We start from the raw sequence: 129718 nt of genomic DNA on the forward strand, positions 1-129718 counted from the left end.
ATCCCAAGATAATTGCAACTGTGATCAAGCCCTACGTCCTACAGATCATTCGACAGAGGTAACAGCTAGTATTGGATATAATTAATCAAACGCATTTTTATTCCCCTTGTCGGCAGCATATTTGGCTGCACTGTCAAACGATATGCAGTATGTAACAGCCTGATTCCACTGTGGGCTTCAGCCACATTTACTGAAGTAAACATGTAAGATCAAATGCATAAAAACAATATACACATTTATATCGTTAGCTTTACTGAAATATCTAGTTTAAATTTTTAACTCAGTAATTTCCCTCAGTGAAGAAAACACCTTCGCCAAGGACCAACAGTCCCTTTGAATTAAATCACACTGCAGCAAATTCACACACTCACACATATGAGTCCTGTAAATGTGCCTGATTTTTCTCATCAAGATCCATGAATTATTCCCCGGGAAATTGGGAAACTGTTGATAAACCAATCTTCCATCATGGTTCTTCCCCTGACCCATACTGCACCCTTCCACCAGGTTTAGGTAAGCCACTCCATTGTTTCTGTATACTCTTGTGTACAAACAAACATACAAGCCAACCAACAACGAAATACAGAGGGGAAAACACAACATCCCTGGAGGAGGTAATGAACCCTGTGGGAAATGACAGTGGGTTTCAATATAAAGCTACTGGAGTTCATCAGGGTTATCTCATGTTATAAACACAAATGAATCATCTCCTAAAGAAACTGCCACTTTTGAATTATCCGAGAGGAGGGAGCAGACCATGCAGGCTTGTAAAGAGAAACACCCACCTCTTACCTGAGGAGACATCAAAGAGGTCCTAATGGTTGGGCGGAAGCCACGTAAGAGGAGAAATGATGTCAGTGTGGTCTGCAGTGTAAAGGTTGATCAGGATCCCTCCAGTGAACATCCCCCCCCCCCCCCCCCCCATTGGCACAGTAGCTTTGTGCTAGCATCACCATGGAAACAATAAGGCCCGTTGATATTTGTAACCCTGGGGGTCTTTTCCTGAATCCTACACAGCAGAGTTGGGTTCAAGTTGGAGTCTGTTGTGTTGTGAAAAAAAAAACAGACCCTGGAGCAAGTCTCCACCAGGGGTCAGAGGTCAGAAATCAACGCATTTTAGGTATTTCCGTTTTATGAAGTTTTGTTAGCTTAAAGTGGCATCACTCCCACTACAGACTCGTCCAGCATCAAAATAATTCACTTTTAGACATCACGCATACTGATAATCAAATATAATTGAATCATGTTTCTTTGTCAACTGTTCCAAGACATCCAGAAATGAACAGGATGTAACTGCAATAGCAGTGTAAGGAGATCATTAGAAATAACTAAAAATAGAATAAGTCCTGGAGGTTTTACCCCTTGAAACAGTTGCAACATTTTGTGTAAAATCTCTTATTTTTGTCCCATAATGAAAAAAAAGGACTATTAACTAAATAATTAATTTAATAAATAAACATTGTTAGAGGAGAGGAGGGAACCTATTGTGTCATTCGTTACATGCACCATGAGACTTTCCATTAAAAGCAGCTAATTGGACACAATAAGCTTTGATGTGTCTTGCTTTCACAAATCGAGCGCTAACATCAGCTGAGGAGCTGTAACGTGAGGCTGAGGGAGATGATGATGATGTGGGGGAGAGAGAGTGGGAACAGGACAGATACTGAACACCTGCTTCTGTGGGAGAAGTCAGCTCGTGTAAAAATTCTGTATATACTGTGTATAAGTTAACAGCCAGCGACAGGAGTCTCTCTTCGAGCTGCTTGCAGGCACCAATTGTCTTCCTGTGTGATTGAACCCCACCCTCACTGTTTACCACCAACTCCACTGTACCTACCTCGCCACTGAAACCCTCTTCCGTTTCAAATGATTCTAAACAGACAGTTGGGTCAAGTTTGCAAGTTGAGCTGCAGATGCTGGATATTTGAACTATATATCATTGAATTTTAGGAAACTTTTCCAACCATTAAGGCTTACCCATTACTTTGAGATGGATAATTATTCCATCTTAAGCGAAGTATTTCAGCTATGCATCACTTTGAGCATTTCATTATTATTATCCATCACTGTTTTGCCAACATTTACCCATAACCTTCAGAGAACACCTTCAACTTTCTTCTTCTGGTTTGCTCATATTTCAGGTACCCACAGTTGAATCAGGTGGCGATACTTGTGTGGAAAAAGGGAACAGCTCCATACAACACAATTTTGGGATTCTGCATATTGAGTTTGTTAGTTATCACTAACAGAATACACAAACATACACTGAATATACTTAGTGCTAGTGTATACTGATACACTGAAATATTTTCATGCATAGCAAACAACATATGGTTTCTAATTGGCTAATAATTCAGATTTCTAGGCAATGCTGCCCTCTTGTGTCTCAGTAAGTCTTGACATGACAACGTTAAGGTTTATATATGTGGTAGGACATCAGAAACAAACGTTCTAACTGTAAACAAAACAATTGACAAAGTTCCTTTTCAATAATTCAAATACAGGCCACCATCTGCAACGTGTTCATTACAGGTAATACACGATTAACCATTGCCTCCAAGACGTCTGGATAGAAGAATACTGTTCAGAAATACCCAAATAATCAAGTAGTGATGGAAAAATGTAGGTAAAAAGAAAAGATTCCATCGAACCAGATGTAACAGCCATTTATTGACTGTAAACTTTTTTAAAGGCAGGGCAGTTTAAATACATCAAACTGAACCTTGTGTCATGCCGGATTATTGCATCTTCTGTGACCAGGAGAGATGGAATCAGGAATCACTGCAAGACTCGACTGACCTCCCGTCAGTAAACATACATGCCACCCTGGAGTATTTCGGCAAGAAATGAAGAGAAGTTGGCCCGGCCATTTCTTGCAAAGGAAATCTTAAAACACTTGAATATGGTCGGAAATTGCATGCAAACACAAAATGTACAGGTTGGCTGCAGAGTAACCTCACTCGCACAAGCTCCTGGAGTGATCAACATGTGAAGGAAAGAGGAGGGGGGGGGGGAAGAGAGAGAGAGAGCTTCCATTCCACACACTCATCCACTAATGACAAACTGACATGCTCAGATGTACAAACACAGGAAGAGAAAAAGTTGCCTCCGAGCGAGTGGCCATGAAACACAAACCAATGTTCTGTCGAAACAAGTGATAGCTGCTAACGTTTGTGCAAGTCAATGACCTGGCTGTTGGACAAGGAAATGTACAATATACTATGTCATATACATTATTTACATCTTGTTCAGTCTAATAAAAGCATTGCCTCCATTGCACACCTCACACACCGCAATCCCCATTTCAAGTGACACCAAGAAGTTCTTCATTCCAAATCAGCAAGCAACCAAAAAAATAGCTTTACGTTATCTCACTATGGCTCATCAGCAGCCTACGGTATTTTCTTAAATATAAATATAAATCATTACTTTACTTTGCAAATGCATTTAGCTGCAGACTAACAGATTGAGCCAATGAACAGTTTTTGTACAAATTTTCAATGATCTTCAAGAAGGAAAAATAACAGTGGAATAAAGCCGGGAAAGAAAAAAGTGTTCGCTAAGGTCATTTTGCACATGTTGTTTTTTCTCCAGCAAAAACAAATTACTTTGTTCTTTTAAAGTATGAAACAATGACAGACTTTCCATGGAAACGGGGAAAAGCCAAGGTTGTGACTGGTCACTCTAGTGTGCATGTGTCATGGGAAAAGATGGCTGGACCAGAGTGTGGGAGGATCATCGGGATTTGAGCAGCACCCTGTACATGGTTAAGCCCAGCACCGCAAACACCGTGGCCCCGACGCTCGCCCTGAGCCAGAAGGTGGAGCTCTTCAGGTCTGCTTGAGTGACATGTCTGTAAAAAACAGAGAGGGTGATAAAGGAGATAAATACAGAGACCAAGTGAAGGGAGGAGCAGTTTAAAGTAAAGACGTCAAGATGAAAAAAGAGATGACAAGGAGAAAGATGAAAGAGCCTAGTTCTAGTGAGACTTCATCTATTTATCATAACTGGGTCGGAGCTGACTGATCACATCTCTGCACAATTCACAGCTCCTACTTTTTCCACTTTCACCAATGACTCAATTTTTAAATCACAAGTGACAAATGCAAGGCAAAGTAATCGGAGGTGTTGCTGTGAAAGATGATGCAAAAATGTACATATTGGGAAAATATGGATGAAGTGAGGAAAGGAGAGAGAGACGGAGCCTCTAGAGGAAGTAGAAGCAAATCACACAGACGAGGGACATGCAGGTTTATAGTTATGACATGAGACAACAAGACAAGACGTCTCAGACGGCTGAGAACGAGCGACTGAGAAATGAAAAGAACTTCGAAATTGACACAAACTGAATTAGAGGATTCAAATCAAACATGGAAATGCTGATTAAAATCCTCGTAAAAACAGTTTGCTAGAAAATGTAAATATGAAGAAAGCTGTAAAAAAAAAATGAAAGATGAAAATGTTGATATTCATAATGATTGTTGGAGAAAAAGGGAGAAAAATCAAAAGACAACTTGAAGGGAACAGAACAGAGGACTAGTGACTGGTTAATAATGTTCTAACTGACCTAACTGACCAATGCTTTCCATATAGTCTACATAAGATGGGTCCAATCTGGGCTTTTAGTATGTATTGTGGATATATATATATATATATATATTTAGTGTCTTGTCCTTAGCCATGATTCTTTTTGTCTTTTATCTAACTTGTCTGATGATAACAGTTAACCGAATCATTAGTGAATTTTCCTGGTCTGCTGTTGTGTTTGTGCTTACGTGCATGAACTACAGATGTGTTTTTAATGTGTGTGCAAATGAGTCTCAGACCGTCTGATTCAGTTCCTATGTAGTAGATGGGTTTTCATGGGATACACTGTTGCCAAGGTAACATGTTTAAGTAAAAAGTTACTTATTTTCTGCCTTTCAAGCCCCTGGAGGGTTTTTATAGGCACCTTCCCTGAGAAATTATCTGGAAATTAAACTAAACAAATTTACTAAAAGGAAGTAAAAAAAAAAAAAAAACATGCATTACTTATATATACGGTATGAAAAAAGAATGAAAGCTGATGGAAGATTCTTCATAAGGGAAAGTAAAAAGCAATTGGAGGTGAAGACAGCCTGCAAACGATCACTTATTACATTTGTGCATTATTATCTGTATCTACACCGAAAACTCATGTCAGTGTTTTCACAAATGAAAGCAGGGGTAATATTAACATAAGAAAGGATTTAAATGGCTTTTTGTTATTATATTACAACACATTTAAAGTCACCAATATTAATTTACTCTCTATAATCTGATATTTTACTGTGCCTTTGTGTAATACTTCAAATAGTACAAGGGATGGCAGAGACAGTTAAATATTGGATTCACTTCCATTGGTTGTAATTTGCATTATCTTCTTTCGGAAACATGTCACTAAAGAATCAGTCCAATGCCTCAAAACCAAACAACTTCAACTTCAGAATGAAAAAGAAGAAATGACTGATGGGTGTCAGAAACGTGTCAGAAAGGTAAAGAGGACCTTCCAAGTACGACAGCGTAGAGTTTGGCCCTGACCGTCTGGAGCAGCTCAGAGTTGAGGAAGTTCTGACACAGGCAGAAGGTGCACCGGTTACAAGTGCACATGCAGCGCAGCCGGGCATGGCTGAGGAGAGACACCCACACAGAAACACATGAACCACACACGGTGGGTATTAAACACATACCAAAGCCAATCTAGCAAACACACACAGACAGACAAGGGGAAGGGAAGAAAGTTAAGAGTTTAAAGACGACTCCAACAATACAAGCGTCCAACGTGGCTCATTACATGAGAGCCAGGTCCATAAGGAGAAGTAGAAATCGTTCAGCTGGGAGATACATTCATGGGAATGTGATAACAAGTACAATAATCACTGAATGTTATTTCAACAATAAAGGGAAAGTAATTGAGAAAATACTTTTTTTTATGTGGATGAACAAAGCCCTTTGAGGACTACTTATCTCAGGACACACAATAAAAAGGAAGATACTGATGCATCAAAATGGCAACAGAAAACTACTATCTATTTTTAATTTACCAAAACTTTCAACAACAAAATTTTGAAACAAAAACCCATCTTTCAGCTTGGTAACATTATTAAATTGGCGTGTGGAAAAACAATAAACAAATGCTCAGATGAAATGTTTGTGTGAGCCTCTGGGAGAGATCAACATTCGTTTAACTGCAGAGCAAAACACTGCATCAGACTGAAAGCTACATCCCCGCAGGGCAGTGAAACGTAGAATGAGGAGCATGATGTCAGAAACTGTGACGTGCAGAGAGCTGGAAGGAGCCCACAGGGAAGATGTTTACTCTGAGTGAGGGAATGAAGCAGCAGAAATTATAGCGAGTGGGCTATAGCTTTGTATTTAAACTTTAAAATGTGTCTAGATGATTCCTAACTATAAAAACACATTCCAACCTCCCCACCTGCTCACATAAATTTATACTTAGATGATCTGTAGCTGTGGATTTACAAAACGAGTGGTCTGGTGTAGTTTTCCACAGACATATGGGAATCTTTAAACAAACTACAGTTTGTCTTTAAAACATATCTCCCAGTAGAATCAGCTTGCAGATAATTAAAAAACACAACAGTCAAGTTAGAGCAACAGTTACCAAACTGAATTTCTATTATATACAAAAGAAAGCAATCTTCTTGTGGCTGAGAGTTTCTACTAACATGCAACCAACGTGGTTAAGTCCATGTGAAATCATCACACATTAGGGCAGCACCGCCACAGTGATGGGAGAATGACTCTGACTGGTCCTATCTCCCTTAATGTAGGTCACAGAGAAAATGTGAGGGATTGTATTAGTTGAAGTAAAATTTGCTTGTGACATTGTTCACATTCTTAACCAAAGTTAGTTTATAATGTCATCAAGACCTCCAGAGAATGTTGGGTTATTGAGTCGGTGCTGAGATATCATTACTTATCTGAAATGACATCATCATCATAACTGACTGGTGAACAGCAGTTAGTGATCAGTACATGGCCAACCACATGCATAATTCCACTACTTTGTTGATGGACTCCTTACATGTCCTAAATCATGGTAATAAGTAAAGTGATAATAAAAGCATTTAACTTTAAACATTCTGCTATGACTAAAAGATTTTAAACAAGAAGGCTGAGCCTCATGTTTACAAACAAGTATTTAACTAAGTTACTATAATTTGTATGATATTATAATCAAATAAAATATCTCACTTTAGTCTATAATGTATAACAAAGCTGCAACAATAAAATTACAGTAACTGGGTTTACTAAATACACATTAACCTATTCAAAATTGCTTCTTATAATTAAGTTCTTCAGTCAGTTAACTCTCCTGGCTAATGTGTAAAATACCTGGTGGAAGTATAAAGACTCTAGATCTAGTGTCAGTATACGTACGGGTACATGGCCATGGTGGTTAGTTTGGTGTAGATGTCTTTGCTGGGTGCTGCTGCCGTGTTGCAGGTGAAGGACTGTGGAGGCGGCATCTTGTGCTTCCTGCAAAAATCCAGGGGAGTGCAGCCATACAACTGTTTGATCTCAGGCAGGTCTGACTTGGTTGCGATCATCATACACGGAGTCTTACTGTCCATGTAGTATTGCTGAGGGAGGAGGAGAGAGGGTGAGGAACGGTCGTGTTCGAGATATTAAAACGAGTTAACAGTTGTCTTGGTAAAGCCGCACACATGGTTTTACCTTGAAGACTTTGGCGCAGTAATCGAAGGAGTAAGGGTTACTGACATCATACACCAGGCAGACTATGTCACAGGCCATATCAGCATCGGACAAGTAGTCGAAGTCCGGGAACACTTCATGAAGCTGGAGGGAAGACGACAGGAGAGGACATGAGAGGAAAGAGAGGCTCCTTCAAAAGCTTATACAACACAATGTGACTATTACTGGGCAACGGTGCCCTTTTTGTATGGCTTATACATACAGCCAGATAAGTACTGCCAACATCCTGCTTGGTTGGTCTTGATGGTTCACAGTTGACAATGGTGCACACAATTGATATCACTTTAACATATTGTACTTAATTGTTTTGTTATATGATTAAATTGAATACATCATTTATTATTAAATATTATTCCTTTACTATTACTATCTTTATTATTGTTTTATCACTGGAAGAGTTTTATGTAGACAGAAAAATTACAGAAATTGATAGAAATCCAAATCATATTTAAATATGAGGGGTTTCTGATACTCACCAGAAGGTATTTCTCCTGACCGTAAACATATGTTGTGCTGATGGCGTAGTAGGATCTGTGTTCCTCTCGAATCGTCTTCTGACGCTGAGAGGGAGAAATGTCACATAAATCAGTCAATATATACTATAAATAAATACTTACAAAAACACAGCTACATGACATGAAATATTTAAATGGAATACTTCCCATATGTGATAATGTAATGCAATATTCACTTTTTGGAGTGTCAGTGTTGGAAGGCTTAATGATAATAAACAATAATAAACACTGTTTTATTCACTGCAGGACTCAGTGAGTTATCTCTGATGGGAAAATATGCATTGAAATGTTTATGTCTATAACTATAAAAATACGGACCATATATATTGACAACTGTTGACAACAAGGTTTGCTTTACCATGAGGTTTCTACCCAGGAAAGCCTGGAGGAAACCGCTCTTGCCGCTGCCAACGTCTCCAAAGACGTTACAGCGGAAGACGCCGCGCTGGGTCTGCTTCTTCTGCAGGTCGATCTTCTTATCTCTGGTCACTGCAAAGGGCAAAACCCCAAACACACGGGCGTCAATGGATCAGTTCAGACTGCTGCTGTACTCAACACATGCCTGCAGCAACTCAGCACTAACAGTCAGATCAATGTTCTGTTTACTAACTAACTGTGTGATGAAGGACTTAAGGAAAGAACAAGTATTAATAAAGCGTAATTTTTGCTTAGAAACAACGCAGTGAATTGCTTCACTCTTGCATTCTTGAAAAATGAAAATCAACACAATCAGGACCTACATGTCATTACGGAGGTTTATAATAGCTAATATGTAAACTACAAATGTCACAAACCTGTAATCCCTGATGCCTGCGACTCCTGCTCAGCAACTATAGAGTAACCAAGATAACCCAGATACTCCAGGCATCGCTGGACGTCCAGATATGTCGTCAGCCTGAACGTGAGAAAGATGGAGGAGAACAAACTAAGTAGTGGATGCATTAATATAGAAATCTGGCATCTAACCAACAGCATCTTTCGGATTTGACCACCAGATGTCGCCAAAGTCAGACTTTTTTTTTCACTCCACACATAGCTTCTTAAAATTATACAAAATTGTCCCCCTTACGTCCACTGGGAGAGATATCCCTGGTAAGTGATCCAGCCGTTGTCATTAGTGGAAACTGTGTTACTGACGTCAGCTCCCCAGGGCATGTAGGGGAAAACCTCAAACAGGTCCCTCAGCTCATCTGGTGACAAGGCACAGTCTCGGTCCTGTTTGACACAAAGATTGTGGGTCAGGGAATCTGGACCAAAATTTGGAAAACAATGCTAAAAGGTAGGAAATATTTCAGGAAGTACACTTGCTCCTTAGATAACAGTATATGACTCAGTGTTATTCACTTTGTTTACCACTTCTAGATCTCTACCAGAGAAAAAACACGACGGACCAAAGCACACGTTTACAGTTGGACACTGATCAGTATAATTGAAAGCCGATCTTGACACAGGCCACCGCTTTCACTCCTTGACCGAGCCTAATGCTCCTGTCAATCCCTGCTCAGCGGTGAGGGGTTAAATCACGCCTGGCCAGGTGGACAGTGTTGGCTCTGGGTGAGGAATTTGTTTCTGCACGGTGCTGGGTACTGAGCAGCTTCTCTCCGAGGCAGAGGCTGATGTAAATAAAGAACCAGACTTACAGGATCGTACCTTATCGTGTTTGTCAAAGACGCTCTGGAGGAAGAGGTAGGCATTGTGGTTGAGCTCCGTGGTGCAGTCTATAGGGACCTTCAACCTGTAGAGAATTAAATAACAGTTTCCACACATATTTAAGGTGAAAGACACAAGATGAACACAATGAACATTACTACACAAATAAAGAGGAAATGTTTCAGATAAACTACAAAAAACGTGGCAGTGGGGATTTAGATTGGCATATTAGCAGATGTGATGAGAATGTATACTGAGAATGTAGAATGTTAACACCATAGAAAAAGATGTTTTCCGACATGAACCTCAGAAAATGCCTGGAAAATTAGGCCAGGAATCTAGTAACAAATTAACAGCATTGAAAGTTTGACCAAAGGCACAACTGAGGATCATTTGTTCTCCTTCAAAAAGACAAAAGATAGAATAATTTCATGTTTGTGTCAACTGAAGCAAAAAGGAGAACATTTCACCTAAAATGCAGTTTTAGCCTGTGCCACACGATGCAACACTCATATATACTGACAGAAAAACCAGAAAAGGGTTCTGGACTCACGGTGGGAAGAGGTAGTCCTGATTTAACTCCAGGTCATCGTCATATCCGAACCTCCTCAGCACCGTCCAGGTCGTTTCATGACGGCCTCGCTGAATGAACAGGGTGTGCAGGAACAGGAAGCCTGGGGTGGAAGGACACATGAATACAAAACAGTTATAGAGTAATGAAAAAGCAGTTTTGTTATTGTATGGTTAAGAAATGAAGGCGGTCAGTCCGTTTGTTCCTACCTTTCAGACTGAGTCCGTTATCACAGACTCCATCACTTAAATTCTTCCTCACTACATTTTTCACATCCTCTAACGCCTGAGGCTCGAGTGGGGTGTTGAAACATGTCCGCTGTGAACAATCACACAGATTATTGTACAATTATTGTACGTCAAAAACTAGCAAAGAGATCACAAGTTAATGTAATGAGAGATTATTTCAAAAAGCTGAGTTGCTTATTGTTGTTTTATATATCCATTAGTTGATTTACCTGGAAGAAGTTGAGCTCAATATCATTAAGAATCCCATCATTGTCTAGATCTGACACTTTGAAGATTCGAGTCAGAGCTTTCACACAAAGCAGCTTCATCTGGAAATAAAAAGTGATAAATGAAAGTTACTTTATTTAAGATATTTCACACGTTTATATACAAAAGAAACATTTTGCCTTAAGGGATTTAAGTCACACAGACTTTTGGGTTCCGATTAAAGAAATTTAAATATATTGTGAAATTCTGTTAAATGTAAATTTAGAGGGATTATCTAATGCACGCCTTGATGCAAAACAATGCACTCGGTCACGACCGCAATGTGAACAGTGGCGCTGACTTTGCATAGTTGTATTTTTTCTCTTACGTCTTTCCTCTCCGGACAGTAGAGGGGGCCGGTGGGGTGCAGAACGGCTTTTTGGGCGTAGTAAAACAGCTCTGAGATGTTCTTCAGGTTTTTTGCAGAACACTATTCACATAACAAAAAGAAGAAGAAAGGATTGTGGTTAACACATGGATTTCCAATACTGCAGTGCAGCACTATAATGACTGCAGGAGCCTTGTAGCATATAAACACCTTTAAAAATCTCAATGTGCTGCAGCTTAATGTGAACAAATGTCTGTTATATCAACAGTTTCCTTGAGCAAGACAACGGCTGTTTATCTAAATGTCCCTGTGTGTATGTGTGTGTGTGCACGTATATATGTGTGTGTATTTACAGTGTATGTGTGTGAGAGGTGAGTCAGGGCCAGACAGGGTTTACACATAGGATCTGTCTGAGCATCAGAAAAAACAAAGGTAAATCCCTATTAGGAGCCAGTAGTTAGGTGTTAAAGACTGACACGGGAGGAGGTTAAGAGTCAGTGACCCCGCTCAGACCTGGTATTAACATCCCTCCTGAGTGATCCAATCACAAGCAGTCAGCGCTAAGTACAGCTCACCCATATGTGTCCTGAGATCAGATCACTCAGAACTCACTGGGAGATGGTCTGGAATTCATGTGGCCACATTATTTTTCTCTGTGTGAATGCAAATGCATTTTCCCCAATTGAAGAACCACTAACCCACCGTACATTGACCTGTTGACACCGGTGACCACATAATGAATGGAACAGATACTCAAATGGAATAAGTCTGTCTTCATATCTGCCCACAGCTCATTGATTCTGACTGACTGGGTAAAAACAACATTATTTGGTCCTAGCGAACACAAATAACATTTGGGATTATTTGCATAAAGAGCGATGAAGTGAGCTCCGATCCCAGGAGACACACTCAGGACGGGTGTTAATGAAAGATGTGAGCATGCCCAGCGGGATTGCATTCCACAGTTAAGGAGTCACAGTACTGTTCATCATGAGTTCTTCTCAGAGCTGCTGTCAAGTATCAAATCCACTTGCACTGAATTTACTGTCACTCAAAACTCTGAAACTGAAATTCAGCACATTTACAGTTGCCGTGCTTCCTCATTGTGAACAGCGCAGCAGATCTGTTGTCAAATATTATCGGAGAAACTATTTGATTTGGTTTGAAAGTGAACATCGGAATTATGAACATGTTGTGTGATCTTCAGTTGGCTTTGAATTGTTTTCTGTGGTTGATAGCAATGCATTGTCCCACACTGAAACCTATTGTTTCACTAGTGAGGAACCAGAGCAACAGTAAACAACGAGTTCCGTCTCTCACCTCAACACAGGTCTCTATCTCACTGTACTGGTTCATTATGGGAAGTATGGTCTCCATGCTGCTGTGTTCCACCAGGTCCGACTTGTTCCCCACCAGGATCAGAGGAACCCTGGACAACACAACCACAACATTGAGTATTAAGACCAATATATGTGATTTCTTTGTACACGTTTCTGTAGTTTTCCTACAAGAACAACAGTGGCTCATTTCACAGTGAGTGCAGGAGGCTGAATCTGATCATGTGAGATGCTGCACAGTCACTGCTGCTCACAGTGAAGCTTTGATGCTGCAGAAAAGGCTCTTTGCGAAATATTTCCATTGGGGCGATTGTGGAGTGGTAGCTATCTGTGCTGGCGGTCAGAGACAGAGAAACAAGCATCCTCTGTCTCCTTATTTCATGACATGAAACCGACATGACAAACACAACTCTGGATTATTTTGAAACAAGTTCACACCTGCTGTCCTTGTCCGTGTTCTCAATAATGAGAGGGATCCAGTGGCTGGTCACCTACACAGGCCGACACAAAGGTAGAGAAGATCAAACTTCTGAGACACAACTCCTAATTTATGAGTCACATATTTAAAGTGCAGCTGTAACACAAACAATTTATGGACATGCAGGGCAGCAGCAGAGGAAACTCACCTTTTCTATGGACTTCTTGTTGTTGACAGCGTAGACAATGCAAATGACATTTGCCTATGACAGAGACAGAAACAAGTTTTAAGCTTTGACGTGAACACATCTCTTCTCTCGCTGCCACAGAAATGCACTGACTCACCTTAGAGATCTCCTGAAACAGCTGCTCGTCCGTCTGCTCTGCCTCTGTCGCGAAAGAGACAAACGTACGATTGTTAAAATCTAGAGAAAAAAAATCTTTCTCAAGTAGCAAACCAGGAAATATGATGAAGATATATGATTTTAACGATTTATGATTAACCAAGACCTTACCATAATTATCAATAAACAGAAGTTAAAGCATCATCAGATAGAAGCATTTTAGTTACTTCAGAGGGAAAAGAGGAAACAGTCGTGGCCTTAAACTACCTGAATAGTCCACGATGTGCGTGGGAACTCGCTCTGGTGTGACATCTGCAGGTATGGTGATTTCCTCAGCTCGGTAGGGCACCTAGGAACAACACAAGTGTCACGTTAGACTATGGCTTAAGTAGACATGTTTACAACTGACTTCATTAATCCTGATGTGAAGTGTTCTCAATATCTGACATAATAGGTTTCTCTGTACCACGTGGGGGAACTCCTCGCTGACCAGGGACATGATGAGAGACGTCTTCCCCACCTTGGCTGTGGAGAGAGGGAGAACCAGGAGGGGTTTAGCATCCCTTGAATACGGCTGGATGATATGGCCCAAAATTACTAAAGATACATATTTTAAATCAGTCAACCTCCATAATTATCAGAATTAAAGTCACATGATTATATATTTGAAGCGTACACACTGATTTTTGCTCCTGAGTGAAGGTTAAGGTTTTAAACGCTTCTTTATGAGCAGAAAATGACTTGATAAAAACACTTAATAAACAGGAACACATTTAATGATACTTCCGTACTGTGTTTGCACAAATCAGGAGCATTATATTGACATATGCTGATCCATTGTTATAGATGCAAATGATAATGCATTAGTTGTTGATATTGTTTTATCTCCCGGCCAAATCAATAAACCATCACTAAATCATGATTTAGATGATGAAGTCATGTTAATGTGTTTCTTGTTTGGGACTACATTTCTCTATTTAGCAGGAGAGAATAGTAATAAACTATTACTATCTCGAGGCAACACAGATTTCATGTCATGAACATTACAAAACAAGATGGTAATTTTGTTTGGCTGGTGTGTGATCTACGAGATGCAGGGTCCATCCTGGATCTGATCTGCTTTTTCAATTCTGTTTCTAGCACTAAACATCAAATGAGTGACAAGCCTAGATAATGAAACGGTTTATTTTGAGGACGATCTCATATCATTTTAAAACTCGACAGTATGATATCCACGATTTAAATGATTACAACAGTTAAAATTGAAATGCTAAATATATAAATATATTTTATTTTTTTTCAAATTGGTCCTTCAAAGATATTCCTAGCCTCACAGGCCATTGGGAGGATGCTCAAAGAAATACAACATATACTGACTGGAATCATTTTGAAGGGAAATGACGCATATGCTGGTTTAAGAGAGAAGAATTATCTGCTGCACGTTTAATTTATGTTATTGTTCGTTATGTTAATTACAAAGTGAGGGTTTGAATGGTCCACCCGTCATCAGGAGACTGTCAGCATCACATGTGCAGCTGGTAGCAGCTCTGTCTCTCACAGTCCATCTCTCAAACACACACACACACACACACACACACACACACACACACACACACACACACACACACACACACACACACACACACACACACACACACACACACACACACACACACACACACACACACACACACACACACACACACACACACACACTTTCTATCACACACACTTTCTATCACACCGTCGGCTTTACTTACACTCCCCCACTAATAAGATCCTCACGTCTTTTCGCATGGTGTCCGGCCTCAGTGTGAACCATGTATGCTCCTGAGAGGATGAAGGAGACTCACTCCCAGCTCTGCGGGCCTGACTCGCTCTGCTCGCGGCTACCTTCACCTGTTCAGCACCGGTTCCCTCAGCGGACCGATACCAGCCATTAGATGAGTCCTGGGTTTATATCGTCTGGTGTAAATCTGTCTTTTCTACCCGGGGACGCAGTCAACAAGGAGCTGGCTCTGCTTGTGTTCAGCTAGCTAACCTCACTTGGCTGTGACAGCAGCGTTAGCGTTAGCATGGGTCCTCCGCCACGCCCCTCCGACTCAGCTGACCGAGCAAAGATCGTATAGTGACTACAGAGTCATATACACTCCCTGTCCCCGTTTGCACTGTGCCATCCCTCTACTTTAATGGTTCACTTAGTATTCACGCCGAGAACTGAGATCCTAATTTGGGTTTTGGAATAAATATTTGCAGTATTATTAACGGGAAATAACTTTTTAGTATCACCCTAACCCTAAACCTAATCGTTTATGTATGTACACACTGTTTTCTAAATGCTCGTTAAATTATCCTTATATGATTCCTTGTAATTTTGAGCTTAATTCATGTTTTAATTTGACCTCATTCTGACCTTCCCGCTGCTGTAACAACCAGATGTCCGCTGGTGTGTGGATCAATAAAGTTTTATCTCATCTCAATCTTTTTGATGCTGTGTTAGATAGCTCCATGACATTTGTGGGACCGGGAAAAAGGCGCAAAGTGAGACGTCTTATATTTTTTCACAGCTTGGCAGCACCTTTCAATTTGTGCTGCCATCTACTGCCAAGAAAGGTAACTGCAGCAGCCAGAGGTAAAGAGAGATGTGCTATAGGAATACTCTCAGTAAGCTTGTAGCATCGTTTCAGATCAAATACATTCAAATACTCCACTACCATCATGGTACAGGTATTACTATTCACTGTTGAGTATCAAAGCTATTATCTTAATGTCCTTATCAGTTATTTGAGTTAGGGACTTTATAGTATAAAAAAATGATTTGACTACAAAATAATTTCCCAGATATAGCGTTAGGGTTTAAAGGCTTTATCAGTTTGCTTTGTCTACATTTCTGAAAAAGTATATGCACAAGTATATTTTAACTATACAAATCTAAAATGCAACTGAGTGTGAGAGAGATTTAATAAAAAAAAAAAGTGCAATATTACTACAGACAAAGAAATTGTGCGTGAAAATCTACAGACCCTGTTTTTAATAAATACAGCATTTGGCTCCATTGTATTCATGGTGCTCCACACGAGAAGGCTTTCATCAGCAGGAACTTCTCCAAAGTGTAGCACAGTAAGCACAGAGGCTGTAGCCTATGCAAAGTGTTGGGGTTGAGTTTATTGTCAGTGGAGATGAAGAGTCCTGCTGGTATGAAAGAGTCTTTGGTTCTACTTCTCTCTATCCTCACTGGCAGGATTGGAAGTGAAGCGATCAGTCTGTTATGTTCCAAAACGACCTCAAGAAAAAGGTGTTCTGCTCATTTCCCCCTAATCAGGTTGGCTTCATCTGTATTAAAGATAGGAAATAGAGAGTGAGGCAGAATCAAATTCACCATTAGTCTGTGGTTTATGCCATCTGTTGTACAAGGGAAGACATTAGCTCCACTGTATCAGGTGTTACATCTTACTAGCATAGTCCTCTGGGGTCATGGGCTGAGCGATGACCCTTCTCAGTGCCTCCACCCACTCCCTCTGCTCCTGCTCCTGGTCACACTGGAACACAAACTGTCGGCCTGGAGTCTGCAGGGTGATGCCACAGCGCCACCGGCCCCCCCTCGAGCTCTTGCCACTGCTCTCTGAGACCGAGTAGCTGTGGCTCTCGGTGCCAATGAAGACGGCGCCGAGCTCCATAGCATCCTGGAAAAACGTGGGACTGAGAATTATAAAGCATAATAAAAGCATAATAAAAACAACATGGGTGTAATAAATTAGTCCAACATGGGTTGAAACGTTTGCACATTTCGCCCTTTTCACCTTTGCACCAGATAATAAGCCAAGGACAGTTTTTAAAGGTGCAGCTCAACCCCCGGTCTATCGTGTAATCAATTACATACAATGTCTTTTTTTATATCAGGCTAATATCTGCAAATGATTAAAACAGCAGCATTTTCCTAGACTCTTTGTCTTCCTCCAAAATGAATTTGTTTAAATCCAAACTCCTTTACAACTGATGGTCGTTTTTTTTAATGTATTTTCTGAATCACTTGATCATAAAATGTAGACTATCAGACATATTTTGTGTTCTTTACCAGTGGAGTTTTAAAATACAGAAGTTTTCTGTTCATGGAGCACAGCGTGAACCATCTTTTCTTGAACGGCTCTCGTTGCTGAAAACACACAATCACAGAGGGAAAAAAAAGACAAGCAGGAAGACAAAGAAAGAAAGTCAGATAGATAGAATAAAAAAGGAAAGGAAAAAAGAAAGAAAGAAATTAATTAGTTTTTCAGATGTACCAAAGGTAAGCGAATCCAATTCATGTTTGTATTAACATATGTGACGGACCGTTGGGCCGGTTTTCTCCATGTATCCCTCCTTCAGGCAGTGATTTGTCAACTGAGGTATAAACTGTGTAAAGAAACACAGGTCGTATTGTTAACTGGAAAAAAGTTGCAGTTCAAAATGTAACCAACAGTCTATGTGAGTTGAATCCTGATGAAAAATGTTCTCACGTCACTGCCTTGAAGGGTGGGATGTTTCTTCTGGAGGTAGGCCAAGCGTGTTGCCCGGATAGCATTGAATAGGGATACAATGACCTGTAGCATAGGGCATCAGACAAAGGGCAGTGAATGACAAAGTCTAGTACTGTACGTGACCTGCATTGTCTGGACAGCTTCAGTCATTTTAAATGAGTCAGTTTGAGAGGGTCAGTTAAATGGTGTTAAAAGGTAAGCGGGTCTACACATGACTGACTGGGGTCTATGCTGCAGACTTCGATTGCTGCATTAGCCGACACACGTCATCTATCTGTCGCTCATATGTGGAGGTCAAACCACACTGGGCTCCAGCAGCTGAGCTCACCTGCCCACTCTCATGGTAGACAAACAGATTCCTCATGCGTTCCTCCTGCAGGTAGGAGATCTGCAGGCCGTGAGCATGGCCGATCTTCTCCGGCTGGAAAACTGCGTTCAGATCCTTCATGCTGATGACCGCTTTGGGAACCTTGGACTTTTTTTTAAGGAGAAAGGTGAGGGAGGAGTTTAACGATTAGAATTAACCAGTTCTTGTGCTCATCAGAGAGAAATATAGACAACGATATGGCATGTGAACTACTCACGTCCTCTTTTATGAAGTATCTGAGGGTGAAGTCTTTCTTGGACAAAAGAAAGCTCCTCTTAAGAAACTGCTTGTTGTCTTTGCCTTTCTTCATTAGTGTGGCCTCAAACAGATCTGGATCGGAATCATCACATGAATATGATTGGTATAGAAAACAGGGAAATCTTCCTGTTTGTATAATGGAAGGATTATTACCTGAGCAATAACATTGTTGAAAGTAGGTATTTTCTCCGGTGAATTCTCTTCTTTCATACTTTGCGCGGATCCATTGATCCTTGAGAACTCTGAGAGCAGCACAAAACACCCGTCAATGTTTCCTCATGGATGAAACACGAGCCACTGAAAACCTGTTTACCTGACATTGATGAATGAATAGAACTCATACTGTCTATGGTAGAGGATCTACACCACAGCAGTGTTAATTTTGGCAGCTATTTTTGATTTAGTCTTAGTCTTAGTCTTTTGACGAAAATGCATATTAGTTTTAGTCACCTTTTAGTCATTTTAATCCTTCTTAGTTTTAGTCTAGTTTTAGTCGACGAAAACGAATTCCATTTTAGTCTAGTTTCAGTCACATTTAATAGCCACCTTGAACTCCTTTTCTATAAAAACATATAGCTGCAGCCTAATAGCTTAAAAATATATATTTAATTTTAAATGTGAAAACAAAAAGGGAGAGCAGGTCAGACTGGAGCCGGACACAGAAACTGAACATCGGTACAAACCAACTGCAGCTTCTGCTCTGACGAAGAAGCTGAGGGGCTGATCTCTGAGCAGCTGAGACCAGAGAAACTCTGGTTTTCACTGTTTCCATAGTTAAGAAGCAGTGGGTCACTGAGAGGCTGCTCCACGAGAACGCGCTCGGCTTTCACTGTGTCTCTCTGAGCTAGTGCGCGAGGCGGGGGGCGGAGCTACGGACCGGAGCGCTATCTGGGGCGCACACACACACACACACAGACACACACAGAAACAGTCACTCGCCCGCTCCTGATACTTCATGACTGCCTGATGCGATGATGTTTTAAAAATGATTGTGACTTAGTCAACCACCAACATTTTCGTCTCGTCACGAAAATTAAAATAGATTTCGTCATAGTTTTTATTTTCAAAGATTCGTTTTCGTTACGTCTTCGTCTCGTCTTCGTCATGGAAAAAAGGTCGTTAACGAATATATTTCGTCATATTCTTCGTCAACGAAATTAACACTGAACCACAGCACTTAACTCTTACTGGTTGTTCCTCTTTCCGTGTGCAACCTGAGCGCTCCACTGCCATTCATAGTATTTGTTGAGTCTGAATCTTTCACTTCCACAGAGCTAATGAGGCGAGCGGTTGGTGTCCGCGGTTACTCACATGCAGTCTTTTTGCTGCGGCCGGTAGAAAAAGGCAGGGACACACTTCTCGAAAGTGGCTTTGGCAGCAGAGTTCCCCTTCTCCCGCATGAACTGAAACCAGAGAAAAGAAGGTCAAACAAAGTCAAGTAATATTCAGGCTGGGCAGCTAATTTGGGATTTCCTGCTTTGCTTTTGCAAGTTGAAACTCGTGAGATTAGAAGACATTCTGAAAACCAGAGATCAGCTGTGTATTGTTGATTTTCAAAAACTCAAAATTCAAAAGGTTTTATTTGTTACATGCTCATTCATGAGGGGAAAGTCAGGGTGATCTACCCCTGAGGCAATGCTAGTGTGTAGATATATAATAAGTTGAAAAATTTGTAAAAAAAACATAATGTATAATATGTCTATAAATGGCAAAATGTGCAATACACAAACAAATGTATAGTAAAAACAAGAAAGGCTAATAGTTGATCAAACCTCCTCCACGGCCCAACAGTCCCTTCACTCATTACACACACCAATAAATAACATTTTCCTTAATATGCCTGATTTGTCCATGAATGGTTCTCTGAGAAATTAAGACAAATTCTGAAAAACACATTATTTCTTAATGTTAAAGAAAATGAAAAACTTAATCCTGGATCAAGCCCCTAATTGTCTCATCACCAAATTTTGATTGGGTATTCCCTGACCCATTCCACACCCTTCCAGCAAGTTGTGGTGATAATCTGTGCTGTAGTTTGGGGGTAATCCTGCTCCTAAACAAACCAGCCAACAAACAGGAGTGACAGCATAACCTCCTTGGCTGAGTTATTAACAAATACCTGTTATAGCTGTAAATAGCCACTAAAAGATGAACTCAAACTATGGAACCCACCTCTACTAGGGATTCTTCCCAGAGATCCAGACGTATGGATTTGACTCTGCTGACGGCGGGTAAATTACGATGCAACCCCGAGCAGTTCAGACACACAAAGATACCGAGAGTGTACGAGGCCCAGTCCGGCTCTGTAGGCACAATATTCACTTTGTTAGTGGGAACTTCAAATACAATGGGAGCCATGATTACAGCCCACAGTGACATACTATTGTCTAAAATGTGGACTCTAAATAACAAATTTATTAATAAAATGAAGTGATCCAAGCAGTTAAGATTTAATTTGGTCTTCGAAATACACATTGTATGTCTCTCTTTGTTCACAGACATAAACACAGACAATGTTTTAGCTGTTGTTGGATTTAATGGTGAGTGTGATGGTTAATGTGATGTGAATGACAAGAGGAACAATGAGGTCATGCCATAGAAAATACAGCAACTCCACTTCCCCTCACCGAGGTTTTTTGAAAGTGATTTGGGGAAAACAACATTATGTTGGACATACTTTAACAAAACTCATCACGTGGCTCTGTGGTCTAAGTTGTCTACCATTTTTCACATGTAATGTATATATAAAAATATGTATAAATAGAAATATGTATCACACAAAAAGCAAAACATTAAACAACAATGCAGATTTGGGTTATGAATATCGTTCAGTGTACCCACCAGGAGCTCCGCAGTCAGCACACACCTTGTTCCCCGGCTGTTGCACCAACTCCAGCAGGATTTTGTTGTTTCTCTCCAGAGATGCCATAGGTGCCGATATATCTAGTTTATCTTCTGTTAGAGTAGAGTCCCACAAATTCTGCTACGTATTAACTTCATGTTGACTGGACACAGTTCAGGGTGCAGAGCGGCTCTCTTCTGCGGCTAGTCGGAAAAAAAAATAACTGACTTTCTTCTCACTGCCAGCATTTCCTCTTAAAAGCACAGCATCATGCAGTTTATTGTTCTGCACACAAAAGCAGAGCCCCAGAAATAACACAGAAAGGAAGTGAAACAGGGCGATAGACTTCCAGTATCAGGCTGGATGGAGTTGGATACAAAATTACAACCCAATTTTAATTTACAATATCAAGAGACAAAGGATCAGATGTCCTATGTAAGAATATGAAAAAATGTAATATACCACACATTTCTGACTTCAGTTGACCTCATGTTGCACTTGTTTCATCAAAGGCAAGAAACAAATTATTGTAATAGCATGTAAAAATAAATATTGCTTTTGCTGTTCGTTCAGGGATTTATAGCAGAATCTAAGAAGGTGACATCCAAAAGACACAGATATTCAATTTGAAATAATATGGAACCATTGATTTTATTTTCTGCTATTTTTCCAAATTTAGCCACCAATGAAAAATAAAACATTGTAATTGTCAAGGTTTTATTGTGGATCAGTCAAGCATTACAAGCATTTTTTTCAGCATTACTTCAACATTGAGGTGTTCATTGATCATTTGGGTTTTCATTTACTAATAAGCATGAAAGTGAGATTCCTTGAAGTTTTATTAATTTGATTTTAAATAGATATTTATACTTATTTTCTTGAGTATTTCCATTTTCTGCTTCAGATATTTGTTCATTATACCCTCGTTTATTACTTTTATTTATTCAAAAGGGGCAATGTACATTACAAACAAGGAGACAGAGAACAAACAACCGACAAATCGACATGAAACTTTAAATAAATATTATATTATAAATGTATTTCATAGCTTCAGTTAGGCCACTAGGCCAGGATTTGAAAACACATACAATACAATGTGATGTGATATGATGCATTGTTATAAAGTCATTCAAATCAGTAGTATATGATTACAACATTAAATAAAGGCTAATTTCCCCCTGCTACTTAGTCTATAGGTGTTGTTTTTTATATTGTATACTGGTTTAGCTGGCTGTAAATCAAATAGCCCTTGAAGTGCAGTGTTGTGCATGAACGAACGCAAAAGAACCCGTTCAATGAACACGTTAACTTTCATGGGAACAATGAACTGAATGCAACTCAATGACAAATAATGAATTTGAACGTTGAACACATTCATATTGTAGCGTCCTCGCGTACAGACGACAGGAAACTTCTCTCTTTATGTGTAACTTTATTAAAGTCCAGCAAACACATCACACTTCTTGTTCGTAACTCCGACACTCGTATCATCCACCACTGTATTCTTCACTCCCCTTCCTCATTCACCCTTGATATGCCAACTCATCAGCCAATGAGAGCCTGCCATGCCACAAAACCCTACAGCCATTGGCCTAGAAGTGCCCCACCCCTACCTGTTCACTAACGCTTTGGACACTGAGAGACACTGTCTAAATCAAATGCTTTCACCATGTCGTTGCTCAGTGCACGTAAAATGTCCGCGATGTAGCCTAACCTAAACCAACTAACTCGACTTCGCACTACATTAGCCATCACTCACGGCACACATATGCAGACCAATCAAGCAACGTTTTCCAAGTGTTTTCTTCTCTGGCCAGTGTCTCGGCTCCGAAACGTAGTTGGGAGCTCAGCTCACCTGGCAATGTTGGTGCCCTAGGCGAGATTTAAAATTGGCGCCCCCCAACATACACACGCAAACTGTCATGCATCCCCAAGAACTTTTGAACTGTAAACAGATGCACACACAGGCAGACAAATTTGTAAGCTATAAAAAACAATAAAAATATATAATAAACTATATCAAAAGAGTCCTGTACTGATAGCATATCATGTCATTTCAACACAAATAAACAGTAATGATGTCCACAATCGGGGTGATTCTTACCTCTATATTGTTCTTTCTTCTCCTCCTCTACTTTGCAGTGCTTTCACAGTTGTGCACCTGTTAATTTAATCTTTTTTTGATTCATCTTTGACTCTAACCGCAGTCTATAATGTCCCTACTATGCTGTCAAAATTAGTAGGTTTTTATACATCTCTTTGTATGCAGCATGCTTCTATGAGGAACTGTTGCGAAGTGAAATGAAACTCCTTTTTTTTCTGTTCATGCTGAAATAAAGTGGATTCGCATGTTCTGATGTCTTCGATCACATCATTATAAAACACCTCACTAGCTTCACACTACAAACCCTATGGGGCTGGGGAAATGTTTTTTGAGAGAAGATTCCAGATTCATTCACTAGACTGGCACTCAGTAGCGCTCAACAGAGCCGTTTAGGTTCATCTCTGATCCATGCAGCTTCCTTCTAACAAGTTGTGTGGTTATTGGTCCAGTAGTTTATAACATAAACCTGTTGACTGACAAATCAGAGATGAAAACATAACCACCTTAGCAGAGGTAATAAAACCTCCACCCATTTATCAAGGAAATGTCACCAACATTAATAATTATTAACAACAGGAAATTAAAAGTAGAAGAATTTCGAGAATATCTAAACAGTTGAGGGGTAATTTTCTGTTGGTCCACTTATCAATTCATTTATTAAAAGCAAATTTTCCCCTGCTACTTAGTCTATAGGGTTTTTACATTGTTTTTTATTTACACTGTTTATATTTGTTTATTTTTGTCATGCACTGATTGCTGGTTGTACATCAAATTGCCCTTGAAGGATATTAATGATTTTCTTTTATGGACAACTTTAGTAAATCACAAGCTGCACAAACCAAGCTAGAGCAGCAGAGGAACCCAGCAGCCAGCAGGGGGCAGCCTCAGGACATCACAGAAGACAGTGATTCTTGTTAGGCGTTCAAAGACAAGGTTGGAAAACGTACTAGGTTATTCTCTAACAATCATCCAATATCTATAAGGGAAAAATCTAAAAGTAACTTTTAAGTAAAGCTGTCAAATATATGTAGTAAAGTACAAAATATTTTCTCTGAAGTGTTCATGAAAAGGAGCATAACATGACAGACACACACATTATCATTTGGCCATCTTGTTATAGGATTTAGTTCTTCCTGAAATCATCAGACGGTATGGCCTAGTAGGTAGAGCGTCCGTTCTTCAATTTAAAGGTCCCGGGTTTGAATCCCACTCCTACCCATATTTAAACTGGGATTAAATTGAGTTGTTACGATTTCACTTATTGTGTGCAAAATATCTTACACTATGTAAATTTAACTTAATTAAATATAAAAACAGGTAAAAAATGTAATTGAAAAAAAAACAAACTGCGCGAGCAATTTCTGCGCAATAGGCTTCTGCGCAGGATGTGCACAGTAGGCATGTGCGCAATGGGCTACTGCGCAGCATGTGCGCAATAGGTTTCTGCGCAGTATGTGCGCAATGGGCTATTGCCAGATGTGCGCAATGGGCTAATGCGCAGCATGTGCGCAATGGGCTTCTGCGCAGGATGTGCGCGCCCAGTTTTTTTTTTTTGATTTTTTATTTTATTTAATTTTTTATTTAATTTTTTTAATTTTTTATTTTATATTTATTTTTTTATATTAAAATTTTCATCATCGTCATCATTTCTCCGCGCTGGTTCAGTGGTAAATGATCCTGGTCTTCACAGGAGATTATGTGTGTGTGTGGCCGCGGAGCCTCCCGGTTCTTCCCGGTGCGAACAGCCCAAGTATTTGACATGGGGAGGAAGGAAGCGGGCCTCTTTTCGCAGCGCTTCTACCTCCGGTGCGTCCCCGGGGTTAGAGGATGATGGTGTGACTTAATGTATTGTTTTACATTGCATGTTTCACGTCATGAGAAATCAGTCTCCTATGTCGCCTGTACCAGGAGCCGCCCGTGTCACTGGTTATCTTGGCTCGCTGTCTGGCCGCTATCCAGTCCGGACCGCTCCGTGAATAAGGAGGAGGAGATGTTTCTTTACTTGGAATGCAGCCACTTTACTCGGATATACAGCAGGAGCAACAGTCGCACCACCTCCAGTTGGTCCGTCACTTCTCATTATACACACACTTTTAGACTCTTTACCATAGACTGCTCTTTACCCACAATACCCAGGTGCACTACATCACACACTACAAACTTTCCTTAAAGGGGCAGAACATACCTGCGACACAACAGCTCTCGATCTCAGATACAGATGGCAAGAGAAAGCAGAGAGGGATTTTTACACACTGTCTGATAAAGATTCTGACAGTAAAGGCAAGGGGTAGTGATGGATAAGGTTTTCTTTAACAAGTTAAGTCTTTCATTCTCACTTTCAACCTTAAAACTATGACATGAACTGAACTCTGAACTCGTTCAGAATTTAAATGGTGAACTATGAACGTGAACTATTCATGTTTACTTGTATGAACTGCAATTTGAACCAGTTCATGAGAGGTGTAAACTTGCAAAACACTGTTGAAGGGCAATACAGATTTAGTTAAATCACAAGCTGCACAAACCAAGCAAGAGCAGCAGAGGAACCCAGCAGCCAGCAGGGGGCAGCCTCAAGACATCACATGGAAAAAAGCAGCAGCAGACTGCTCGGAAATTAAGCAGCAAAGATCCAGCGATTTGTTGTTGTAGTAGATTCGTGCAGTAGTGAGGCCTCACCTGGTCTGTGCATGATGTGGAAGTCAACCTGAGAAGCTAATCCTGAACGAGGACATCCAGAGGGGGACAGAGAGACAGCTCACCTTCAAAGTAAAAGTTCAGGAGGCCGGAGGTTTGATTTGATTAATGAGTAATGAGTGTCACTTACTCCTTGTGCCGATTGAAGGGAACAATATGTAATTTATTTGATCACCAGATATAAACTAGAAGGTTTTGCATGAATTTTCAGAATTAAATTAAATAAAATGTGTACCACACTGTGATTCTTGTAAGGCGTCAGAAGACAAGGTTAGAAACTACTGGGTTATTCTCTAAAAATAGGTTTTTAAAGCATGTTAACTCATCCAGTATCTAAAATCCAAAAAATAAACAATTGCTTTTAAGTAAGGCTGTATGTAGTAAAGTAGAAAATACTATGGTTTTCTCTGAAATGTGTATCAAAAGCAGCAATGAATGACACAGACCCAAAAACATGTATTCTTAGTGTGCTTAGTTTCTCTGCTTAGGAACTGCGTAGTCCACTTCTGCGCTGGAGGTAAAGAAAAAAATATTAATTAATAAAATTTACAAATTTAACAAAATTATACAGTAAAAAAATATATAATTATAATTATATTGTTTTATTCGAAAAAATAATAGAAAAACTTAACACAACGTGAATTTCCCCCAGATGAATTATACTTCATGTACTTCACTATCTGAATGCAATCAAACTACAGACTCCCATACAGTAGATGGCGCTATGCAGTTTAAACAACAGCAGACAAAGTAGCAGCACCCGGAACCGATCGCAGCAGTGTTGTTGTTTCCACCCGTCTTTTTTAACGTGCCGGACAACAACCGGAGGACAAATGTGTCCAACCGGTACAATGTTGTAGTTGAAACGAACGATTATTAATTGAATTAACGACGATGTGGGTCGCGAGACGGTTAGTGTCATCGGTCGCTCAGAGAAGTACGTTCTTTGTTTTATTTTACTAATGTTAAAAATAGTTTAACTCATTGTTTACATTAACCTCAATGTACAGTCCCACAACGTTAAGCCAATTTGGACTGTGGTAGCTGCAAATGCTCATTTAAACCTTTACAATAACATTTTATTAACATTAATTTGTCAATAGCTGTATGTCTCTTTTTTTTTAGAGTTGTGTTTGACAAGTTCGCAGTGTCTTACAGGAAGCCCCTGTCCTCACTGAGTCCCCTCATCTAAAGGTTTTTTTCAGTCTAAACAATCCCCACCATGTCCTCCACAGGTCGGTACACGGGTCAATCTGGTCTGTTCCGCCGCCCAAGGCACGGCTCCCTCCCCGAGCTGGAGCTGCGGTACCTGCAGTGCACATGCTGCTGGAGGAGCCGGGTCCCCATGGCCGGCTTCGAGACCCTGAACACCATCATCTCCGCCGAGCCCTGCAAGGAGGACCCCTGCAAGGAGGACCCCAGCAGGCCCCTGGACGCCTTCTACACCTCCGAGCAGCGGGACGCCATCCTCCACCTGCTCAACAATGCCTCCCCGTCAGAGCTGGCCAGCGTCAAGCTACTCAGGGGCCGCAAGTCGCTCAACATCGTGGAGTACAGGACCACACACGGGCCCTTCCGAACCCTGGAGAGTTTGGTGAACGTGCCGCTGCTGAAGCACAAGAGCGCCGTCACCGTCTTCAACTCCATCCTCAACCCGGTCAAGAAGGAGAGGAAAGTGAGGATCCAGCTGGCCAAGTTCATCAGGCCGGAGGTGGACAGGTCCTGGCTGGAGGTGAGCTCCTGTTACTGTGGGCGGCTGGGCAGGTTCACATCCCTCTGTTCATACTGGTGTCTACTGGGAACCCTACAAACCAAACACTGCTGCCCCAGTCGGTTCACACTTGATTTGATGAGCATGACATTTAAGTGATGCTGTAATATGGGATGATTAATTATTTTATTTGTATAATGATATGGACCTCGGAATCTGATCTAAAGCCGTACTAATAATAATTATTATAATTCCTAGTCACTAGATCTTTTCCCAGACAACAACAGGAGTCCTGTGTTGAACAATATTATCCAACACAATCCTTTATTAGTCCCAACACACGGAATTTACAATATTACAGCAGCAGTAGTCAAAAATAGCCATCAGTAAGTGATAATAAGTATCATGCAATACTATATACAGTGTAAAAATGAATTGCACATGAATCATTATATTGCACAGTTCTTTCTTGGCCAATGTCCGATTCTTAAAAATTTCATGGGAATCTGTTTGGTAATTTTTGCATAACCCTGCTGACAGAGACGAAACCTTTACCACCTGGGTTAGAGGAAATGAGAGAAAATGTTCTTTAAAAATAGATCCAGTTGAGTTCCAGAGACTTTGTAGAATCCATAACAAGGAGCACTGAAGCTGTTCGGTCTTGTAGTAGAATGAAGATCCATTCTTTGGTTTCTGCCTTAGATACAAGTTTAACATGAGGGAATCTGTTCCTGCTCGTTGGGCGACTCTCGTGTGTGTGTCAGAATGATCGTGTTAGTTTCAGGTTTCCTCTCGTTTCATTTGTCAAACATAATGTTGAACATAGATAAGATAAGATACGATACATTTATTGTCCCACACACATGCACACACACACACGACATGCAAGGGGGGAAATCTTTTTTCTACTATGACCCATCTGGTGTACACAGGAGGACACACAGAGCAGTGGGCAGCCATGCACAGCGCCCTGGGGAGCAGGTGTTAGGGGAGTAAGGTGCCTTGCTCAGGGGCACTTAGACAGTGGGGTAGAGAAAGCTGCAGATTTTATTACCACCTGTCATAACTCTGTGTTTATTTATACAGGATGCCAGCTCCATAGTGTCAATAATATGCGGGACTAATAAAATCGCCTGGGCACATGTGGACCGTGGGATGATCGTACAGGATTGGCAACAACTGGAATGTCCCAATTTCTTGAGGGGGACCTACATAGCTTCTTCTTACTTGAATGATGTGAGTATAGAGTCCATGGTATTGTCTTTCACACTGGTTAGATGAATGGTGCAGAGGTTTTGTGGTGAGCTGTTTTTATTCATGTTTGGGTGAAACTCACAGCACAGACTCTAATCCCACTTCCTGCCAAAAGGTTTCAACAGTTGTGTCGCTCCTCCCATCGGCTGACTTCTACATTATAGAGAAATCCTCGATCTCAGTGCAGAATACTGCTCTGTTCCCCATCATGGCTCACATGAGGACAGTGGAGGCCATCCTGTTTGCCCTGCTGGAGCCTAAGCACTCGGAGCCAGAGGCTAACCTTCCTCCCAGGTGAGAAAGTGACTTCATGTCAATAATGACTCTTTAAATTCAAAATACACCAAATAGAGCATTTAATATCAAACATGCTTTACTTAAACTTTAGCTAAGTCACTTATCTTAGTCACTAACAACATAATTCCCTCTTTTATTTCCCTTCTTCCTGTGCAGAGTGTTGAACATGATGCGAACTGCTGTGGGACGCCACTTTGGACTCATGGTGGGCGAGTCTCGGACCAGCGGCGCACAGGCAGTGCGTCAGCTGATGACTGAGTCTGTTACACAGAAGATTCCCAGGATAAACTTTCCCCCAGAGCTGCTGCTCAAGTACAGGAACCACTTCCAGATCGGGAGCAGAAGAGGAGGAGAGGAGCTCTGCGACGCTCTCCTTCAGGCTGTAGCGTTTTTCGAGCTGCTCAGTGAATCTTCCAGTTAGCCGCCACCTGGACCGATATATGGTGATGGTTGATGGTTTTAAAGTATTAAATATTCTACTGGTCACATACAATGCTGCAGTACAGTTTTCAGGATGATGGTCACTGTCGCTCCTGTTCACCTGCTCAAACTACTTTCTGTGGTGTTACCTTCTAGTGTCTTAAGGACTTTCAAGTTGTTTCAAACTTTTTTCAATTCAAAAATAATTATATTCAGAAATCCATGTCTACATAAATACCTTTTCATTCTTTAGAGGGACCCCTCATAATAATTTTTACAAGATCGAGTTTATTTACAAAAATATTTATTTACTCTTTGTGGTTTCACTGACATGTAAATAAAACATTGTTTCACTTCTCAGGTGAGTAAAAATGTACTTGGTTCACCGTAAAATAAATAATGACAGGTATATAAAGTAGACTTTCCATTTTCTTATTTAAGAGAAATCTTCTCCCAGGAGTTGAAGGGTCGACTTTGACAGATCCAGGTGTTTGTTCCTGAGGTAGTTCACACACGTACTGCTGGGAACAAAACACTTGAGTTAGTAGACTATTGTTTGGAGGTATCATGTCACATCCACCAGTCTAATTAACTTATGATACGTTTATCCATCGTGTAATTCAGCAATAATTCAAATGGACTACTTGAATTAACAATAGTTTGCTTGGCTATAAGAAAATTCTAAAATGCCCAACATTATGTAAGGATACAGCAGGGCCTGGGAAAATCAAGTAATTTGCCTTCTACTGTCAAAATCCCTTTAAATAATGAAGCCAAAGCATCTCAGTTGCCCCCTGGTGGCTGGCCGGGTTTGAGTTGGATTAGTAATTTGCTGCTATAAAACAAATTGATACGTTTTAATTTACAGCTGAGACTGATTCCTGATTGGTCGAGCGTGTGTATCAGCAGGACCTCACGGCTTCATGTAGCTTTATTTCTTGATAGTGAGGAAGAGGAACCTCTATAGACAGTCTATGGTCACACTAGTATGGAAATCAAATAGGATCGATTTATGTATATTAAAGCCTTTCAGAAGTGAAATGTCACAATTTGAATTGAATAATTGTAAGGCTGTGTTGTTTGTGCTTCACCTGTTTGGCCCCTCTTCCTGCTGCTGTGCTCTGTGACAGCGACAGATGGAGCGGAGGACCGGCATGTAGTCCACACAGACGGCTCGTCTGTTTCCCAGCAGGCTGAAGGATTCACTGCTGAGCACCTTCCTGCTCAGATCATACCTCCTGTGGGACACACTGGAACGAGAGGAGAAGTGTGTTATGGTGGAAGACAAGATATTTTTGATTGGCCGTTATATTTGATGAAATGCATCCACCTGGATCTCCTGAAATCTGACATCCAAATGACTCATGAGCTAATGGGCCCAAAATCTATAGCCGTCCTGTTACAAACTGAAATGCCAGACAACTAAAAATCTGAAATCAGAATTCAGGGACTTGAGATGGAAGAGAGACCTACCTTGTACCACACAGAGGTTGGAAACTAAACCTGAGGTTCTGTCTCTTGGAAGATGCTGGGAACGCCACTCTCTCCACCAGCCTCTCCCACCTTTCGCCCCCCAGCTCATGTCTTTGTTTTTGGGCTTTGGTCCACGCCTGAGACACTTGCCACCAGCATCTGTGAGACCCTAAGCCCTCAGCAGCAGCCTTAATATCCAACAGCCTCTCGTGGCTCCAGCTGCCACCCTCCTTCTCCTCCTCCTCGTTGCTCTCATCCAACAAGCCGTCCTTTATCTCTGCTCCCGTCCAGACAAACTCATCAGGGCCTGAACGGAGTGGCGCTGCAGCTGGAAGCGAGATATCAAGGTACGACATGAGGTCAAAGAAGTCGGTCAGGGCGTCTAAACAGGCGTCTGATGTTTGTTCAGTCTTGTCACTTGAACTAGGGATTGTGGAATGAACCCCTTGTAATAATGAGGTTCTTTGAGGTGTTTTTTTTAAAGTGGATGTTTCCTCAAACACTGTTGCAGTATATTTCCTTCTACTAAGTCTGGAGATATTCCTGAAAGGTTTCCCGTCGGTCGCTGACGCCTTTGGACTGACATCTGCTTTGAGCCGCAGGACACGAGGATCACTGTCCGGGGGTGCCAGCTCCCTCTGTAGTCCAGAACAAGTCATCTTCTCCAGGCGCGGTCCCGACGTTCTGTTGGGTAGAAGGAGCTCCAGGTTGTTGTAGAGAAGAGGCTCACCTCCTCTCCAGCTCTCAGATAAGAGCCTCAGCAGCTTGTTCATGTCGGTTTCAGACCAGCGCCGACACTGAAGAGTCAGAGACAAAGGATTGAGAAAATGATTTTACTTGGGAAATTAACCTTGTTAAGTTTATGAAGAGACATAATTACTTGCCTTTAGAAGGTTGAGCAGTTTCTTTGGGGTGACAGGCTGGAGACCTAACATGGAGGCTGTGCAGCTCGTGTCCCATGGAGGACGACCAGAATCTAAACGATCTCCATCTTCAGCAGCATATGAGTCTAGTTTGGGAAATATGAGAAAATTCAGGCAAATATGTACAGTTATTGATAATTTGTGGTAGCAAAATCCATATAACTTACACTGTAGATGAAAAGGCTCCTTCCAGCCTCCACTCTGAGCTGCCTGTCCTCCTCCACTGAGCGCCCAGAGCTGCAGCTGGAGCAGGCAGCGCCTGACGTCTCCACTCGTGTGTCTGATGAGGCTCCTGACATCGTCCAACTCTACGGGCACATTCTCAGACAAACACACCAGCTGCAGGTAGCTACACACGCTCACCTCGGGACAGATGGAGTATGCTTATGAAAAATTGGGTAATTTCAGCTCCGAAGAGTCTGCACATGTGGGACACTAAGTGGACATTTTTTACGCTGAAGTTGAACAAGACTGTAGAGAATAGAGTTTGACTTACAACTGATGGGGTTTTGAAAAGGATTTCCTCCAAGCTGCAGCTGAATCTCTCTCTGAACAAAGGATCTAATGAGGACATTCAGTTTTCATCACAACTTGTCTTCAAATCTAATTTATTCATAGTTGAACAATGTTTGCTTTTACCATTGGTGGTCAGAATGACTGGTCTTTTAGTCGTTGCCATGAAAGACTTGATGGCTCCGAGGAAACCAACATCGTCGTCAAATATAACATCGACCTGCGGGAGCAGATGAATGAATCAAATCAGCACAAACATGGGTTACATGAAGTGGTATATCCTTTAGTGTCTGGTTGCTTTACCTCTTCAAACAGAATGAGTGATGTGGCCTTCTTTTTGCTCTGTGTCACCGTTTGATCGCCGCCTCGTTTTGTGAACTTCTTGCCGATTTGTTTCTCAAGCGGCGTCGGGCCACCAAATTGTAAGTGATCTGCTTTTGCCTTCATCTTGAAGTAGTTGGTCAAAGTGACTGCGGCTGGATTGGATTTTCCTTTGAGACCAGAGCGGCCAACGTTCTTCTTTTTTGAGGTAGAGGTGACATTCTTAGGAGGCACTGGTTTTCCTGCTAAATTTATGAAAATATATATTAAAATATTTTGATATAAACAATACAATAACTTTACTGATCTATATTTAAACCATGAGGTTTTTAACTTTCACAACACAGTCATTGTTGTAAGCTTTTCTAAGGAAGACATTTTGTTAAAGTATTAAAACTGTAATGAAGACCGTGTCTCCCTCAGCCATCTCTCACCAGGTACGGTGTCAGCTTTAGGAGTGCTGGAGTTGTAGTTGTTGAGATAAGCTGGTTTCAGTGGATCTTTGCCCGACGTCTCCACCAAGTAGGACTGGGTGGCCTCCTTCAGCTGGGACAGAACATGGCGGCTGCTGCGCTGTGAGGAGCAGTTCACCTCAAACACCTTTGATTTTAAAAGGTAAAGCCAACATTAAATTAATACAATACTCAGGTGATGACTTGTCATGACAGACTAGAAAATGGTGAGCGTGATTTGGTCCTAGCGAGATTCACAAGGTTAGCTGAAGCAATTACATTTTAAATGTTCCCTCTAACGTGACTTAATTTATAAAAAGCACAGGAGTGATTGTGGATTTTTACAACTGATCTGAAATTCTCCAATGAGGCATAAATTCAATAACCTTCTAGAGCATGAATACAAAAGTGGATATAAGTAAGCTGCTCATCTGTGAGTAACAGATTTTTGTCAGAACGAAGAATGACTAAAATACATGTTGTGTTAAATCCATGGTGAACCGGATATCTGAGATTTACTGAACGTATGCAGCCATCAGGCTTTTTAAAGTTGTTTTTCCATTATTGTAGGATATTGATTTTTGTCAACTTTCGATTGTGATTAAATTCTTAGATGTGAAGTCCAAGTGTAACAGTTTGTACATCCAACAACAAACTGGTTATCTGGGATAATATAATAAATGCTTTTATTTCTTATTTGTTCTTAATGGTGACTGAATAAATAATAAGACTTTTCCCCTAACCGAGATTCAGACTTAAATGTTTTCTCTTAGCTTAGGGTTAGGCTTAAAGATATGAATATGGATACACTCATTATACTTTGACTTCTTGTTTTCAAAGATTTTAGAGCTTTTTATAAATTTGGACCTTGAAGCCGAGCTCCTGAGCGCAGGCATACACTGAGGCAGTCTTCCCCACACCCGGAGGCCCTGTGAGCAGCATGGTGTTAGACAGTGGATCCTCTCTGTGGTCTTCTGCCACAGCCTCACCTTGGAAGTCTCCACAGTCCCACGAGTCTGTGAAGGACAGCCATTACTTTACTTTTCCAACCCCAAAAACTGTTCCCACAAATTGAAATCGTGTCATCACAATCAAATACTAGTCATGAGACACATGCAAAATCTGACCATTAAATAAGTACAAAAGGAACGTGGGATGAATACCTGTGCTGTTATCTTCATCTCTCCTTTCCTCCACCTTTCTCCTCTCATCACAGTCAGCTCTTAACTTCCATTTCTTCAACCAACTAAATTCCAGAGAGAAAGAAAAAGTTGTGTTTTCCCCCTGATTTCAAGTGCATTGTGTTCGGAAGCTGATAAACCAAACTCACCTCTGTAATTTATTCACTGAGCCAGAGTTGCCGATCACTTCACTTGAATGCTGAGGACTGTACTTGTCTGTCCAGAGAACATCCTTACAGCTGGCTTCTGGACAAATGGATAAAAAGTTCATTTTCTGTCAGTTAAAGGCTCGACACATGGCTTGGGAATACAGAGCCATCCGTGCACGAGAAGGTTTACCTCTGTGGAGAACATCATGGATTATGGGTGATTCTGAGTGATTTATCCATTCAGAGTTCAGCTCAGGGTTATTAACTGGGACTGTTAGACTCCCACTCCTCTGATTCAGTCTGTGAGAGCGGCTCAGCTTGCTGATGCTGGGCTGCTTCCTCACGGCGAGGACACCCTGTCCTGACTGGCGATCCACACCGACGCCACCCTCTGCAGCGTCACCACACCGCAGACGCTTGGACACTCTCTCTGAGCTCTCACCTCCTCGTCTCCTCTTCTGTGGGGAGCTTGGATGCAGCGAGTTGTCTGATTTGGTTTAGAGTAGAGGGGCATTCCAATTGAATAACATGAATGGACGTATAAAACTGTTTATAGGATAAAAAAAAACAAATAAACTCAGGGTGCTACCTGAGTGGTGAGCAATATCCCTGGTGCTCTTTGGTGTGGGGATCCAAATAGTTTAGACAAGTTGAAGGAGTTAGAGGGACTAGAGGGTGGTAGGTTAAAAATCCTTCAATATCTCGTGGCTACTGAGACATATCAACAGTGATCAAGTGACTGCTTCACTTCCTTTCTGATCATACAACCAGCAGGGATCAAACAACCATTTTTTTATGCTAACCCTGATGGAAGCTTTAATATGATTTTGCTGAATCTCACCTGTGCATCCGAATCCCTGCAGACTGGTTTTCTTCTGCAAAGTGCTGAACACTGTTTGAACTGCAAACGCTGGGTTAGATGTTTTGATTTCTTCCAGGCGGCTGCGCAGAGATGAGGGTGAGACGTGTCGTCTCCTGGTAGACAGACGGTCCTTATCCTCCTCCAGGAGGTGAACTACTGGAGACAACCGAGGAGGAAGAGGAGGAGGAGGCACTGGTGTCTGCAGCTTATTTTCAGACTGACACAGATTAGCATCACAGCTCGATTTCCTCTTGCTATGCAGCGGTGTACGTAAGAAAATGGGGGCGATTTGAACGTCTTGCACGGAGCACGTCTTCCTCTGACCCTGACGCGGTTGGACCCTTCTGTCGGAGACGCCTTCCGCCGCAGCTGGAGTTGGGGAATCTCCCTCGTCGGAGCAGCTGGACACTGCTAATGCTAATGCTAACGTGATCACCTCGGTACTTCGTTCACTCGCTGGCTCTCTGCACGTTTTGTTTCGTTTCAGTTTGTTTCGCATCGTAAAGAAACTCGGAGTCTTTCCGGAGAAGTTTGAACGCTCGCGCTTGGCTGTCGTGCATGATGGACCCGTGACGTCAATTTGTGCGACGCTAAACGACGCTAAGATGACTTTTAAGTTACTTTTTCACTGGCCCAGCTCACTAGCTCTGTACGCTCACCATGTTCCTCGCATATAAAAAGTCTAACGCTACGGATAAACACAAAACCCAGCGCAACATTTAACGGTTGCTTATAACTCCAAATAAAATCTGTAGCGATTTAAAGTGACCTCACAAACATGCGCCAAGTTTTTGTAATAGCCAAAGATCGTCTGTGTGCAGACCGATGCTCTAGCCTTGCGCGTGAACTGATCACTGCTCACAGAAATCAATATTCTAAAACAAACTGAATGTATTTAAGTGATAAAACAAAACAAAAACTCGTTTTTTCCTTGAAAATGAACCAGTAGGATATTTTCAACTTATATATTTATTTTTGTTAACAAACTAACTAAAATTATCAATTTGAATAAATAAATGAATAACAGGCAAAAAACTGACAAAACAAGGCCATATTGAATAACCAAATAATATGTGAGGGTTAGGGTTAGTGATGTGATGGGCTCTTCTGGACCAGGTAGGGTTACTGATTCTCCCTCATCTGTTTTACAAGTTGTTGGCCTGATCCAAGATAAAAGAGTTGGAGGATTGCACAAACACCGTCATTACCTCTTGTCTGATGCTGCGGGTCAGATAAGAAGTGGCTGTCGCCGTTTGGCGCTCAGCTGAATGAGGAGGAACGAATTTGAAAGGTGAACACGTTCATATTGTAGCGTCCTCGCGTATAGACGACAGGAAACTTCTCTCTTTATGTGTAACTTTATTAAAATCCAGCAAACACGACAGACTTCTTGTTCGTATTGTCAGGCGTGTTGGTTTATCCTACATATGACAAGATGAGCCGAGATGAGCCGAACTCGGTTTGTTCAATCAAGTATTTTTTTGTCCATTTGTTCTTGTGGAGTTTAAGAGTCAATGATCTGGATTTGAGCCTTGTGGAGATCCTTTTGTGGAATTGATACTCGCCTACAGACCTGGTGGTAAACTTGCACTGTAACGAGCCAGGGGTAGGGGCACTTTTTCTTACAAAATTATATTTGACTTGCCAATTATTTCCTCACAGTTTGGTGTGTGAAATGTCTCAAGAGAATAGGAAATGGCATCATAATTATCCAGAACCCTAGGTGGCTTATTCAATGTGCCTGTTATGTTTGATTAAGACTTTGCCAACCTCAAATACCTGTGAACATTTGCCATTTTGAAGGACATAAATTAGTGATAAAAAACCATTGCAAAAAAAACCTTCCTGCTGAGTGACTAATCCAGCAGTTCTCAGATTCCTTTTATGGCCTGTCTGATTTGTCAGTCCTTCATAAGTACAGAATATATTAGGCAATGCAGTTTTGCCCACATCTCTAAATTTTGTCTTTCAACTCTCCTCGATTTACAGATATATTTAATTTTCCCCAGGATTCCTTACAATCCCTACACCTCCTTTTTCCTCCTCTCAGCTTCAAGCTCCTTCGTATTTCTAGGCCTGTCTGTCTTTAAGAAGTGGGTCACAGACTACAGCTGTGCTAAAAGCCTAGTCTGGGAAGAGGAGCTTCTCTAAATAAAACACCATACAATCAGTTGTCTCAGGGGCGCCTGATCATACATACATAAATGCAACAAAGACGGAGAGAAGAGGGGAAGAGAGGAGGCATAATGTATATATGCTTGATCGCTTGAGTGCATTTCTGGCATTGTTGTCTCTGTTTTTTCTGCTTTCATGTATATATACATATAAACAATTGTGAATCAGAGCTTTAATCAAGTTTTCAACGTTATCATTGGTATGTACTCTTTGTCCACTGAGAATCTTCATTTGAACATTCTGTCGCTATAGCAACACCTGCTGGTTACATCCATCATTCAGGTCTTTGTTAAAGCAAATATTATTTCTATATACCAATATCTATATATTGTTAATCTACAACCCAGATGTCTTTGTTGAGCCATTATATGCTGTACACTTTTATTATATCTCATCATTGGTTAATTGTCAGTTTAAGTGAGGCTTGAATGGTTATTGCCTAAATTTTTTATAATGCACCAATTACTCGGAATTATGTGTTACATCATGTTTTACCATAAATCATCACCTGCCCTATAACCTGAGACCTTCTGATAAGGCCCTGTTACTTGAAACTTCATTGTCTTTTTTTAAATAATATCTCAACCCATTTACCAAATGGCTTTAGCTGTTATGCTCCTTTAATCATTTTCTTTTTCTTTTACTTTTATTTGTTGCCCAGATATTATTAGGGCCTGAACACCAAACAGTAGGAGACAGTGGGAGGCCCTATTGAAATTGTAAGGACTTTTTTTCCCTCAGGCAAATGAATTGGCTTTTTGAGGGCTTTAACATGCTCAAATTCTTACCAAAATTTTCAGAAAATTTGAAAGTGGTGAAAATTTACGTATTCTGGAGTAATTTTGCATTTGCGTGGCTAAATAGTTCAACGGGTTCCCCCGAGCCCCCCCGGAACGCGTTCACATATGCTGATCATCACAAACATCGATACACAGGTGTATCATGACCCGACAAACAAAAAAGTCTTAGGTGCAATTGGAAAAAATGCAACAGGAAGCCCGGAAGGTTCATCCTTCGCCAAAGGAGACAATGTTGTCATAACTCCACTGTGCATTGACCTTTCACAATCTTACTTCTGTTTCGTGATCAGAGTCCAAGCCTGAACATCTCTATGTGTCAATATTTCCTCAGGTTCATAGCGCCACCTACTGATCAGTGAGAAAATGTAGTTGTTGTATCATTGTCCAAATGACACAAAATTGCTCACGCTCCATCAGAGCCCCTACTACTTTTAATGCCATATTACTTAAATGTCTTGGTACTTTAAACTCAGTGAATGATCCGAGTTCTTCTTCCACTATTGGTTAAGTTTATTTTGCTGCTTATACTTTAGTACTTGTTTAACAAGTACTTGTAACACGACTATTTCTACTGTGCAGCACTAGTACTTTCTTTTCCTCTTCGTCCTCCAGTCCAACAGGGGTCGCTGCTGGCTCGGAGCTCGGAGTATCTGTTTTCTACAGCTGGCTCTCTTTGCTCGCTCAGAGATTCAAAGTGCGTAGAGAGGAGGAACCTGTCCTCTGTGCAGCTGCTGCGGGTGTTGGTACATGAGCGGATCAGCGCCGCCGCTGAAGACTTTCTGCTGCAGGTGGAGAAAGGAAAAGGAAAGGCTCAAGTCCCGGAGCTGAGAGCAATGCTCACCGAGCGGCTAACGGCGGCGGCTGAGGAGATCCTCGCGGGGCTTGAGGAAACCTTGGCAGAGAACGAAGACAGAATGGAGCAGTCCGAGTGGGAGATCCGCCGCCAGAGGAGGCTGCTCGATGCCGTGATGCAGCCCGTTGTCCAGCTGCACAGAGCAGGTCAGTCCCTAGAGGAACCATAGATATATATAAAGTCTAGATGTCTCGGCCAACGGAGTCGAACGTCCGCACATGGCGGCCATCTTGCCACAGGTAGCTCGCCAACCAATAACATTGTGTTGTAGTGGTACGTACTTTTTAAATAACCATAACTTGCTAAATTCTCAACCGATTTTTAAACGGTTCGGTTTGTCACAAACGTCAGAGATCTAGTTATGACACTGCATACTTATGAATAATTATGTTATTTTCTCAAAAATAGAATAATGTTCTATATAGGTACAAGATTTCCCTGGCCGCCATGTAAGAACATTTGACTCCGTTGACCGGAAACGCGGATGAGACATCTAGCCTTTATATATATATTAGTGCTGTCAATAGATTAAAATATTTAATCGCGATTAATCGCATTTATGTCATAGTTAACTCAAAATTAATCGTGATTAATCGCAAATTTGTATCTATTACAAATGTCCCTTCATTTATTTTTTCCCCATCATTTTTTTTTTTTTTTATGCTCTATCAACATGGACAAGTGGATTGGCTTGCTTTATGCAAATGTTTTATTTGATTGAAAAACAACATTGCGAGAGAGAGAGAGAGAGAGAGAGAGAGAGAGAGAGAGAGAGAGAGAGAGAGAGAGAGAGAGAGAGAGAGAGAGAGAGAGAGAGAGAGAGATTATCTCTAATATATATATATCTATGAGAGGAACCGCTCACAGGCTAACATTAGCTAGCATCAGCTCGAGCGGCAGAGTTAATACGCCACTTCCTGTCTCTGTCTGCTGCACCAGGCTGCTCCACCTCTCACCTGAATAATGAGGAGGATTTGATGCTGTTGTGAACAAACCGTTTTCTCTGAGTTTTACCAACAAGGAGGATTTGATGCTGTTGTGAACAAACGTTTTCTCTGAGTTTTACCAACAGGTCTGATGGTGACCTAATTGGTTTATTTGTCCTCAAAATTTAAAACTTTTTACCAGAAACCCCTTGTTTTATGCTGCTTCCTTTATGAGCTGTGTCGTAACACCAACTGTAAATGACCTCAACATCTCTACTTCCTGAATGTGATCGTTCAAAAATCACAACAGTCAACATTACACCACACAGGTTTTTCAAAACACTTAATGAAGCTCTGAAATGATAAACGTGTGTATTTGTGTTTTAGTGTGTCCGCCAGACGTCCAGCAACTGATGGTGATTAAAGAAGAGGTTCCCCCTGAACAGCAGCAGTGGAGACCCCTTGTGGATCAGGAGGACCCAGAGCCCCCCCACATTAAAGAGGAACAGAAGGAACCGTGGACCACTCAGGATGGACAGCAGCTTCAAGGACTGGAGGAGGCTGATATCAAGTTCACATTGACTCCTGTCACTGTGAAGTGTGAAGAAGATGAAGAGAAACTTAAATCGTCAGAGCTTCATCCGAGTGAGACAAAGGAGAACAGCGCGGACTGTGGAGGACCAGAACCAGCCAGGAACTCAGATCCTGAAGGACATTTACAACTAGATACTGAGGACAAGACTGAAGACTCTTCTGAGACTGAAGACAGTGAGGATGATTGGATGGAGACCAGGGAACCTCAGACTGGTTTAAATACAAGAAATAACAAACAGCCTCTAAGTGATATGGGATGTAAGTCAGAAGGAAAATCGTTTAGTTGCTCTGAGTGTGGTAAAAGATATAACGCAAAGGTCAGTCTAATTAGACATGTGATGAGTCATACAGGAGAGAAACTGTTTAGTTGCTCTGAGTGTGGTAAAAGATTTAACCAGAGGGGCAGTCTAAATAGACATATGAGGATTCATACAGGAGAGAAACAGTTTAGTTGCTCTGAGTGTGGTAACAGATTTACCCATAGGTGCAGTCTAAATAAACATATGAGGATTCATACAGGAGAGAAACAGTTTAGTTGCTCTGAGTGTGGTAAAAGATTTAACCAAAGGGACATTCTAAATATACATATGCGGATTCATACAGGAGAGAAGCCGTTTAGTTGCTCTGAGTGTAGTAAAAGATTTAACCAGAAGGACCATCTAAATAGACATATGAGGATTCATACAGGAGAGAAACCGTTTAGTTGTTCTGAGTGTGGTAAAAGATTTAACCGAAGGGACAGTCTAAATATACATATGCAGATTCATACAGAAGAGAAGTCGTTTAGTTGCTCTGAGTGTGGTAACAGATTTACCCAAAAGGGCAGTCTAAATAAACATATGAGGATTCATACAGGACAGAAACAGTTTAGTAGCTCTGAGTGTAGTAAAAGATTTAGCAATATGGGGAATCTAAATAAACATATGATGAGTCATTCAGGAGAGAAACCGTTTAGTTGATTTGAGTGTGTTAAAGATTTATGATTCAGTCCTATTGCACGAGACGTGAAGATTCATAAAGGAGAGAAGTAATTCAGTTGCAACCTTTGCAACAAAAGAATGATTAGGATTTATCAGCCGATATTCATATTATACATATTCATAGTTCACTGTTTTAAATAGATTATTAACAGTTTTTATGTCCCTAGAAAACATAACTCATTCAATAACACGAAAGATGTATTTTTATAGATCTTATTTCTACTGATTTCTACATAATTTATCAATTTTTCATAATGTCCATGTCATTTTAAGGTTAAAGTGTTATCCTTGCTCAGTGTGAATGTGTATTCTTAACTAGTTAACATGATTAAATATGTTTGTTTTAAAACAATGATTTCTTGGCTCGCAAGCTTCATCGACAGTTTGTGTTCTCCTTTATGTATCGAACGTGTTTCCAAGAATAAAAGTCTAATAAAAAGATAATGGAGTCGTCGGCCTCTTTGTTTCTGTACGAACGGAGGCTGCACTGGCTACAGTTGAACTGTCTCCTTACGAGACGTAAAGTTAAAACCTGCCTGTTAATGTAATTTAAAAGACTCATATACCAACATTTTCAGATGATGAAAAAAAGACCAGTTTTCATTTTGGGGCAATAGGGACCCCATGTGGAAAGGATCTGCCATGATCATTAAAATGAGCTGACATACTAATAAAAATATAATGGTCATTAGACTATATTTCGAAACCACTTTCCAAACAAATTGCTTTATTAAATTTACATGGTTATAAAACAACACAGAACAAAATAGGAAAGATAATGTAAAGTAACATTTAATTAACAGATTAAATCTGCATAACATACTGTATGGCAAGGAGTCAAGAGAAAGTTCGGGGCTCCTGAGGGAACTCCATGAAGATGACTTAATCTGAAGGCAAGTTACAGCGGACTGTGGAGACCAGGGTCTCCCCAGATAAAAAGCAGTTTTATGTAAGACTGCCAGATGCTGTTGGAATATTCATGTGAGACGGAGCAAGGATATGATGATTTTCTTATAAATAAGAATCGCAAACGTGTTGACTAATGGGGAAACTGCTGATTGATGTTTAAATCTGATGTTGAATCTGATAAAGAAGAACATCAGAAGATTATATCTGAGGTTGGTTTCCACATGCCAGTGGGCCGAGCAAGGAAGCTGAAGAGGAAGAAGAAGACACAGAAGATGGCGGTAATGCAGCTTGATGTTGGTGGCCACCTGCCAATAAACCAAACAAAAAAGAAGAAGAGGGATCTGATGTTAAAGAATGCCTGATGGAGACAAAGTGTGAAATGCCCAGCGGCTGTTTCTGCAGTGTAATGAAGAAATCCTCAAAAGGTCACATACACTGATGACGACATTTACAAACTGCATTTCCCCATCTGTTACTGCGATGGTGCAGATTGTCTTTGATTTAGTACTGAACGGAATAATCTTGTTAACTACAAATTCGTAGCGGGTCCATATTTGTTCACTATCACCTCTGCTTGGGGGTTGTTCTCATCTGTTTGTGTGTGAGGATAAGGTATGAGTCAGGGAGGCAAACATTAAACACTGGTGTGGATCCAAATCAAGGGGCTGATCTAGGAATGCTTTTGGCGGGATCGGGCCTTTTCCAACAATTTCGTTGATACTTCATAGAATTATGGGTGTGTGTGTGTGTGTGCAAGCGAGAGGGGAATTAAGCGTTGGCTTTCTGTGGCCGAAATCGCTTTGAGCGTGAAGAAAGATTTGACCAATCCGAGGGACGTTTCAGTCATTATGTGGTGATCAGTGTTGATATTGAGGCAACAAATCACCGTATGGACACAGAGGAGGGAAAAGTCCACGGGAGCGCGCGCGCTGCGCGTTAAAGTTGTATCGCCCCGTTTTCTTGTGTTCACACTCGGATTTGATCTTACACTAATAATGGTCACAGGCACATACGTGTTTCATGGAGGTTACAACCGCATGCATTTGTTTAATCTGGAACTTTAAGAGAAACGCAACACTTTTCAAACACATTTTGTTTTATTATCCTGTTGAATGAACACTGTTTATTAACGTTACAGACGTACCGCACTGATAACGTCTACTTTACAGCTCCCACATTGACATTAGTAAATTTTATTTGATGACATAGCGGCTAGATGAATACGGGAGCTCGCGCGCTGTACGTTAAAGTTGTATCGCCCCGTTTACATGCGTCACACTCGTGACTTTGATCTTAAACCAACAAAGGTCAAAGGCACATACATAGGCTATGTGTTTCATGGTGGTAACAAAGCCATGCCTTTGATAATCTGGGGTTTAATGTTAATACATCCCATTAAGAACAAGATATTCCAACTGTACACTTCTGTTTTTCTCCTCATTCAGCAATGAACAATTACCATAGTTGACGGAGCTTCAGAAAAGTCAGACCACGAGTCAGTCGGCTGTAATCGATCTCCTTTCACCAGTGGAGACGCAGGGATGGGCGGCAGGTGGTCCAGAAGCAGGGCGGTGGGTCCCACCAGGCCGAGTGACTCTTCTCGGCTGGAGGCTCCAGGAGACTGCCTGGGCTCGATACCTGGGGATGCCATCTGCAATAGTGCTCTCTCAACTGTAGACCGGCCCAAGGAGCAAGGTAGGAGGAAGCAACAGTTAAGCTTGTACTTGAGACAAAAGCCAACATTTTGCGACTCATATTAGAAAAGATTCGTCAAACTTTTGTTAGATCCGATGCAAAATGTAAAAAAATAAGAAGACAGTTTCACAATTCATTTGTTTCACAAAATACCACGTATTTGCTGAGAGCACAACTTGTTTTGCGAGTGTGATGTTTCTGCTTCCACTCTACCTTCATTTATCAAGTTATGTAGCAATGCCAGTTTTGAAGCTGGATCATGATCAATCATTTGAGCTTGTGACAAAATAGCTGTTTTGATATAAAGAGCAGTAATCTGACTTGTTCAGGGGAAATTGCAAACTCTTTATATTATTTTTTTCCCCTCAGCTTTTTTTACAGTGTTAGAAATTCATAAGAATCACATTTTAGAATATCAGCAATGACTTTAAGGTGTCAGATTATACTTATATAAGAATTTGTCCTCGATCTGGTAAATACATTAAATCTGATATAAGCAATCCCTCTGTTTGTCCAGTGCTCAGCAATGGTGACGGCATTGAGTTGCCGCAGAGGGTCCTCTTCTCTCCAGACCAACTCAATCTGAAGTGGACCCAGGTTCACCCTATCGGTGCCGGACTAAAGAACATGGGGAACACATGCTTCCTCAACTCAACACTACAGTGTCTCACCTACACGCCTCCATTTGCTAACTTTTTGCTGTCAGGCCTGCACTCCAAAACATGTGAGCTAGTGTTCATGGTTTCATGGTGGGACTTTGCACCCATGTTTTTGTGTATTTGTACGGTGATACAATGCATATAAGTTTTCATGCCTGAATAATGTCTTACTTGTGTTTTTGTGAATCTTTCCCTGCACCAGGTCACCTGTCGGGGTTCTGTATGATGTGTTCCATGGAAAACCACATCATTGAGGTCTTTTCCAAATCTGGGAACGTCATCAAGATCGTTGGTGTGGTTAATGAGCTCCACAGTAAGTATTTGTAAAGCTAGAATGCTGAAGTTGTGCCCTTATACCAAGCATTTACCTAAAATGAATGACAGGAGGCGCTGTGCTGCTGTTTACCTTTTCATTGTGGAGGGAATCTATCTAGTGGGAGTATAAATGTAAATATCTTCTGTTAAAATATTTGTTGGTATTTACCAAGCTATCATATCCTCCTCCATTGTGTTTTTTCCCCTCACAGGGATAGCAACACACTTCAAAATTGGAAGACAAGGGGATGCCCATGAATTCCTGCGGTACGCAATGGAGGCTATGCAAATGTCCTGCTTACCTGGAACCGAGTAAGTTTGAGCCCAAGCTGTTTCATATATGAAAGGGATGAGACGCAATCATGTTTACTTTTAAAGGTTGTCCGAATATATTCATATTTTTCTTATTAGATTTACAGGTCATGATCTTAAGTCAGGCACGTGAAATGAGAAGGACATTTTTTATCTAGACATTTTGTCAATCCACTGAGCATTTTAGAGTCCATCCTGGATAAATCCTGCATAAAAAGTCGCCTCTCCACTAATCACTCTTTGGTCTAATTCCTCCCCTATATCTTTCATGCTTTTTGTGGCTGTAATATTTTGAAACTTGTCACTGGAAAATACTGCACATTTTTCTCTGTTTCAGTTTAGACTGAAAACATTGATTTGTTTTGAGATATAATAACTTTTATATATTTCTGTGACAGATTGGACAGGGAGACAGAAGAAACTACTTTCATCCAACAAGTATTTGGCGGGTACCTAAGGTCCAGAAGTAAGACATAAGTGTTCATGTTTTTTTCTTCTTATTCAAGTTTTTTGTTCTTTCTCTGACCATATTCCCTGTCTTGTCTTTTCTTCTTTTCCAGTTAAATGTTTAAACTGCAACGCAGTTTCGGATAAATTTGAGAAATTTTTGGATATCACACTTGAGGTAATTCCTCAAAATTCTCCAGTCACTTGTGATTTACTATAGATGTGTGACAAAATGTAAATTCAGATTTGGTCTATTATAATAGACTCTCAAAATAGATTTGTCTCTCCACGCAGGCGGCTTCAAGCGTCTCAAAGGCTCTGGAGCAGTTCTTTAAGCTTGATCAGCTTGAAGGTGACAACGCCTACAAATGCACCAAGTAAGTTGTGAGATGATTAAAAAAATCCTCAGTGTTTTTATGTATTTATTTATGTCAGTTTGTCAACTAACCACTCAACATTTGTCCCCCTAAGGTGCAATAAAATGGTCACAGCCGCGAAGGGATTTAGCATCGGCCTCAACCCCAACGTGCTCACCCTCGTACTCAAACGCTCTGTAAACATCAATGGACACAAAATAACAAAAGTACACAATCACAAATTCAGAGTCATGCTAGAGTCATAGTGTTGCTCAACTAAGCAGTTAAGGGGAAATTTGATTTGTGGTTTGATATTAAGCGGTTGCTCTGTGTCCAATAGAATATAAAATATCCAGAGTACCTGGACATGCGGCCGTTCATGTCTCAGACTCAAGGAGAGTCCCAACTCTACAGCCTGTACGCTGTGATGGTCCACTCTGGACACAGCTGTCGCTCTGGACACTACTTCTGCTATATTAAGGTATGGGCAATGCTACAGATCACTGTTCTACTCTATCAGGACACTGCTGTTGCCAAGTGTACGTGTACATATTTATCTCCTCAACACTTCATCAACAACTCAATGTAGCAGAGATAAAAGCAAATCCCCACTTAATAGACTGAACGGAGAAAAGACAATAAAGACAAGACTTGGAAACATTTATGAATAATATTCTATTGTTACATAATTCTATGTCTTAAAACACATTTGTATATGGTGATATTAGTACTCAGATTTCTCACCTTTAAAAATCATTTCCAGAGACTGAGTAAACATTTGGATAACAAGGATGAATCTGTTGTCAAATCTGCTGTGATTCTGTTTCACAGTCGAGCGATGGTGAGTGGCATAAGATGAACGACGCCTCTGTGTCTGTCAGCGACATCAGAACAGTTCTCAACCAGCAGGCCTATATCCTGTTCTATGTAAAGTGAGTAACCCTAATAGTCTGTATTTTATTTGGTTGTAAATTAGCTCTAACTTAACAAGAAATGTAATCAAAAAATGGTTTAACTGAGGAGTAACTAAAGTAACTTAGCATATGCTTTTACATTCTTTATAAAAAGGTAGCATTTTGATTATCAAGTTCGCTACTGATTGGCGTTCTAGTTATTTATCCATTTTGATGAGAAGATGGTCTGAAAAAATAATGAACATGGTCATGTAGATGTATCTCATTGCTAATGGGCCTTTCTTTCGGTATCATCAGGTCCAGTGATGAAAAAACAGCAGACTGCAGTCACATGAACCACAACCCTGGAATCCCATGTCAACCTAACCATGGACTGGCCTCCTCCCCCTCCTCCTCCTCCTCTTCCTCCTCCCCCCCCTCCTCCTCCCCCTCCTCCTCCCCCTCCTCCTCCCCCTCTTCCATATCCCACTCAATCAGCCGGCCCACAATGATCCCAGACAATGACAAACTTCAGAAGCCTTCATCTTCCATTAGACAAAGCAAGGAGAACCGGTTATCGTACTCCTCCTCCTCCTCCTCCTCTTGCAGCCAGCCATCCTCTGCCAGGATCTCCTCCTCCAGCTTTCTACCCCCCTCACAGTCTACCTCAGACGTCCACTCAGATGTTCCGATCATTCATCGTTCATCATCATCTTTGTCCTCAGCGGCTACCATTGCTGCTGGTGGTTTAGATGATGACCATAGTCCAACAAGGTAATGTAGCATTCTGACAGTGAGCAAGACAAGTTGTATATTTATTTATTTTATTTAGTGAATTATTAAGTTCTAATTGTAATTATCCTAAATCTTTGGAATAGAACATTTCTAATCTGCTTGTCTGTTTGTTTTCCCCAGCAAAGTGGCTTATAATTCAGCTTCTTCATCAGAAACCTGTTCTGCTCGGAGCATCCAACCTGCTGCCAGTGAAAGACAGCACCTCCCTTCTCCTCACAAAACCACAAAGACGCATTCTGTTGCATCTGGACAATCTGCTTCCTTCTTAGCACATCATGGCAGCCCAGCGGCCTTATCCACAGCGACAGACCGCCCCGAGAGCACCAGTGGGACATCTGCTGCTCCAGAGCATGTTGGCATAAGTGAGGATGAATCCAAGAATCGACCACAGAAAAACGGGCCGTCGGCAGAGATGGAAGGAAGAACGGCCGTCAAGCCCAGTTCTAGTAGCAGCAATGGACAATATTCCCGAGACAGAGACAGGCTGCACTCTGACTGGACAAACCACAGGGACCGGAGCCCAGATCAGGAGATTGACGGTGATCGGCACCGGCACAGACGGGACAACAGAGATCACTGGCACAATCATCACTTTCACAGTGATCATTTGTCTCCTCACGATCGACATTACAGAGACTGGAACTCTGAGTGTCGCTATGAGCGAACTGTCCACCACCCCAGGGAGACCTACCGCGACAGGTCCTCTCACCATTACCACCGCCAACGATCCAGAGATGATACGGACTTTGAGCAGAGGGGGTACCGACACTCCAACTCTGAAGAGATTCGTAGTCGGTGGAGGTGTCCGCAGGAGAGTAGGGAATTCCGGGTAACCGGGGAAAAGAGCCACAGCAGGGAGAGGAACTCTTACCCTTCAAAAGAGGAGACTTCATTTCCTGCCACAGTGTCAGATACATCGGCGATGTACAAAGGCTCGCCGCATCAGCATCCTCGCTCCATGTCGAGATCAGCTCCAAAGCGCAAGAGGGCAGCTGATAATAATAATGAGAAAAATAAGTCAAAGGACAAAGACCAAGACAGAGAGAGCGGGTGAGCGATACTATTGATCCATCTTTACAATTAGAAAAATGCTGACCATTCTGTGATCAGCTTCTCAAATGTAAAGTTTGCTGCTTTTCTTTATCATATATGTGACCTTCTTATTTTTGAGTTTTGGCCTTTCAGTCAAGAAAGCAAGACATTTGAAGATGTCGCCTCAGACTCTGTTGTTGCAATGGCACTTTTTCTTGATATTTTTTAATAAATGTTTCACATGGTTAATCAATAATTAAAGTCCTTCTGACAAAGCCTTAGATCTCAGTTAATTGTGGATAAAGACTAATCATGTGTTTTCCACTTTATCCTAGAAATGCTGACGTGGATTCAGATTTAATGGATGAAATGAAAAAGGAGAAGAAAAGCAGGCGCATGGAACTTGAAAGCCGCAAGCGGAAGTTCTGTCATATCGAGGACAGTACATGCATATATGGTTTACCACCAGACAAAGGCCGCCACTGCTTCTCCAGTGGCATCAAACACTAACTCTGTGAGTGGGCTTCCTTTTTACTGATCATCACTGTTTGCTCTATTACTGTCAACGCTAATAAACTGTGTCCCTTCTCGATACCGATTCCAATACCTGGACTTTTGGTATTGGCTGATAAAGAGAACCGATCTGATACCATGGCATTTCTACAAATATATGTATTTTAATTTCTGATTGATTGCTTTCATTGTAGTATGTCCTGGCTCAGGTTAAAGACTGTATATACATATATATAGATAAATACTGAGACTGAAAATGACCAACTACATAAAAAAAATTTCTACGGGAACCTTTAACAGTCGTAATTGAAAAAGAACACAAATAAATAATAATCTGTTCTTTTTCATTTCAGGCACATATATTTTAACAGCAAATGAATGACATCAACGACCTTTTGACATGGTGCTTCTTCTTCGTTGGGAATAATTTGTATATTTACCAAGAGTTAAGTGTTATGAAATATTCCCGAAAGTCTTTCTTTAAGGCGTTAACTATTTGCTGTAATTCTCTTTAACTATTGGTAAAAACGGTCACCTTGTTGAACATTTATGATGAAAATATGAATATATACTCGTATAAACACAAACAAAGCTTGGAGCTTAAAACATCTCAACTTGTGGGAACAAGGCTTCTGACTGAAACCTCCACTTTAACCCTTTTTTTCTCAGTTTTTTATTTTACCGTTTCCATTTTTGCTCTGAAGCCTAAGATTATCTCCGTAACATATTTTACTTTTTTCACAAGATGAGGAGTTTGTCTCGCCTTTCTCACAACTCTCTAACTAGCTATTTTTTTAAATGTTCAGAAAGAAAGCATCAAAAATGTATCACCACTGTGGACCATGTGTGTTTGCTTTTTAATGAAAAATAAAGTTTGTGTCTTCTAGCATCAGAAAAGAATACTGTGAATAAAAATTTGAACTGTACTTTCAGTTATTTTATATGCACAAAATTAGCAGTAGATATTTTGATTGTTTTGCTTTCGTTTTTAGAACAACACTTGTTAGATTTGACAATATTCTTTGGAGTATGGATTGATTTTTTTTTTTTTTCGTTTACTTTAGTTATGTTTTGTTTTTCAACTTTGGTCAGACCTGAACACAGGCATATTCGTCTCTCTCTGAACTTATTGAGCAAAGTGTTTTTAAAGTACTCTGAAGTATCCAGAAAATACCTACTTGAAGCTAAACACCAAAGCCTGACATTGGAAGTGATTTCACCCCGGAAACCTGTTCTTCACTCACTCCACTTGCTGGGCTATAAATATCTCAACATCTTGCTATTTATGTTATCCACACAAAAAGGAAAAGAAAGAATGCAGCCACACATCCGAAGCTTTATTGATTATTATTTCAAACAGTGAGGGTACGATGAGTGTGATGGGTCCCTATTGATTCATTGGATAAGGTTTCTTATATGTTACTATGACGATTCATATTAGTTTTCACTCTATACTTTATGGGGACATCAAACACAACCGTGTGCTTTTAACTGTACTTAACGACATAATGTGACAATTGTGAAGCTGAAAATTGCGGAGTCATCATAGATGCTGTCAAACAACTAATCAGCAGGTTTTAGGTATATGCATGCAGGAGTAATATTATGAGAATAAAGTTGTAATATGAAAAAAATCATAATATTAGGCAACAATTGAATTTACAGAGGGAATTTCAGAGGATCAGCCTGTCGCCTGCATTAAAATGAGAAATGATGAGCATCAGAAATAACGCTAATAATTTGGCTCATGAGGACCACATTACCATTTTTGTCAGGACTTTGACAAGATTGTGCAAGGAGCTGAATTTATGTGAAGAAAGAACCACACACATTAGGAGGTGTTGCCTCTTTTTAGGGGCAGGAGTTGTTTTCTAGTGGTTGTCTGCAGAGCTATTGTGGTTCAATATTCAAAGAGTTTTCATAGTTTCTCAAGAAACAATGAGAAAGAGTTGAACGACTTCACAAAATCTCAGACTTTATTTACTTCATTATGTCCCTAAAACTCCTGATTTATTATATATATATTGAGCAACATTAGCATTTTTGTGTGTGTCTGGCCACCGAACAAAGATAAGGTTCTGTCCATCAGTTAGCATAAGGGGTCTGTCCGAACTTTATTGCTTCCAAAAAACCCTAGAAAGCTAGAAAGTCTTTCCTTCTCACATTCCACCTTAAAACTATGATATGACCTGAACTATATGAACTGAACTTTGAACTAGTTCATGAGAGGTGTGAACTTGCACAACACTGGTAACTATTTGCTAGTTTGTTATATTTCTTAACTTCTGGGCTTTGGGTAGAAACAGTAGTAATTCAGATATCTTATGGAATATTATCATATAATCTTTTCAGGTTGTGTATGAGACAAATCACAGTGTTGTTTTAGTTACTAAGTTCGACAGACTTATTTTATTGCTCTTAATCCGAAGAGTTGAACATATTTTGATTTATCTCAGCATCATTATCCAACTAGAGAATAATCTACCTGGAGTGTGACAAGTTATTCTTTACCTCGTAAGCAGCAGTTGACAAAAATATAATCAACTCAAAAGGTCAATTACTCTCTTGTTCTTGAGGTTTTGACAGTAAGCCTGTAAGTAAAGGTTTCATTTTACTTGTATAAAGTGCTTAGGTAAAGCCATATCCAGAAGTGTTTCGCCCTGATGGATTTGTGTTATTCAGACAGGAATAACAAGGTAGAGGAGGAGACAGAACTGAAAGATTCTAGTGATGACTCATGTCCAGAAATCAATCACAAATAAGGTCAAATGTATTTTATTTCTTTAAATATAAAACCCCCTTTAGCCAGAGTGTACAGTTCACAATTTTTAAACAGGGTGTTTTGATAATAATGGTGAATATGTCTCCCTTTTACAGATGATCACAGAAACCCTCTACAAGTAGAGTAGGGAGGAAAAATAAAATAGTTGATTTGGTTGTCCATGAGGGAAGTCTGATGAAATAATGTATGATGATGATGGCCGGTTTATGAGACACAACTGCTGCTTTCTTTTTACAAACTGGTTTAGAAATGAACAAAAGGAAAATACTAAATAAAATACACAGAACTAAAACTGGTGAACATATTCCCCTTTGGCATCAACTGGAACTAACAGACAAGTGATGTTGACCTGAAGACCACTCATCTAATAAACAGCATATTGCTTTGAGAGAAGAAAATGCAATGTGCGAAATATCAAACCCAGAACAGGACACCGCTGAAAATTTGATGTGATATCCTGAATACGCGCCTGTCAATCAGCTACTGATTCTGTGAAGTTTAAAAACCTCAATGTGAAAAGAAACTACAGGTGTCCACTTCATCAGAAAACTGTTGACTTTTATACCTTCAGTGCTATGCACGCTCCACCATACATGTGGTGATGGTGCTGCTGGTTGTTTCAGTAAGTCTTAGGAAAAAAGAAAGTTTTAGAAAAGTTAATTTCCCTGGCTTTCCTTGAGCTATTATCAACGTAGGCCAAAAAGGCTTTGGGGTTATAAAGTGGGAGTTTAGCCTGGACACAAAATCTTAATTTATTCTGTTTTCCAGAATCCAAGCTCAGGGTATAACCCTATTGTCATGGCAGCCTACCAGCAAAACCCACAATGCATCTGGGGGTCCTAACACGAGCTTTACAGAGTTTATGTACCCTAGAAATGAAGCCAAGTTACTGTTATGTTCTCTTTTACCGTATAACCTTTGAATTTAAAACGTCATTCACAACAGTGAAATCAAATCCACCAACTGTTCTCCACTCATGACAGTGGAAATGCTGCCAACATTTGGCGCAGCATGATTAAAAAAAATAAACAGGAAAAATAAAAGACAATTTCAATGTAAGCTTCCTAAATACAAACACCAAGTGCTAAAATAATCAGCTAAAATGATACGTTTTCAACAAGGTTATTGTGTATGTGTACAAATAATCGAGAAAACATTACCGGTACAGTTTTAACTGTACGCATGATACAGTCGTCTACAACACGGACACACCAAAGGCCGTCTCACGCGTTAGAGAGGATTCTCAGAATGTTCTCTCTCATCCAAACACAGAAACTTCAGTGGCTCCTACAAAATGCATATTAAGTAGGTTCAACTTGCACCATCCAGTCCTCACAGTCCTGCTTGTGTAGCGGTCGGTGATTCACTTTCATATTGTTCATATTTGGTTCAGTTCAAGTTCCAAAAACTTGTTTACCTTGTAACTTGTATACTGGTATGCTTCAGGTCAGATCCTCCACTGACCAGTTCGCCCACCTATCTAAGCACCATAGGGTTGGTAATGTTCATTGAAGAAGAGAAGAAATAAAAAAAACATGACCATCATTGTTCAATCAATCCAGCCTGCATCAGTCCGTTAGCGCGCTTTTTGTCCTCTTGCCCTGCTTCCCCCCACTGGAGGTGACAGCTATACCGTTGCAGGCTCCTGCTGATACCAGAGTCAGGTCCGCCTCCTCCTCCGCCGTGTCGGGGAGGTCTTCCTGGATCTGCCGCAGTTGGGCCATGGCACGGTCGATAGTGGCGGTGCTCACCAGGTTGAAGTCATGCATGCTGACTAGATGCAGGAGGAAGTTGCGGCAGAGGTTGCGGCGAATGATGTGAGCACCGCGTTTTTCAACGAAGGCCTTGATCGCCTGGTTCATCTGGTTGTCTGCTATGAAACTGCAGGGGAAATAAGGGGACAGGACAAATTTTGTATATGTGGCTTAATTCACTTTGAGACAATTTGTAAATGTTCTTGATTTGGATTTTTTTTAGTTAAGTAATAAGGTACTACAGCATGTACAGAGTAAAATAATGCATTTTTTTTTAACATCGACTCTTAGTTGTCGTTAACATGTAAAGGACCAAGAATTACAGCACTTTAAATAAATAATTGATAACAGTTCAACAAATTCTCTTCATCATTTAGATACAAGCATAATAAATACACACAATTATTATTTTTGGTGAAATAAAAAACTTTGACTGACTTTGAAACCACGTACCCGTGCTTCATGACATGAAGGTTCCACAGCTTCATCACCTCCTTCTCTCCTTCATTCACATCCGTGAACTCATCCAGTTGCTGTAGAAAAAAAAAAAAAGAAGAAAAAATACCTTTATATTAAACATTTAGCAGCTTGATACAATATGATCTCAGCCAGTGTTGCAACACAGAATTAAAGAAGCATTTTCTGTTTGTCCTGATGGTGAAACTAAAGGTGATAGAGACTTGTTGGCAGGTTTGGTAAATCAATACTTAAACAAAAATGTTATGTAAGGGCGTAGGAGAAAGCTGAGGTAGAGTTCAGTGTGGGAAATAGTTTTTGCTTCCAGCATCTGAAGTTATTTATTTATGCGGAACAGGAGTGACCCAAGTGCTTGGACTCTTTTTTTGCAACGGGGATCCGATATCAAAATCAAGGCAACAAAGTTTTTATTTTTCCCGCTACTCTTACATTTTTTTTCTGCAGGATCTTCAGAACCAGTTGCACACAATAGTATTTAGTATTCCATCTGTCTTATTAATCACCCACTAATCATTTAAAATTCAAACCACCATTTCCCTGTTCGATGTCTCCACTTGTCTCTTTAGTAACTACATCAGCTGCTGCTGCATTGATACAGAGATTTCCTCTTTGGCAACTTTCTAGACCTGTAAGGGAGACTCCATGAATTGAGCTTTTTATTCTCCATTTCTATTCAACAATGAAACCAGCCACAATGAGTTAAGTAATTGCTTCTCACTGTGGCAGTCTTCTCTCTGAGCCACTCTGGATCTCTCTCATCCTCGCTGTCCACCTCCATCTCCTGGGGCCGCAGGGGCATGCAGCTGTCACTGTGGAAGTAGAGGCGGTTGTGTCCGCTGACGTAGGTCCTCTGCTGCTCCAACTCTCCGTCCTCGGTTTCAAGGAACTCTGACAGACTTGGTTTGGTCCTGGTGGGCCTAGAGGAAGTAGAGACAACATATCCTACATATTATAACAGAAACACGTTTCACTGGAATTCAAATCTTTATATTTTAACATTTTTTAAATAAATATTACATACGCCCTACACTCCATCAACCCACAATCCTCAGATACAGTTCTGGTCGTCATCCCTTGAACCAGCCTGAGATCCTGTGGTGACAGGCCATTCAGTGTGGCAGCCCCTGTGGCTCTACTACGAAGCAACTCCAACGTACCCCGGATACCTTTTCATAATCAGGCTTGAGATAACTCCGGGCCACGAGATATGACGCTTCTCTTTACTAACAAGACCTGTCGAACAGAACTGAAGAAGGTTCTTGGATAAGAGATGAAAAGACTCAATCTATTCAGGGTCCCTAAACACATCTTAAAAGTTAAATCAGCTGATAAACAATTAATCACCACAGACTGAATGAAAAGCCTATTAAAAAGGTAATTACATTTTCTGACAGGCAGCATCTTTGAACGTGAACAATGCTGTTGTACAAAGGAACCATGTTTACCTGCAGACCAGTACGTGAGTGACAGCTGTCCTCTTGACCGGGCCGTTGCGGCTGAAAGCAAAGCCTGGCTGGCTGTGGATGTCCTGAGGGTTGCCAACATATGAGCCGTCATAGCACTCATTGATAGACACGTCTATCCTTGCTCCTTTGGGGTCAGGCTGCGGGGGGAAAAAGATAAATACAATTTTACAGGATATTAGATTCAGCTTAAACAAAGAGGTCCTGCTTCTGCTCAACCTGGCACTGGATGTCAATGTTAAATGTGAGATTTCTCAGAGGGAAAGCGATGACATTCTTTGAATTTAAGTGTCTGTTCAGACAGAGGAGTAAGAGGTGCTCCCTGGATGCTGTCAGAGGGTGAGGTAGGGAAGGAGATTAATAGCGAATGAGTAGAAACTTGGATAGGAAGGAAAAGACAACATTTCCAAAACCAAAAACATAACTTTCCCTTTTTGGTTTGACAGATTATTTTAGCTGCATCCCATAAAAGTTTGAACTCTTCAACCTCTTCTCTTTGCAGTGTGGAACAAAACATGACCACACTGCAGTTCTGCCCAAAAGGCCTGACACAAGTTAACAAACCTTTTTTCCCCAAGCAAGGCCCTCACTCGGCTCACTAAGCTCACTTTAAAAAGGTATAGTGACCGTGTAAGCATTTCAATTTGTATCTAAAGTTACAAAATAAGTGATATTATTTACTCCCTTCTACTACAGAATTTTGTACCAACTCTTTAAACATATTGCCATTAATTTGTTGACATTCTGAGTCAATTGCAATTTTCCTTCATCACAATTTTTTGGGTATATTTAAGTTAAAAGATAGTTGACCAAGGAGCTCCAACCAGTGAACACCATTAAACTGTACAGGGAGCAGAGGCAACAACCATCCATGTCCCCAAAATAACTCACAATCAACTGGTAAGACCATGGTAAAACAAACATTCCATTCCTGTATAGAGTCATGTAATACAGAGCGAAATATAATAGCAAGTCGAGGGCCAATAATAATTTTCCTCAACAAAGACGAACAAAATGCACTCAAGAGTCATGAGGACAACACACAGCATATCAAAAAAATATCAAAAGCCTTGCGTACAAATTCCAAACGCTCTTCAAGCTCTGCTAGAAAAACAGACACACACACAGTGTCCCTTACCACGTAGTTGAAGATGAAGCGGGAGTGGGAGAGTTTGAGGTGTTTGAGCAGGCTGTAGAGCTTGCTGCAGTTGAGCGTACACCAGGGACAGTGCAGATCGTCTCTCGCCTCAGTCTGCTGCCGTGTGTTGTTGTTGTACAGGAACTGAGCGAGAACAGATCACATTAGTAACTGCATTAGTAACTGTGCAATAACCTATAGTCTGTGAATGAAGGGGTGATTCTGACAGTGCTATAATCGTATTCAAGTTACTGTCCCATCTGGAAACTAAACCCTCACAGGGTCAAAACTGTTCATAATGTTAGCTACGATTCATTTACTATATCAAAATCCGAATGAAAAATATATAAAACAGTTCTAATTCATCTGCGACATCCGCCCCCTCACCAAAGGCTTGTTGTAAACCAGTGTCCCAGTCCCATCATGTATCCCTTACTATTGCGTGGTGTACCTGATAAAATATACGTAGCTTCTGCCGCGGATCACACTGGACCTGCTCTTTCCTCGTCTGAATGTCTGTGCTGACTGACTCTTTCACTGCTGATGGAAACAGATGACAGAAGTTATTCAATGAAGATTCACAAAATAACAAATCATTTTTGGATTGGATGCATTCAACATTTATGAAATGTTATTGCATTGTTTTCCAATAACATCAAGTACTTTTCAGACGTAGCATCTATCAGATGCTGGCTTCATTTACCCGATACATTGATGAGGTTTTTTTTGCATTAAAAGTGTAGGTGATGTACATGATATGTAAATGTTCACACATAACAGAAAATTTGTAATAGGGCTGCAATGATTGTGAATTATTTGGCAAATGGAACAAAGAAATGCAGACAGACTGATAGGATTTTTGGGGGCCGTTGTCAATACTGGGATTAGGAAGTATTAGATATCCTTTATCAGCCATATGTTCCGATCAACTTTATTTGTCCTAGGAGGGCAATTCTAAAAGGTTTTACAAACATGTTATCAAACTTTTATGGGAAATTTAGTATACAAGTTTATTGGTCAGCCTCTTCAAGGGGAGCATGAAAACCTTATTCAATTCCCACCACAATCACACTACTGCTGATGTGCTATTTATTTGCTGCAATATGATAACATGAGTAACAGGAAAAGCGTTCACAGAGCTCACATGTTGCCTCAGAGACGAATTTTAAATCTTCTTTTGCAGTTAAGTGGTTAAAAGGGTTCATTAAGGACCATCATTGGAGCTGAAGAAAGGCTTGACGCTCACATTTATTAGACATAGAATTCTGCTGGCCATTTCATACAGCCTGGAGAGAGTTAAAAAGAGAACAATGTGTTATGGTGGTAACATGCTGTATGAAGCCTTTTGTTGGAAATTCATAAATAGTAATAGAAAAGTATACAAAAGAGAGGAATCTTTTTTCTAACATGACATTTATGAAGTGAAGCACATGTCTGAGGGGAATTCAGTTATGACTCAGAGTACACTTTCACATTCAGTCACAAATAGACTGCTCCACACAAATATCAGAGTGGGCAAAAAACCACGAGTCATTCAGCTTACCTCAAATTCGGCATTACCTAAATCTTTGTTTCTGTTGTTTAGTGTTCACTTTAAAAAAGTTTTAAAATAAATGTAATAAAGCAGAAGGTGGAATGGTAAACTTGTTATGCCCTCCCAACATTAACCATCATTTAAAATCATGTTTTCTGCCTCCTGCTCACGAATTAAATTAAAACTTAAATTGAACTAAAAAGGATTTTGTAAAAACAAATGGTACCCCTCACGATAATTGATAGAAATCCTCTTAATAACTGCAGATTTCTCAAAAAGGGTTAGGGTTAGAAAGAATATTCAGAAAATGATATGGTGTATATTATTCTTTACTTACTCATGAGTGCAGCTCGGTGATTGCTGGTCCGGGTCTCCATGGGGGTGGAGCTGTCCGAGTTGCGGGTAGCGAGGGGTTTTGCGACAGGGGCAGTGGACTTTCCACAGGCCTCCCCTGTCCAACGCAGAGTGAACTGCAATGTGGGTCCCTGAGAAAATGTCTCAAATGGTGGCAGTTTCTGTGGGACAGTAATACAGTGGAATGGTCAGTGAAATGAGGTTAAGGAAAATCATACAGATTCCTTATAGACCTATATGTCTAACCTTGCCATCAAGAATGGTTTCCCATGTGGCCTGCTTTTTGCTCACAGGGCTGTCCTCCATCCCCTGCATCGACACCTCATACTCCCCATCCAGCAGCTGCAATCTCCTGCAGAGGACAAACCACAGTCCATTGATCAGAATAAATAGTCAAAGGAGCAGCAGAGAACAACTACATATAAAATCACAAAACCTTACCTATTCTTATCAAAGACCGTCATCTGTGCAACATATGTCTCTGTGGTCTCTCCATCTTCTCTATGAGATGAAGTTCTTTTCTTTCTACTAGGAGTATCCGTTACATCTGTGCACAGAAAAGCAAGATTATTAAGCATAGTAAAAACACGGTAAGAAAATGCATTATTCTACCAGCCACAATTTCAGAGACATCCAACATATTATTTCAGATGACGCTCACAGAGAAAGACCAGTTTAGTGGACAAGTTCTGCTCCCCAATTGTCTCTCTCTTGGTGCATCCCATTTGATCCCACCAGTTCAAAGGCTACTTTGTCAAAAACAATAACACTGAAGACTTTGATGTGGACTTCATACCAATGTTTTCGTTGGCTTCTCCATTGACCAGACCATTAGTCTCCCTCCTCCCCGTGCACGACACCCTGAACAGGAGTGAATAGGACTTCACCATGTGGCTGTTGCTGGGCTCAAACTCGTTGCTGGAAACCAGCAAGGACGGGTAGGAGCCAGGCTTGGTTTGGTTACTGTCAGGATTCAAAGGCACCTGTTTTTTACCTTTAGGCACTTGTTTTATTGGACAGCTGACATCCTGAAAGCATAACCAGAGGTAAGTAACAGACGATTAAATGAATGTCTTCTAGAATGATATGTTACTATACCTTGCGTTTTTTATGGCAGACTTTGACAAGTAGCACCTCTAGGGACACAGAATTCTGTTCATTTTCTGAAACCTGAGATGGCTTTTCTGGGTTGGAAAGAAGAGGTTGGCGTCAATCATTTTGTCAACATTGCTGCTGAGGAAAGAAAAGCCTGTCTCTACACAAATGTTTAGCATGCAGGTGATTACTCTCAATAACTGGTTATTGCATTAATACCTGATGAGGAATGCCAAAATATGACTATCGGAAAAATAATGTCAGCTGGTTTTCTATGCATTCGTTTCTCTTTTCAAAGATCTACTCAACACAAGCATCTAATGAGGAGTGAACTCTGCTTACCATCCTTATGGAAGAACCCAGTGAAGGTTAACTGTAAATGTGAAGACAAGCTAAAAGAGCCAAAAGGAAAGTGCACAGGTGAGATTGGGCTTTATTAAGCAAATATAAAATCAATGGTTGAATAAAGGAAATCTGAACAGCACTTATAATCCAAACATTGAAGTTGTAGTACTTAGCATGTGTTTAAGAGAAATAAATAGTTTCACTGGTATTTTTATTGTAAAAGCTATCCAGTAATAAAATGGCATAACATCTACTTTTGCTGATCTGTTACCTTGGAGAATCCTGCTCTCCCTTCATCTTCTCCACTATCTGCAACATGTCATCCACTTTGAATGTTTTCCTGGATGGAAGGATTAGAAAATAAAAGCATGCAAAACTCAAAACTTGTTTTGAGTTTTGTTTTGAGCATTCCTATCCATGGATCCTATCCATATAGGTCAGCTAAAAACTCACCTCTTGGCATTTGTTCGACCGTTTCTGTGAGCCATGAAGGTGAGCGTCCTGTGCAAAAATATGGGCTAAAAGGGGTGAAAGAGAAACAATTTAATAAATACTTTAAAGTGTTGGTTGCTAAATCGACACAGAGAATAGATATTTGAATATAAGACTTACTGCAATCAAGTTCCTTGTGCGGAGGAATCTGTATATCTGTGTGGGTTCTGAAAATAGAAAACAGGTGATATGACATTTAAATTTAAAATACAAAAACATAACTGTCCATCCAAATCTCTCTTCATGCAATTTCTCAGAGACATGAGCAAACTACAGGGATAAAATACGATACTGTACAATAACACGTGAATACTAACACAAGAAATAATTATTCTATCAAAATAATAATAACTCCTTTATTTCATTTGAGAAATTAAGCCAAAAGTTTAAATGCACATGACAACACAGAGCGTGTTAACAGGTGGCCAAACAAACACCAAACCTGACAATCTAGGCAGGTAATTTACAGCACTTATCTCTTCATTGGGCCCTTCAGTCTGATCACGTCTATATAAATACAGTTACAGTGATGGACCTTTCGTCATAACAGAAACTGGAGAGCCAGTTAAACTGGGGAGGCCTCTCTTCCAAAACCAGAGATTGAAAACAAAATAAGTGCCAGGAAAGTTCAGTGAGTGTCTAAAGGCTCAGTGACAGCCCGGAGAAGCTGGTCACACCTTACCGAAACAGAAAAGTTAGGTAACAAAGTATTGGGGTGAACTCTCACTTTCAAAGGCCTGTAGGAAGAGCTCCCGGTCGGCCTGTATCTGCTCCATCTTCGGCTTCTTCACAGAATTCATCATCGCTGATGAGGCGGGGTACACGGCGCCGTTAGCTTTGCAACTCGCCCCACTCATAATAGGACCTGAGCTCTGCATGTGAGACAACACACGATCACACACAGGGGACACAACAAAACACAACAAGTTAGCTTAGCAAACACTCGCGTTAGCTGTCGAGCTAGCTCGCTCAGCTAAAAGCACAATGCTAACATGCTAGCGACCCTGGTATTTCAGCTTAGTATCCATTTGTCAAATTTAACAAACGATTATAAAACTTTTTAAAGATGACATGTAGTAAATATGGGACACAAATAAATGAAACGCACCCTGGCTGATGGCATTAATTTGTTAGCCTCGCTGCCTCCAGCACAAGCCTGGCAGACTCAACAGCACGAACCCATGAAGATGAAGAAGGAGGCGACGAGACGCTGCTCACTTAGCTAGCACAGCTAGCATGGTTCACCCGAAAACAAACCTCCGTGCGCCCGAGGCCCCCTCGCATTCAGCTGTCCCGGACACCGCCGGATGTCAGCGGGGCTTTGAGTCTTTTTGGATCAATTTGTGGATTCTTTATCTGTTATTTATTGTCGAAGTGGCTTCCTTCAATTTGTACTGAACAACAGAGCTGTAGTCTGCTGTTGACCAATTGGAGACGTGCTTAGAGAATGCGGTGTTGTGATTGGCCCCTCAGCTGCGGAGATGACACAACCCGCTCTTGCTTTCTGCGATTTTGCGGGAAATCGAGTTTATTAGTGTTCACATCGAGAGGAGTCTTCAGATCAATCTGTTTTGCACAGGCACAGTCCTGGTGTGAACACAATCCATGTATCTCTCATCTTCATCAGAGTCTATCTGATGAAGATGGACCTTTACATGTATGTGATCACTAATAAATACAGCTGAGCTGCAACACACAGTTAAGAACTGAGAAGTGTGTGTGATTCTCCCTCTGTGACCCAGTGATTTTTAGAAAGCATATATATTAATATAAAATAACACTTTTTTTATTTAATTTATATCTAACTTTGTTGTTGCTGTATCCACTTGAGAAGCACTTTGTGACTTTGTTAAGAAAGAATGCTGTACAAATAAATCATATAATAATATTTTGTTGTCCTATTCTTTGTATCATATTTATACTTAATTCAATATGTTCAGCTAAAGCATATCATTTAAATGAATTGTTCGTTACCTTACCTCACTATTATTTATGTGAAGTGGTTGTATTTAAGCAACTTTACATAGTTTGTAGTTTTATCTTTAAGTGTATCATAGTTTATGATCTACTTCTGCAAAGTAATTATCTGGAAAGTAACTACGGTTGTATAAATGTAGTACAGTGAAAAAAAGTCAGTCTGAAATGTCGTAGATAGAAAAATGAACAAGAGTAAAATGGAAATACTCTTGAAGTGCAGTACTTTCCGCCTCTGACATGAACATACTGCAGTGGGACCTGCTAATGGTCAACTTTATAAAAATAGTTTTTAACTCAAGATGAAACAATCTGTCCCTATAAATTCTTCAAATATATTTCCACAGCAGTGAAGTTATTTCCCATAACTGGGAATTGAGTTCAATTAGGAAACTAACTAACTATGTAACAGTTACAGATAATAATTTCATTAAATATAATCATTTATTATCCCAATGCAGGGACATTTGCAGTGTTACTATAGCAAAGGGGCATCATAACAATAAAGGCCGTTAGAACATTAATAAAGTTATAAATAAGAAAAATAGAATGAACACAAGAAATATAATAGATTATGATACTATATATGTAATATAATTAGAGTGTAAACAACCAACATGTTTGTCTAACAGTGTTTTACAAACAGAGGAAGAGCATGAACTTCCTGGAGAATTTAATTATTTGCATAGTTGTGAGGACATTCATGGTCATATTACAACCCTTACACTAAAACCAAACCTCAAACCTTACTCTAAAACCTTATCTCAACCTTCAAAAAAAACATTAAAAAATATAAGTAGTAAAGTAGAAAATACAATGGTTTTCACATAAATGTGTATTAAAAGCAGCATAGAATGACACAGAAACACACACACACACACAATCATTTGTCCATCTTCTTCCTGTGCTTAGTTTCTCATGTGTATGAGCAGGTAATCCAATCCTCAATGTTGATGTAAGGGCGTGTGGCCTAGGGGATAGAGTGGTCATTCTTCAACAAGAAGGTCAGGGGCTCAATCCCCACTCTACCCCATCTGCACGTAGAAGTGTCCTTGGCAAGATACTGAACCTGTGGCTAAAATAAGGAAAACATTTTTTTTTTCATTGAAAAAATGAATTAAATTAAATTAAATTAATACCGCACAGTCACTTCTGTGCACGAGGTCAATAAATAAATAGCAGAAAATAAATGAAAAGTACATTTTCACCACTTTCCAATTTTCTGCTAATTTTGGTAAGAACTTAACCATGTTAAAGCAACAAAAAGCCAATTCATTTGTTTTAAAAATGGGCCATTTGGTCCGCAAACAGTAGTCACACACACAACCCATACACTTCTTAACAATACATAAAAAGAGCGTTAAACAGTCCTTTGTTAAAATACTAAAATATATGTGTGCCATACACCAGGACTACAGCTGGTTTAAAAGACCAACTGCTGAGGGAAAAATTATGTTAAAGATGACAGAATTGAAGCACGACCACACATTACAATATTTAAACTAGGAAAATGGATCCACGATCTCTGATTCGCAATCCACCGTCGTATGGTCCATGATCACATTATATAATCATTAGTGTAATTGGTGCGTCTCCCCACATGTGAACTACTTTGTTTTCAGTGATTTGCAAATCATTTCTCCTTTAAATGTCTCCTTTTATTGGATCAACCATCCACAACCCAGATATATTCAGTTAATCATAGTTTAAAATTTTTAAAACTGGTACCTTTACGTTTTTTGCACTTTAAACCGAGTATGATCCTAAATGTGTCCGCACAACCAGAGTAGTAGACGCGCACTCGGCTCGTGTTTCCCTACGGTAACCATTAGCAGACGGAACCGGAAATTCCTGAAATAATAACTTCCACCCATGTGTGGAGCCGAGGAGCAGCCTGGTCGCCTCAGATCTTCTGTCCCAGAGTAAAGTTGGAGTTCCCGACATTTTTTAACATCGTGAAGTAACGTGTCAAAGTTAAAACCGTGACAAGATGGCGGAGGTGGTTCAGCAGCGGATCGAGGAGCGGATCCCGGAGCTCGAGCAGTTGGAGAGAGTGGGACTCTTCACCCAGAAGGAAGTCAGGTAACACACCACCCACCGGGGGCTTCACACACAGTCCACTAACACAACACTGACACACTTCTAACAAACACATCCACCTCCAACAAGACAGTTTCACATCGATGGATATATGTTTTAATTATGAATGTGTGTTATATGGAAGGTCTGTCACATTATATAGTGCCAGATCTGAATTAAGGATCAGAATCATAGACTGTATACAGTATGATCACTATACAGCGGATATAATTGTCATTAATTAAAACAGATATATAAAGAAAATAACTTAAAGAGATACCAATATGTTAAATATCTTCAAATGAATTCTCCACAACTATAAATCTCATCTGACACTTGTATAAACTAACTTGTAGACTTTGTGGAGTCAGTAACTCAGGGTGATTTTCTGCCTCAAGTCTAAAATCCCACCTCTCCATCTTTGTCTGTATTTGTAGATACTTAGAAAGTCCAATTTGAACAGAGTGACAATGGCATGTTTTCCACATTAGGGCTTAATGGCCTTTAATAAAAGAAAAAGCAAATATAAATTCTATGTTGAACATACTCCATAGAACTAATGTCCAAATAAGTATTTGTATTTCTATGCAGTTCAGTGTCTCCAGTGTGTTTCTTTCACCTAACATCTGTTCCCATGACGTATGTAATGCAAAGTTGATCACCATGTTACTGTTACTTTTCTAGATCCATAATCAAGAGAGTGACGGCCATGGAATACAAGCTCCACAGGTTGATCATAAAGAAAGAAGACTTCATCGCTTACATTCAGGTACAGCGCCGTTGTCCTGCAAGTTGTTCATCCAGGATTTGAATCAGATAAATCGAGTTGGTAAAAGGTTTATTTACACATCTTTTTTTGATTACAGTATGAAATCAACATTTTGGAGCTGGTGAAGAAGAGAAGATTGGTAAGTGTGCTTCAGCGACAATGGAAATGGGATCATTGTATCACTTTATCTCCACTTCATAGTGATTAGATTCAAGTAAAGTACAGTATTAATATTTACTATATAATAGTAAACTTCACTTGTGTTATTAAGTGCACATAACAGCACAGCAGGCCCTGGCAGCCTTTTCTCTGGGGCTTTTCATTGTTAAACTGAACTTTTCATTTGCAGCACATCCGATACCAGTTCAAAAGAGAAGAGATTGAGTTCCCCATCATCCACAGGATAAACAGCATCTTCAGAAGAGCGACAAATAAGTGGAAGGTACCGTACACGCATTAATTACAAAGTAACTGTTAGTTACCATGCTGCTCTGCTCATTGATGGAGAATCAAGTTAGGACAATAAAATAAATCATCTAAATCTTACTGCTTTGGCTTTAAGGTTAAGTCAAACTGATTCTCTTTAAACCCAGGTCATAGTTTGGAAATGCATTTGAGGATCATTATTTACTAAGTACTTTTTAATGCAGCACTTAAGTAATTTTTTTTTTACTTAAACCTGTGTTTTGCCTTCTCAAAGGAAAAAATACAGATTCAATGAAATTTTACTTTGTGTAAAGTTTAAGATTTGCTCCAACCGAGTTAATAAATGAAGGTTTCAACCAAGTGAGGTGTAATGTGTTTTGTAACCAACAGGACGATGTGCAGCTCTGGTTCTCACATGTTGCTTTCTGCAAGAAATGGGTGAGTATTTCATAATTTACTGGTTCTCTTCAAACACTGTGACCTCTCATTCTAATCTCTATTGCTTCTGGGTTTCGCCCCTCAGGCCACTAAGAGCCAGATCAGCAAAGTGTTCTCGTCCATGCTCGCCATCCACTCGGACAAACCAGGTACACAAGAACTGTTTTAATTCACATTTATGGCTCCACTGCTGGTTATGGTTTTTAAATGTAGTGTATTGTCAACTTTGGGGATTCAGGAAAATACTACAAAACCAGATTGGATTAAGATGCATTTATTAAGATTAAGATTAGTGTCTCCCAAAAATATATCTAAGTAGTGTTCATGTTTCTAATTTTGACTCCTTAGCTCTGTGGATCATGGCCGCCAAGAGTGAGTTGGAGGATAGAAATTCATCTGAAAGCGCCAGACACCTGTTTCTGAGGGCCCTGCGCTTCCACCCAAACAACAAGAAGGTTTACAAGGAGGTACATGAAGCAAATTGTAGATGTTTTACATTGGAAGTGATTCAGTCTCTTGTAGTTTAAATGAGAAAATCTGTAGTTAGAAATGTGGTCCACTCGTTTTCTTGCATGAAGGTGTAAAAAAGTAAAAAGAACTGATGATCGTGGATTTTTTACATCTTTTAAATTGTCTCCTTCAACTCTTTGCTAGTACTTCCGCATGGAGCTGCTGCACTGTGAGAAACTGAGGAGGCAGAAGAAAGAGCTGGAGATAGCCGAGGTGGACCTGGTGAGTGCGTCATGACCTGAATACAAACTGTGTGAAATTCAACAAACATGTATGGTCAGAAGCTTTCGCTCTGTTATCTATTGCGATTCAGTGTTTATCTGCTCTGTCACTCCCTTCAGGGTGAATATGAGTTTTCTTCGGAAATCCTGAGCGGAAAACTGGCCGAGGTCGTGTACAAAGATGCTACAGGGAAAATCCAAGGTGAGCTTTTTAAAAGTGGCTTGGAAAGATATACCTGCTCAGAAAGTTTGAGCGTTGATAAAAAAGATAACCTTGTTTAAAGTTCCTTTTGGAAAATATTTGTTAGACAGACAGATAGATAGATAGATGTAACATGGGGCCAAGTATTGAAAACCAAAGTACCACAGAAGCACAGATTTATGCTTGGGTCAGGTGTTCTGTTTTGTATACATATTGTATGATACAAATATTTCCGGATTTACACCAGAATATTATTTTACTTTTTATTCTCAAATACACTGATTTACTGGAGAAGTTAAGTGGCGGGGAGGGTGATTGGGATGAAATTTGCAAATTACTCAACTGCTGCTAATTCTAAGCTAACCGGCTGCTGGAGCTTGAGATCTAAGCATATAATACCGATATTAGAGTGCCATTGATCTTCTCTTTTTCCCCAAAATGTAAAACTAGTACTTATACAACATCTTTGCCTGGATCTGGTCATGTTATCTCTGTGTTTCTGATGATTTCCTCCCACAGAGGCAGAGTTTGTCATCTCACTTCTGACCATCGCAGCCATCTTTGACTTCACCAAAGAGCTTCAGGAGTCCATCCTGCAAGAGTACGTTTTCTTCACTTACAAAATAGCTGTTTTTTCTCCCCTATCCCACACACACATACTCTGCACTCTTTAACTCCAATCAATATATGTTCAACATCAAGGATTAACACACCATCTTCCTTCCCCTCGTTTCCAGCTTACAGACAAACTACACAGAGGATAGCCTGACATGGGATTTCATGGCCAAGAGGGAGCTGGAGGCTCCCGGGGCAGGGGAGGAGCTGACGTCTGCCAAAGGCCGAGCGTCAGATATCAACCGCAGAGAGGAGCGCTGCTGCCAGGTCTATGAGGAGGGCCTCAAGAGCCTCCACACTGGTAGGAACAGCACTCATACAAACATACACATAGAACAAATGCAAATCGTTATTATGGCTCATTTTCCAAAAAGACTTAAGAACTTTTTAATTTACTACAGGGTCCTGTTGTTTGTTAGTGCGACAATAACCCATAAGCAGGAACAAGTCTTGATTACAGTTACAATGAGAAGAGGATTACTTTTTGTATGGAAGTATCCAAATCCCTGACTTCAATTGGACTAAACTCCCTTCCCTCAGTTTTGTGTTGCTGTCGTTTCCTTTGTGTAAAATGTTCTAACCATCTTAGGTTGGACTTTCTGATGCCAGTAGGTGCCCTCTATTAAATCACTGCTGACACCAGGTTGTGTCAGTCTAACAGACGACTGCTGTGCTTTGTGCTCTAGAGCCCATGTGGACCTGCTACGCGACCTTCTGCTTGGAAAGGCAGAAACGAAAGACCAACGTCCAAGAGCTGAAGGAAAAGGTGAGTCTTTGATTTAGCTCTGAACACGATTTGCATTGTTTTATAATATACTACATCATTTACTTTCATAGCAGGTAAATGAATCTGCTTCATTCTCACGATGTCAGTACGACTGCTCCTGAAGTTAAAAAGTGCACATCAGAAAAGTGTCAGTGTTTCTGGAGTCTGATGATCTAAGTGTAAATACTGATATTTGTTTGTGTGTTTGTTTCACAGAGGCAGGAGAGGCTGCTGGGAGTTCTGCAGCGTGCCCACGACTCCTCCCTGCTGAAGGAGGTTTATTATAAGAACTGGGTAAGATAATGTCTTCATTTAACTAGAATCTTCGGGGCCTTCAGCTCTGCAGGGTTTGGTCTTTCCTCCATTTGAAGACTACTTGTCAACATGTTTTATTACAGAAGTCCAGTTTGTTTGCAGTTCATAAGGCAACATAACTTTACTACACTTAAACAAAGGGTGTGATTAGTAAGAGGAGACGAGTGATGACATCTCAAGCTAGAGTTACTAGACCCAAGCATAGTGACAGCACAGACGTGTGGGACTCTTGGCCAGGACAAGGACCTTTTAATGCATGTACCCCCCACCTTTGATTACCAATGTATGACTTACTGTGATGAATTCTGACTTTTAAATGACTTTCTAAATTCAATGTGAATCCATATAATTCAGACAAAGACATGTTTGACTTTTTTCCACTGCGATTTGAACAGAATAAACAAAGTGTGTGTGATTGCACCTCAAGACAGAGCAACTGGTGATAATGTGTAGATCTCAGAACACTTTCCAGTAATTCCTTTTTACATGGTTGTAATCTTTCTTCATTGAACCTTTTCCTTGATGGATGATGTCCAAAGGTTGTAACAAACGCTCATTCCCCCCCCATGTGACCAGCTGCAGATCCTTCTCTCATCTGGAGATGCTGAGGGAGCAGCCAGCGTTGCCATGGCAGCCACGGAGCGCTACAGCCAGTCGGTGTTGACGTGGAGCCTGAGTCTGCAGACGCTCGCACAGCTCGGGAGCGGAGACATGGCCAGGCTATTCCAGGAAGCTCTCACTCGTGTGAATCCCAAGGTACTCGGTTCAACCACACATACACACAGGCACACGCACTCACTTTGATTTCACATCATTTGTTCAACATCACATCATGTTTGATTCGTTTCTTTGCTGATGTGTATATTGAATAACATATACATATCAGTTACATGTTTATTATGCCCCAGAATAATCGTTGGAACACTCACTCACTCACTCACTCACTCACTCACTCACTCACTCACACACACACAGAGAACTGTAAAGTGGGCCATCTTCTTGGCCTTATTTGTCTCTATTCAGGCACTTAAGCAGCCATCAGCCAACATAAACCCAGAGATTCCTTATTTGTATATTTAAAGCCAGGTTGAAGTGTTCTTTCACAATTTAAAAAAAGTACTGGAGGGTCATCATCAATAAGGCAAATTGATGATTTTCATTTTGAACCAATGTAACCCCTCCCTCTGTCAGTGCTGTACAGTTACTGACTGAAGTGTTATAGTGTGTGATTGTGAATACAACTGTCTTGCTCTGCTCCTAGAGCCTCTACAGCAGTGAGCAGAGTAGCTGGTTAGAGCTGGTCGTGGTGGGGGTTTCATAAGACTGTGAGAAGTAGCTGTGTGAGGAGGATTACGACTCGTTGCTCATTACACACATTTCTCTCAAGATCAACACTCTCTGTTCAAGTGTTGGGAAACAGTATAAACCTCAAGGAGTTCATTTGTGTCCTGTGTGTCGGACAATGAAATGTCACCATGCTGCACGATAATTAGAGATACTTAAATGAAGAAGATAAAAAATGTTCTACTTCATCTGAAGGGTTTCATGCACGTTCTAAAAACAAAGACTCTTGAAGGTAATGGAGAATGCATTGACGAAACAAATCTCCAATGATCACAGTTGTACTCCAGCTGAGCAAGATAGTGTTTAGAAATCAGCTAATAGCTCGATCTTCTCTTTCCTGCTGTGACAGGAGAGTTTACCACTGTGGCAGCTGTTGGTGCAGTGGAGCACAGCCAACCAGAGTCCCGAGGAAACCGAGGCCGTCTTTAAGGTAGCCCACCCAAGTCCTTCCCTCTCAGGTTGACTCCTATGTTTCGACAGAGTCTTCAGTGTAATGTATTTGTAATCACTGACCTCTCAGGATGGTTGTTAATGCCAGACCTGACCAGGGTCTAGCTGCTCAGTGTTCAGGCTTCCAAACTGAGAGTGTTTTTTTTCTTGACTTTTCCCAGAGAGGTCTTGTGTCTGTAGTGGCAGCTGTTGCCATGGCGATGAAGGAGTCCTACCTGGATTGGTCCTTCTCCACTGGAGGCTACAAGAAAGCAAGGAAGACCTTTACAAGGTAAACAGGAACCACATCTGCAGCACTAACTGTCCTTAATTTAAATGATATCTAACACAAAACGAACACACATTTTTAAAACCTTTTTCTTCTTCTGTAGCTTACAGGAGAACCGTCCCCTGCCCAAGACTTTTTTCACCAGGATGATTGAGATCGAGATGGAACAAGTACGTACATCAAACATTGCCACATGTGAAAACTTGTAAATTAAAAAACTTTAGATTTTAGAAATTGAACAGATTCACGATGATTAGTTAGAACTCTTCACTATATTCTTTATTTTACTCTTATCTGCCACTGACTTAAGGTTTCTATTGATTTCACTGAAAGTTTGATTTCAGTGAAATTGAAATTGAAATCATTCAGTCATTGAGTTATGAGGACTCACTGACTGGATGATTAGGATTGATGAGCCAATAATGTTGTTTGTTCTTGCAGGAGAATCCAAAAATGAACAGCCTGAGGGACTGCTACGAGAGGGCCCTGCAGGAGTTCGGCACAACAGACGACGGTGAGCCGAGTTTCAATGTCTTAAAGGAACACGAGACAGGAGGAAAAGTAGTGCTAGTCAAAACTAATTTATTCACAATATCTTGTTATTCAAGTATGAAGGACAAACTTTCCATTTGTAACAAAACTGCAACCAAAACTATTTAAATGTCTGATTTTTAGATATAAATACGTCTGAATGACTAACACTCAAGTTGTTCTTTAACACAGACAAACACAAAGGTTTAGTCTGGTATGTAGGCCAGGGAGAAGTTGGAATATGGCAAGTTGAAGAGCCTTTTGGTAAGCATTAATATTGAATCAGAACGTCCTTGTGCATTTTCAGCTCAAATCTTTTTCTGTTTTCTTTATTCAAGACCTGTGGCTACAGTACATCCAGATGGAGCTGGGACCCGGCGGGCAGCCAGAGAACTGCGGCAAGATCCACTGGAGAGCCATGAAGTTCCTGGAGGGCGACAGTGTGGAGAGATTCACTTCCAAACACACTCTCCTGCAGACTGGACACTTGTAGCCACATATGTTAAGGTCCATGTATTCCAGATTAAGGCCTTCAAGTTCAGATTCCAACGGCTCGTGTAGAAGTTTGTCAGCTGAAGAAGCAGCACGTATTTTCAGACAGGTGTTATTCTTCTTTTCTTCTCTGTGGACGACTGGTGTCGTGTCCGCTTATGATTTCCAACCCAGTGGCGAAGTTTCTGAAGTATGCAGTCAATTCTTCCTCAGTGGTTTTAGCAGGTTGTTTGAAGAAATGTTCAGAGATGTGAAAGAAAAGCTTCTCATGGTCACAACATCAATCAGAAGTGTTATACACTTTAGCTTTTCATTTTTGTACACAACACTGCGTTGGACTGATGTTGGAATCTTGCACTGTTGTAAGAGAGGTGCAGTTTAATTGAATTGAATTCCATGTTTATTTGACATTTCGAGAACTGTTAAAATGAAATAAAACTGTTTCATCCTTGTACGTTCTCTTGTTGTGTACCTTTTTTTTGACAGTAACACATTTACACAAAAATACCAACACTAATTTCTCTAAAAGCAGGACTCTTAATAGCTGCAGTCTCCAATGACTGATCACTCAGCAGGTGGGATAAGCTGTTTAAAGTTAAACTTATAAATACCTCTTATCCTGCAAAAGAAACTGCTCATTTCACATTACACATTGATCCAGTCGATACCTATTCTCATTTAAACATGATGATACATGGTACAAAATGTTGCCTTATAAAATATTAAGCAGCAGTAGTACTACAGGGTAATTGCACATGTATGAATGCTGAAAAACTGCTTGTGAACATTTAAATATATTTATAGTTTTTAAGGACACTTCATATTTACCAACAGCAGTGGGGATTAACTGAAATTTACTGTTTGAATTAATCCTAATGTTGCACTGAAAATAAAGATGATAAGTAAACTAATCATATTGTATCATAAGGGATTATATGGGGTGTTTTATCAAACACAACTAAGATTAAACAGGATGTACTTATAGTAAGAGACAAGGTGTTTAAAACAATTCATCGACTATTTGGGGAATATGAGAGACAGCTGCTCTCTCCTGAAATTTTTCTTGAGTCTTCAAGAGAAATGATTGCCAACAGGAAAACAAGAAGAGAAAAAAGAATGTGATTTAAGGCGGTTGACTTGGCGAATTACCATTTTTTCTAAACTCACACACACGCACGCACACACACACAGCTGAAGGTTTCTGTAAAGAAATGTTTTTTAATATTGTTCAGACACACAGGGATGAAAGTTTGAGAAGGGGTAACTAATAAGGTTGGTATATTTACTGGTTTACTGTTATTTTGAGCTACATCAACTATTCAAAACGCTGCAGTTATGTGATTTTTCTCTAACTGTTGGCACTAGGTATGTTTTTATATATTTACATATTTAAGTCCTTTAATCATTTTAATTTAATCCAGTCTGTAAAACCTGCACTGAACTGCTGAGTCACAATGTCCTGTGATGATGAAAATGTTTTAGTTTATGGTAATAGAGGTTATAACTTAATCAGGGGGAATAATTAATCATTTTTTGTGCTTAAGCCATTAGAGAGGTATTCAATTAAAAATGAATTTGGAAAGCTCCTGAATACTGGAGCATAAAAACAACAGTTTAAAAGGGCATTTAAAAAGTAGGTGGACCCTGTAGCCCCACATGCTCACCTCCTCCACAAGCTGCTACACAGACAACATCCACATCAGTGTTTCCCCCCAAAACAGGTGCAAACACTGGAATGAGGTTTTAAAACAGTAGCTTTAAAAAGAATATTAACTAAATGTTATATATCTGCTCCATTGAGAACTGCTTGTACCTTCCAGTTCTTATGAGCAAGTCTAAAGTGCCCAAAGTCTAACTTTCCCCTTTATCTGTCTGATCAGTGTTTGTTTTACCACAGTCAATGTCAGTGTATGATTCTGGTGATTCCACCTCTCACACGTCGGCTCCAGCAGGCCCCTTCACACCTCCTCAGAGCTTCTTTAAGAGGATGTAAGTGAAGAGGGTCAGCACGCCGGCAGACAGCAGCCCGATCACACACTGGTGGATGGTGATGACGTTTTCCAGGGCGTGGATGCGCTCCTCCATGGCGTTGGTGTGGATGTAGTCATAGATGGAGGCCCCGATGCTCCACACCGCCCACACGGCATCCACCACCGCTTTCATGGTAGGAGAGACCATCGAGAGGGCCGCCTGCAGCCGGGCGCAGGACGCACCCGCTGCTGACAGAAGAGGGTGACACACACAGAGAGGAGTGAGGAGGGAGAGTCATGTGTGGGCAATGTGTCGGCCTCTTAAACACGTCAACCACAGATGAGTGTATATGACCATGAACCACGACTGTTTGTGGATTCAACTAAAACTGTCTGTTAGAAACTTCTAATGGCACAGGAGTCAATTATTGTTTTGCATAAAACTCATGGATCTTCGATTTGTAATCTAGTAACTACATTATTGCTTTTGACTGATTGTCCCTAAAATCACAATAATATTTTTTTTCTCTATTTTTTTTTCTAGTTTTAAGAATTTCTCACCAGTTGCTTTAATTTAATTTGGCTGCAACCCTGTTTACCCCTGAAACTCCTCAATTATTTTGTGGATTCAAGCACTTCTGCAGAGTGGTGAGTGGATAATGAGTTAATTTAAATTTTTTGACTGAACTATCCCTTTAAATGCACAGTAACACACAACAGAGCAGCTGCGTGTCACCTTTTTCACTGGCTTCATGTCCAAGAAAGGATAACTCATTGTGTGTTACTTGAGGCCTATGATGTTTTTGCTGTTTTATCACACCATCAACATTATCGTGTCTGATCTGTGTGATGAAAACATAAATAATTTTAGTCATCAGGAAATCAACACAATGTTGGTAATGTTTTTAGTCTTCACCTGGTCTTAAAATGACATCCGCAGAAATACAAAGACTCCTAGTTCAGGTTGTGCTTTTGTTCATATTGTGTTGACTGAACGAATCTCTCACAATGACATAGTTTGTCTCCAGCATCTCTCTCCACTGTCGCACTGACAGAACGTTAAGTTCAGGGCGGAGAAACGCTTCACAGCAGCTCTTCCTCGTATTTGATCCTGGACTTTATAGGGCAAGGCGTCTTTGCCACAATTGTCGAGTCCGTGAACCTCAGGAACCAAAGAGAAGGTGGCTGTGAAAATCCTTAGGAAGAACTCAAGAGTTGAACCAGAACGCTGAGGCTGAGGTAGATGACTGAAACTCCTGTGCTCAGGTGCTGTCCGCGCCATCAGAACATGAAGCTGATCACAAACAGTTGTCTTATCATGCCTCCTTTCTTCTCTCCAGGTAGCCATGTTGAAAGTCATCAGTGAGCTGGATTCAGATCGCACCAACGTTGTCTAGTTCTATGAAAAATTTGAGGTGTCAGCGTGCATGTCACCTACTGTATATACACTGATGAGAGAGATGTCGTTTGAAGGTGACAGGTGAACTGTTACTCATTGGAACAGGAGATTAAGGGTGAGCAAGGCACCGTGTGTCTGTCTGCACCCTGCTGCCACAGGGGAGGGACAACACACTCTCCTCTCTGCACTGCCGGATATTCATCAGTTGTTTTGCCACAGATTTTCTGTGAGAGTTGCCAGTGCTAGAAGTACAGTGGTCAGTTTCACACGCACGCACGCACACGCACACACCAACCCACACAGGGTCTTTACATTCCTACCCCCCTCTCTCTCTCTCTCTCTCTCTCTCTCTCTCTCTCTCTCTCTCTCTCTCTCTCTCTCTCTCTCTCTCTCTCTCTCTCTCTCTCTCTCTCTCTCTCTCTCTCTCTCTCTCCTGCTGACGTCATTGCAGTATAAATAAATGAACTCAGTGGATTCACGTGATTTAACGTTTAGGCTGCTCGGAAGGGAAACTCAAAACTCAGCAGAGCAACAGATAGAGAGTGTTTCTTTCTCTCCCTCACTCTCTCTCTCTCTCTCTCTCACACACACGCACACGTACACACACGCACTAAGACGAAGAGTGACCGGATCAGAACTCACCTCCCTCTGTCAGATTTTACTGAGTGGAAGAGGAGGGTGAGGATGATGAAGAACATCCGTCCTGCTGTAGATGGTGTGGTGGAGGATCTTGTTTCGAAGGAGTATTGTGGTTCCTGTCACAGACCTGCTGGTCGGACATTGCTATTGGCTGTCAAGTCAGTGAAAATCATACAAGTCATTTCCGGTCTCGTCCTACAAGCTAAAACCGCCTATTAATATAAATGGCACGAGTTTAGGTTGACAGATATGTTCTAAATGTGTACGGGAGAGGTGGTGTGACGTTACAATTGTTTCAAAACGTAAAGCGTCAAAAGAATAAAAAAGTTTATTTTCTATTTTTATTTTATTTTGATAAAAACAAGACAATTTCCGCTTTCCGACACTGAAGCAGCTGAATGCCAAATGAGAGAGAGCGTCACTACAGGCACTGAAGTAGAGCTTAACTTAGGCTACAGAATAGACGAGAATATTTTACAATATGTTTAAAAAAACGAAGTGCAACCTTAATAATAGAAAAGTAAACTATCTATACAATGGGATTAAATTATGATATAATATATTCATATTCACAACAGTTGTAAGATCATCGATAGAGTGTTAATAACGAAAATAGGATAGAAAGACACATATCAATAGAATGGAATATAAATATGATAATAGAATAGAATAAAATAGAGTCAAGTCAAAGACAACTTTATTGTCAATTCTGCCATGTGTACAGGACATATACGGGAGTGAAATGATTTTTCTCTCTGATCCCTGGTGTAAAGATATAAGTAGACAGAACATGTAAGTACAGAAAAACAGAAAATATAAGTTTGCAACATATTACACAGTAGGACATGGTATGCAGTCATAAGGCATGCAGTGGATAAGATAAGATTTGAATATTGCAAAAATGGATTAAGAGTCGAACAATACTTCACAGGAAGTTTTGTAACGTACATCCACAGGATGTAGTGGATGCAGTTGTTGTTTGATAGAATAAAATAGAGATGAATGGAAATGAAAATCAACAGCAACCAATGGAGAGAAGAGCCTGGGATGAGAGGGAGATGATGTACCTTAAAATGTGAAAAAAGTTTACAGAGCGTGATTAATGTCAACATAGTCCATTAGGAGAGGTTAAAGTAAAGAAAATGTCATGTATGGTACTTATGACAATACAGACTTTTAAATTCTTAAACTAAGCTGCAAAGTATGTGACTGTAGCACACACACACACACAAACGCACACGCGCACACACACACGCACACAATACACATGTTTGCCATCATTCTCATCTCATATTTCACTGTGGAACTGGACTGAATCCTTGGTGTTAAGGCATCGCTCACCTGACACCCATGCCTACAAAGCACACTGAACTGAATCCAGCTGAACAGAATATAAAGCAAGTATGACAGTGGGTTACAACAGAATGCAAAATATCTGAATATAACAAGAGCATGCAAAAAAATTCAGATTTGAACATAATTTAAAAAAGACTTCTAGGAAATAGGGAGAATTCAGACGAGAACAACAGAATATATGTACCTAAGGTGAAATAAAAGATTAGGATAAATGCAAAAGGACACAGAGAAGAAACAGATTATAGATCTGTTGTATTATATTATAACACAACCCAATATCACATATCATAATACAACATATATAATACATCTACGTAAACTTTGCTTACTTCATAGAAATCAGATATAAAGGCACTGATTAAATCCTTTCCCGCAGGCTGAAGCTGTCACGCTGTTATTGCTTCACGTGATCCCCCTCACTCATTTGCACAAGACAATACAGCTCGTGTTCGCCACATGCGCGCACAATGGTGTGCCAGGGCGCGCGTTCGCCACCAGGAGGCGCAGCACGCTCACATGTTGCTGGTCTGGGAGGCAACGGGGAAGAGGTGTGTGATGAACCTGGGATGCATGAAGTCCCCTGAGCAGCATCGATAAAAGAGGGGAGCACCTTGAGCGCACCGCAGACGAGCAGCCCGACCCGGAGACGCAGCCCAGCGGAGCGCAGCGCGGGACCTGGCTGGCGCGTAACGGACTGAGGGAGCCCGACGCACCGCGGGAATGAGCGCAGTTCCAGGCAAAACCCACATGCTCGGACACTACTCCATGTGAGTGCCCTCCGCCGTGTTTTTCAAAGTCCATAATAATTGGAAATACGGTGCCACGCTGCTGCGCCCCCCCACGGAAACCTATAATTGGAGGCGAGCCAATGACGCGCTGAAAATAACCAGGTTACCACTTAGCACCGGTCCATTTTGGGGAGGGCCCAGCACGAGGGCGCAGCACCATATATCAGCTCCTTCCAGCTGTTTGGGAATATCCTGCTCACTGTGTCGAGGCTGCAGCAGCAGCAGCATGGCAGCAGCCGACCGCTATCTCCATTCGTCTCCCTGTCGTCCCGGCTGTCATCCCTTAATGGATATTGGGTGACTGGCTGTGTGCTGGGGGCGCCCCGGGGATCTCTCGGTGGGGAAGCTTTTCTTTAAAGGGAGGGAGAGCAAGAGAGAGCGCATGAGAGAGCGAGAGAGAGATAGGGGGGAGACTGGCACAAGGCTCGACAGTTTGTTCCTCCCTGGGCAGAGGGGACATAGGCCAGTGACTGTCCGACTTATTTCCAAAGACAATTATTTGTCCTCCCACCCTCAAAGGGATAATCCTGCTCAATGTGCGATGCGTGGCGCACCAAGGGATCAGATAGGACGGGGGCGCCACTGGTGGTGCTGGGTGAACTTCAACTTCGCTTGCAGACGATCTCCTCCATGCAGCCAGACAAGCTGCCAGACAGTCGGCGCTTCTTTTCTTTCTTTTTTTTAACGCAAGGTCCCCCCCCCCCCCCCCCCCCCTCCAACACACACACCATATGGCTACGGGATGCTGACACCTGCCCGGTGCGCAGGTAACACCGACCGGGCATCACCTTCTTCTCCAGGCAGCAGATCTGTGGGTATGTATCGGCGCGTAAACCCTTCACGTTCCCTCCTTTACCTGTTGCGGAAGTTAAAATGCTGTGGTAGAAACAAGTCGTCTGTAGAAGCCACAGGTAAACCTCGGGAGGTGGTCCTCAGCGTGCATGATGATGTTGTGCGTCAGAGGCTGGGTCTTTGCGGGCAAGGTGAGTCCTCAGTTAATTCAACTGGCCTACAAAGTCCCAGTTTCTGGCTCATGTGTTCCCCCAGATCAGACTATAGACTTGAGCTGCACACGAATCTTTTAAACCACAGGACATATGGAAGAGATGGGAGGTTTTGATGGAAAGGACAAACGGGTAATCACTCATCTAGAGTGATATGTTAGAGGAGAAAGTCTCACTGTAAAGCACCCATGTAAAAACGTAATTTAAGATCATTATAGCCTTATCGATAATATATATATATATATATATATATATATATATATATTTAAAAAACTTTACAAATAAACTTTCAAGCCTAAATACAAGAAACTTCTAGGACGATAGGGTCATTATAAAGTCAATATGAAAAACCATATGGACTTATGTTAACCACAAGTAATACATTACGATATATTAGATACACTGCTCAATCAAGAGAGAACCATGCATATTAAAGGTATGCCAACTTCAGTTTTTCATAGCTCAAAGGCTCAAACCCTGAATGTCACCACAAAATGATTTGACTGAAAATCCTTCGCCCAAGCTAAAAGAGAAGCGTGTTTCTCAACAGTGTCACAGAGAATCCAGAGCAGCGGCTGTCCTCTCACTAAAGTGATGAACAACTCTCAGCAGCCAAGTCAAAAAGAGTGGCTCTGCTTTTCCTTAGCTGGCCCCATTCTGCTGAGCAGTTTTGGATAAATAGTTTTTCAATAAAAATCAAACATATTCCAAGCTTTTTTTCCATCGCTCCATCAAAAATAGGGCAAACGATACAAAAATAAAGAATAAAGTTTAACTTCCGATGAGAATCAGTTCATGTTATTTCATTAATCTCCCTTCAAAGACCGCACATGATAAAATCTTGAATTAGTGCAGTCACAAGCAAATTCCTCCCTCCCTCCTTGAATTTCGATGAGCAATTTAATTAAAAGAAATGTTAAATTTTTTGGGCATAAGCTCTACAAAAACATTCCCGAATAAAAAAAAAAATTAGAGGCAGAGTTTTCAAAAAAAGTGCCAAAGTCTATTACGTTGAACAAGTGTGTCAAGTGGAGAAGAAGTTGTTTTGGAGGCCCGCGTCTATATCTGTCCTGACCCCAGCGTGCCGTACATACCTCACTAATGAATTTAGCATCCTGACACTAGATTCTCTATGTAATTAATAGAGTGGAGGGCCCGTGGTGCCATCTCTGTGCCGCGAGTGACACGTAGGTGAGACAATCGCTGAAGCATGGGATTTTTTAATTTTAAAAACACACGAGACCCCCGCCATGTTTCAGACACACTCAAAACAGCCCTGCGAGCGGAGCACGTGCCAGCAGGTGGGGAGACGTTATATCCATCTCTCTGTCAGCGTTAATACTGTGATATTAGTACCTGAGCATTAGTTATTTGCAGGTTGTGTATTACACGTCAGTGGCAGGTCATTTGTTTTTACCCGCCTGCCAATTTCTTGTTCTGTCAGTAATATGTTCACATCGGTTCGATTTTCTTTCTTTTAGCTATAGAATACATCGTCACGCTAATTGATACATTTACACGTAGGACATATTTGAGTCACCCTTAACATCCTTGAGGTCACATGGTTAACCCCCTAATATATATAAAATTGGATGCGTCTCTATCCCACCTCAGATGCGTCGGGATGCAGTCAGCTATATAGTCGCCGAGTGCCTCGGGAGAAGCCCACTAAAACGCAATGACACATCACAGAGAGCAGATAAACCCGCTCCAGGCAGAAAGTCCATATATGCTGCAGGAGCGTGCAAGGCCGTGCCAGAGTGAGAGCGGAGGGCCTAGTAAGGGAGGCTTGGTGGAATGAGCCTGGTTTGGATAAGCAGCGTGGCTACGGGGAGCTCTGGGATAGTCACCAAGTGTGCTGATTAAAGTTGTGATATTAAACAGCGCTGGCTAGAGCCGCCTGCCAAGCCTCTCGCACTGGCATTTGCCATTGTTTAAAAGGCCCAATTGGACTCATCTCACCACTTGCTGCACAGTGTTGCTTACATCTTGGTTTTTTTCCCCCCACCGTGCCTGCCTCATATTCTCTCCTCACACCATTTGTTAGCGGAGTTGTAGACTCGCTTTAAATAGACTTTTCCTCGCATCTCCCCAGGTGGCTCCTGCGCTCTGGGTCACGGGGTTCGCTTGGTTCTCAAATTGACCGTCACAAGCGGCGCATGTGTACGATATTGTGAGTATCATATAGACCATTCCGCTAGAGTAAAAGCTTCAGATTGTGTTTACGTTTCCTGTGAAAGCTGAACTTCTAATGAACACACGAGCTCCCCTTCTTGGAAATTGTGCCCTGAACTCATTCAACCCGCTTTAAAAACGTCACAGCAAATCCCAATAAAACTCTGCCATTATAAATATACAATTCACAAATACTGGAACGCTTGCTTGCTTTTTTTTGACGAAATATCCTGCGTGACCCAGCTCCGTGAAAAAGGTCAAACTTCAGACGCTGTAGTCACTCCAGGTTGTTACAATTCCCCAGCCATGACTTGAACGGACACCAAAGCTAAGCTCTCATGGAGCCTGCAAACGCTGTAGTTTGATCTCAAAAGTTTGAGACATCCAAAGATTAAGCCATGGAGGGAGGGAGGGAGAAAGAAAAGGCAGCAAGAAAAGTGAGGGACTTTTAGGGGCAGCTGTGTTTCATTAACCCAGTCATAATGCCCCTAAAAATCCTTATTGCTCTTGCAATGGTCAACAAATCCCAGAATGCAACATGGAGAGGATCTCTAAGCAGCGTGTAGGGATTCACTATGAGCAACCTGTTGCACTGCAGGGCCAGAGAGCGAGTCAGCGTATATGCGTGAGTTATATATATGTGTTTAATTCAGAGGTTTTTAAACCAATGGTAGAAGTCACAGAACTGAGTGAATTGGATAACACATGGTTGGAAGCAGACGGCATCAAGGGAGCTGCTGAAAGCAAAGAGTAACCTTTGTTGAAAGTTTCATAACATGTTTACGGTTCCAAATGATCGACAATATGGAAATGTTAACAACTTCATCTGGGAACTGCACAGGTCGACTGAAAGGTTTGTCTTTACTAACAATACCAATGTTTACTTTAGTCGAACGTATGACTTGCACTGTTTTTACTTCTCTGCACGAGCCTAGTTTGACTTTGCAACCGTGTGCCAGGGGACAGACTGACTGAAATAAACAAAACAAATTCAGAGGGTATGAAGATATACAGTATGGGCGGGTGGAAATACGGGGAAGCAGAAAGGAGTGTGAAGAGACGTAAACAATGATAAATCTTGACCAGACAGCGGCCGTACGGACAGACAGAAAATGGCAACCAGGCAGACAGGCAAGAGGACACCGCGGGATACAGGACAACAGATAAATAGAAATAGAGACATCCAGACAAGCGGGCCGTAGAGGACTGGGTGTGGTGTGGTGGGCTGTCGTGGTTGGAGAGCGAATGGTGTGGAGCGGAGCTCTCGATGTTGCTGAATGAGTCATCGGAGGGAGGCTATTCTGTTGAGCTTCCCTGTGGGACGGCTGCTGCTGAAGAAAGGAAGTAAGATTCCTCTCTGCATCGAGGGGAAAGAGAGAGAGAGAGAGAGAGAGAGAGAGAGAGAGAGAGAGAGAGAGAGAGAGAGAGAGAGAGAGAGAGAGGCAGACTGACAAGGGGAGAGGGAGTGAGGGAAAGTGTGGAAGGATGACTCAGGGCCATGAAGCACATGGTGAATGGGGGGGAATTACTCATCAGAGCATGTGGAATCTCATACGGCTATCACAGGACTGACAGTGTGCTTCCCCCCATGGCTGCTACTCAGCCAACATCTCTCCCCCAAGCGCCAGCTGAACGCCGACCAGCCTCGCCCTCACCAGCCGAGGAACAGAGGGGAGATAGGGATCAGGGTGAACCGCAGGTCAAATTGACACAAGAAGGTTTTTTTTCAATATGACCCCCCCCCCCCCCTTCTTAATGCGGCCCCTGTAGATTGGCCACCTCAGGGCGTCATGAGGGACAAATGACAATACATGAGTTTTAACCCTCTTAGCAAAGTGGACTCCATACCAGCAGAGGCGAGTAAAACGACATTTCCGCCCCCCCAACTAAATGTCTCCATTCTTGGTTAGCTGGCTCTGTGCAGCCTCTGTGTGACTGATGGGTGCATGTTGAAAATACTGTGCCATCATCTGACAGAGTCGTCTGAACTTTAGCAGAGGCTGCAGCAGCCCCCCTGACCAGCTTTATTTCAGCTTCAAGAAAATCCAGCTTGAGTTTTTCTTTAGTAGCAGCTGAAGTTTCGAGAAAGACTTGAGTTTGGGGGTCTTGGTTATAATCAGAAATGAGAAATGAGAAGTATTATTGATGTAAATATTGATTCATTCTGAGCAGAAACAGTCGCTTCAGTCCATTAGGTTATCAGTGAAGGCCACTCTGTTATTGCTCCAAATAAGGCATTCACTTTTCAAGGAGGGAACAGAAAAAGGCTTTATTTATTTGTGGTCCTGAGAGCTCAACACACTACGATTTAAGAAAACACAATTGATACACATGCAAATGGAGAAAAAGTCAATTTGACCACACATACATGCTAAATAGAGAACACAACCACAACCACATACTCGCAGCACAACACATCAAGTGTTTCCAGGGTATACATAAAAGTAATGAACACGACTGGAACACTTTAGCCTGCAAATTTATTTTTATTATTTTCAACAACGCTGAGGGATTTCCAACATCCACTACTATCCATGATTCACAAACCGTGGCAAAAAGTGGGTCCCATCCATGATCATCGCTTTTTAGTGTCTTCTGGAAACACTTTCAATGTGTTGTGAGTTTTCAAGTTGTGCTGTGCGATTTGGTTGTGTTGTGTCTATTTGCATGTGTTTTCTTAAGTTGCTGGGTTTTGAGCTCTCAGTGACAGGGTTTTCAGCCCAGCAGCTTATTTGTCTCTCTCCGTAGATCCACTTACAAAAGAGCTTGTTCATGGCAACATACATGAAACTTAACAGTGATGAATTGACAATGACAATCGCCCCGGGGTGATGACAAGTCATATAATGGAAATGGGTGAAAGGGCATCACAGCGTCTGTTCATCTGTTCAAACCTCAGCTGAAGGTGTGGTGGTATCGGGGAATTAAGCATTAGCAGATAAATCCATGACACAGAGCCTAGGAGTCAGCAGAACGTTTTTGTGTGACTTTGAACAAATGTACCCAGGTCGGCTTCATGCTGAATGAATCCATGTGTCTATGCTACTTATATCCTGTGCACCTGTCACATTGACTTCTGGTGTGCTACAACCTATTTTGAAACTTTTAAATGCACATGCAGCAAAAAAACAATGCTGATGAGTAAATCGTGCTGGCATGACTCAACAGGTGAAAGCGGCACACCCTTAAGACTAGTTTAGCCCCCACCCCACCCCACCCTCACCAGTGGCGGCACAGTCCCAGATCTCTCTCGCTCACGGAGGCTGCCATTAAGGTGTGGACTGACGCCGCTCTAACTGCACAACATGAGAAATACTCAAATCCAGAGCAAACACCACAGACAAAAGGGCGAGGGCAAGAAAAACCGGAGCAGACCTTCCCTGTGTGAATCCCTCCAGCACCGCTCTTTCAAAAAAATGAGAACGAACCCCCCTGACCTGCTCTGAGCCAATCAGCCTGTGAAACCTGGCTCTGGTATGAGCAGAGTAAACAGAGAGGAGTGTAATCTGCCATCACATATCTGCAATGGTTATTCCCCCTCTCTTGGTAATCACCCATATTAATGGGATGCAGTTGTTGCTGTCCGCTGCCTTTGTGGATCCTCTCGAGGGGTTCAAACTGGAGGCCTAGCTGTAATAATCAGTTTATTAAATTAAAGCATTTGGCATTGCTCGTGTAAAATAGGTTGCATCACATATTCAAGCTGCCAGTAGCTGCCATGTGTAACAGGTAAACTAATCCCAACACGAAAAGTGAATGTGTGTAAAACTGAAGAAAACGATTATTTGCAGGTCTTTACAATCTTTACAAAAAGATTGTAAGCGTTGTTAAGCTGCCTGTGTAGAAAGCTGTTTTGATTCAATTAGGAGCACATCTGTTCCACTAAAGGTGCGAGACAGATGTGGCTGAAATGCCTCCTGAGTATAAATAATGTAAATGATCAAATAACTTGAGCCAGGATAACATGATCTATTTCCCTCTTATTTAAACTACATGGACACCATGAACTCTACATATATGCACATAAAACTAAACGATACCAATATTTCCAAAGTATTGGCAGTAAAGTTTAATATGTCCTTTGACTTCCCCTGAAACTGTTATATTTTGGATGTAATGCTAGAACCTGTGATGCTACAGTGACTTTGATCTGAAGTCTCTAATAGTGAAGATATCTTTCAAGTTTTAATGGTGTAACCCAATTTGGTAGGTCTGTATTTTGTTAGAGACCCTCCAGTTAGTAAAAAGTTTGGAAGAACGTTGTTGTGATGGAGTTCCGGGCCTTTCACCAACTGTTTGATAGGAGAGATCCAATTATGGATTCCAGCATCAGCAGATTGTCTGTGGAGTAAACAGATTCCAGTTGCACCCTTTCAAAAGATCTGGCAGACGTTTGCTGGAATTGTAAACAAATAAAATAAACTGCGCTGTGCAGTGCACTGCAGGACGTTGAGGTGATAGGCAGGTGAAAGGTTAAACTAAGGACTGCACATAACTGCCAGGTTTCAGCAATAGGAGCAGGGAACATGTCTCTTTCTGTCACACACACATAGGGAAAGGAGATCTCGGACTCAGGACTCAGACCTGTGTAATCACAGATGTGTACCCAGCAAAACGTGCACACACAAGTGCACACAACCAGACACATTAACCCTCAAACTTTGACCCTGGCATTATTCACAGTTTGCTTTTCATATGGAATGTCAAACTGTTTCAAAGGTATTGAACTTTTCCGCACCGGGCTGCCAGCAGCTGTTTGTCTTTGTGATTATGTTTGCGAATACATAAGCAGAGGGCCTTTCCCTATATTAGCGTGCAGATAATTTGTATTGTGTGATTCCCTGATAGTCTGAGGAGAACATCTAGTGTAGGTGGTGCTACATGTACAGGAAAAACATGTTTCCCCCTCGCTCTTGCCCACCACCACCCGGGGCATTCTGGTGCCCTGTTGTTTCTTGGCTCTCCGTGGATCGACGGTGCACATTGGCACACCTCGTCGGTACTTTTCTCTTTGCATGACAAAATCTGTTGAACTCGGCTCAGCGTTCGTTTGCCCCGCGTTGAGAAACAAGGAGCTCCGCAGGGCGATTGGCAGATGTCGGTTTGAAACTGCAGATACAGTCATGTGGAGTCAGCGAGTGATTGTGTGTGTTGTCGACGTGTATATGTGTATAAAGGGTGAGGAGAAAAAAAAGAAGGGTGTTTGTTTTGGCACAGAGAGCAATTGCCAAAGAAGCCGCTCCTCAGCCAAATCTGACCAAACGCACCTGCGCTGCGGCTGCGTTTCATCTCACCATGCTCTTCAGTCGGCACAATGGAAAGGCGGACACTTTGCTTCCTGCTCCCAGCGCTTCACAGCCCTCCAGTGAGCTCAGGGGGCTAATGGTCTGCTGTTGTGTTGTTTAAAATGTAAAACAGACAGCAGTGGAGGTGAGACGCTGTTTCCCCCTCTGTTACGGTTGAAGCGAACAAGGGGACGAAGCTAACATATGTCAGCTAATCAGTGGCATGATAGAGCCTCATGGTCACTCTCATCGTTTCTTATACTGGCCGTAGCTCATTCGAAGGCCCATTTTCTGGCTCCAGCCAACAGCCTCCAGTCCAGAGGTCCTCGGTGCCAAAGACTGGCTCCGAGGACATTACGAAAAGGGAAAAGCCATCTCCCCCCCCGAAAAAACCTCCTTCCATTACAGAGAGGAGGTTTTCCGCTTTTATCGAAACTGTCAATGGAAGTTATTCAAGCTACTTGGAAAACATCAACTGCTGCTTTTCTCTGTCTTTATGTTGGCAAAATCCTCAGTCACAAGGGCGGCAGGATCCTTCCATAGTGGGTTTGCAGAAGAAAGGGAATTTGCGTGCGAGTGCATGTGTTTTTTCTGTCCTTGATACTCTGTGGTGTTGTATGCGAGTACTGTTGATCTGCAGAGAGCATGTGCCGCTGACAGGTCTGTGAAATATCAGCATCTACGTTGGTTTTGTCAATGTAAGCTCTGGGACATGAGAACACTGCTGAAGTGCGTAAGGAGTATATTTATATATTTATATTTTTAAGTGTTGAATGAAGAGATGCTTTGTGTTGGCAGAAGAGTGATGGGAGCCACAGTGTGACAAGTCAGGCCTAAGGCGACTTTAAACCCAGAGCAATGGGTCCTCTTGGAACCTCATTCTAATTCCTTGGGCATCGGAGCGGTGGTCTCAATCCAAAACCAACAGTTTGGGAAATATCTGTTACATCTGCATCCCAAATATTCAGATGTGCTTTTTTTGACGCTCTTATTTGGGTTGACAGTGTTTTATTTTTCTTCCTTCATGCCTCTTGTGTTTTTCTTGTCATACTTGGCTGTTTTTGTATTGACTCATCTCTTCTGCATACTGAACGAGTTATTTTGGGCGGTAAGGATGTGGGAACAGAAAAAAAAACTGCACCGCATACAGTATGACTACATGCAAGAGCAGTATATGCATATTCTTATACCAGGTTGATGGTGACTAGCTCTCATTGTCATGACTTGTGACTACCTCCGTGAAAATCGTTAGTTGAAAATTTTTTTCCGGAAAATCTGCTGGATTGCTGAAGTTGTCGATGATATGCTCAAAATGGCGCCCATATTTGTCAGTTAAACAACAAGCTACTACGCATCCAGCCAACGCCATCAGACGTGAACACCTCTACACCAACGTAAAAGCAGGCAGATTAATGTGTTATATTTCAGTTGTGTAATCTGTACTGACACAGAAGTGTAAAAACTCAATTTGATGGTTTCCCAGTAGCTTATGTTCCATGTCTTGGTTGAGCACATTCATCTCCTGGTTGTCACCGTGAGGTAGCCAGGCAATCAGAACCCAGCCAGGACATAGTCGCACACTTAATCCCTGGAAAACCACAACATGTCACTTTAATACGCTTGGATTTTGGTACCAACTACAGATTCAAGATATAATTTGTGATCTTTGGAAGTGGTAGTACGATGGATTTTGTATCCTTTGGACCGAGCCATGCTAGACGTTTCCTTGTTTCCAGTCTTATTACAAAACGAAAAGCTAACAGGTTGCTGGCTCCAGCTGGTGCTCACATGCTACTGCTACATTTACTGTATAGACGCCGAGAGTGGCACCAATATTCTCATCCACTCTTTGCAAAAGGTTGAATAAACATACATCTAGAAAAAAGCACCATTGCCAAAAGGGTTCATTATGCTTCTGACAAAGTAGTTTGTCTGGACACATCTGAAAAGTGTTTATGCCTGTTCTGGACGGCTGCACTTGAATTCAGGGTGAAAAGCCTGCTGTCATAGAGAAGGTCAAGACACAATGAATCATCCAATGGGGATAAGTTGCACACAGTCAAAGGCATTTATTCTGTTGCAGCAGACTGTACACATTAAAAGAGACCTAAGCTGCTCTCAGACATGCAGTCGAGGCATCTTCTTGAAATTTTACAGAGGGGCTTTAAGCGAGAATGCCAATGTACGAGTCAGTTACTCCGGCCATTTTTCAGAACTTTTCTTGCCAGTCCCATAGTCAAATGTCAGCGTGAGTCCAGGTGAGAATCAGGAAAAGGTCATAATTCATATTGGGCAATTTGTTGTGTTGATGGCGTTTCTAACAAATGACCGACACTTGATATATCTCAGGGTGTAAAAGAGGTAGCAAAAAGTACTGCTCTGTCCACAGCAAAATGTATCTGTCACTTCTGAAAACAGATTCAGTGACAACTTGAGAACCTTAGGCTTACCTCTGCACACCTGGCAATTCACTGCACGTTGCTGGATTGTCAGTTCTGTAAAGTTGTCAGATGCAACCCCCCTCCTAGATATTAATTCTGAAATGCGTGTTGATGGTTTCATACACTGTTGAACTTCCCTTGAGGCATACTGATGTCTTTAAATGGAACTACAACACAGTGAGACGGTTCAGATTGAGAATTATTGATATGGTGATGAATACCTGCATCAGATCTCTCATTATCTCTGTGTTTACTCATGTCTGGGGACATTTCAAACTCTCTTAATTGTCAAACAGCCTTGGGCTGTATTAAGCAAAGGGGAGAGTAAACAAGACATCTCAAGGCAGCATCAGCTGAGGAGATAGAGGCTAAAATTAATGCAACATGCATCGAGTCCTTATTCCACCAATGCAGCCTTAGCAACAGCTAGAGTTTTATAAATCAACTGTGCTTTAAACGCACATATACATAGTAGAATAAACATTACCCCTGTTTCCATGGCTCTATGAGGAGGTGCATTCACCTCAGCCGTCCCCATTTCCACCCATCCATATGAACCTGCTGTAATGCTGACTGCAGAGCCAACACAGTATTTAAGCTATTCAAGAACCTGGGTGGCTTCGTTTTATTATTCAAAAGCTTGAATACACACCTTTTTATATTATACAAATTTAACCATCATATTAACCATCATATTATTTTAGTCTGAAGAATGCTTGCAGATTTTACCAGCTTCTTTTGTTCTCACATTAAATGATCCAACACCCCTACAAGCATCGGTCAAATTAAACCCAACCTCGGACTCAACAAGCGTAAATGGAAAGACATTAATGTCCCATGGGATTCTAACCCAATGAAGTTGGCATCTCTAGCACTGCTTAGCGTCCAGGCTGTGCATCAATCTCAATAAGCTCGACCGGTTGAAATATAAGCAAACTATTTGTAACCTGAAACCTACACTTAACCACCAACTTCTTAAAAACCTCATGGTGGCCATTTGATTTATGGAACTGATCGCAAGTTGCACTTGGCACGCAGGATGTTCTTCCACAATTATATCTGATTGTGCACTTTATTTTATATATTTAACATTGCAGAACATATGTCACATGTGTCATGTTGTCAAATTAGGTGAGAGGAGGCCAGAAAAAATTCTGACGCACTAGTCTATTTGCAGGGATGTTGCAAGTGGTTCCCAGATACTGTGTCGGTTGATTACCACTATTGCAAAGTACGAGTGATAATACAAGTTACCATCGCGCCTGAAGCTCACCTTTGGTCCCCACATCGGCTCGGTTTGGTTTTGAATGGCCTGATAGTGTTTGATTCCTTAATACTTGCAAAATCACTCCCAAACACGGACACTGACCTCAGCCCACTCTCCAATTGACTTCTTGCCCGAAACACAATGCTGCAATGTTTATACTTTACATGTACATGTGCAATGTTAACATTTTAAACATGTCTCTGTTTGTGATTGTAACATATATTTGATGTCTATTTTTACAGGAATATTTATAGGAATCTATCCCTCTGAAACTTCTGAAGAACATATATGCTTTAATAATTCTTACGTGGCAGTTTTACCAATAACATTCCTTTTTTGTCTTTTCTAAAACCTTTTAGCCATTTTCAAGCATTCTCTTTATTTATAGTACCAATTTAAAAAGGTCATAAAATGCATCAGTGTTTCTTATGAGAACAGTCACATATTAAATCCCTTTTGGCTGCATATATTACATGTGGTCTTTGTGGGACAGAAAAAAAGCAAAAGCTGAAGAGAATAATCTTTTCAATATTTTACTTTGGATCTGGGGAAACCTTCCACGTGATGTTTTCAGCTGAGGTGTTTCTGTGAGCAGTTACGCATATAGCCCGTTTTTTGACGTAGCTATCGGCATATTTGTCAGTAAAATAAGAACATTTACATAAATAAAAGGTTGAATACTGACAACTTGTGGTCTACTCTTTGATAGTTGCACAGTGATCTATGGCTCAATTGAAGTTCAGTATTTTGTACTGACAGTTACATTATGAGGTCTTATACATACACATATGTTTAGGTTCACTTTGAGAGTCATCCACTAAGCCAAGAGGGGACTCTGGCTGGCCTCGACCAAATTTTCACTGGTGGTCTCCTTAGCTGGGGAAGCGTCTTATTCTTTGTGTGTTCTGGCTGACTCAGGATCAGGGGGATGTGGTGTGTTGCAGGCATCAAGATAATTAACTGGTCACAGTCTCGGTTTCCTGGAAGTTGACTGCATTAGCGAGAATCGTCTCTATTTTCACCTCTTTTCTTTCGTTTTTCCCCCCCTTACTGACAACTGTCTCACAGAAGGCTTTGGAGTGGATTTAAATAAGAGGATGTGGAGGCTTAATGAGTAAAAATGCTATTTTGGCCATGTAGCTCTGCTCACTGAAGTTGAACGTGAAGGCAGTCGAACAGCTTAATTAAGTTTGTCTGTTCACACGGAGGAATGAGAAGAGTCATTTGCTGCTGTGTCAGACAGGCCGTATCTGTTAAATATCATGCTTTCCTTGAAAAAAGTCCAAAACATCTGCAACCAAACCCTGAGAGTTCACCTTCTGAACTCGCTTGTCAAACAGATTAACATCTGACTGTAACCTGCCAAAAGTATATAATGAGTCCACATTAAATACTGACAGTCACTCCTTGTCAGAGATATATACCGTGTACGGAAAGAAAAAAGGGAGGAAAAAAAACAAGGAGAAGAAGTCAGGTATGGTCTTCTACTCTCAGATTTACAACCACGGGGTCACCAGTGGAAGTGGAGCTGGAGCAGAGTGGTGCAGAGCTCTCCTCCCTCACGGCTTCCTTCACCTCCCCGGCTCCCTGCTCCCGCCCATTTCTTTAGACTCCCAGTTACTGTATATGGGCCTTACTTCAGTTTGTGTATACATGTAGGTGAATAAGTTCATTTTCCCAATGACCATATGGAAAGAAGGACTAATACCTTTTACTTTAAAGGAAAATTAGCGACACAGTGGAAAAACGCTCCATTGAAAGTCCACATCTAAATGTTCTTGTTTTTAAAAAGAAAAAAAGTGCCTGTTCTGAGCTAAAAAACATTTATTCCCAATCCCATAAGAAGTTCTTCTGTAGTCATAGTTCCTTCAGCTACAAACAGTGTTCATGAGTGACTGGACTCATAAGCTGCATCATGTTTTTCATGAACTGGCATGTTTTAAAACCCTTTTCTGTACATTACAGACTCGTGATAGCGTTGGAAAGTTCATACAATGTCTACATTGTAAGCAATTGAGAAAATTAGCTCTTCTGTTATGCTCCACTTCTGCTCTTTTCATGTATGTTATCTGTGTGCATGTATTTGTTGATGCATGAACAGCCTGAACCTTGTGTAATCATTTACAGTACAGCATCTATACAGAGAACTTTGTTTGAGGAACCCGTGTGGTGCAGTTCCTTCCTTCAGTAAAATTAAATATAGCACCATAGAGAGATATTGTAACTTAGAGATTTAATATGTCACAATTCCTCATTAAAATGACTTAAAATGACCAGACCTATGTTGTATATTTTGTTGACTTGTGTCCTTACGTTATCCAAAATGTTCCTAAAATTGTTCAAACCCAGAAATGCTCAACTTTATTCCAGGTATTAAGATATTTCATTTTGTCGCCTATTTAACACATCATATCCTCTTTGCTATAACTTCTGGGGCCAACAACGTATAATAAAGGACAATGTTAGACACTCAGCTGTTTTTTCCATTCACAGTTTGTATTAGTCACTCATAATGGTTCATGATTATTCATCGTTGTTTGCTGCGTAACGTGAACATGATTTACGTCTTGTCAGGTAGATTTTCATTGATATTCGATTTTAAGACAACTCCGATGGTCCCACACTGAATCCCAAATCCTTCTTCCTCATGGGAAGCCACCACACTCTTAGACCACGCAGGATGGCAGGATGTTTTTGATGAAGGAGTGGGCTTAATTTAGGTCCAAGCATTCTCAGTATCTGTCACCTAACTCCCAATGATCTCAACACACAGCACTGGAGGCATTTGTGTGTGTGTGAGTGTGAGTGTGAATGTGAGTGTGTGTGCGTGCGCTCATGTTTATCCACGCAGGCGGGCTATAAATCCAAGAAATGCACACCGACACTTTGCCATCCTAGGAAGACTAGAAAGGCTGATACGTGCTTCATTTTTACTTGCCAAATAAAAAATAATATTTCGAATTGCAGCTTCACTACAGACTTTAGGGATATGGTTTTTATTTGATATGATTTTATTATGAATTATTAATACTGGCTATTCAAAATAAAATAATCCCCCTTCACTATGCCAACCACTGAAAATCCAGATTTCTTCTTCTAAAGGAAGTGGCTTAGTTGTAGCTCCTGCTTTGCCATAAAATAACCAAACAGGCCCAGGCATTGCCAGATAACCCCAAAAAAGCAAAACACAAATGCCAACAACCTCTGCCAAGGACTTCAGCTCTCACCCAGTGTTCTCTGCCTGGTACATTTTTCTGCCCATTTCTTTCTATGTCTTACGCAATTTTCCTGGCTGTGTTAAATCTCTTTTTTTCATAACACTTCAGAATGAGGAAAGACTGTTGTAAAATACTGTAATTACATTAGGCTGGCAGCGTCCATCCAGGCCTGAGATGTCATACCTGCTTGATGAGTGCGTACACTCGCTGTGAAAGGAACAATGTGTTTTTTTATTAAAGATAATCTAGTGGTGGTCAGACCTCGAGCAGGTCGACGCTCACAGGCTCGTCAAGTGACTGCTCAGAGTGCAGAGAGGAGGCGTGTGGTCGTCCTGCATCCGTGGCGAATGGAAAGAAAGGAAGACCACACAGCAGCATGGTCAGATCAGGTTGACGGAGACCATATTTAAAATCTGGGTCAGAGTCCAGGCCGCAACCTCTGTCTCTCTCACTCACTCACCAGTGCTCGCCCTTTTCCTCACCCCATTTCTCCTTCATCCATTCCCACTTACCCCCTCTCTGTCTTTTCACTCTCTCCTCACAACGTTACCTCCTCGCCCACTTTACATGTCTACATGCCCTCATTTCATCCACTCTTTCTGTCGCTGGCCATGTGCCGTCCTGGTCATGTGCCGGGCCACAGACGCAGCAGCTTTTGCCGGCTGCCTGGGTAGAGTTTCACATGCAGCAGCTCGGGGATAAGGATTTTATTAGTCTCACTGTGAATTAATGAGATGAAGATCAGCATTTAAAAACATAGTAACAATCTAAAAATATCATATTGAGATTTAGGAATTATTGAGAAAACAATGGTGAATCCTTTTTATTTAACTATTCTCCCATGAGGAATTAAAAGCATTCGAGGCGGGTTTAAGGAACAGCCATATGATTCATATTCAGGTCCAGTGGCAGCCAGATGACTGAGAGTTATGAGTCGTACAATAAGCCTATTCAGTACTGCTCTAAAACATTTAAGAAAACGCAGGCGCAGCTGCTCCTGTAGTTCTTACAGCAAACTTAAATGTCACATACTTCAATTATATGATAGTCAAGATGTAAAAAACCCAGAGTTGGGTAGTAGGCCATATTCTGCATTGTGATTGATCCAGGACATGTTGAGAGGAAGAGTTTGCCTCTTGTTATAGCAGCTTCGAAGTCAGTATGTTAAAAACATTCCATTCCGATTCTTTTCAGATGACTGTGATATAACATGCAGCCATTGTTTGTCAGGGGACATTATCCTTGGATTTTTGGAGTTGCGTGGAGTTAGTTTCGTGTCTTTGATGGAGCTAGGCTAGCTGCTTCCTGGTGCTTGCGGATATTGTGGTAAGAAAGTTTAAATAAGGTTTTATCCTACTCTCGGAGGCAGACCTTGCAGGTCTACAGCGACTGACAGTGCTCCTGGAACTATTCATCGTGACCAAATTGCAAACACTGTACAAATCAACTGGTATAAATGTCGGTGCATCTTTTGAGCTTGATAGCCTTTCACATCTCCTCCTAACATGGCTGCCAACAATAAGACACAGTGACATTGTCCTGCTTTCATGCCAAAGGCCTCCCGGTGAGGAGTTCTCTTGAATAACTCCTCAGTGTGACATGGAGAAGGGCCCGCAGCCACCAGCGGAGCCGAGCTGAGCTCCAGAGCTGCTTTAGAGCCCTGCTGAGACCTGCCAGACCCACTGAGCTTTCCCTGCCAGGGGCTTCGGCTTAGAGTCAGAGTGAGTTACGACCCATGTTTGTAAAACACACATGCTACTAGGGAATCACTCATACAGATAGCTTAAACTTGTACATTATATATGCACGTAAGCACATGCATGGACATAACTCATATTTAAGTGTATGAATTTGTACTTGTACATGACGATGCTCCGGTGACACAAAGCGTAGCCTCATGGGATCAGTTCACATATGAGGTAGACCCCTGAGTGCAGCTTCTTAAGTCCCAAACCCTTTTATTCAAGTTAGAGCCTCACAGTGACCTGCATATGGAAACCAAATAAATTTGAGTGCCATGTTGCACGGATGCAATAAAGTGAGCATGTCCTCCTTCAGGAGCTCTATCTTTCAGGGCTGGTGTGAGGTCAAGGTCCGGCAGCTGCAGATTCAGCTGGATTGATCGGTCTGGGTAAACATACGTGGACACGAGCATGCCTGTGATTTAGGGCTCAGCAGAGGGCGAACGTGTGTGTGTGTTTGTGTGAGAGCGCGTGAGAGTAGAAGCATCAATACATGGCAGTATATAGAGTATATTGTGTAGAAGGGAGTAAATGTGTATCAGCTGCACATAGGTGTGTCAGTCCAAGCTTCTAGAATAAATCTTCTTCATAGTGGCTCGGGGAGAATCTCTAAGGTCCTGAGGTGAATCATGGAGTCTGTGTTTGCTGAAGAGAATCGATCCCACAAGCTCCTTGTTCAGTGTCCATGTTTCTTTGCTGAAAACTATGCATGTGAGCAAATAAATTGTCTGAAGATGCAACGTATGTGATGATTCATAGTGATTGTCTCTACCCTGTAAACTCAACTATTCAAACAAGTGCTATTATGCCAAGACCTTACACATTTATTTTATTTAAACATGAATTTCTGTCTGGGCATCTGTTTTTTTCTCAGCTCACACAAAGTATTAGGTAAAAGGCCTGTGTGGCTGCACCAACAGAGCCAGTGTTTGGTCCTGACTACTAAGGAGAAGAAACTGTTGTACACAGACAAACAGCACTGAAGCGTTTGCCAACAATTCTCTGCAAAGGCACGGTTGAGTATTAGAACATCACTATCCACCTGAACGAAATCATCGATCAGACCTCAGTTTTTTTTTTTTTTTCAACATTCACTGCCAACTTTTGGTTGAAAGGGGAGATTGTAGTCAAAATAAATAGTTATAGCAGCCTGAAATCAGATAAACTGCCTCAAGTGATGTCATTTTGTTGCGTGTGAAAACTGCAGAAGGTTCAGTCGTCTGATTATCAGATGTCCATAGCCCCCTTATCACCTCTGTGATAAGCTAAAGGCTGCGCTAGCCACTACTTATATATACATACCTCTGGTTCTGTTGTCAATCTGACCACTGTCAGTCTGGCAATGTTTTAGGAATGCAATGGTATGTTGGTTAATCACTATTAAGCTAAAGTTGATCTATATACATATTTTTGTTATACGTATTTTCGGGAATTAAATATTTCATACTATCAAAACATAAGCATGTAAATATCTGAACCATAACTAAAACCCCAAACTCACACTTGTCAACGCAAAGGGGAGGAGTCAGATGTCTGTATTCAATATATCTTTGATGTGATGTCAGTGGCGGAGGGTCGGGACATTTCCCAGAGGCCTGAGGATCCGCTCTGAAGAGTCAACGTGATAATGTAGTCAGCAGGAATGAATTTCTCTTACTGCCGTGACAAAGACGACCGTGTTTCTCTGTGACGCATACAGCAGCCATCTGTTTTTCCACCAATAACGACTTGTAGACTCAGTGATCAGAAGGAAAGAAGGTGGAGCGGAGATGGAGAGACTAAAAAAGAGAAAGGCCCCTATTAAATGAAAAGGTCAGAAAAATGTGTTGACTGAGACTTGTTGAGTTTCAGGGAATGTGTGTGTGTGTGTGTGAATTTTTTAGATTTTTCTGAATATGAAGTTAATCGTTTGAACATTTGAGCTGATTCGTCATCTTTTTTAAAAGTGTATCCTAATCGTCAGGTGTCCAGCCTTTTATTGCATGTACTATTATGGTTTATTCTTGAGTTGGTTTTGTGAGGGTCCCTATGGTCGTATTTTGTAATGTTGATCATTTTCCTCTCAGATGAACATAGTGGCCAAATGTACAAGTCTGGAACCTGTTCATCAATAAATAAGGTTAGCCTACAGAAGTCGTGGTCAGGTCAGCTCCTGAACAGAGTGGCCTGTGCTGGAGTCCAATTTCCGGCCTCAATATTGTTTTAGTCCACCACTGTGTGATATGAGGAGTCGTCCCCCCCCCCGTGACGAACTCAAAGACCATCCAAGTACTTTCAAGAAGCTGATTTGGAAAAGGGGCCTTTAAAGCCCAAAACTATAATTTACCAAGATATTATCAATTAAACTACAACAATACAAATGGTTAAGGAGAATTTACATTACATTACATTACAGTGCTGGACTTGCATTAGTAGAGGTTCTCTGTTTCATATCAGAGATTGTTGAATCAGAGCTGAAACCTTCTTAGGAGTTTCTGCGATTTAAGAATCATTGCAGTTGCTGTTTGAATGTTTTGGATTGTGCATCTGTTTTTTCTTCTTTCCTGTTTGATCCATTATTATGTCACTTTGTTGGATGTGTGAAGTGTGTGGAACATGTTTCTCTTTCTTTGATTGTGAAAGTTATGGGTGCATGTTTTGTGGTTTCATTGGATTATTATTGTTGTTATTGTCTATTTCCATGTGTGTAATGTCTGTAAAAGTCAATAAAAATATGATATTAAAAAACAATATGAAACAGTTTACATGTGTGTGTCCGTTCTGGAGTTCATCAGGTCCTTTGGGCAAGATGTTTCACTGAGACGCCAGTTTACGAGGTGGTCGGTGCGACAGAGGAGTAAACCATCACTCTGAGGATTTTAGGAGCATTCAAAGCTGATGACAAACCCAGCATGGTTCTTATATATACATCTCACAAGTCAATGGGAATTAGCTTTTAAATTTGGTACGCGGCTGCAGCTATGTGAATTATTTCATGTAATGACTGATTATAGAACATTGTTGTCAATCTCTTTAACAACTGAGCTACATATGGACATCACCACATATAGCACTCGCATGAGAGCTGACAAACGGATTTCAGCGCAGGCTCCACAAATGCATCTCACAGACATGATATACTGTGTGCACATGAGTAGCTATAAGACTTGTGTCTACATTAATCCCAGGAATGTTAATGTGATGTAATAGTGATGTAAGAGAACAAGGCGTGGGTGTGGAGGAAGAGTCCCCTGGAGCAGAGTTATGGTCTTAAAGTAATAAAAAGCCTTGACCCAGACCCCGCACACCCACTCGCAGGGACACAGCACCTCACCTCCTGCCCCAGCACATGCTTTCATACTTTAGGAAACATGCACGCAGACACACCCACAAACACAGACACCAGAAGGACAAGAAAAGGATATGGACTTAAATAACAAACATATGTCTCGCTTATATACGAGGATGAGCACAAAATGTACCCGGGCCTCAAATGTCAACGCGACCGCTCTCCGTCCTCGCCTAAGACAAAACGCATACACAACTGAAACACATCCTCGTTGTCTTGTGTTGCTCGTCATGCAACGAGGGGCACATGACTTAAATCGGGTGTGGTGCATGACCTGTTATCAGACAAAAGCGTCCCACAGAGAGAGCTGACGGGGGCTGTGCCTCCCCGCCTGTCCCGTCTGTCGGCAGTCATGAGGTCTCCATCCCGTTCGCCATGCCGTGTCTCGTGGTTCAAAGCCCATCAAATGTTTGAGCTAAAAAATCCCCTCGCTGTTTCAAACATCCAGGCACGGCAGCGTGTGGTCAATAAATCAGCTGCTTCAGCCTGAGGAGAGTGGCATTAACCGGAGGAGAGGCAATGCAAAATACCTCTTTTTAAAGCATATTGCCTTTAAATTCTTTTGGTCGGGTCCTATAAATATCTCACATAGAGGGGCCTGATATCACCCAGTGACAATAGTTGGTTTGTATTGCCTGCTTAACCCTGAATCCTCTGCACACTCTGCAGTCATGCAAAGTTAAAGGCAAATGTTTTAATGACAGAAGTTATATTCTGTTGGATCTCATTTACTGATCCTTTTTTTTATTGCCTCCCTGATTCATTCATATAATTAATTGTCACAATAAAGATAATATCTAAAGGTTAGTGCAAGAAGTCAGAGTGACATCAGGTTTACTGAGATCTTCTGTCAACCAAACTAGTCTTGCCTCACCTTATCTCAGTCTCAGTGACAGAACTACCTACCCAGGATTAATGATGCATCCTTAACTCTGCAACACTTTTTCACCCTAATAAATATTCACTATATTTTTATGATGCATCCTAGGTTTCATAGGCAGGCAGTTAAAATGCTTCTGCAAGTGTTACAAACCCTTTTAAAGCAAACTATTCCACCGGCAGTGAGGAGGTGCTGTGTAGAAATGAGTGAAGATGGAGGCCAGGGGAGAAGAAAAGGATGTGACTTATAAAAGTTTATTACTGAACATCCCCTCTTTGATATGGTCGATAACTGATAACGGCCTGCAAAGTGTAACCAAAAGGGCGAAATCAAATTGAGCATAAATAAAGAAATGTGTTTGTGTGTGTGTGTGTCAGTGAAAAAGCCACTCGTCCCATCACAAGGTATCTCCATTGAGAGGCAGAGCCCCCAGGCAGCTGGCCGCAGCCTACCCAGGGCACTTTAAATTAAAGTAGTGTTCACTAACACAAGGTTAGTGGGTTCATCCACTGTGCAGATACTGTATGAAAAGAGCCAATTGTCTGGAGCAGTGCTGACGACTGCATGAAAAACAAGCACAGACGCTTTGAATCGCAGGCCTGTATGTAACCATGGCGAATTGTGGAACGAATCAAAGAACGAAAGGATGGACCGAGGGACATAAAGACAGATGAAGAGATAGATGGCTGCAAAGACGACTGTCCCCTAGAGTGATGGCTGCTTGAAAAAATGTCAGGTTTGGAGTGTATGCATTCATTCTGTGGAATATGTTAAATAAAGAGTTGGTTCAAACACTAGCCGAGTTGTCTCTCTGTCATGTTATACATTTCAATTTTTTGATTAGCTCCTTTTATACAATATATTTAATACCCATGTGTGGATGGTTAATTATTAAGGTTGGTGTTTTATTTTTCTAATTTTCAACAAATCCCACAAATGAACAATATGTTAGTCCGTCCACTGAGGCTGGAGCGTGTGCCTTTCAGTCCAAAAGTTGTTGCTTCCTTTTGTTATTGGTAAATACAGCTTTAAAATACCTAATGAGTATTTCCTTAGACAGCTGGGCATTGTAGTTTTAAACAGACGCAGACAGTGTAATAACATTTGGTGCATTTATAGGAGATGTTGAATGTGTGAGCAACAAGTTCCGCGTGATGAAGGAATGTGTCACACTGTCCCAACATGTGGTGTGTTCATAATAGTTTTTGCACAATAATGGAAGTCTCTGGCACAGGGAGACACATTGAGTCAGATGTTAGCAAAACACACTTTACTTCACTCTGACATGGAGGTTATGTTTTAACCCTCGTCCAGTTGTTTGTTAATTTGTTCGTACCGGACATATTACCATGGAACTTGGGGGATGGATGTGGGATGGGTCCCATTCAAATTTGGTGGAGATCCAGGATTTTCCCCCCCACTTTCTTTAACATTGCGAGATTGTGTGTTTGACATTTTCACAGATGTCTCAAGGAATAATTCAAGGATCTTGATAAAAAACAAATCACTCACATTTAGGGAAGTGATATGAGTTTGTGTAATTCGGTGCAGCTGGATTGCATTTTAGAGGACTGTTATGTTGTTTTAATAGGATTCAAGAACTTGTTGAATATTACCAGAGATAGGTAGGTTAGTTATTTGCTGAGCATGGTGACTGATGAAGAGCTACCACAGGCGAAATGTTTGTACCATGTTCCAAGATGATAAAGTATAATAACCAGTATGATTCATTTGCTTAAATACAGGTCATGTGTGGCTTCACATATTCCATTTGTAATAAATAGTCATAAAATGTGGCTAAAAACGCTGATGGAACAAATCATTCATTTCCAGCATATCACACACACACACACACACACACACACACGCACACACACACACACACACACACACACACATACACGTGCACACAAACTTGCGCAAGTACATAAGAGGAAGAGGCAGAAGGCTTATTCAGTTCTTGAAAAGGAAGAAGCACGTTATCAGTCTTCAACTGCCATGTAAAGTGGAGAAGTTAGGCCTCTATATTCACTATGCAAAGTGACAGCTGAGCAGCTGGAGTCAGTGGGGAGAGGAGATGCGTAAATGATCTAACCAACCTTGTTAAGCTGAGACTCGTTTAACACACACTCACACACGATGATGAGTAAGATATTACATTAATTGAAAATACGCAGGTCATGATCCTAGACGTTCCAAATGTTACAATGTTACATGATGCAGTTTTCCAGTGGAACACTTTCAGTCACAAAACAAACAGATTTACTGGTTTCGGAGTAACTTTAAAATGTGCTTTTGATTTATACCGTTGTTTTCAGAACCTTATCTGGCGCGTTGATATGTTAGTCATCTCTGGATATTCTGTGGCGAGTGTTTGTGTGAGTTTTTTTTTGCTCAAGGCACAGCTTGACAAACCACAAAAATTCCTTCACTGCTCGGAACAAAGAGAATTTTCAAACTGCTTAGAAATGTCACATGACGTCTGGTTTGGATGAAATCTAAAAATTATGGACACAAGCAGAATCTTATCGCCCCGACAGAAGTGTGATCCAGACTTTTGATAAATCATGTTTCCTATTTATAATGGTAAGGACCATGGCTAGTTATTTTTAGAAGAATTTCTCACTCGTTCTAATGAAACCTCATGTCCGATCCGAGCTGTGGCAAAGAACCTATCCAATGGATTCAGAAAAAGAGTGGGAAAATGATATTTAGCTGCCAACTATCCTACTTATCCAAATTTATTTTTTAAAGTGTTTCTGCCAAATACTGGAAAAGCCTATGTCTATGAGCCAGAGCCAGGAGCTGCATCAGGAGCCCCGCTCCTTCAGCCTGCGATCCACACCCTGGAGCTGCATCGGAGGAACTGCTTTCATGGTCCAGTGGGACCAGTCAAAGATTTGCAAACATGCAGACACGCCTTATCTGCACCGCATATCTGCCAGATACTGAACAGACACAGGCGTTTGCTGATAAAACAGCGAAAGCACAAAACCACGTGAACCCTCACACCTCCGAACCTCTCACACAACTCCTCTGATCCTATATTCAAAAAGCCCCCTGTTAACAGCAACTAAACACAGTTACAAGGCGAGAATGTACACAGCCACTTGTGTGTTTATCATTGGTAAATACACACAGCTGTAAACGTCCAGTGTAGCAAGCGAACAATGCTGGCAGCTCCACACCTCCAGCACAAGGGACACATTAAGAGAAATAGTAGGAGGAACTGGCCCACTCACTCTACAGAGCAGTCCCTATGTGTCTGTGTGTGTGTGTTCAATGTTAAATGTCCTCATTGTTTGTTATATGATATTAAGAAGTAGATAAAGACTTTTCAAGAACATTAATCAAGAGCTTGAAAGCTTTGCAGGAAATGTTTTACTGTTCAGTTCATGTGCAATCTCTCAGAATCTGGCCGCTTATGTTTCAACTCGGTGCATCAACTTTAAAGCATCCATGATGATGACTTGCGCCATTGACCATCACAAGTTTGCTTACTCGATTTAATCGAGTCCCAAGGAGGGGAGGGGAGGGGAGGGGAGAGAGAGAGAGAGAGAGAGAGAGAGAGAGAGAGAGAGAGAGAGAGAGAGAGAGAGAGAGAGAGAGAGAGAGAGAGAGGCCAACCTCACTTGCTGGCGTGGTCCACTGCTCAACCTGTTGTTCAGGCTTTTTCCCAAAGGACCTGAATGAATAGTTCACTCAGGGCTAGTTCTGTTAAAAGCGCAACATGCGCAGGTGCTGCCACAAGCTGAATTGATATGTTTATTAAAAATGTACATTCGGTAAGCTGGGCATATTTTTACCATCAAACATGCACAAACGTCATGAGCAGGTCTGTGCAAATCATGCACACACACTGATATCACTTTAAAGTGAGAAGGGTTGATCTTCCCCGAACAAAACATCCCATTTTTTCCCCTTTATAAAATCAAGATGTTGATAATGATGTGGGTGAAAGGCTAAACTGACGACAAGCAGTTGCCAGAGAATGAACTTCAGCAACTGCCTGGCTTTTGCAAGAGTATGAAATCTCCAATTTCAACAGCAATCCCTATGGCCTACAGCGACACAGGACCCGGACACTGCACTTGGTTGCTGGTATGGCTGGCTGTGAACACGCATACTCAAACACATGGACACATACACAGGAGGACCTCCCACTGACTTTTCCCCAACTCACCCGGTGAGCACTCCCTCTTAGCAATCCCTTTTTTTTCCGATGGCCGTTGTGAGTAGCAGACGGTTTTGCCATCCCTCTCCTAAAATAGCAACCCGTTAGCACAGCCAGGTCAGATGGTTTTGAAACATCCATGGCAAACGGTGCTGGAGTGGAGGGGTGATGGGGTCAAGAAGTGCGTGACCACCTCCTGGAGAGCCTCGAAGAGGTTGTCATGGGTGGGCCTAAAGTGGAGTATTCTTTCACGCTAGGGTGTCAATGAGTGCTGGGGAACAGAGTAGGGGTATCTAAAGCTGCTTTCAGACACTCACTGAACGCCACAGATCCTCCTGTCTCTGACTCTCCAGGGGACTTGGTGTAAAACGCAAATGTCCACATGAGAGTATTGGTTGCTTCTGCAGAAATTTCAGCATCTGGCCCGCTAGTATAAAATCCAAGGAAACCTCTGGAGAACGTCGGGACCCAATTCTCTGGAGTTCATCCGGAGATCACGTCTGAAAACAGCTCAAGAAAAATCTGTGGCGTGAGAGTGTTTGCAAGAAACAGGTGGTGGTCATTTGATTGTCATTGTAACAGTTGAATTGAGAGAGATGATGTCACTTTTATTACTCTTATCAAACATATTTCATCAACCCTTCTAACCTCAACAGTTAATAAGTGAGTAAACTAAAAACCCAGGCTAAAGCTTCGACTTGTACTTCGACTGAATGACAGCCTTGGGAAATATCCTGGATAGCCACACTGTCGTCTTTTGGCGTCCTCACAGTAGCTGTTTTGATGAGGAGCAGTGTCGAGGTTCCACCGCTTGACTTTTTAGACTGGTTCGTGTCCCATCCGACTGCTAACGTGGAGGAGATGAGGTTTATGACCTATACTACTGCCAACCATCAGGGGGTCATCAAGATGCCAGGGCTTCACTTTTGGGAAGCGGTCACGTAGTCCATCTGTAGTTTCTCAACTGAAGTATTTTTTCCTTTTTTTCTTGGGTCCTCTTCCTTCTGGAAAGTACTACAAAGTTCACTCCTCAGTCCTGCTGCTGTTTGTCGACTTGTCTGAGCTAATCACAACCCCCCTTTTGTGGAGCTGTGAGGGGCAGATGTGAAAGGGTGTTTGGTAGATGCTGCTAAAGGCATATATTTGACAAGCAATGATATTAGATCATGAACTTTATTTAATTACTATCCTTAAAAACATGAAAAGAGCCACGATTGAGTACGATGTTGATTAAGGCTCTGTTCCAAAGTATTTAAAGTTATTAGTTGAGTTACAAATGTCAATGGAATTTTGAATTTTTATCAATTTCTTGAACACTACCCAGAGTTATGTCTTCACTTAAGCTCTATGATTTTATCGCAACTATGTGTAAATTATCCTTAGTTGTGCAGGACTTTTGAGTTCTTACACAATTGGAGCCAGGGACAACTTCTTGTTGTACAACAACTTGGAATGTCATGCTAACAAATGGATATTACCACAAACATTTTAAGGAAGAATGTTGGCTAATACTGTTCACAGTATCCTGCAACGTACAAAACTGTTATGCGCCAACACTTGCAAACTAACAGGCAAATAATGGTTTCTAAGAAACACAACCAAGACATATTTCTTGCTGCATTCATTTGTGTTTTCACAGACTAATCAGAACCATGACAAAAGTGTTTATCAGCGTCAACTCGAGAAAACTTGCCGATCAATTTATAGGCAGTGGGAGCAATCAAATGCACCATCTGGTTTGACTGATCTTGTCCTGAAAGTACTTTAAGCCATGCCGCTCATCCAAATTCTGGAGAGGAGTTTTCTACTAGAGAAAAGGCTCCAGATCTATAGGCAAACCAGAGGATGGATCCTTTACACTTTGTGTCTCTTCCACAGGCAGGCGTTTGACGTATTGATTCGTCAGAGAAGTGGTCCCAAGGTCGACATGGCAACTGAACATCCAGCCTCCTAATGACTTAACCACATCAACTCCTTCTCTTCTGCGCCATTCACCCTCCCTCCATCTGTCCCTTCAGGCACCAACCGTGGATAGAACACGGTGAGTCACGTTGGAACAAAAAGCTCCATTCAAAACACACACATAAACACACACACACACACACACACACACACACACACACACACACACACACACACACACACACACACACACACACACACACACACACACACACACACACACACACACACACACACACACACACACACACATGCACAAACTCCTGATCAACTCTAGCCAGCACGCCTTCTAATAAAAAGTCCCTCTCTTCTTCAGTAACAACCCTTCCCCCCTCTCCCCCTCCCCATACACACACACCACTGACGCCCTCTCAATCTCCAGGCAGAACCAGATCCCCATGGCTGCGGTGAGACCAGATCAAGCCAATCCAGTTGTCGAGCGTGGATCAAGGATCAAGTAGCCATGCACGCTGGTGCAGCTCCCAGAAACCAACAGGAGCCAAACCTTCAGAGGTTGTCCCACCACATCACACAGAGTGTTCGTTTGTGAGTGTGTGTGTGTGTGTGTGTGTGTGTGTGTGTGTGTGTGTGTGTGTGTGTGACAGAAGCAGAGAAAAGAAACCAGGATTTAAAGATAAAAACCATAAGAGCAAACCAAATCTATTTTGAAGTTTTGACTTCCTTCCTCACACAAGGCCTCAGCTTCCTTTCTTGTCGTCCCACATGACACACCACCATGATCACTCACTGGCCTTTTCACGGGCCTGTGCTCTGGTCAAGGGTGATTTGTTCGGTTTATGGGCTTCTTCTCACAAGGTTGAGAAATATTTAATCAAGTAACTGCGACCAGGGTTCATACACATTTTGACCAATTGATTTCCATGACTTTTCCATGACTTTTTAATAACTTTAAACCAAATTTCCATGACCAAACATTTTGTAAAATCTCGATATATACATGAAAAAGTGACAACATTTTGTATTTCAGCTAACAATGAGAATTCCAAAGCATACAGTATACCTTAAATTACACAAATGAATGAGAGACAATAGTTTGATTGAGGTCTTTGTCTGTTGTAACCCATGGCATGCACTTTTCCATTTGTAGCAAAGCATGGTTAAATTTACACTTCCCTGGCATTGTGCATTATCCAGCATGCTTCCCCACCAAGCTTTTCAATTAGTATGAGAGCGTATGCCTGCTTATATTTTGAGCGTATTTCTTTTAAAAACATATGAATTATTTAAAACGCAGCATAATGAACGACATGAAATTATGAATATAACAAGTTTCTATGACCTCTCCAAAACTTTTGGGATTTTTGGGAAGGACTTTTCCAGGCTTGGAAATAAACATTTAACAATTCCATGACTTTCCTAGGTATTTCATGAGCGTATGAACCCTGTGCTACACATTGAACTTACCTAGAAAATAGCATATCAGTCATGAGTTTTTTATTAACGTCTTTATTTTCTGCCTTTGACCATATAACTTTAGAAACCCATAGTGATTTATCCTAAACTAACCTCTTTGTTTCATTTAAGGTCAGATTCTTCACCTAGATTAACATATTATTAGTAATATCTGTTAGATAAGAGTTACAGTTACTTAGAAGGCAAAGTATTAATCATGCAAAATGGCCCATTTGATAATATCAGTGAAGTGCCCTTTCTAAAGATGCCTGTTTGGGCTGTTGGTTTGGCCTGTTGTGATGTTGGTTGCAGCTTTTCTTTCGGAAACTGTAACAGTGACCTGCAGTAATTGAGTCGTGGGAAGGAAAGACCTGTTCCTGGACTCAGTCCTCAGAACCCCGAAGCTGCACCACAAGCTGTTGTTGTGATCAACAACGTCACTTGCATTGGTAAGTCCAAGCTGCTGCTGCTACAAAGCACTGGGCACCTGTAAAGTGTATAAAAAATGGAATATTTCACGAGTTTACATCGCACCAAATCTAACACTGCACTCCCCTGGGCCCTCAACAATACAATGCTATTTGTGAAGGCCATAAGATGAATTGTTCTTGAGTTAGGCGAGCCACATACAGACAGATAGATGTTTAACGGCATTATTATAGATAAGTTAGTTCGTTTTTTCAAGACTTTCTTAAAATAAACATCAAGAGACCATGGGAACACTAGTTTTTTTTCTGGCTTTAATCCTTCCTCCTGTTCATACTGGCCACTAAATATGAGGCTGCCGCAGACTGAAGTAGACAAAACAAGGGAGTATCTTCCAAAGTTCCTTTTAGTATAAACTTCCCTCTTTTTGTTTGACAGTGAGGAGTGAAATTTGTTCTAAAAAGACTTTGGAGGATATTCCACATCATTTGTGTATGTTGGATAGTTCAAGCCACATATTCATTTCTGATAAATGTCTGAATAAATGTTTGCACAAAATATTGAGGGTGGACATTTTCCCCATCACTGATATTGAATCTACTATTGATTCATCAACTTTTATCTTAAAAGCAGAATTCAAGATAAAACTAACGGTGTGGTTTATTCGAATTTAGAGCCGTTTCAAGGTTCATAAATTAAATTTAGAGGTTTGCAAGAATAGGTCTACATGCTGTTTTTTTCTCCAAAATATGCATTTTATGTCTCATATCGTACATATACATAAAACATGAATATGTTGTAAAACCTGGCCGCCTCCCCGAAATCCCAGTTTAGAGCTCTGATTGGTAAACTGGTCCAATTTTTTGCAGCTGGTGCCCTGCTTGGTGTTGAAACAACCCCTCTTCATGATTAACTGTAAACATCATTGTAGCTACGGTAACTATCGGTTCTGCCAAACCAATTCAAGACAAATTAGCAGCTTGGTGGGTATATTACATGGGCTCGGCCGACCGATGGTGTAACTTGATCACTCTCTAAGTCACTCCCTCATGGAGACTCCGGGATGTAAACCTGGACTGGGGCCAGGGCAGCCAAATAGGATTTCATCAAGTGTTGAAGCACAGGGGACATTTAAACTGGTTAAAAGAAGAATGGTTTCAAATTCTGGGAGAAAACACTATAAACTGTTCTGTATATAAAAAAAATGGTAAAGATTAAAGGGGAATTGCTTGTACAGCAGGACAATAATCTTAAACATGCCTCAAAATCAACAATGGACGACCTCAAAAGATGCAAGCTGACCCACAGATCCCCACAACCTTGACCTCAACCAACATCTGTGGGTAGAGCTCAAAAAGCCACTGCAAGCAGGTCGGCCCCAAAATTCTCACTGAACTAGAATCTGTTTACAAGCTGACATTTGCTAAGGGGGTGTCACCATGCTGGGTGCCCAAACTTTAGTTAAGTTCCTGTTTTGTTATGATTAAACTGTAAAAGAACCAGTTTGCTTAGTGTTGGATTGAACAGAAATGTTGACCAGGGGTGCCCAAACTTTTTCATGCCATTGTAGAACATGTTTTTCTTCTAGGCACTGTGCCAGTATTCACACCAGCAGTCTATGTGGGAGGAATCTCTGTGCGGGTCACAGGGTTTGAGTCACACACTGGTGCGTGTGTGTGCCATGACTGTGATAATAAGTTCATAAAGAGACAGTTCACGGTGTGCTTTATGGCCTTTTGGTCACATGACTGTTTAGTTCTTGACTTATTTATGGTGTAAAGATTTTGACACAACTTTTGTCTTCAGACAGGAAGCCTGACAAATGGGAGATGATAAAAACTTCCATCCCCGCGAGTGACAGCCCCCATAAAAATTACACAAGGAATCCTAAAGAAAAACCTTCGGTCCTGACAGTTGAGCTCATTGGCCAGGAAAAAGCTTGTTTTCTGTGCATGGTTGTCCTCTCATTGTTCTCTGTAGGCATTGTTGCCAAGTTCCCAGTCAGAAGTAGATTATTCAGCATGTTTGCTTTGACAGCGCAAAGACGAGGGTCGGGGTGCAGGAGTGATCCCCAGGGGAAACTGTCTACCTGGGACATATTACACAGAAAGCTTCTACCGTTAACTTTCAACATGCTGTTTATAATCTCTACAAACCCAATAAATGCACCTGTAAACGTCTACTCTTTTATAAAATCCGAATAGAGCATCTCAACTAAGTCAAGAATCTCCAGATAGTCATAGTATAGTCATAAAAAGTAAAGTATAGTCATAAAAAGTTTGCAGATCAAAGTCCCATTACATCTATTAGTGATATACTATTTCCTCAGAGATATTTGTCTCACGTAAAAGAACTGAGGCAGCAAAGTCAGATGCACATTTATGTTAATTCCCATGTGGATTGATATAAATGGCATATATCTGTAGATCTATCTCATGAGTTTTTTTTCCCTGGGGCGGCTCTTTGCAGGTATTTCTTAAAAGTGAACGTCCACATGGGATGTTCGTCATCACATTGAATGTGTTCCTGGAATTGACATGTCTGTGCCACAGGCGTATATTCTTATCTAACACAGACAACAAGTTTCTGTGTCTAAAGAGACTGAACATCTACAGCCCCGCGAGCGGACTGTCTGTGATACTGTGCTTAAACACAGTGGAGCTTTAAGCTAAATGCTAACTTTAACCGGCAAACACATTTCTTTGTCTCTGTGACGTGAATGAACAAACAGTAAGTTGCAGTAGAGGCCGGCAGTTAGTACAACAGAAGTATACACATCTATGCACAGTATAATGGAAGCACAGTGCTGCATTCAGGGCGGCGTGGTGGTTGGCAAGAAGGTTTCCGGTTCAGCCAGGGGTCCTTCTGTGTGGAGTTTGCATGTTCTACCAGTGTTTGCGTGGGATCTCTCCCGGTAATCCAGAATGGTTGTTTTCCTCTTTATGTTGGCCCTGTGATACGCTGGGGGACCTGTCCAGGGTACACCGGGCCTCTGGCCCATTGTCAAGCTTAGATTGAAAAAAATGACACATATACAGGCCACAACAGATTACATCCCTCCATGGATTCAGGAAGTATCTGTTAGAAAAAGCAAATGAAATTGTTTTAAATGCCAATTTTCTCAGAATATTTGAGAAGCACATTGTTAATATTCCCTTAACTCGCAACTGAGTCTTGACCCAGATTTACAAAAAAAAAGAAAAAAAAAGAAAGAAAAACGCCTGTGGGGGCAAGCGTAGAGCTACAGTAGTCTGTACAGTGTGTGTAACACTCACAGGATGGGGTGTGGTGAGAACAGGAGTCATGACGGAGAATATTTAAGAAAAATCAAGAGATTTTTGAAATTGAGGGATGAGTCAGTGTCATGACACAGACTGCATCTTGCTACGCCCACTCTCTGGTCTTACGCCCGACCATCTCCAGACACTCACACAGACAGGGTGAGGTAGAGGCAGGAGGCCAGAAGCTGGTGGACTCCACAAAACCCTGATGCAGAACAAGCCGACACCAGATTAGTGTGAGTCACAGAGGAATTTCCCTGACACATTTTAACCAAAGAAAGTCTTTTTCACTCTCAGCTTCTTGGTAGAGATGAGCGGCATCAAGTGATCTAGGTCATGTGCACCGAGCCCTACAAATTCCAGCTCCGTTAAAGGCAAGCCATAACCGACATGAGCAACCACTTAAATATGTATAAATCTGCCTTCACTTAATTCCCTTTGATTATGTTGTACGTTCATCGAGGAACAACTAACAGCACAACATATTTATGTCTACAATTATTCCGTAATAGTAGTTATTTGGTCTTAATCCACTGACTGTTTTCTTTTCTTTTGTGGACATGATATAATCTGACCTCAGAGGATTCTATATGGAGCCAACAACAGGCCAAGGAGCAGTGTGATTGACAAGGCAAACTGTTAATCGATGTAGGTTTATAAGGTAAATAAGACTGATGAACTGCCACAAACGTGATATTCAGATTTCTTCAGATTTGGCACAATTTATGACTTGGACTCAAGAGTGAACTGGTTAAATTGGTGTTAAGATTTCAACAGCTCAAGGTCACTGAGCCCAATTCTCATTGGGCCTTGTGACCCATGGAGGGTATTTCATTGCGTCTGGCACAAGCCTCCACTTTAACTTGAGGATAAACTCATCAGAATTTGGTTGTCAAAGGTTAAAACTCACTGAAACCTGACAAATAATATTTTGGGCCACAGCTCAAGAATCCATAAGTTTATTATGACAATATACAAAAAAATCTTTTATTAAATTCTTAACAAAGTTTAAGTACCTTTGTTATACAATCTTAACAGACATGAATGTAAACAGCACCCTGGTTGGCAGAGCAATACAACCAGGGCTGAATGCTTGGCTGGAGTCCATCCAGCTTGCCGCTTTCTTGAGAGCATTATCCAAACAGCTTCCCACTGCATGTTTGTTACTGCTGGAGTTGGCTGCTCCGCTCCACTCGGATTGTGTTGGGGTAATGGTCTAGAAAGTGATGCCGTAGCTGAATTACACCATTCTTAAAACCCTGGCATGTACGTGTTGTAAATTGTCTGGGTCCTTGTTCTGCCTTTTTCCTCACGTTAAGTAACATGTAGAGAGGCAATGTTTGAAGCTTTACCGAAAAACTGTCATCCTAAATACATTGCGGTCCATTCCCGTACTACCTTGGGTTCTCAGCAACATCCCTACCAAGTTTGAAATTGATCAGTTCAGCAGATGCAGGGAAAATGGAAAAAGAGAGATTATTCCATTTATAGTTCCAAATGAGAAGGAAATAAGAATTATAGTGTGTGTTTTGGACACCCCCCCCCCCCCCCCCCACATACACACACACCACCACCACCACCACAACCAGGGGAGTTCTACCAGCAGCAGAGCCAACCATTTTAAACAGCACCTAACAAACCAGCACACACCAACACACATTTGTCTGCATGTCCAGCAGCTGCATTAGATATAAATCATGTCCATTAATGTGCACAGAAAAATGGGCCAAATCAGGCTCATCATAAAAGTTTTTTGCGCAACAAGCACATTCAAGCTCACAATCTACTTCTGTCACACACACACACAGACACACACAAGCATATATAGAGTGTCCATCCAGTGGTGCTAAGTAAACAGATACAGAGGCAAGTATGGTCTCTTTCTCACATCCACACATTTAAACAGCGCCCAAAGTAGCTTGGCAATCATGCTCTTTCCTTTAACAGATTCATCACCAGTGTTGCACAAGCCATTTGGTCAGCAAGACTGTGTGTGTGTGTGTGTGTGTGTGTATGTGTGTGCTTTCTCTTTGTAGGAGAGACTAACACTATCCCGTTATACATTGCCTGTTTAAGGCAGGAAAGACATTTTGTCTTTCCGGTCTGTATGAAATGTATGAGAATTAAATGGGGGGGAGGGGGATTGTTTACCGTCTTTGTGCCGGCAGCGGGATCGTCACAAAGTGTGAAAGACGACGAACAACAAGACAAGAAATCGCATCAGACTCTGGAAAGTCGACACACTAACTAAAAATCACACACTGGGGCGACAACATGCCGCCTCATATGATTTAGTGTGCAAAACCAAATGGAGCCTAAAGACGGGTAATCTTAACAGGAATAGAGCGGTATCTCTGTGTAAAGAGGACTTGTGATAGTGTCTCTGTGGCCGCTTATCTGTGTTAATCAGACGGCCACAGGCTCTCGCTATTAAGATCACTACAGAGGGTGGATGTGTGATCTGGAGGGTGCTACTTCAGAGCAGAGAACAAAGCAGATGTTTCCACATGGTAGGGAACTGTGCAAGGCTGGCATTCAAGCCCTGGGGGGCCCATCAATAAATGCTAGCTTTAGAGCAGTTATTGTAGTTGGCCAATCATATTACAGGCAACAGTTAAACTTAATACGCTGTAAAGGGCTGCCCAGAAAATCTGCTGCGCTCTCATCGACACATTTAACCATCTGTGTCAATGCGTTCCAATTTTATATTTTTATAGGTTTTGTCAAACATGTTATTTTCAAAACTGATGAATTGATGACCTGCTGAAGGGGGGGGGGGGGGGGGAGTGTGACAAGGCGTTCATATTTCTGACAGAAACTATCGGGGGCCATTTGCTTGGGCTGTGAACTCTCCTGCTCACAGAGGTGGGCGATGAATAAAAGAATAAAAGGAAAGAAGAAGCAGACCAAGAATGGAAAGGTAAACAGAGATTACAAATGCACGACTAAACGAGATCAGTCGTTAAGTACTATTTGATCTTCCCAGAGACGGAGAAAAAAATGTGTCTGCTGAGTTCTTAGAGGAACAACCTTTGGATGAGATGGAGAGAAACAGATGATTTGAAAGGCGAGGAGCAGGAAAGAAGAGACGAGAAGAAGAGAAAATTGGAAGTCTGTGAAGTTGACACAACACCTTTCATTGAGAGCTAAAAGTCTATTATACTACAGAGATGTGCTACATACAGGTTACCACCACACACAGCGACGGCACACTGTCCCCGAGCGACTTGGCCGGGGAAAGTCTGCGAGGCCAACTGGACAGACATACCACGGCTATAATTTCAGTGTGCCTGGGCTGCAGATTAGCCACGGTGACACATAAAACCTGAATGAAAAAGCCAAGTGGTCAGACAAGAAACAACACGACTGATAAGTCATGGAGAAATCGCTTTGTAAGTGATTCTGCAAAACCACTTCGGGTCCCAGTGAAAGCTCTCCAGGCTCTAGTGTTCTTAAATATTTGCCAACATTGCACTAGAATTGCCATACATATATTATTCATTATTTTATTTAATTAAGGAAAATGTATAATGCATGTGTACATGTTTTTTTAATAAGTTTCTACACTTTAAATCCTTCAATATTATACTTATTCAATTTTGTTCAGCTTACCACAACATGTTTAACTACAAATAAAGCAGTTTGATTGCTTTGGTTAATTTTAAATTCTAATTTTATTGGATACAAATATATTGAATACATATGTACCTGTTTTAATCCTCTTGCTGCCATAAAACATTATGAAGAATAAAAAGAAAGAATATTTCTTCAACTTAGTGATGGATTATTCTCAGTAGGTGGCATCCTTCTCATGGAGACATGAGAGAACAGTGACGAGTCAAGTTTCTATCCCAGCTTTGGTTTGCATGTCTGTACATGTTGAACTGGTGGTAAGAATCAAAGCAGATAAAGATCTATGAAAAGAAATTACAAATATAGTAATAAGATACACTATAAATCTTATTCAACGATGTGAAGAAATTATTCATGACACTCAACAATTTTACCAGTGATCAATCAACAATTTCTAGACACAGAAAAAATACAGTTGGGCCAAATTTGATTTACCTGACTGTTTAGCACAACTACCACAATTTGATTTTAATTTTTTATCAAACATAATTAATTTCATACATTTAATACTCTTTCTGAATTAAAAGGTACCTTATTGATCCTGAGGGAGATCTACATATAAGGAGAATGTTTTACTGGAGAAAATGAATTAAAAAAATCGGCTCCACAGACTGGATTGCATGATTTATAAGTTTCTAGGGTTAAAAGGATTCTACTGAAACAGTTTTAACATTTACCAGTTTCTATTGTTGGACCATTTTTTGTCTTTATTGACATTACTAACTTGTTTGGAGCGTATTATGTTACTTAGTTGCTGCACCAGTCTTTATTGACACATAATACATTTTGTAAAATGAGAGTAATTGTGTTACATTAATTTCAAATTCCAGTCAACTCTGATAACTCTGATAGACAACAAATAAGGAGACAGAAAAACAAGAGGCACTTTGAGATAAAATATATAAAACTTCTTTCTTTGGTATCTTTTTAAAGCTCAGGTTGAGGAAAATAGATCCTTGAAAATACAGACAAACATTTATTTCTTATCAGCAGATTTGTGTCTCAAGAACTCATCAGCCTTGAAACAGAGCATCGGTGTTTGCAACTGAGCTTGGCAGCAACTGGCTGCCTACAACTGGTTCCAACAACCAGCGCATAAACATGCATGAATAAGTTACCAATCATGAACCCGTTTGGTCCATCTTCAACAAATCTTTCTCTTTTATTGCATCTGTTAACCCGGTGCATCTGAAAAAGTTTACCAGCCAGCCAGATTTAATCCAGCCAAATTCTCATGAAGGACTCTTCTGTTAATTTCAATCGGTTTCATCCGACTTTTGGTTTGCGCTTTGGAATAGGGAGCCAAGCCAAGCACATTTCTCTGAGTCATCAGAGAGGGGAGCTAGCGGGAGGAGGAGGAGGAGAAAGAGAAGAAGGAGGAGGTGGAGAAGAGGAAGGGAGGGAAGGAGGAGGAGGAGCAGGAGGTGGCAAGTCCAGAGTTTCCCTCTCGCTCTCACAGGCGAGGGCCTACACCGAGCAGCGACAGGCTGAGAAAACCATGCTCTATTGTTTCAGGCCTGCTGGCAATGTGAGCCTTCCTGAAACTCAGCAAACAACTATCACACACAAATGAGGGAGACGTGCCAAAGCGCTGCTCACTGAGAGACCTGCCAAAATGGAAGAAAGCTGTTGTGTGAAAAGTTTAGAGGGACTTTCATATAATCTGTTGTTTTCTTTGCCTGGCGGCCTGACAGGAACACTTTCAAAAAAGTCTAAGAAAAAAAATATCAATGAGAACAATTCTTTGTAGCTCATGTTCAACACATAATAAGGGACATATTTTAGAACTATCTCCAAAAGACAACACATTTCTGAGGCTGCAGTGATGTTGCCACCTTCTGATACGGCACACCTCACTCCTCCATCCCTTCTGAACTGTTGTCCAGTCTTTCGTACAGATTATATTTGTAGATCAAGAAAAGGGTTGGTCCACGTTGTCAGTGCCTCCACACAGTAATTTGGCACATTTTCAACCCCTAGAATAGATGATGCAGCCTTGACAGAAATTGTTCGACACCTCAGGCCTCTTAACTTCTCTCTCGCTACTCTGCCTACAAGCTCCTTTAAAGTCTCAAGCACCCAAATCTGCTACAGATAGTCAATAGTTCTCTTTAGCCAGGACTTTTTCCAAGGGGTCCTGAAGAACTCAATAAACCCCTTTTTTCCCCTTCCAAATCTACTCTGGAAGCTTCAGCAAGAAACAACTTTAGGCTTGTATCAAAGCTTTTTTATGCACACAGCTGACCATTTGATACTGCCAAAGTGTGTGTGTGTTTGTGGAGGGGGGCTATTTGTGCTCCTTCCGTTCAAATCATGTTTACAAGATATATATTCTTTGTCGATTGGTAATAATGAGTGTTAAGCAGACCATACTGCGGTGCTGTTTTATTTTGTTTTACAGCAGCTGCAGGTGAGTAATGTTGTGTGAATCTTAATATTCTATTGATGATTCTACTTTCTGCACATCTAAAAATAAACCTCTTATAAAACATGTTGTATTGGCTTTTTTGAATGTCTCACAGACAAGTGTCCATCCTTATAATAGAACATTTAATAGAGTTGTTTAATGATTAATAGTCGATTAATGAGTATCGCAGGCAATTATGCAGAAGAGACTCACCTCTATATGGTGACTACAGTTTCTTACATTCACTGATTGAGTATATTGAACAAATAAAAAAAGTGGAAGTAAGTTTTTAAACAGACTCAAACCTAAACAGCGATAAAAAGGCAATTACAGAATCAGCCTATTAGCACCTTAAAACCACAGCAAGAATGAAGTGAATTCTGTCTAAACAAGACCCCAAAAAAACTAGCTCACGTGTTTATCTTCAACATGTTTACGTTTTTTAAGTGTCTTTATAGGTGTAAGAAAAAAAAAAAAATCATCCAGACAGCCACAGCCGTCTTGAGTTACAGCGTTCCTCAGATCACCACCAGTTAAAAGGACTGATTTCTAAATGATATTACTTATCTATAAAAGGATTACATGGTCTCTGTCCTAAATGTATCTCTGATTAACTTGTATGATCTGAAGCATCAGACCCCTCAGGTCAACTGGGTCAGGTTTACTCAATGTTCCCAGAATAAAAACTGTGAAGCAGCTTTTACCTTCGATGATAGCAGCCTGTGGAACCAGATGATAAAATATCAACACAACCACTTTAACTCATAAAGAATGACACTTGTTTGGTTTATCTCGTGATTTCATCGTCTTTAAAAACAACTATATGATTTAATTTTGTGCGCTATTATTTGTGTCACTTCTTATTGATTCAATTACATTTTTTCAATTATTCTGTAAGTGTTAAGAAGCTTGAATTGGATTTTTTTTCTTTTCTTTGTAAATATAATTTTAACATTTGTCTTTGTCATAGTGTTTTGTCTTCATTATTTTTGATGTCTCTAATGTCAGATTACCCTGACACAGAAATAAGATCTGTCCTTTTCTACTTACATTTCATCATTGTGTAGCCTAAGTGTAGCATTGATATGGAGGTGAATGTGTGTGTGTGTGTGTGTGTGTGTGTGTGTGTGTGTGTGTGTGTGTGTCTGATCACCTAAAATTATCAATGCTCAAAAAGATATACTTGTATGTAAACACATGGCGCCTTTAAAGGACTTTATGGTTATTTTATGTCCTTTGCCTCTTCAGACCGCTTTATAATAGTGCTAATGTAAGTCCTGCTTGTAATTGCCGAGCAGCCGCCCAGCTTCACTTTGTAGTGGGAGCACAGGTTGTGGATTTAAGGACCATGATTAGTTGTTGATTCTAAGAGGCAAAGTAGGACCATCGCCTTCCTTCTGAGAATCATCGCATCTTGATATAGTTTTCAACATAAGAGTTTATATTGTTGTAGCAGACACTAATAAGTCAACACAATGAAATGCAAAAAACCCACTTGGACCAAACCGTCCGCAGCGTGTGCGTCACTATTTGTGATATAAATGCCTGTTTTTTTGTCACTCTTGCAGTTAACACCTAGTTGGCATGGACAGCATTGTTAGCATCGCTGTGTAAAAATAAGGTGCTGCCGCAGTGTGTCTGGTTCAGGAGCAGCGCGTCGGGCAGGTGGCAGGTTTGTTTACTGCATTTGTGCCACTCATGTGTCATGTCATGTTCACATCACTACAGAGTGGAGCTGGCTATCAATCTTTTTTAATGAATTTTTTGGCAAACATAGGGAGGAGCAACTGCTCTACTGGGAAGGACACACATACCCTAAGAGAAGAAGAAGCTTGGTTCACAGCGCACGCGGAGGATGTGTGACTTTCATTCTTTGAGAGGCGCCAGCCGCTATGTCTCTACAAGGAAAACAGTCGGTTGCCATATTATTTTTCAAAATCTCATAGCTTTAACACACTCAAGTCCTGGTGGCAGTATTAATTGGGCAAAGGGTAGAAGGTGGAAGAAATGACAAATTAATAAAAAGGACAGGATAGAGGGAAGCAGGTAAAACTCAGCAGGGCAGCTTTGAGAAACAACCGTTCATTTCTCATCATGAGATTGGCTCAAACACTCCTGCAGGTTCTCATGTCCCCCTGGAGCCATCAGGCGGCTCCACTGTTTGTTTTCCACTCCAACGTGGGGACCGATTTGGACAAGGGTGACAGCGGAGTCTATTTTCTCCACCTGGAAGCTCGCAGCGGAGGGGAGGGAAACTCAAGACGCGTTTTACCCGCTTCCTAGAAACGGTAAAGCAAGCGGGAGGCCCCACTGTCAGGGAGAAGGGTAGAGAGAGACTGTGCAAGAGTGTGCAGAGAAGAAGAGAGAGAGAGAGAGGGAGAAGCTGAACGCTCTGGCCAACAGATAAGGAATATGTGTGAATGCATGAGTGGGAGTGTTTATGTGCCTGCCTGAGTGTGCGTTTGTGTGTGTGAGAAAGAGAAAATGACAGAATGGTAAAGAGCACATGGTCCAGCCAGGGGGATTTGCTGATGCCCACGAAGATCTGTTTACAGTGAGCCCCCAACGACCCCCCAGAGGATGCAGCACTCGCTGCCAACACGCACACAAACACACACCATCATGGACACACATCATCCCAGGCACATGTCTCAGCAGACATAGATACATGGTGTCTAAGGTCACCTGTTAGAAACATCCGGACCACTAGATTCCAAAGCATGGACCTCTAAAGTAACACTCAAAACCCCAGCCTGAAGGTAGGCGCAAGGTGTGTGACAGCGGAGAAGGAGTGAGAAATGTACCGCACATCCAGCTGACGATGGAGAACTAAATTGCATTGTGAGGTTCAACTTGAGGAGATGAAACAAGCAAAACAAACTTGCACAGCAAAAGAGGCCAGCAAGGTGTAAGCGTGGGAGTTTTAAAGACTCGTTCAGGGGCCTGAAGGCTGGAGGAAAGAAGAGACAGATCTGTGAAACACGACAGCAACAGAACTGAAAGGTTGAAGAACAAAAACAGAGGAAGATGAAATGAAAGGCCAAATGAGGTACTGATCTAAAAACATGGTAAAAAACAACAACTTGATTAATGGCTGTATTCAGAAAACTTAGGTGCAAAGAGTTTGATGATAAGATCACATGGCTCTCATGTGTGTAGGCTATATATGAAAATATGGCCAGTAGCCAACTAGCTTAGCGTAGTATAAAGACAGGTGGAAGAGATCCAGAAGATGCGACTACTGAAGTTACAGTGTCTGGCAAAAAAAGGAGTTCCATTCACCCCCCCACCTCCCACCTCCCTGGTAAAACCTTGTTTAAAATTGCATCCGAGTTTATTTTTAGCGAGATCAATGTAAATGCAGCACAATAGAATCAGCAAACTGCTGTTTGTTTGTTTTACCGACGTGAATCATATTCACTCAACTTAATTTGACTTGAATGTTTTCCCCTGGTCATCCATGACCCCCCCCCCCCCAGTGTCATCAATCCCCCCTCGAGGGGGGTAAGAGAACCATTACGCTAAGCTAAGCTTACTGCCTGCTGGACCTTGATATCTAATATACACACATGAGGGTTATCACAACCTTCTCGTCTAACTCTCGGCACGAGGGCAAATAAGTCTACTCCCCCACTATTCTGTTAAATTATCACCTTGCACCCGCTCTCTGTCCTCCGCAGATCTGCCCTGCTGTGCTGCGCTTTTCACATTTGCACATGACGGCCAGGTTTTAAACCTGCCTGTTACATTTCAGTGGTGGAGCCGTTTCGACACACAAGGACACGTAGGCCAGCTGACTCAACAACCTGCTCTCCTGGCACAGGGATTAAATGTGATCAATGCTCTGCGACCATCATGGCTGTGCTAATATACAGTAATAACATGGCCTGTACAAAAAGATGCAGCTGCCTGAGATTTAGGTGACAGACAAACAGCTCAACTTAACATAGGATCGACATTATAGGGCGTTGCTTCGATGCTATATAGTGGTCACGGTCAAAGTCCAAGGTGTTTATATGTCGTGTGTGGTCCCACCAATGTATACTCAATATGTACACTGTATGCAGGACTGTCAGAAGTAGAGAGAATTGAACCGTGCCCTGATAAGTTTGTATGGAGGTTATTGTATTGTACATATTGTACAGCACTGTGTAAATACGTGAGTGTACGGGAGCAGAGAAGGTGTCTGTGAGTGTAACCACAGGAACAGACATGGAGACAGAGACACAGGAGAGAGAAAGTGGGACAGACAGCAGCGATAGAACCTCTCCTCTCCGCTCTGCCACTGAGGGGAAGCGAAGGAGGTCACCCACACCTACGAGCACTCAATCAACCTGCCGCCGACCTTGCTTGTCCTGGATACATTGCTCTGCTCCCTCTGTTTGTCTGCCTGCGACGCTGCCATCTCTCTGCAGCCGGTGCCAGGTTACATCGCCACGGGCACAGAGGTGCCATTCCACCAGATGCCCATTTTCTGCCCACGCTGTGCCAAAAAAAAAGGAAATCAACGGCAGACAGTTCTGTTATATGTCAATGCTTAGAGAGGTCTCAGACAGGGATCACGACAGAACATGGCCGGGTTAATTAGTATGCAGGGGGATCGCTTTCCTCTTTATCTGGTGATGTATAGCAAAGTGATTTGTTCACCACATGCTGACAATGTTTGAGACCCTGTTTTTATGTGAATAAAGAGACATGAATGTTGAGCTTCATCTGAGGACACCACCAAGGAAATCCCGTCCCGACTCCTCAGGTCACATTTGGTAACTGATAACCAAGCGCAAAAACAATCTGCTTTGATCAAGCCAAGCTTTACCTTACTGTAAAAAAAATATAAATCAGAAAAAAAAGCAATTAGCAATTTACTTTCACTTCTGATCAGTCTTTCAATTAATGTCCTGATTAATTGTTGATTCTTTTGGAACCTTAAAAACTCAGATGACCATTTATACTATTCATTAACACAGGAGAATATTTTTAATTTATCATCTTAAATCGTTTCCCTTATAAAATGAAAATTGTGATAAGTGCTTGTAACGCTTTCTAAAGGCAGCAATGATGTTATTTTGTCCAACAAAGTTGTATTGAGATTTTAATGAAAAAAGTGTCTCCAAAAGAAAAATCAATTATCAAAATAGCGGCCGATTAATTTCCTGCCAACCAACTTATTAATAATTCGACTTGACATTTACATTTTCAACTTGTTCCGTCCATACTCACACAAACTCAGGAAACCTAACCTGCAAAAAAAATCAAAATCACATTTTACAAATGGGATTTTATATAGTACTTATCTAAACAAGGTTACAAAGTGCTCCACGAAATACAGACTTCCAACTTCAAAAGAATATGTTTTGTCGAACTAATTAAGCTATTAAAGTAATAATTTGCCCTTAAACAAAATCATAACATTGGTTTAACTACTCTACATGTCAGCCCGAATGAAGTGACCCCGAAAAGAGGGGGAATTAGCATGTGTGGTTGTAAGCCCACAACCACTGATGTTAAAGTTTATGGATGACATGACAGATTTTAGGAGAAAGTGTCAGCGTCCGACTAAAACAGCAGATCACCAAGAACAGATTGAAGTGCAGGTTTCAGTCACTAATCTCATCCACTTTAGAGCAGGAGTCAAGACGTGTTTTCCATGGCAGATAAAAACTAAACATTGTATAATTACAGGCTTGTCTCACAAGGCAATTATCAGATCATGTAATAAAGGAGGAAACAGCTGAGCTCCACCAGCAGCTATTGCTTGAGAGCAAATTAAGACGCAAGCCTGCCGATATCTCTATCAGCTGTGACAGTCAGGTCACATTCCTTTGTTATGTGCTGTTGGACGGGCTTTCCCCTTTCGGAAAGTTAGTTATGACTGTGGATACAGCTGCAAAGATGGCTCCGCTGACCACAGCTACAAAAGGCATGGAAAGACAACACGTGCCGGGAGAGAAGAGGGAGGAAGGAGGGCAGAAGAAAATAGGGAGAGGCAGACCGAGACAGGGGAAGTGAATGTAATTCATCTTTAAAAGGGCAGATTCCTCAGTGATGTATGGTGTTCAGGACTGAGTGAGTGTGTGTGTGTGTGTGTGTGTGTTTTTGTGAATTGTAGAAATGGGTGTGGGAGGTGTACATTGGCGAGCTACTACTCCTCTTATCGCTCCACAGAGAAATGTGGAGAATGAGGATTCTGGGTTCAGCCCTGCTGATCAAAGACACACACAGAGGCTGATACAACTGCCCCCCCCCCCCCTCTCTTCCTTTTCAACTCTGTTACACACACACACACACACACACACACACACACACACACACACACACACACACACACACACACACACACACACACACACACACACACACACACACACACACACACACACACACACACACACACACACACACACACACACACACACACACACACACACACACACAAAGACATAATTACAAGCTCAGCAAACAGCATGGAGGCTAATGCCAGACGCAATCACTCCACACTGAAAAACTGTATGATGATTGAAACGATGTACGTAAATCAAATAATGTCTTTGCTGCATCTCACACATTGAGCGGCACACGAAAATCAACTTACAAATATTTTCACCATCAATTAATCTAGATATGTTTTTAATCAATTACTTACTAAAAAGTCCATTACAATCCTTTGAGTCCAAAGTCACATTTTGAAATTTTACAAATATATTTAATTTACAATATTAAAATAATAGAAAATCTAATAAATTACTTACAATTAGGAATGCAATCTCAACAATTTCAGCTCAACTCAGAAAAAGCCCCTGCATCTGAATTAAAAGTTGACAATTTCAACTTGTTTTGCACCAAACTGACACATTTTTAAATTATCACAAGGACCAAGGACAACATATTCACAAATCATGAAATTACACTCCATAATTGCCAAATAAATAAAAAATTGGCTGATTGAGAATAATTATCCACGACCCAGTTGACTATATGAGTATCCCTCTTGATAAAAGGTACGATGAATGAAGAGAACCTTTAATCTTTTGATTTATTTTGATCAAATACTTGTTTAGATCTAGAAATGTGGAAAATGCCCATCACAATTCTTTAAGCTAAAATTTACATTGGATTGTTTTGTTTTTTTTGCTTGACAAGCACTGACAAACGAAAAAATATATTTGTATTCCAATGATATGAAATAAAAAATTTCTTGATTTAAGAAATGTAAAAAATTAGGAAAAATAATATCAGCACATCATCAGTATTGGCAGAGAAAAGCTTTCAAATTAAATATCGGCCAGATATAAATACTTCTGCAAATAAGACAGGCAAATAAGATAATACAGAATCTCTGACAAAATCCTTTTCTTAATTTGCCCAGTAAATGTGTATTTTGAAAGGAATTGCATGTGTCTGCCAGTGGGTTGACACAACAGGAGAAGGAATAATAATGAGTGAACTTCGCTATAGGAGACTGAATTCTCTCTGTTGGTGCATATGTGCATATATATGTTATCGACAAGAAGTCAATATTGTAAATCCCTTATAAAAATAGTTGTATTTTCTTCTGATAAGTATCTTCTGATAGAGTATTGATTTCCTTTTTCAACCTATCCCAGGATGCATTACTTTATTCATAAGCTAAATAAATAGCATAATTCCATACCCACTTATTATAAGATGTTCATTCTAAATGGGGTCGGACCAGAGAAGGAGATACTCCAGGCCCCGGTTGCCTTGATGAGATTAAATCATGTGTCATACAAGTGAGTAAAGTAAATGTGTGACTCCTGACTACAGCACTTTACACTAGACAGTCTCATCTGTAATTCAGATCAAGGTCTCATCACGGTGATAGTGTGCAGAGAGACCTGGGTGTCTGACACTATAGACCACTGCCTGTGTGGGTCTGCATGTGTACAAGGTGTGAGTGGATTTTGTTGTCTGATGGTTTTTCTGCATTTAGAGTCCCTTTAGTCTCAGTGCTGCTCCTCAGACTGACTGTATGTATGTGTGTTGATTCAATAAAGATAAAGCAGTGGAGAGTAAGCCTCTTAATAATAAGCAGTACACCCCTCTGTCTCCCAATCTCCTATCTGCTTTTCCATCTTCTGCTTCATCCTCCCTTCATCGTCTCTCTCTGCTCCTCTGTATCTCCACGTCTTCCTTCATCCCCTCCTCTCACCCTCTCTCCACACCTTCCCTCGCTGTGTGTGCTCCCTCCCTATCCCTCTCCTCTGTCTGTCTCTTTTCTCCATTTATCTCTCCTTTCATCTGTCACAGCGCCCTCCTCCCTCTTTTCTCTCAACCTTCCCGTCTCCGTTCTTGTATGTTAAGCGGTGGGTCTGTGGGGTGCTTGTTATCCGGCACCCATCCAGCCGCCCCTCGACTAGGAAGCCAGACAGGCGAGCAGGCAGGGGTGCAGACAAAAGACGCCCAGAGACTGAGCGGAGAGTGACAGCCGCCGGCTACTGCTGCAAGACTGACAGGCAGGAGAAATGCAACTGGATGGCAGGCGTCCAGAGACGCAGCCAGGCAAGTGGTCTGAGTAGCAGAGTGAGAGGCACTCAGTCTGAGGACACCAAACAGGTAGGAAGACGGATGAAAGCAGGCAAGTAGGAGGCAGAAAGGTAGGCAGAGCAGCCAGACATGCAGGTCATCACAGGCCGGTGCACAGCAGCCAGCCGAGCTACGAGCCCAGCATCCCAACAGGCCAGAGGGTCAGTAATTGCATGGCTGATAAACACTGCCTCTGTCTGGGCCTGTCACAGTACTGCAGGCTGTAAATGATGCCTGCATGGCAACTAATAACCCTTTAATTCCTGGGTGCTCGGTTAAGAAGAAGTCTCAACTGAAAACCTGGCTTAAGATAATAAGAACACAGGAAGAATTCAATAAGGCTGAGACAGTTTTAGCACTCAGCTGAAATGTTAAAACCTATTACAACTTCACTAATTTGGATAATGACATTTCTTTGGCTTCAAGTAAGAAAAACCCCCCAAAGTCTCATGGTTGCAGCTTGTTCTTCTACAATAGCAGAATTAATATGTGTGATTTATTGTTCGTGATGATGAATTAGTCATCTCCTACTTGATAGATTTAATTAAAGGGGCTAAGGTACAAAAAAGCAATGATCATTTTCATTTAATCTCAAAAACTCTCCAGTATTTTTTAACATTTTATGAAATTATAGACTGGCCTTGTAAGATGTTGAAGAAGAGCTGCCTTTTACAGTTGGAGAAGAGATTGTAACTTGTATGCTGCAGAGGAGGGCACAAAAAGAGCACATGCAAGTCTAAACCAGAGCAAAACTAACCTCAGGCTGTTCAAACCAAGCCCACTTTGTTTGCAAAGGGAGAAAAAAACATCCACACAAACTCTTAAATATTATTCTCGTCAGCATTCAATGGGCCCATAACCCTGAGGAATTATCCAGACATATTGTGCTTTTTAATATCAGGATTCAATTCCTAAAATTAGACACAGTTGCGACAGTTTCTTTTATACCAGCCTGACTGTGGCTGCAGCAAAGCAGAAATATGTTGCTATAATTCGAATCAGGAGGGAACTTGTGTTAAAACATACTGCATGTATTTCCTCTACTGTACCCTAATAAGAAACATCGTGCTACAACAAGGATGTCCTAGAATAGCAGGAGAGTGACACACAGGAAGCAGGTTTACCAGAGCCAGGGTTGCAGCGCTCCAGTTTCACCATATGGTGAAGATTTGACTCCAGGCAAACGCCTCCAATTCCAATCACTCTGACTCAGCGAAATGCGTTGCCCTTCTTCTGTTCGCCAGATGTGGCAATGGCTTCTCTCAGAACAGCTTACAACAAAACATATATAATATGTTAAATCTTGATTACAGCGACGCAGGATATGAAAATATAAAAAAGCAATACTGTTGTTGGATGTTAAGGCAGTGAGTTGATTGAGTATGCGACAATCTAAGATGGATGAGACTGCTGAAGCATTGCACGACCTTTTCCTCTCATCACAAAGTTAGGAAACAGTGAACGCGGTCATGTCATCAGGCTATTGTAACCTCTACAGTGGCCGACTGCCAACTCTTTCCACAGGCAAAATGCTTTTTTCCCCCTCAGTGGTCCATCACCCACATCTTTATACTCTGGCTGTCTTCCTACTGGGTCAAGTCACAATGACAGGAAACCATGAACCTTCTTCTTTGGGAGCGATACACTTTGACTTCACAGAATCTCGGAGAAATCAACGTGCTCACAACCTCACAGCCTAAAACAAGCCATTAAACACTATTCACCATTTCCAGGAAGTGGAGAGTATCTAAAATGCCAAGGAGCCATTAAATTTAATGTTGCCAAAAAAAAGGGGGAAAAAAATAAAATCTCAAATTAAATAACACTGGCATGGTTCTAGTGCGACTGAGGCAGTTTTTCCAAAGGGGCCTTGTAGTTTCCATCTTTTACCAATTTTCACGAGTAGACTGCAGATAATTGTTCTAATTTACTGGAATCTCTGCTCCCCAAAACAGCCAATTTATGTTTTTGTACTGGTTAGCTCTGGCTGTGGTTAGCTTCCCACAGGCATCCTCCTGTACTTGCCAACATACCATTATAAGATCAATCAAGAGAAGGCGCAGAAAATGACCGGACACGCTGAGGAGAGATGAAAAAGCCTCGACTGGAGGTGAGTCACAGAAGAGAATCACGAGGGCTGCCTGTCTGGGCCGGTTGGAGGATTTATCACACGCTGTGGGAGGTCATTTACAGGATCCTATTGATACAGCACATACTTTATTACATGCTGTTTGTGTGGAAGGATGTGAGGGAACTTATTCATCCTCACGGTGAACTACTACTACTAATCTAATACTTTAACTACAGTACTTTGTTACATGATGGTTCAGCATCAGAGCTTAGCTTGTATTACTTTGACTAATATTACAGGGAAACTTTTATGATTATTATGGAGATATAAAAACTGCGCCTTTGTTGATTGTATTCTGCAGATATTAACATACTAGTGTCTTTAAAATAACTGAATTTCATGCAACGAATACTTTTGCATCATTTACGTAACTGCACAAAGTATATGCACAAAGTGATACAGTACCTTAACATATCCCAGAACATCACAGGAAGCCATTAACACTAATAACAATATTCTATATTACTCTTCCTGTAAAACACTCAAATGAAAACTCCAAAAGCAACATGTTTAGTGTTGCTTTCAAGCATAGCCTGAATATAAAAGGTGGATGATGCGTCTCCACCTACTCTCACTTTCAAGAAATTAAGCTAAATATCTTGAATACGAATGCAGACATTACTTTATTATATATTGAATTATCTTTGGTTTAAGTCTTTACATTGGATTTGTTTACATTAAGATATATATACGGGAGAGTATCACTTGTATGTATGGACATCTGGCTGCAGCATCTACATGTTCAACAAGAAGAAACATCATTATAGGACCGCACTGTCAGGGTGATGGTGATTTTCATGACAAATGTCTATCCACTACCGCAGCGTGTTTGCCTCTGGTTTAGCTGCAGGAGGTTGAGCTGACCACAGTCCTTCTTCCTGTCTCCTCCGGGGTCTCTTCTTGTGCCAGGCTAACAAACCATTATGTTGTCAGATCAATAACGATGCTGAATGCTAAATGACTGGTCACACTGGAACCAGATGAACTGGCGGTGAATCACATGTGAGAAATGTGGCGCTACAGGCCCTGGAGCGGATTTCCCAAAGTCATCTCAGCATGAGAAACCGTTGTTACGATGAAGGTCTGGCCATTAATGCACTTATATTACCTGGGTGGGTCGTTGAACACACAAGACCGATACAAGAAACATTTTCTCCCAAGTGCAATTAAATTGTTAAAATATGAAATATAAGTTACTGTATTCATGTAATTTTTGGAATGGGTCTGCTGTACTGTCTGTGAATAAAGTCCAAGCTCTCCAGATTTACAGTTTGTTTAGTATTTTTTATTTGTAATCCATGTCCTTGTTTTTCTATAGAGTTAAAGATTTTTCCACATTGTGGGCAGTAAAGTCCATAGCCGCAGTTTGACTGGTCAGCTCAGGCGTTATATCTGCTTATTTATCCACAACACAG

The 129718-nt window shown here is 41.2% G+C and overlaps 8 protein-coding genes and 1 long non-coding RNA gene across 17 annotated transcripts; 5 read left to right on the forward strand and 4 right to left on the reverse strand.

Moving 5' to 3' along the window:
• Window positions 1-2650: 2650 nt before the first annotated feature.
• rhot1b (ras homolog family member T1) lies at window positions 2651-15935 on the reverse strand. 3 transcript variants are annotated; one of them, XM_062387125.1, is made up of 20 exons: window positions 15175-15935; window positions 13881-13939; window positions 13682-13763; window positions 13416-13459; window positions 13280-13333; window positions 13092-13144; window positions 12637-12745; window positions 11317-11418; window positions 10952-11050; window positions 10704-10812; window positions 10477-10597; window positions 9924-10008; window positions 9343-9488; window positions 9068-9168; window positions 8632-8762; window positions 8235-8318; window positions 7720-7842; window positions 7423-7625; window positions 5560-5647; window positions 2651-3853 (listed from the first exon to the last, which is right to left on the reverse strand). In XM_062387125.1, the coding sequence occupies exons 1-20, from the start codon at window positions 15209-15211 to the stop codon at window positions 3680-3682; spliced, it is 2004 nt and encodes a 667-aa protein (XP_062243109.1). In that variant the 5' UTR covers window positions 15212-15935; the 3' UTR covers window positions 2651-3679. The 3 variants fall into 3 exon arrangements, with proteins under 3 accessions (XP_062243109.1, XP_062243110.1, XP_062243111.1); XM_062387126.1 differs by having other exon boundaries at window positions 5525-5647; XM_062387127.1 differs by lacking the exon at window positions 5560-5647 and having other exon boundaries at window positions 15175-15934.
• Window positions 15936-16357: 422 nt separating this feature from the next.
• LOC133953311 (arf-GAP with dual PH domain-containing protein 2-like) lies at window positions 16358-21619 on the reverse strand. Of its 2 annotated transcripts, none has more exons than XM_062387185.1 (11): window positions 21398-21619; window positions 20729-20859; window positions 19868-19959; window positions 18710-18798; window positions 18516-18628; window positions 18260-18406; window positions 17911-17994; window positions 17744-17806; window positions 17490-17567; window positions 16869-17097; window positions 16358-16747 (listed from the first exon to the last, which is right to left on the reverse strand). In XM_062387185.1, exons 1-11 carry the CDS (start codon window positions 21483-21485, stop codon window positions 16719-16721), a joined length of 1143 nt encoding a protein of 380 aa, XP_062243169.1. In that variant the 5' UTR covers window positions 21486-21619; the 3' UTR covers window positions 16358-16718. The 2 variants fall into 2 exon arrangements, with proteins under 2 accessions (XP_062243169.1, XP_062243170.1); XM_062387186.1 differs by having other exon boundaries at window positions 21423-21566.
• Window positions 21620-26998: 5379 nt separating this feature from the next.
• Window positions 26999-30229, forward strand: tefm (transcription elongation factor, mitochondrial). The gene is made up of 5 exons (XM_062387187.1): window positions 26999-27133; window positions 27432-27928; window positions 28994-29143; window positions 29277-29455; window positions 29615-30229. The coding sequence occupies exons 1-5, from the start codon at window positions 27091-27093 to the stop codon at window positions 29877-29879; spliced, it is 1134 nt and encodes a 377-aa protein (XP_062243171.1). The 5' UTR covers window positions 26999-27090; the 3' UTR covers window positions 29880-30229.
• On the reverse strand, window positions 30188-36536 carry atad5b (ATPase family AAA domain containing 5b). Of its 2 annotated transcripts, none has more exons than XM_062387112.1 (14): window positions 35732-36536; window positions 35081-35377; window positions 34891-34987; window positions 34724-34806; window positions 34428-34576; window positions 33543-33708; window positions 33091-33353; window positions 32914-33007; window positions 32771-32835; window positions 32442-32637; window positions 32236-32360; window positions 31352-32148; window positions 30970-31128; window positions 30188-30399 (listed from the first exon to the last, which is right to left on the reverse strand). In XM_062387112.1, the coding sequence occupies exons 1-14, from the start codon at window positions 36249-36251 to the stop codon at window positions 30315-30317; spliced, it is 3096 nt and encodes a 1031-aa protein (XP_062243096.1). In that variant the 5' UTR covers window positions 36252-36536; the 3' UTR covers window positions 30188-30314. The 2 variants fall into 2 exon arrangements, with proteins under 2 accessions (XP_062243096.1, XP_062243097.1); XM_062387113.1 differs by having other exon boundaries at window positions 30188-30396; window positions 35732-36535.
• Window positions 36537-39314: 2778 nt separating this feature from the next.
• On the forward strand, window positions 39315-42524 carry LOC133953301 (oocyte zinc finger protein XlCOF6.1-like). The gene is made up of 2 exons (XM_062387166.1): window positions 39315-39726; window positions 40894-42524. Exons 1-2 carry the CDS (start codon window positions 39561-39563, stop codon window positions 42057-42059), a joined length of 1332 nt encoding a protein of 443 aa, XP_062243150.1. The 5' UTR covers window positions 39315-39560; the 3' UTR covers window positions 42060-42524.
• A 1925-nt stretch (window positions 42525-44449) lies between these two features.
• On the forward strand, window positions 44450-50853 carry LOC133953426 (ubiquitin carboxyl-terminal hydrolase 42-like; the record flags this gene model as incomplete). Its single annotated transcript, XM_062387350.1, has 15 exons — window positions 44450-44684; window positions 45202-45408; window positions 45546-45656; window positions 45871-45970; window positions 46369-46436; window positions 46531-46595; window positions 46694-46794; window positions 46889-47000; window positions 47114-47254; window positions 47605-47705; window positions 47985-48043; window positions 48185-48440; window positions 48582-49511; window positions 49829-50007; window positions 50360-50853. Coding segments are annotated over 14 exons (2661 nt in total), but the record flags the coding sequence as incomplete, so codon positions are not given.
• Window positions 50854-52765: 1912 nt separating this feature from the next.
• suz12b (SUZ12 polycomb repressive complex 2 subunit b) lies at window positions 52766-62855 on the reverse strand. 4 transcript variants are annotated; one of them, XM_062387124.1, is made up of 17 exons: window positions 62549-62855; window positions 62168-62312; window positions 61561-61607; window positions 61402-61466; window positions 61220-61288; window positions 60946-60995; window positions 60607-60692; window positions 60305-60536; window positions 59950-60055; window positions 59755-59860; window positions 59492-59669; window positions 58072-58157; window positions 57621-57764; window positions 56465-56622; window positions 55738-55936; window positions 54996-55075; window positions 52766-54669 (listed from the first exon to the last, which is right to left on the reverse strand). In XM_062387124.1, the coding sequence occupies exons 1-17, from the start codon at window positions 62561-62563 to the stop codon at window positions 54357-54359; spliced, it is 2079 nt and encodes a 692-aa protein (XP_062243108.1). In that variant the 5' UTR covers window positions 62564-62855; the 3' UTR covers window positions 52766-54356. The 4 variants fall into 4 exon arrangements, with proteins under 4 accessions (XP_062243108.1, XP_062243106.1, XP_062243107.1 ...); XM_062387122.1 differs by having other exon boundaries at window positions 54981-55075; XM_062387123.1 differs by having other exon boundaries at window positions 58072-58160.
• Window positions 62856-65254: 2399 nt separating this feature from the next.
• On the forward strand, window positions 65255-73294 carry utp6 (UTP6 small subunit processome component). Its single transcript, XM_062387138.1, has 19 exons — window positions 65255-65496; window positions 66178-66262; window positions 66360-66401; window positions 66612-66704; window positions 67079-67126; window positions 67212-67275; window positions 67475-67593; window positions 67781-67858; window positions 67978-68059; window positions 68579-68660; window positions 68797-68975; window positions 69361-69440; window positions 69657-69734; window positions 70332-70511; window positions 71449-71529; window positions 71711-71820; window positions 71921-71987; window positions 72259-72331; window positions 72687-73294. Exons 1-19 carry the CDS (start codon window positions 65405-65407, stop codon window positions 72839-72841), a joined length of 1788 nt encoding a protein of 595 aa, XP_062243122.1. The 5' UTR covers window positions 65255-65404; the 3' UTR covers window positions 72842-73294.
• A 5526-nt stretch (window positions 73295-78820) lies between these two features.
• On the forward strand, window positions 78821-107788 carry LOC133953332 (uncharacterized). 2 transcript variants are annotated; one of them, XR_009920684.1, is made up of 3 exons: window positions 78821-78971; window positions 106385-106547; window positions 106851-107788. It is a non-coding gene; the product is annotated as an uncharacterized LOC133953332 (long non-coding RNA). The 2 variants fall into 2 exon arrangements; XR_009920685.1 differs by lacking the exon at window positions 78821-78971 and adding an exon at window positions 82091-82169.
• Window positions 107789-129718: the final 21930 nt, after the last annotated feature.

The sequence above is a fragment of the Platichthys flesus genome, chromosome 5, assembly GCF_949316205.1.
Source record: "Platichthys flesus chromosome 5, fPlaFle2.1, whole genome shotgun sequence".
Classification (NCBI taxonomy): Eukaryota; Metazoa; Chordata; class Actinopteri; order Pleuronectiformes; family Pleuronectidae; genus Platichthys; species Platichthys flesus.

Excerpts from the sequence above, each read along its gene's own strand:
- rhot1b (XM_062387125.1), bottom strand. The coding sequence starts at position 15,211 with ATGCGAAAAGACGTGAGGATCTTATTAGTGGGGGAGT. Across the intron at positions 13,764-13,880 it reads GCGAGGAGTTCCCCCACGTG|GTGCCCTACCGAGCTGAGGA; the intron begins GTACAGAGAAAC and ends TGTTGTTCCTAG. Across the intron at positions 13,460-13,681 it reads GCACATCGTGGACTATTCAG|AGGCAGAGCAGACGGACGAG; the intron begins GTAGTTTAAGGC and ends CTTTCGCGACAG.
- LOC133953311 (XM_062387185.1), bottom strand. The coding sequence starts at position 21,485 with ATGGCATCTCTGGAGAGAAACAACAAAATCCTGCTGGAGTTGGTGCAA. Across the intron at positions 20,860-21,397 it reads TGCTGACTGCGGAGCTCCTG|AGCCGGACTGGGCCTCGTAC; the intron begins GTGGGTACACTG and ends TTGTGCCTACAG. Across the intron at positions 17,098-17,489 it reads TGTATTTTAAAACTCCACTG|GATGCTATGGAGCTCGGCGC; the intron begins GTAAAGAACACA and ends ACGTTTTTCCAG.
- tefm (XM_062387187.1), top strand. The coding sequence starts at position 27,091 with ATGTGGGTCGCGAGACGGTTAGTGTCATCGGTCGCTCAGAGAA. Across the intron at positions 27,134-27,431 it reads GTCATCGGTCGCTCAGAGAA|GTCGGTACACGGGTCAATCT; the intron begins GTACGTTCTTTG and ends TGTCCTCCACAG. Across the intron at positions 27,929-28,993 it reads TGGACAGGTCCTGGCTGGAG|GATGCCAGCTCCATAGTGTC; the intron begins GTGAGCTCCTGT and ends TTATTTATACAG.
- atad5b (XM_062387112.1), bottom strand. The coding sequence starts at position 36,251 with ATGCGAAACAAACTGAAACGAAACAAAACGTGCAGAGAGCCAGCGAGT. Across the intron at positions 33,008-33,090 it reads CACTCATTCTGTTTGAAGAG|GTCGATGTTATATTTGACGA; the intron begins GTAAAGCAACCA and ends CTGCTCCCGCAG. Across the intron at positions 32,638-32,770 it reads TTTTCAAAACCCCATCAGTT|GTGAGCGTGTGTAGCTACCT; the intron begins GTAAGTCAAACT and ends ATCTGTCCCGAG.
- LOC133953301 (XM_062387166.1), top strand. The coding sequence starts at position 39,561 with ATGCTCACCGAGCGGCTAACGGCGGCGGCTGAGGAGATCCTCGCGGGG. Across the intron at positions 39,727-40,893 it reads TGTCCAGCTGCACAGAGCAG|TGTGTCCGCCAGACGTCCAG; the intron begins GTCAGTCCCTAG and ends TTTGTGTTTTAG.
- suz12b (XM_062387121.1), bottom strand. Across the intron at positions 61,289-61,401 it reads GGTCGAACAAATGCCAAGAG|GAAAACATTCAAAGTGGATG; the intron begins GTGAGTTTTTAG and ends CCTTCCATCCAG. Across the intron at positions 56,623-57,620 it reads GCTTCATCTTCAACTACGTG|CCTGACCCCAAAGGAGCAAG; the intron begins GTAAGGGACACT and ends TTCCCCCCGCAG.
- utp6 (XM_062387138.1), top strand. The coding sequence starts at position 65,405 with ATGGCGGAGGTGGTTCAGCAGCGGATCGAGGAGCGGATCCCGGAGCTC. Across the intron at positions 66,402-66,611 it reads TGGTGAAGAAGAGAAGATTG|CACATCCGATACCAGTTCAA; the intron begins GTAAGTGTGCTT and ends TTTCATTTGCAG. Across the intron at positions 71,821-71,920 it reads GCAAGGAAGACCTTTACAAG|CTTACAGGAGAACCGTCCCC; the intron begins GTAAACAGGAAC and ends CTTCTTCTGTAG.